The sequence below is a fragment of the Coregonus clupeaformis genome, chromosome 26, assembly GCF_020615455.1.
Source record: "Coregonus clupeaformis isolate EN_2021a chromosome 26, ASM2061545v1, whole genome shotgun sequence".
Lineage (NCBI taxonomy): Eukaryota > Metazoa > Chordata > Actinopteri > Salmoniformes > Salmonidae > Coregonus > Coregonus clupeaformis.
The window spans coordinates 30,697,030-30,841,208 of NC_059217.1; the positions used below are offsets into that span (position 1 = coordinate 30,697,030).

Consider the following 144,179-nt stretch of genomic DNA (forward strand, 5'->3'; position numbering starts at 1 on the left):
ATGGATTCTTCTTCAGTATTCTGGATTGGAAATCTCAGTGAAGATTTTTTGAAGCAGGCTAAGATATGGGAGAAATTCATTGTGGCATATATGCCAGATGCGAGGCTTCCGGAATGTCAATTTCATTGTATGCTCAAGTATTTCAAGAATGCTGCCCAATCGAACTCAGAGGAATGGTTGAGTCATCAACCAAAGAAAGTTCAACTCAGCTCATGTTGCATAATTTTAGGACCACAAGGAGCAGCTATGAAGATAAACACAGACGATTATCTGGATAAAGAATTTGAGATTGAGATGAGTGTGCCACATGTGACCTTGTTGGTTTCTGAAGGCTATGAGCAGAAGCATATAGGAGAAATGATGACAGAAGCAGAGAAAGCTGTTTTTGTACCGATGAAAGAGAATTTGGCGATTTGGAGGAGTGAAGATCAGCGATTTCTCAAAATCATGATTTCGGCTCAAGGACAAGGAGAGCCACAAGCTGTATGGATGACACATTAATCTATTTGCAGTGCGAAGATGGATTCAAACCCTATGAAAGAGGAGATGTTGCAACAAGTTCAGGAATGTTTGTGGTCTCAACACAGTACCGATATTGGACTTGTGAAATCAGCCCAACCGGTGAAAGTTGAACTTCAACCAGGAGCCAGACCTCCTTGGAAGAATCAGTATCCATTGAAAGATGAAGCAATCCAAGGGATCGAACCACAAATTGAAGGACTTTCGAAAGCAGGTGTTTTGAGGACAACAAAAAATCCTCAGAGTAACACACCTTTGTTGCCTGTGAAAAAACCAGATGAAACTTATCGTGTGGTTCATGATTTGAGAGCGGTGAATGAGGTAGTGACTGACTTTCCAGCAGAAGTGCCAGACCCGCATACCTTGTTAGCCCAAATTCCTCCTGATGCGACACATTTTACGGTGTTAGACTTATGTGGTGCATTTTTTAGTGTTCCACTTAGTGTAGAAAGTCAGGGTTTATTTGGGTTCACATATAAGGGACAGTTCTATGAGTACAGTCGTTTGCTACAGGGGTACAGGCATAGCCCCCACATTTTCAATAAAGTACTGAAGGATGATTTGGTAGGGATAGATCAGATATTGCAAAGCACTGTCATTCAGTACGTAGATGATATAATTATCTGCTCACTGAAATAGAGACTCAATTAAATTGCTACAGGTATTGGCAGAAAAGGGGCATAAGGTTTCACAGAAAAAGTTGCAATATTGCCAGGAGAAGGTTGTTTATTTGGGTCAGAAAATAACGCATGGACACAGAAGCATTTCGGACAGTCAATTGGAAGCTATTCGTAAGGCTCCGAAGCCTAGAACTGTCAGAGAGATGATGACATTTCTTGGTATTGCTGGTTATTCTTCAGCTTGGGTTGAGAGCTATACTAGTTTGACGGGACCTTTGAGAGCTATGGTTAAGGATACTGGAAATGGTCAACTCCATAGCAATCTTTCCTGGACACAGGAAGGCCATGTGGCATTTGAAACGATCAAACAGAGGTTGCAGGAGGCACCTGCACTCACACGACCAGACTACTCTAATAATTTTTTGCTATATGTGTCTACTTCTACTGGAGGTAAATATGCATGTGCAGTTCTTTGTCAGCCGACAGGCACAGGGACGAATCCTCAGCCTATTTCCTACTACTCTACTGCCTATTCAGAAGTAGAACTAGGGCTACCACTGTGCTACAGAGCAATGGTGGGAGTATATTCAATGTATGACAAAGCATCATCTGTTACGATGGGTTACCCAGTAACAATTCTTACCCATCATAGTCTCAGAAATCTTCTGAACTATGGGAAATATACATTGACTATGCCTAGGCTCAGTGACTATCATAGGCTCTTAGAGCAGGAAGATGTCACCCTAGTGAGGTGTGATACGGTGAATCCAGCCGAGAATTTGCCAACTTCAGAGGATGGTGAGCCACATGATTGTGTCCAAGAAGCAGAGAAATACTCGAGGCTTAGATCAGATTTGCAAGCCTTTCCATTACGTGAGGCAGACCTGGAGTATTGGACTGATGAGTCTTGTTATTGTGTGGGAGAGAAATTGTGTGCTGGCTATGCAGTAGTTAAAGCCCAAGGAACTGGATTTGTTGTTGAAAAGGCTGAAGTAATACCACAGCCTGCGTCTGCACAACTTGCTGAACTTGTGGGGCTAACAGAAGCATGTTTGTTAGCAGAAGGAAAGCGAGTGACGATATACACTGATTCAGCATATGCACATAGTGTATGTCATTTGTTTGGAGCAGTGTGGAAAGGTTGAGGGTTTAAGAAAATGGATGGTTCTCCGATAAAACATCATGCGCAAATAATGAAACTGTTGCATGCTATGATGAAGCCTAAAGAGATAGCGATAGCTAAGTGTGCAGCTCATAAAACAGATTTGTCAAAAGTCACACAAGGGAACAAAGCTGCTGATGAAGCTGCAAAAGCCATCACAGGAGTGGACAAATTGGGAAAAGTTTTTCTGGTCACTCATGGAGTGGACTTGGAAGACAAAATTACGCTTAAGGTTTTGATGCAGGAAGCTGCTTCTGCGATCGACAAACAGTTATGGCTAGACCGAGGTGCCGTCAAAGATGCTACTGGTCTTTGGAGAAACCATGAGGGGTTGATAGTAGCGCCTCTAGACCTATTAGGTCTGATGATTCAGGAAGCACATGGGTTAGCTCATGTTGCAAGGGGGGAGGTTAGGAGAAAGATCACCAAGGGCAACTCTGTTACAGGAGAAGCTGGTGATTCGGTTAGACAAAGTAGCCCCAGACCAGTTGGGAGAAAAGTCAGACCAAAACGTTACGAAAACTAGGGTTAAAGTAACTCTAGGAAAGTCAGCTCAGCTTCCATGCCAGTGCACGAGAGAGGACAGTGGTGAAGGGAAATTTAGAGTTCAGTGGGAAGATAGCTATGGCAGGAGTTTAGATCTGTTAGGAGCAGTTGCATTGAGAAAGTATGCGTTGCTGAATGATAAGAGAAGACTGAAGATTGAGGGTGATTGTAGTCTCTATGTGTACAATTCCCAGCAGGAGGATCAAGGTGATTATACATGTATTTTTTATAATCCACAGTTTGAAAGTGAGGGATTAGAGTCGGGACTGAGAGTTAATGTAGTGACACTAGTGGTGATAGTTGGAAATACAAGTAAAGAGCTCCAAGCTGTAGGGAAAATAGATGAATCAACAACAATGACATCAACACTTCAGCCTAATACAACAACAGTGAGAAGCAATTCAACTCTTTCAACATTGACAGTTATTAAAGCTATACATGTATCACATTTGATTACAATGGCGCCTCAGAAAATCGCTCCAACACCAATTTTAGAAGAAAAGACTGTCATTAGGGTTAGGACGGGTGGTAGAGCTCATCTTCCTTGTAGATTTGAGAGACAGAGTGGGGGTGGTGACATTCCTCCCACGTGGAGAGATAATTATGGAGAAGAAGTGTTGTTATCAGGAACAGAAGTAGAAGCTGTGCCATCTAGTCAAAGGAGGTATATTTTGTACAACGATATGAAGTGGAAGAGGGTTATGAGTGATTGCTCACTTATTTTGCGTAATGTTACATGGGAAGATCAGGGAGAATATACGTGTACTTATTTAGAGCCAGCATTCAAATTTGTTCTGGTTAAGAATGATTGGTTAGAAGGCTATGTAACTCCTAAGGTGACGCTTATGATGGAAGATTTAAAGTCTGTTGAAGTTTCCACAGTCACCAAAGAAGTGCAGGAGCAGTATATTACAGTAGCCACTCCAACAGTAAATAATACACAGAGGACATCTGTCACTTTGCCACTGGAAATAATTAAGAGTGTTAATACATCAACTAAAGCCACTATTTTAACAGTAACTTTGAAAGAGATGAATGTTACGACGGCGATAACTAATTTCGGAAATGTGACACAGACACCAACAACAACTTTTCTGAAACTAAAGGATGTAGTAAATGTGACTCAGAAGTCTATGATACAGATGGAGAGTGCTGTAAATGGTAGTAAGGATAGTGTTGAAATAGGAGAGCAGATGGTAGCAGAGAATGATGTAGATTCATCTGAAATAGTGCAGAATACTATCCCGGAGGTACAGGATGAGTTCTTTAATTTTGATGGAAGACCAGAAGATATATCTGATCAATACCGCTCGTTAGGGAAGAGAGAAACTAAATGGAAGGCATATGGATTTGATTCTTCTGTTTTGCAAATTAAAGATGGATGGGCAGGTAGGAATCTATGTGTCACGCGTGCTGTAGGTGGGTGTAGTGGTGGAATCAAACGCAGGACACCGAAGTATAGTCCAACAGACTTTAGTAACTCTCCAACAAGGAAATTACGAGAACACTTGCCCGTAGGCGAAATAACGCACGAAGGCGCACAAAACAAATGCGCACTACACAGGTGCGTAAACACTCCACGCAGTGGAGGGAAGCTCAACCGAGCGAAATAGCGAACATCAGCCCTACACACGACAGACAAAAAACAATAACACACAACACCTGACAAACACAACGAGAACTAAATAGGACACTAATGACACTAAATGAAAACAGGTGTGACAACAATCAGACAAAAGCAAACGAACATGAAACATACAACGGTGGCAGCTAGTATTCCGGAGACAACGAACGCCGAAGCCTGCCCGAACAAGGGAGAGAGGCAGCCTCGGCCGAAACCGTGACAGTACCCCCCCCTTGACGCGCGGCTCCAGACGTGCGCCGACTCCAGCCTCGGGGACGACCCGGAGGACGCGGAGCAGGGTGCGTCGGGTGCCCACGATGGAATTCCGTCAGGAGAGACGGGTCCAAAATGTCTCTCCTCGGCACCCAGCACCGCTCCTCCGGACCGTACCCCTCCCACTCCACTAGATACTGGAGACCCCCATCCGACGTCTCGAATCCAAGATGGACCTCACGGAGTACGCCGGTGCCCCCTCGATGTCCAATGGGGGCGGAGGAGTCTCCCTGATCTCACTTTCTTGGAGTGGGCCAGCTACCACCGGCCTGAGAAGGGACACATGGAACGAGGGGTTAATACTTTTATATTCAACAGGTAGCTGTAATTTATAACACACCTCGTTCAACCTTCCCAGGACTTTAAATGGCCCTACAAACCGCCGACCCAGTTTCCGACAGGGCAGGCGGAGGGGCAGGTTCCTGGTAGAGAGCCAGACTCGATCACCAGGTGCGTACACCGGTCCCTCACTGCGGTGGAGATCGGCGCTCGCCTTATGACGTCGGAGGGCCCGCTGCAGGTGGACGTGTGCAGCGTTCCATGTCTCCTCCGAGCGCCTCGCCCACTCATCCACCGCAGGAGCCTCGATCTGGCTCTGCTGCCAGGGTGCCAGAACCGGCTGGTAACCTAACACACATTGGAAAGGGGTTAGGTTAGTGGAGGAATGGCGTAGGGAATTCTGGGCCATTTCGGCCCAGGGAACGTACCTTGCCCACTCCTCCGGCCGGTCCTGGCAGTATGTTCTAAGAAACCTGCCCACATCCTGGTTTACACGTTCCACCTGCCCATTACTCTCCGGGTGGTAACCCGAGGTGAGGCTCACCGAGACCCCCAACCGCTCCATAAAGGCCCTCCAGACTCTGGAGGTAAATTGGGGACCTCGATCAGACACAATATCCTCGGGTACCCGTAGTGCCGGAACACATGGGTGAATAGGGCTTCGGCAGTTTGCAGGGCGGTAGGAAGGCCCGGCATGGGGAGCAAACGACAGGCCTTAGAAAACCGGTCCACAACGACCAGTATAGTGGTATTCCCCTGTGAAGGAGGAAGGTCAGTAAGGAAATCCACCGAGAGGTGGGACCATGGTCGTTGTGGCACGGGCAGGGGTAGTAACTTACCCCTAGGCAGATGTCTAGGCGCCTTACACTGGGCGCACACCGAGCAGGAGGAAACATAAACCCTCACATCCCTTGCCAACGTGGGCCACCAGTACTTGGCACTAAGACAGTGCACTGTCCGGCCGATACCCGGATGTCCAGAGGAGGGTGACGTGTGAGCCCAATAGATCAATCGATCCCGAACCTCGAGCGGAACGTACTTCCGACCCTCCGGGCACTGTGGTGGACTAGGGTCGGTGCGTAACGCCCGCTCGAGCTCAGCATCGACCTCCCACACTACCGGTGCCACCAGACACGACTCCGGCAGTATGGGAGTGGGCTCCACGGACCTCTCCTCCGTGTCATACCGCCGAGACAGCGCATCTGCCTTACCGTTCTGGGACCCAGGGATGTACGTGATCTTAAAGAAAAACGGTGTCAAAAACATATTCCATCTAGCCTGCCGAGGGTTTAGCCTCCTCGCTGCCCGGATGTACTCCAGGTTACGGTGGTCCGTCAAAATGAGGAAAGGGTGTTGAGCCCCCTCAAGCCAGTGCCTCCACACCTTTAGGGCCTGTACCACGGCTAACAGCTCCCTGTCCCCTACGTCATAGTTTCGCTCCGCCGGACTGAGCTTCTTGGAATAAAAAGCACAGGGGCGGAGTTTAGGTGGCGTGCCTGATCTTTGTGAAAGCACGGCTCCTATACCGGCCTCAGACGCGTCCACCTCTACCTGAAATGGTAAAGAGGGATCCGGATGCGCCAGCACTGGAGCCGAGGTAAACAGGTCCTTCAGCCTCCCAAATGCCCTGTCCGCCTCGGCAGACCACTGCAGACGCACCGGGCCCCCCTTCAAGAGAGACGTGATGGGAGCTGCCACCTGTCCAAAACCCCGGATAAACCTCCGGTAGTAATTCGCAAACCCCAAAAACTGCTGCACCTCCTTCACAGTGGTTGGTGTTTGCCAATTACGCACGACCCGGTCTACCTCCATCTTCACCCCTGACGCAGACAACTGATACCCCAAAAAGGAGACAGACTCCTGGAAAAACAGACACTTCTCTGCCTTAACATACAGGTCGTGCTCCACCAGCCTCCGCAACACTCTGCGCACCAGGGCCACATGCTCGACACGGGTAGGCGAGTACACGAGAATGTCATCTATGTACACCACGACCCCCTGCCCCTGCATGTCCCTGAAGATCTCATCCACGAATGATTGGAAAACTGACGGAGCGTTCATCAACCCGTATGGCATGACAAGATACTCGTAATGGCCCGAGGTGGTACTAAAGGCAGTCTTCCATTCATCGCCCTCCCTGATGCGCACCAAGTTGTACGCGCTCCTGAGATCTAATTTAGTGAAGAAACGCGCCCCATGCAACGACTCAGTCATGGTCGCAATCAGCGGGAGCGGATAACTGTACTTCACCGTGATCTGATTGAGACCACGGTAATCGATGCATGGGCGCAAACCACCATCCTTCTTCTTCACAAAAAAGAAACTCGAGGATGCAGGGGAAGTGGAAGGCCGTATGTATCCTTGTCTCAGAGATTCGTCTATGTAAGTCTCCATAGCTTTCTTTTCCTCCTGAGACAGAGGATACACATGGCTCCGTGGGAGCGCAGCTCCTGCCTGGAGGTCTATCGCACAATCTCCCTGCCTATGGGGCGGCAACTGCGTTGCCCTCGACTTACTAAACGCAATAGCCAAATCCCCATACTCAGGGGGAACGTGCAATGCGGGCACCTGGTTTGGACTCTCCACCGAGGTAGCCCCTACGGAAACGCCTAAACATCTACCCACACACTGGGCAGACCACTCCATCAGAGCCCTCTCCTGCCACGAAATAGATGGGTTATGGGTACTCAACCAGGGCATGCCCAGCACCACCGGATACGCAGGAGAGTCAATCAGAAATAGCTGAATCATCTCCTGATGACCCCCCTGCGCACACATCCTAAGTGGCGCAGTGACCTCCCTGATCAAGCCCGCACCCAACGGACGGCTATCTAGGGCATGAACGGGGAAAGGGACATCAACAGGAAGAAAGGGAATCCCTAAAGCTAAACAAAATTTCTTATCAATAAAATTCCCAGCCGCGCCTGAATCTACCAGCGCCTTATGCTGGGAATGAGGTGCTACCTGTGGAAAACTCACAGGCAAACAGAAATGTGCAATAGAGAGCTCTGGGTGAGTGGGGCGCCTACTCACCTGGAAGGAATCCCCAGTGCGGGACCTGTCGTCCTCTCCCCTAGGAGGCCATCCCCAGCACCTAGCCGCGGTGTGTCCTCCCCGACCACAGTTGGTGCAGGGGATGGACCCCCTAGTAAGCCCGACCCCTCCTCTCTCTAGCGCCCAGCACCCCCGAGCTCCATGGGACACGGCTCGGAGGCGCTGGAGGGTGAAATGGACGGACCCCCTCGGAACGTCCGCGGGTAGCTAGTAGGTTATCCAGCCTGATGGACATGTCGACCAACTGGTCGAACGAGAGGCTGGTGTCCCTACAAGCCAGCTCCCGACGGACGTCCTCTCGTAGACTACACCTGTAGTGATCGACGAGAGCCCGATCATTCCACCCTGCATCTGCCGCTAGAGTACGGAATTCGAGGGCGAACTCTTGCGCACTCCTCCTCCCCTGCCGGAGGAAGACCAGACGCTCCCCGCCGCTTTCCCCTCCGGGGGGATGGTCAAACACCGCCCTGAAGCGGCGGGAGAACTCGTCGTGCGTGATGGTGTCCGCGTCGATCCTCCTCCACTCCGCGTTGGCCCATTCCAATGCCTTCCCGGAAAGGCAGGAGATCAGGGCGGACACGCTCTCATGTCCCGAGGGCGCCAGGTGCACGGTGGCCAGGTACAGCTCCACCTGGAGAAGGAATCCCTGACACCCGGCCGCGGTTCCATCGTAGGACCTCGGGAGCGAGAGTTGGACTCCTCGGGGTTCCGGTGCTGGAATGGGCGGACTGGCCGATGGTGCTGGCAGGGAGGGTGGCGGTGGAGGCGTTCCCCAGCCTCGAATGGTGGTGATCACCTCCTGCAGTGCGGTCCCCATCTGCAGGATCTGGTCCCGTTGTTCCCGAACCTGGTCCTCCAGCGTCGTCTGGGCTGCTGCGGCTCCTGCTGATTCAATTTTAAGGTGTGTTATTCTGTCACGCGTGCTGTAGGTGGGTGTAGTGGTGGAATCAAACGCAGGACACCGAAGTATAGTCCAACAGACTTTAGTAACTCTCCAACAAGGAAATTACGAGAACACTTGCCCGTAGGCGAAATAACGCACGAAGGCGCACAAAACAAATGCGCACTACACAGGTGCGTAAACACTCCACGCAGTGGAGGGAAGCTCAACCGAGCGAAATAGCGAACATCAGCCCTACACACGACAGACAAAAAACAATAACACACAACACCTGACAAACACAACGAGAACTAAATAGGACACTAATGACACTAAATGAAAACAGGTGTGACAACAATCAGACAAAAGCAAACGAACATGAAACATACAACGGTGGCAGCTAGTATTCCGGAGACAACGAACGCCGAAGCCTGCCCGAACAAGGGAGAGAGGCAGCCTCGGCCGAAACCGTGACACTATGGTTCCGGCAGTTAACTCATTCTGTAAGATCAGTGAGGAATCTTGAGGGTCCATGTCTGTTGAGAATTCCAGCACCAGGCACATGGGGTTCAATCTTAGAGTCGGTGGCTCAACCTCTATCAACTGCGTGTCAATCTTATGCTTTATCATGACTGTTGTATCAGCAACATTCATTAACAGATATAATGATGTCGTTGTCGAAGCATTTGTTTAGGCCTAGGTTTAATTGTTCTTGGTTAAATGAATTACCCTATGTGAATTTGTTAGATCGGAAGGAAAATCAGTTAACAGCGATTCCTGAAGCATTGGAGGTGAAACCCGTGAGGGCTAAAAGCTGTTTTTGTTCAAATAAAACATATGATGGACCGGGTATGTTTATGGGAATATCAGATTGTGATGATTATATGATGACTTTGGGTAAGCATGAACATAAGGTTAGTGATGAGAAATATAAAGTAACTTTTTATGTTCCATTTAGTAAGAAGAGCTGGACTTTGATGGTGAAAGATCAGCTTTTGCCTGGCAATGTGACTATTGGGAATTTTCGAGATTTTTGGTGGGTTTGTGGTGATAAAGCCTATATATTCTTACCCTATGGATGGACAGGATGTTGTTACATGTCGACGTTGAAGCTTCCATATGAGGTTTATACCATTCAAAAGGGGGAGGCACCGGACACTGATAAATCTGATTCTAGGTCTGGAAATAGGGTGAAAAGGGAAATGGCGCAATTTCATAGTCTGGAATCCTACCATTGGAGGATAAGTCTAGGAGAGAAGTGGGGACTTGGACTTTTTCCATGGTATGGTGTAACATTTTTGGCAGATCACATTGATAATATTACCTATACTTTGCAGGGTTTTGCAAATTAAACGATACTAGGGTTTAACCTTCTGTCAAATAATCAAAGAAGTCACAGACTGACGCTGTTAAAACATGACATGGCTCTTGACTATATTTTAGCCAAACAAGGTGGCTTATGTTTGGCTATGAACTTGAGGGGGGATGATTGTTATACTTTGATCCCCGATAGTCCCGATAATATCACTAGTGTTATAGATGCATTGAAGAATATAAGGGATGCGTTTGGTCGATCTGAAAGAGCTGGATGGTCAGCGAAGGCTTGGTTGCAAGATCAGTTAGAACCAGTGGGAGCAGTGATAGTTCAGATTTTAGTAGCAGCTTATGTAGCGCTGTGTGTGATGTTTTGCTTTTGTACTTTGTTATTGACTTTTGCGAAGGCTATGATATTGAGATGGGTTGGAGTTGTGATGCCTGGAGACAACACTCAGATGCCGTTGTTAACTGTTACTGATCTAGATGGAGATAAACAAGTGGGACTGGATGGAGTATTGATGGATAGATATCCATTTTGAATATCCGATCATTTTTCACGTCTTTACATATTATTGTGATATTTAGTATTTTCTTATGAATCAAAAGGGGGAAATGGAATGTGATTCATTTTATGTATCATTTTATATATCATTTTTATATTATTGTTGATATTGATGTTTTAATTTGCATGTGTTGTTTTGAAAAAGATACTGGTTGGTGTTTTATTTTCTTCCAGAAGCATATGGGGGAATGTGTAGAGGGGATTCAAATACTCAAACATGGACAATATGAATGGACTGGAGGAAGTGGAACAAGGAAGGTGTGGAAATGTTAAGATTCCATCATCGACGTTGCATTAAAAGTCGACACTGCTGAGGAAATGCAGTGTAGTGGACTACACTCCAGTGTCTGCAATGATATATAGACATATTTGTATGTGTAATACATAATTTGTGTCATATTCTTTCTGTATTAATTTTTGAAGAATTATGTTTTCTGTTGTTGGGTACATGTGGGGACCTCAGATGTTTTTGTTTTTTTCATGGATGCTTAGGGATATTGGGTCTAGGCAGGGACAGAGAGAATCCACAGGAGGGTCCGATGGGTCGACCAGCCTGAATGTGGACAAGTTTGATTGTACTTTGTTTTCTGAGGCTTTCATGTGTATTCAATTGCATCATAGTTTAAAATGCATTGATTAAGATTTATAAATTGATCTGGAGTACTTAGGTGGTCGTCTAGGGCAGAGGGGCCGTGAGAGAATTTTACTGTCTTGATTGATTGATGGATATTTGGAAAGAAAGCTGCCAGACAGGTCTTTCGCTCTTACACTCCATAGCGATTTGTTTACACTTCATAAAAATGTGTTCACACTACATACATTTTATTTTATTGTTAAAGTTACACAAGATTTGTCATAATCCTATTCTTTTTGTTTTTGAGACTTAATTAGTCTCGAAGGGGGGAAATATGTAGCATCTAAACAGTTTATGATTTTGCTGACGTTTGCAAGTGGTGTGTTAGAGGAATTTGGCTCTGCTTGCGGAAACATCTGGAAAACATTACTATAGGGGACCCCTAAGACAGAGGAGATTCGGATGTTTAAAGGCCAGGGATTGGTCTATAAAAAACCACCCATATTATGTTACATATTATAAATACCATGGTTGGAACAAAGGACGGAGAGAATAACATATTTTTGGATTGGGTCAGTTGTTCTCCAGATGTCTGCAGGAGTCTGTAAATTGATACTGTAATCTTTGATGTAATAAACCATTATTATCAAGGACAGTGTCAGCGGATTTCTTGTCATCACAGCATATCAGCATCGTTGTCTCGACACCACAATAATAATTGTAATTATTTTGCACTATAGCCTATTTATTGCCTTACCTCCATAACTTGCTACACTTGCACACACTGTATATATATTTTCTGTTGTATTTTTGACTTTATGTTTTGTTTTACCCCATATGTAACTCTGTGTTGTTGTTTTTATCGTACTGCTTTGCTTTATCTTGGCCAGGTCGCAGTTGTAAATGAGAACTTGTTCTCAACTGGCTTACCTGGTTAAATAAAGGTAAAAAAATAAAAAATAAAATAAAAGTCACAAAACTGACCAAGTTCTACCTGACAAACTGTGACAAACACGGGCTCTACAAAGCCAAAGAGGTAGATACACCTTATCTGTGTGTGTGTGTGTGCACTTGGCGTTGGTGCCCAATTCATGACTCCTGTCAGTGTGAAATAATATCACCTGGTTGTGTGTGTGTGTGCAGCCAAGATTGTGCCAACTACAGCTCCAGAAAGATTAATGTGTATTCAGGCAGAGATTTGTACAGCACTGTTTAAACCTTTGAGCACATTCAGCTACAGTGGGGAAAAAAGTATTTAGTCAGCCACCAATTGTGCAAGTTCTCCCACTTAAAAAGATGAGAGAGGCCTGTAATTTTCATCATAGGTACACGTCAACTATGACAGATAAATTGAGAAAGAAAAATCCAGAAAATCACATTGTAGGTTTTTTTATGAATTTATTTGCAAATTATGGTGGAAAATAAGTATTTGGTCACCTACAAACAAGCAAGATTTCTGGCTCTCACAGACCTGTAACTTCTTCTTTAAGAGGCTCCTCTGTCCTCCACTCGTTACCTGTAATAATGGCACCTGTTTGAACTTGTTATCAGTATAAAAGACACCTGTCCACAACCTCAAACAGTCACACTCCAAACTCCACTATGGCCAAGACCAAAGAGCTGTCAAAGGACACCAGAAACAAAATTGTAGACCTGCACCAGGCTGGGAAGACTGAATCTGCAATAGGTAAGCAGCTTGGTTTGAAGAAATCAACTGTGGGAGCAATTATTAGGAAATGGAAGACATACAAGACCACTGATAATCTCCCTCGATCTGGGGCTCCACGCAAGATCTCACCCCGTGGGGTCAAAATGATCACAAGAACGGTGAGCAAAAATCCCAGAACCACACGGGGGGACCAAGTGAATGACCTGCAGAGAGCTGGGACCAAAGTAACAAAGCCTACCATCAGTAACACACTACGCCGCCAGGGACTCAAATCCTGCAGTGCCAAACGTGTCCCCCTGCTTAAGCCAGTACATGTCCAGGCCCGTCTGAAGTTTGCTAGAGTGCATTTGAATGATCCAGAAGAGGATTGGGAGAATGTCATATGGTCAGATGAAACCAAAATATAACTTTTTGGTAAAAACTCAACTCGTCGTGTTTGGAGGACAAAGAATACTGAGTTGCATCCAAAGAACACCATACCTACTGTGAAGCATGGGGGTGGAAACATCATGCTTTGGGGCTGTTTTTCTGCAAAGGGACCAGGACGACTGATCCGTGTAAAGGAAAGAATGAATGGGGCCATGTATCGTGAGATTTTGAGTGAAAACCTCCTTCCATCAGCAAGGGCATTGAAGAAGAAACGTGGCTGGGTCTTTCAGCATGACAATGATCCCAAACACACTGCCCGGGCAACGAAGGAGTGGCTTCGTAAGAAGCATTTCAAGGTCCTGGAGTGGCCTAGCCAGTCTCCAGATCTCAACCCCATAGACAATCTTTGGAGGGAGTTGAAAGTCCGTGTTGCCCAGCGACAGCCCCAAAACATCACTGCTCTAGAGGAGATCTGCATGGAGGAATGGGCCAAAATACCAGCAACAGTGTGTGAAAACCTTGTGAAGACTTACAGAAAACGTTTGACCTGTGTCATTGCCAACAAAGGGTATATAACAAAGTATTGAGAAACTTTTGTTATTGACCAAATACTTATTTTCCACCATAATTTGCAAATATATTCATTAAAAATCCTACAATGTTATTTTCTTGATTTCTTTTCTCATTTTGTCTGTCATAGTTGACGTGTACCTATGATGAAAATTACAGGCCTCTCTCATCTTTTTAAGCGGGAGAACTTGCACAATTGGTGGCTGACTAAATACTTTTTTCCCCCACTGTATATTCGCTTTGATGTTATCGCCTTGGTGCGGCGTGCCTCTCCTTGTTTGCTCCTGTACATTCGTGTCTTGGAGTTGGTGTGTGTTTGCCTCATAGGTTGCGGCTGCACACAGATCAGGGTCATAGCATATCTGAACAGGTGGTTAGGTGGAGGTGTGTTAAGGTGTATAAAAAAGACCCAGGGATTCTAAACTCTTTTTCTCTCTCTCTTTTTCTCTCTCTCTCTCTCTCTCTCTCTCTCTCTCTCTCTCTCTCTCTCTCTCTCTCTCTCTCTCTCTCTCTCTCTCTCTCTCTCTCTCTCTCTCTCTCTCTCTCTCTCTCTCTCTCTCTCTCTCCAGTGTGAGTCGTCTCTTGATGGACAGAGAGGCAGGTGTTGGTGTGTGTCCTCCTGGAATGGAAAGAAGATTCTGGGAACCACTGATCTGTCTGGAGATGCAGAGTGTTCTTAAGAGATCAACCACTGATGCAGAACACACACACACACAGTAAAGCACTGATTTTCTTTTGATACCTGTTATTTATTAATTGTAGATGGTGGTGTTTGATATTCAGGTACACACTATCACTGTGGGACTGACATCCCCTGACCCTCAACCCCTGACCCCGTCCCTCCCCACCAAAGAGAAAATCTATTTTTCTGAAAATGAGATTTTGATGTTTTCATTCATTTTCTTTAACTCTACAGCCTTATTTACTTCACATTATGTATGTATTCACTTGTACATTTTGTTTTTTATATTTATATCATTTAGCCTTATTTTCGTTATTATTATTATTATTATTATTATTATTATCATTATTATTATTTGTGCGTTATTATCAGTGTATAAAGTGTATATATGTATCGACGTCCTGAGTTACTCCATATTGCCGAGTTGATCTTGCTCTGGGCCCAGTTTTCCAAAAGCATCTTAAGGCTAAGTTAATCATTAGAACCTTCCTAGGAGCATCGTTAAATCTCCGAGCTGTTTCCCAAAACCATCATTACTTTAGTTGCACTTGAAAACTTTTTTTCACTTCATACACAGAAGATCACTGCTAAACATAGAATCAAGATCTTTATCGGTCTCTCTGTGACCGCCGATAACTTCACAACGAAGTTGACTACAAATAAAATGTTGCCAATGTCTTTGCAATTGTTACAAACAAGCAAAGGATTAAAATATCCTTCAAATGAAAACAGAGATTACTCCATTAAAAGAGAAATAGCCTAGCTACAGTATATGCTACATAGGCCTATATTTAAATGATTTTTAAAACAATTTCATGTTCATTCTATTGAGTTTTGCTTTGTTATTTGGCTACTGTCTGTACATTTTGCCTCAATATATTTCATGATGTGTAGCCTAACATGTGTGCAATGATATGCCAAATCTTGACTTAGTGCATTATTATAGGGTAAAAATTAGAATAAGCCGCCTCAATATTTGCAGCCATAGGTGATAATATCTTTCTAGGAGCTGATCCGTCGTCAGTATTGTGGAATAATTATAATTACCTCGGCCGTTGCAGGAGAGATGCATCGTTAAAACACTCATAAGCCTAAGTTCCATCGCTATCGGAAAACTGGTCCCAGGTCTTCATGAGTTGGTCTGGTGGTTTACTTTTTAAACGAACCAAACAAGAACAAAAGCACTGTATGACCCATATTTATTTTTGAAGGATTTCTAAATGTTATGTGACTTTAAATTGTTTTTCATGGTCACTGTCATGGTTTTGTTTCATACATGATGACATTCGGCTACATCAGTGAATGCAGAAAACGACTAATTTGGACATTCTTACCTTTTAAGAAACTCAATATACCATGGTCCTGTGGGGTTAGCAGAATTGCATGATGGGTAATGCTCCTGCATTGTCCGTTGTTCTGACGGGTATCTACCTTGATCTACCTCCTATGTTTGTTTGTCTCTTTACTGACTGGCATTACTGTTCTTTATATAACATTAACACATTATGACCACAAAGAGCAAAGCCTCTGCTGAGTCCGCAACAACCGGATGTTCCAGATTTCAGGTGAAATGGAAAGAGAGCCTGTGACCGACTTCCGCTTTTGGACGTTAACAAGACAACATTCCCTTTTAACTCCTCCACATTTACTGTATTGGTTAAATAGTGCAGAGGAAAACAGTTTATTTTTCTTCTCGTCAAGACCAGTATATATACATAGGGGATCTAGTTTCAGACGTTTCTTTTGCGCCTGCTATGTTATGTTACGATGTGTGTGACTGTGTGGTCATATGGTGAATACCATAGGATTATGTGCATAAACAGCCATAGCATGAAGCTACAAACTTCAGCTGCATCTGAAATGGCACTCTATTCCCTATATAGTGCACTACCTTTAACCAGAGCCCTATGAGGGTTAGGGTGCCATTTCAGACACAACTATTATCTGTAACAAAGAGAAATGTGTTGCTTTCTTCTATATATTGTGAAACTCCAACCAGCCAACCCACCCACCCATGTAGACACACATACACCTTGCACAAACTTAACGTTGTTCTGTCTTGTTCCTCAGTGCTACAGAAGCCTGAGGCTCTAGGTTGTGTGTCTACAGAGTGTTGTATATGTGCCCTCTCTCTCTCGGGGAGGGGGAGCAGAACAGGGACAGAAGCCCTGTTTATACCTGCCGTTAACATGCGTCCTTCTTCCTGATTTTGTCCTGATCTTGACCTGATCTTGTCTGTTTCGAATTATAAGATCTGATCACAATCAGATCACAATGCGCCTTTTAATCATCTACACACAAAAATGAGGACACAATCAGAATGTGGACAAGATCCAGACAAAGGCTGCATGCTAGAACCAGGTATAAATAGGGCTAGAGAGAGCCATAGCTCAGCCCTGCCCGTCCTCCCTCTCTCTCTGCCTTTTGACCCGCTCTCTGTTTGTCTTGGTTGGATGCAGGTATTTCCCTCAACGTCCCCAACATGCCCACTGCCAGCCTGCCTGGCACCACCACTTTTATTTTAGTTTTTTTACAAATTGACCTGTCGCTTTATCTATCATCTTTGCCACATTCCAGGGCTGAAGGAGAGAGAGAGAAAAAAAGAGAGTATTGGTTGAATAGTGCAGAGGAGAACCTCCCCCGACAGTTTATTTTTCTTCTCGTCAAGACCAGTATGTATACATAGGGCATCTAGTTTCAGGCGTTTCTTTTGCGCCTGCTACGTTATGTTACGATGTGTGTGACTGTGGTCATATGGTGAATGCCATAGGATTATGTGCATAAACAGCCATAGCATGAAGCCCACCCATGTAGACACACATACACCTTGCACAAACTTCATGTTGTTCTATCTTGTTCTTCAGTGCTACAGAATGCCTGAAGCTCTAGGTTGTGTGTCTACAGGGTGCTGTATATGTGCTCTCTCTCTCTCTCTCTCTCTCTCTCTCTCTCTCTCTCAAAAATGAGGACACAATCAGAATGTGGACAAGATCCAGACAAAGGCTGCATGCTAGAACCAGGTTTAAATAGGGCTAGAGAGAGCCATAGCTCAGCCCTGCCCGTCCTCCCTCTCTCTCTCCACTCTCTCTGCCTTTTGACCCGCTCTCTGTTTGTCTTGGTTGGATGCAGGTATTTCCCTCAACGTCCCCAACATGCCCACTGCCAGCCTGCCTGGCACCACCACTTTTATTTTAGTTTTTTTACAAATTGACCTGTCACTTTAGCTATCACCTTTGCCACATTCCAGGGCTGAAGGAGAGCGAGAGAGAAAAAGAGAGAGCGAGAGAGAGAGAAAGTGAGTGCGAGGGAAGAGCGGACCGGCAGGACTGAGCCATGGCTCTCTCTGTGACTGTGACTGTGAGAGAGAGAGAGAGAGAGAGAGAGAGAGAGAGAGAGAGAGAGAGAGAGAGAGAGAGAGAGAGAGAGAGAGAGAGAGAGAGAGAGAGAGAGAGAGAGAGAGAGAGAGAGAGAGAGAGAGAGAGAGAGATTTGTGATGAGAACAACATAACCTCTGAACCTTTTCATCAACTATCAAAATAAATTCCTCTGGTCGTCTTTTTGGTTGCCAACTGTCTCCCCATCTGCTGGAACATTTGATGTAAACAGTTTATTGAATGTAGGCCTACTTACTATAACACTGAGTTAAGACAGTATTGAGTACTGAATGTACTACTCAGCTCTCTGAGGTAACAGCCTGACTCGTAAAAACGCCCTCAAGCCGTTCAACAGTAAATACAAATTGTGTTTATTTTTTATTTTAAAAATACATTCAATAGAAATAATATTTGAACAAAATAATTTTCCTTTCTCAAAGGAAAGAATAGCTGTGTGATTTTCTAGTTTAGTAACATGAAAAGCATTAATTATTTAAAGAATCAAAACTCTTCAAATGATAAAACTTGAATTTAAAAAAGTACAATTACCCGTGAACAACAGAGCGGTTCTTACGTGACCAGCAGAAAAGTGACATAACATTACAAAGACAGAGGTGACCATAGATTTGCACATTGGTCCAAGACTGAGACAGAATGGCATGGTGTGCACGTTGGTGTGCACGTTGGTGTGCAGGTTGGTGTGCAGGTTGGTGTGCAGGTTGGTGTGCAGGTTGGTGTGCAGGTTGGTGTGCACGTTGGTGTGCAGGTTGGTGTGCACGTTGGTGTGCACGTTGGTGTGCACGTTGGTGTGCACGTTGGTGTGCACGTTGGTGTGCACGTTGGTGTGCACGTTGGTGTGCACGTTGGTGTGCACGGAGAGAAATAGTTGAGTTGTGACCGACTGATTGACAGAGAGTTCCACTGGATGACATACCCATAGGATTACACAACAGGACAGGGTTTAGCTTCATTGTCAATTCAGGAAGTCAGTTGAAATTAACATTTTCCTCATTATGAATTTCAGAATACTGTATTGAGTGCATTGAAACAAAAATGACCCCAACTCTGTTATACACCTATTAGACAGACCAGTGACCTGAGTGCCTGAGTGACTGACTGACTGATAGTTACCGTGGGCAAAAGACCCGGAGATGTATGGAGTTTACAAAATAATGTTACTGCTGAGAAACAGAAGAAAGAGTGTTAATTAAAATATAAAAATTCATTAGTGATTATATTCCCCAAAATACACTGAATCAACTTCCACTTTGTTATAGGGGAGAATGGGATAAGTTGAGCCATTTTTTACATTCAGCATCACTCCGTCAAGGGAAATATATAGTATTATTTCTAATATTTCAGGATGTTGTGTATCCCTGGAAATAATCAGAATTCATGTAAACATTACAGTTTTGAAAACATAGCTTGTCCAAAATAAGTGGTCTTTGGCACAACTTACCCCGGGTATGGGGTAAATTGAGCCGCAGGACAGGGTAAGTTAAGCCACCTACAAATGTATGTACTGTATTAAATATTACCACTACCTTTTTAAAACCTTGTCTATCTTTATTTCCCAAAAACAATTCAACACAATCACAATCGCTTTTTGGCCATTGGCTCAACTTACCCCAAGTGAAACATTTTGAATATATTAGCCCACACAGCTACAATGATGCACTTTCATGCTAGGTTTAGGACCTCATATTGAAACTTATAGAGACCCCAAATTATGTATAGAACAATCTTAAAAGCATGTACTTTGGTTTAGATACAAGCATCATGAAATGTTTAGCACTATAAATTCATTTGACTTGGTGAAAATTTGTTTTTTGGACCAAACTTGCTCATCACTTTTTCCATGTGGTTTCTTCCTTCACAGACTCAATGAAATGATGACCTCTTCCTAAATATTTTTTCAAATGATCTATTTTGTGTATATGTTTTCCTAGAAACAAGGGTGGCTCAACATACCCCTTTGGCTAAACTTACCCGACTCTCCCCTACAATCGGTGAGTCACTGAATCCTTTATAAGAGAAAAAAACGTAGTTTGGATCAGCTTATAATTATTTCTTAGATAAATAAGTTATTTATTTATTTTATTTTATATACAGTACATATGTCTATTGAGACACATAGCTTCCAGGAAAAAAATTATAATAGTTACAAAGACGCACAAATAACAGGGAAGGGGGCAGGGCAATAGCTTAACCATACTTTTATGCACATCCCCGTAAATCAAGTGTTCAAATAGAATGGGATATAGCACCAGTTGGTTGGTTGGTTTTAAGTTTTTTTATTTTATTAAGTGAGTTTGCAGCTGATTCAGTGCTACCAAGCTACTGGGCTAGCATTTCTCCACTGTTAAAGTCTGCATCTGAAATATCATCCAAATATGGTGCCATTTCGGACACAGAATATGTGAGAGTGTCATACAGGAAGCAGGAAGCACCTCTAGGAGGACTACGCCCCTTCCCTCAGACCCCCTGTCTGAATGCATATTTTGTGCTGTGTCCACCTTGTGGAGTTGTGTTGGCATGAGATCATACAAGCATCTCCAAGAAAAATATCAACAAAAAGGAAACACACTTTGCATTAAATGTAAATTCTGAGGAGTGGCGTTTGTTTACTAGGCTGAGTAAGTTCACTGTCTGAAGTCCTGGTGTAGCATATATTTTGTTGTTGTTGTTGATTGTTGTTGTTGTTGTTTTGTTCTACAGTGCAATAAACCTTGTCAAATGTTGCCACTATGGAAAAGGTACAGTATGATTGCTATGCTATGGGCGGCAGATAGCCTAGCGGTTAGAGCTTTGTGCCAGTCCGAAAGGTTGGTGGTTTGAATCCCCAAGCTGACAAGGTAAAAAATCTGTTGATGTAAACAAGGCACTTAACCCTAATTGCTCCAGGGTTGCCATTGATAATGGAAGACCCTGGCTGTGACCTCACTCTCCGAGGGTGTCTCAGGTGGAGTAGGGATATGCAGAAAACCCAATTCACATGTGTATAATACACACTTGTTCATTAAACAGGACAAATATAAGCACCCACCTAATTATTTATAATTGGTCCAAATTGTCTTTAACTGCAAGGAGTGATATGGGGGAGTTGGTTGGATGCAGCTAAAGTGCTTTAAGTGCTTGGGCTTGAAGAATGGGGACCTACTGAAGAGAGAGCAATCCGGTCTCACCCAGCATGCCCAGTCTAAAGGACCCTTCACCAGACCATACTCATGCATGGTGGTAACACTGTGAGCACCTGTGAGGACTGCAGAAGGCTAAGGAAGGACTATGGGAAAGGGAGGGATAGGGGTTAGGGATGGGGGGAGAGAGGGCGGAGAGGGTGAGGGGGGCTGTGTGGGGTTTTAAGGCACCGTCATTGGGTACTGTCTCCATTCGTTCCACCCTAAACCTGTAAATGTGACGCAGCACATCGGGTGGGACAAGCTGGTTGCTTTGGAGACAGTGGGGAAGGCCAGTGGTGTCCAACATGGCAGGAAAGAGATCAGAGGCCAGCCTACCCATAAGCCTTCACTTCATAATGATGGACCCTGAGAAAGAGGAGGAGTCTCTGCATGACAGGATGGAAGGAGGCTGGATTTGTGTTTGGGTATTCTAACACCTCTAAACTGATCTTAGTGAAAGACAGCATTTACACACGCATACAAACACACATACACACATTGAGTTGGGTTACAGTCACTCACACTTTAAATCCAGTGGAAAATTCCCTCCTTCGTCTCTCTCTAAAAGAATAGTGCAGATGATTAGTTTCTCTCTCTCTGTTGTTTTCATTCGAGGGGCAGAGTTTCCCCTAGCACATGGACAGAAGGCTTGGCCTATAGGCTGTGCTCCCCCAGTCTTCTCCTGCCCTCCCCCCTCCGTCCCCCTCCCTTCCCTACCCAGCAGTCATATGACCTGAGGTCAACGGTCCGGCGCTCTTTCGATTGTGCTTTGTGAAGGGCAGGAGTAAAAAAAGTATCTCCTATTCCTCTCTCCTCCTTCCTTCATTCCTTCTCTAAATCCATCCTCTCTCCAGGTTGTTGCACTGGGATTCTCCTCTCTCCTTTCCATCGTAGCCGGGGAGAGGCTGACCATACTTATCTACACACCAGCAGTAACCTCGCTTCCTCCCTTTGGATGGACGGCACTGCAGAGAGAGAGACATAAAGAGAGAGGGGGAAAGATAGAGAAACATAGCGAGAGAGAGAGAGAGAGAGAGAGAGAGAGAGAGAGAGAGAGAGAGAGAGAGAGAGAGAGAGAGAGAGAGAGAGAGAGAGAGAGAGAGAGAGAGAGAGAGAGAGAGAGAGAGAGAGAGAGAGAGGAGAAAGAGAAAGAGAAAGAGAAAGAGAAAGAAAGAGAAAGAAAGAAAGAAAGAAAGAAAGAGATACATTTAATTAAATATAACAACCAATGACGAAACTAGGAAGGGAGTTTTTTCTGCCAGACGTATGCAGCCTTCAGCAAACTGTATCTCATAGGCAGGTAACACCAGTATGTGAAGGACTAACACACTAACACCATTCAACTAGTTCTGGACACAGCCTAGAAACACTCTGAGAGGGAGAGAGAGCGAGAGAGAGAGAGCGAGAGAGAGAGAGAGCGAGAGAGAGAGAGAGAGAGAGAGAGAGAGAGAGAGAGAGAGAGAGAGAGAGAGAGAGAGAGAGAGAGACACAGTCATGCAGACGAACAGCTCCTGACTTATAACTTTCTGGTTGTTAAGAGTGAGATTAACAAAATAAAATTAGCAAAAAATATATAGGTAATCAAACTGTACAAATGAAGAGCAACACAGGAGGAAAAGCTCGACAGAGTGTGTTAAAAGACCAATCTTTATCGTGCTAGCCGCACTGGACAGAGGACCACCCAGAGACCCCACAGTTGATGGTCTCATATATGGCCTTGTAGGCCTCCCTGCGCTTTGGAGACACTGAAAACCAGTTATAAGTCTCTTGTACCAAGTACTCCACACTACGGGGGATGGTGGCACACACAGCGAATAAGAACCAGATCTTTGAGGCCATACTCCTCCTTCAGCACTTTATGGACCCCATTGTTAATCCCCATTATAACAGAGGCATTGTCAGTCCCTATCCCCAGGAGTTTCTCTTTTTTAAGACAACACTTCTCGAGGAAAGCCACAACAGCACAGGCTATAGATTTGGCATCTCCTCCCTCCAACTCAACAAGCGCCAGAAATGTTGATACAATTGTCTGCTTGGTGTCACTAAAGTACCTTATCACAACCCCTAGGTACTTAGAAACACTTACATCCGTGGACTCATCGAGGAGGAGGCTGAAACGCTGGTCACCCACATCTGCGACCAACTTTTTCAGAAAGTATGGTGCTAGAATAATTTCTGTGCACTTTGTCCTGTGCATTTCGAAGTGGGTAGCAGCAGTGGAGTCTGAGAAAGCAGCTCTACATGCTTCTCCAATGTGATCACATGCCAGCATGGAACAGTGTTCAGCGATAGCTAATGCCATGGTGGCCTCAGCCTTTTTTGCAGAGTAAATATTTTAAACCATAAATGGCAGCTTGTTTTGGGTGGAAATGTTATAAGGCTTTGCCTTTTGAGTATGTTTTTGAGTTGTCATGTGTTTTTTTACATCACTAAGTTTGGCGTAGAAATCTGCCTTACAATACAGGCAGTATGCCCATGTATCATCTCCAATAAACAGTTTCAACCAGCCTTTGAATTCAGGGTTTGATTCCCACTCATTTCTGTATTTTTGAGTGTACAGTTTAGACTGAGACATGATGAGCTAGCCAGCTAGTGTTTAGCTTATGTCACAGAGCGGCACACACACAGTGGACGAGGTGAGTAAGTGACTGAGGCTGTGTGAGTCAAATGCAGTGATTTATTTTTGTGCAGTGATTTATTTTAGACAAAGACCATTTTACATTTACATCCCACCCTGAATGTAAGCCAGGGCGAGATCAGCCAGCGGCGGCTTCCCGCATACGCAATTCATTTGCAGTCTGGACGCCGAGGGGTGAACATCTCCTGCTCTGACTGCAGCTGGGAGGGACTGCTGCGCGAGGACTAGGCCGCCTGTGAGTGCTTTGGGACGGGGGTGGGGCCCACGGCAGCACCCGCTGCTTGTTGAGAAGAGTAAGAACAGTACGTGCTTTCACGTCAGAGTCTCCAAATGTCTCCAATAACACCAGAAAAAGTTGCTAGATTTGTCGTTAGTCGATTTTTAAAAAATGTGTCGCTAGAGGGGTCTGAATACTCGCTAAATATAGCGACAAAGTCGCTAAGATGGCAACACTGGCTCCAACTGTTTACTGGTGGTAACCATAGCAACATGGCCACTGAGGCAGCGCTAGCAGCGCCAGCAGCAGCAGAGACTGAGAGACTTTCCAGCAGAAATCAAATCAGAGAAGGGAAGAATCAATTTTAAACAGAATTCTGAGGGAGAACCCGGAAACGTTGTTTGCCGACTGCTCACACAACAGGACTGTTACATACCTGTTATTTTACACAGACCACACTACCGGGCGGCAGGTAGCTTAGTGGTTAAGAGCGTTGTGCCAGTAACCGAAAGGTCGCTGGTTCTAATCCCTGAGCTGACTATGTGAAAAATCTGTCGATGTGCCCTTGAGCAAGGCACTTAACCCTAATTGCTCCTGTAAGTCGCTCTGGATAAGAGAGTCTGCTAAATGACTAAAATGTAAATGTACTGCCTGGCATACAGCTGTAACCAGGCATTTCAGCTATACGACAAAGAAAAGCATCTGCAAGGGAAGGCAAATCAATTTTTGAGGACAGCGAAAAGGACCAGGAAAACAGCTTTCTGACGGTAAACATGTACCAGAATGGCACTGTCATGGTCCAGGGCAGTGAGGCTACACTCAGCTCTTTTGTGCAGGACTTCCCCACCCTAAGGAAGATAGCAGAAACCAAAAAGGACAAGGACAACACCCCGACCTCTCCCCTCACCTCAGGCACTCCAACAGCAGGAGCCCAGGCCCAGACCCACACAACAGGTCTGTTCACAGAGCTTCTACAGGACCAGATCAACCAGTGCAGGACCCAGCTGAAGAACTCTGTCCAGGAGATGAGAGAGAGCCTTACTACACCGCTTGAGGAGGTAAAGGCCACCATGAGGAGAGAGCTAGTGCAGGGAAAGGAGGAGATGGCAAAGGAGTTGTCTGTCATCAAGAGTGTGCTGCAGCATAGAGAACAGACTGTAGAGACCCCTAGAGAGAAGCTGCAGCCCCTCACCACCCCTAACACCCCCACTGACCCACCCTCACCCACAACCCCCCACATACCGACCACCCTTTACCCTGTCTGCCCCCCCAACACACTCCCACACACCCCTCCTTGTACACCACCCAACAATCACCCCAGAGCATCTGCATGACCACTCCCACCTGAGGAAGCAGACAGTAGGGATGTTTGCCAAGTCTCTAAAAGACGTGGCACTTGGTAGACAAACACACAATGCCGCACTGGAAAGAGGACCACCCAGAGACCCCTACCAGACCACCGCACCACCAAGTAGCCCCAGGCCCCCTCAACGCCCCACCAGACACAGTGCACCCCACAGGCCCCACCCACCACCAGAGCATCACCAATTCCATCGGCTTAGCCAGACTGGACCGGGCCCAGCCTACTACCCCGCACCAGACCACCACCTCTACCAGACCAGAGAGGAAGCCCCCCGGCCCAGACTTGGCCCCACTCCACTCCACAGGGCCCAACAGCAGGACTAGTGCAGCTACGCGGAGGTCCTCAGAGGACAGGAGAACCCTGTAGGATTGAGTGAGATTAAACAGCTCCTCCAATACATCTGCACCAAACTGCACTAAATGCGCACACACGCACACACACACACACACACACACACACACACACACACACACACACACACACACACCCATTGTACTAAAAAAGTTTACTTGTTCAATGAATAGGAATATACTGTATATATATACAGTGGGGGAAAAAGTATTTAGTCAGCCACCAATTGTGCAAGTTCTCCCACTTAAAAAGATGAGAGAGGCCTGTAATTTTCATCATAGGTACACGTCAACTATGACAGACAAATTGAGATTTTTTTCTCCAGAAAATCACATTGTAGGATTTATAATGAATTTATTAGCAAATTATGGTGGAAAATAAGTATTTGGTCACCTACAAACAAGCAAGATTTCTGGCTCTCACAGACCTGTAACTTCTTCTTTAAGAGGCTCCTCTGTCCTCCACTCGTTACCTGTATTAATGGCACCTGTTTGAACTTGTTATCAGTGTAAAAGACACCTGTCCACAACCTCAAACAGTCACACTCCAAACTCCACTATGGCCAAGACCAAAGAGCTGTCAAAGGACACCAGAAACAAAATTGTAGACCTACACCAGGCTGGGAAGACTGAATCTGCAATAGGTAAGCAGCTTGGTTTGAAGAAATCAACTGTGGGAGCAATTATTAGGAAATGGAAGACATACAAGACCACTGATAATCTCCCTCGATCTGGGGCTCCACGCAGATCTTACCCCGTGGGGTCAAAATGATCACAAGAACGGTGAGCAAAAATCCCAGAACCACACGGGGGGGACCTAGTGAATGACCTGCAGAGAGCTGGGACCAAAGTAACAAAGCCTACCATCAGTAACACACTACGCCGCCACGGACTCAAATCCTGCAGTGCCAGACGTGTCCCCCTGCTTAAGCCAGTACATGTCCAGGCCCGTCTGAAGTTTGCTAGAGTGCATTTGGATGATCCAGAAGAGGATTGGGAGAATGTCATATGGTCAGATGAAACCAAAATATAACTTTTTGGTAAAAACTCAACTCGTCGTGTTTGGAGGACAAAGAATGCTGAGTTGCATCCAAAGAACACCATTTTTTTTCTCATTTTGTCTGTCATAGTTGACGTGTACCTATGATGAAAATTACAGGCCTCTCTCATCTTTTTAAGTGGGAGAACATGCACAATTGGTGGCTGACTAAATACTTTTTTCCCCCACTGTGTATATATATATATATATATAACAGAACAAATGTTTGCTGTTATCCTGTTTATCTCACTCTTAACAACTTAGTAGTTAGTAGTTACTGTATTTTTGACTGTGCTGTTCTTTTAGAAGTTGAATGGATTAGAAAAAGCTATAAAGGACAATCAAAATCCATTGGACTCCCCAATTACTGACCAGTGCTCTATAAGAAACTTCAGGCCCTCAAATTAAAAAAAGCATGCGGACCTGATGGCATCCTAAATGAGATGCTAATATTCACTAGTGCAAAATGTCAATTGGCTATATTAAAACTGTTTAATTTGATCCTGAGTGTAGGTTATTTCCATGACATCTGGAATCAAGGACTCATAACCCCAATCTTTAAGAACAGAGACAAATTTCACCCTAACAATTACAGAGGCATTTGTGTGAACAGTAACCTGGGGAAGGTTTTCTGTAGTATTATAAATGTAAGAGTTATAAACTTCCTTAATAAGCACAACGTCTTGACTAAAAGACTAATTGGATTTATACCAAAACATCGCACGACCGGTCATATTTACACCCTACACACCCTGATAGATATACATGTCCACCAAAATAATACCAAAATGTATGCTTGCTTTATCGACTTCCAAAAAGCATTTGATTCTATTTGGCATACAGGACTGTTCTACAAAGTTATTGAAAGTGGTGCAGGGGGTAAAACATGACATAATTAAATCAATTTATACTGGCAAAATTGGCAAGAAAATAACATAATTCTTTAACCAGGGGCGAGGCCTTCGCCAGGGTTGCAATCTGAGCCCTGCACTCTTCAATATTTACATCAACGAATTGGCCACTATTCTAGAAAAATCCCCAGCCCCTGGTGTTAGTCTCCACAATTCAGAGGTTAAATGCCTGCTCTTCGCAGATGACCTATGCCTGCTGTCACACACAGCACATGGCCTACAGCAGAGCCTGGACCTGCTAGAGCAGTACTGCCAGACCTGGGCCCTGGCAGTAAACCCCAAAAAGACTAAAATAATGATTTTCCAGAGAAGATCCAGATCTCAGGGAATTATACCAAAGTTCTCAATTGGTACAAAATAAATAGAGTACTGCAAAACACACTACAATTACTTAGGTTTAGAAATAAGCTCAACTGGACACCTTAATGATGCAGTGAATGAACTGAGAGAGAAAACACGCAGGGCATTCTACGCCATTAAAAAAACAAATTCAAATTGAAATACCTTTTAAAATGTGGCTAAAACTAACTGAATGTGTTTTTTGAACCATTTGAACTTTATGGCAGTGAAGTCCACTTGCAAAACAAGATTTCACCAAATGGGACAAACACCCCATTGAAACCCTGCATGCAGAGTTCTGTAAGATTTTCCTACATGTCCAGAGGAAAACTACAAACAATGCATGCAGGGCAGAATTAGGTCAATATCCACTAATAATAAAAACTCAAAAGAGAGCAATTCAGTTTTGGAAACATCTAAAATACAGTGACCCCCTCGCATATCATTACCAAGCCCTGCAATGCCAAGAGCTGAGCAAAGAAAATAGTCCCCTCATCCAGCTGGTCCTGGGGCTGAGTTCACAGACCTATTCTACTAACAAACTGAAGTCTCAGGACCAGAACATCCAATCAATCAGAATAAACCAAATTACAACACAGTCAAAACAAAACTACATTGCTTATTGGGAAACACAAGCACAAAGTAAAATGCAGTGCTATCTGGCCCTAAATCGACAGTACACCGTGGCTAACTATTTGACCATGGTTACTGATCAAAACCTTAGACAAACCTTGACAAAGAACAGGCTCAGTGAGCACAGCCTTGCCATTGAGAAGGGTAGACACAGGAAAACCTGGCTCCCTGTAGAGGAAAGGCTGTGCAACCGCTGCACCACAGCAGAAACTGAGACAGAGCTGCATTTCCTGACAAAATGTCAAAAATATAAAACAATTATTTATTTTATTTATTTCACCTTTATTTAACCAGGTAAACCAGTTGAGAACAAGTTCTCATTTACAACTGCGACCTGGCCAAGATAAAGCAAAGCAGTGCGATAAAAACAACAACACAGAGTTACATATGGGGTAAAACAAAACAAAGTCAAAAATACAACAGAAATACATATATATATATACAGTGTGTGCAAATGTAGCAAGTTATGGAGGTAAGGCAATAAATAGGCTATAGTGCAAAATAATTACAATTAGTATTAACACTGGAATGATAGATGTGCAAGAGATGATGTGCAAATAGAGATACTGGGGTACAAATGAGCAAAATAAATAACAATATAGGGATGAGGTAGTTGGCGGGCTAATTTCAGATGGGCTGTGTACAGGTGCAGTGATCGGTAAGGTGCTCTGACAACTGATGCTTAAAGTTAGTGAGGGAGATAAGTGTCTCCAGCTTCAGAGATTTTTGCAATTTGTTCCAGTCATTGGCAGCAGAGAACTGGAAGGAATTGCGGCCAAAGGAGGTGTTGGCTTTGGGGATGACCAGTGAGATATACCTGCTGGAGCGCAGACTAAGGGTGGGTGTTGCTATGGTGACCAATGAGCTAAGATAAGGCGGGGATTTGCCTAGCAGTGATTTATAGATGGCCTGGAGCCAGTGGGTTTGGCGACGAATATGTAGTGAGGACCAGCCAACAAGAGCGTACAGGTCACAGTGGTGGGTATTATATGGGGCTTTGGAGACAAAACGGATGGCACTGTGATAGACTACATCCAATTTGCTGAGTAGAGTGTTGGAGGCTATTTTGTAAATGACATCGCCGAAGTCAATGATCGGTAGGATAGTCAGTTTTACGAGGGCATGTTTGGCAGCATGAGTGAAGGAGGCTTTGTTGCGAAATAGGAAACCGATTCTAGATTTAACTTTGGATTGGAGATTCTTAATATGAGTCTGGAAGGAGAGTTTACAGTCTAACCAGACACCTAGATATTTGTAGTTGTCCACATACTCTAGGTCAGACCCGTCGAGAGTAGTGATTCTAGTCGGGTGGGCGGGTGCAAGCAGCGTTCGGTTGAAGAGCATGCATTTAGTTTTACTAGTGTTTAAGAGCAGTTGGAGGCTACTGAAGGAGTGTTGTATGGCATTGAAGCTCGTTTGGAGGTTTGTTAACACAGTGTCCAATGAAGGGCCAGATGTATACAAAATGGTGTCGTCTGCGTAGAGGTGGATCTGAGAGTCACCAGCAGCAAGAGCGACGTCAATTGATATACACAGAGAAAAGAGTCAGCCCAAGAATTGAACCCTGTGGCACCCCCATAGAGACTGCCATAGGTCCAGACAACAGGCCCTCTGATTTGACACATTGAACTCTATCTGAGAAGTAGTTGGTGAACCAGGCGAGGCAGTCATTTGAGAAACCAAGGCTATTTAGTCTGCCAATAAGAATGCGGTGGTTGACAGAGTCGAAAGCCTTGGCCAGGACAATGAAAACGGCTGCACAGTACTGTCTATTATCGATCGCGGTTATAATATCGTTTAGGACCTTGAGCGTGGCTGAAGTGCACCCATGACCAGCTCGGAAACCGGATTGCATAGCGGAGAAGGTACGGTGGGATTCGAAATGGTCGGTGATCTGTTTGTTGACTTGGCTTTCAAAAACTTTTGAAAGGCAGGGCAGGATGGATATGGGTCTGTAACAGTTTGGATCTAGAGTGTCACCCCCTTTGAAGAGGGGGATGACCGCGGCAGCTTTCCAATCTCTGGGGATCTCAGACGTTACGAAAGAGAGGTTGAACAGGCTAGTAATAGGGGTTGCGACAATTTCGGCGGCTAGTTTTAGAAAGAAAGGGTCCAGATTGTCTAGCCCAGATGATTTGTAGGGGTCCAGATTTTGCAGCTCTTTCAGAACATCAGCTGTCTGGATTTGTGTGAAGGAGAAGCGGGGCAGGGCATGGGCAAGTTGCAGCGGAGGGTGCAGAGCTGGTGGCCGGGGTAGTGGTAGCCAGGTGGAAAGCATGGCCAGCCGTAGCAAAATGCTTGTTGAAATTCTCGATTATTGTAGATTTATCGGTGGTGATAGTGTTTCCTAGCCTCAGTGCAGTGGGCAGCTGGGAGGAAGTGCTCTTATTTTCCATGGACTTTACAGTGTCCCAAAACTTTTTGGAGTTAGTGCTACAGGATGCACATTTCTGTTTGAAAAAAGTTAGCCTTTGCTTTCCTAACTGCTTGTGTATATTGGTTCCTAACTTCCCTGAAAAGTTGCATATCGCGGGGGCTATTTGATGCTAATGCAGTACGCCACAGGATGTTTTTGTGCTGGTCAAGGGCAGTCAAGTCTGAGGAGAACCAGGGGCTATATCTGTTCTTAGTTCTGTATTTTTTGAATGGGGCATGTTTACTTAAGATTGAGAGGAAATTACTTTTAAAGAACAACCAGGCATCCTCTACTGACGGAATGAGATCTATATCCATCCAGGATACCTGGGCCAGGTCAATTAGGAAGGCCTGCTCGCTGAAGTGTTTTTGGGAGCGTTTGACAGTGATGAGGGGTGGTCGTTTGACCGCGGACCCGTTACGGACGCAGGCAATAAGGCAGTGATCGCTGAGATCCTGGTTGAAGACAGCGGAGGTGTATTTAGAGGGTAAGTTAGTCAGGATGATATCTATGAGGGTACCCATGTTTACGGATTTAGGGTTGTACCTGGTAGGTTCGTTGATAATTTGTGTGAGATTGAGGGCATCTAGTTTAGATTGTAGGATGGCCGGGGTGTTAAGCATATCCCAATTTAGGTCACCAAGCAGTACGAACTCTGAGGATAGATGGGGGCAATCAATTCACATATGGTGTCCAGGGCACAGCTGGGGGCTGAGGGGGTCTGTAGCAAGCGGCAACAGTGAGAGATTTATTTCTGGAAAGGTGGATTTTTAGAAGTAGAAGCTCAAACTGTTTGGGCACAGACCTGGATAGTATGATAGAGCTCTGCAGGCTATCTCTACAGTAGATTGCAACTCCACCCCCTTTGGCAGTTCTATCTAGACGGAAAATGTTATAGTTGGGGATGGAAATTTCAGAATTTTTGGTGGCCTTCCTAAGCCAGGATTCAGACACTGCTAGAACATCAGGGTTGGCGGAGTGTGCTAACGCAGTGAATAACTCAAACTTAGGAAGGAGGCTTCTGATATTTACGTGCAGAAAACCAAGACTTTTACGGTTACAGAAGTCAACAAATGATAGCTCCTGGGGAGTAGGAGTGATACTGGGGGCTGCAGGGCCTGGGTTAGCCTCTACATCACCAGAGGAACAGAGGAGGACTAGAATAAGGATACGACTAAAGGCTTTAAGAACTGGTCTTCTAGTGCGTTGGGTACATAGAATAAAGGGGGCAGTTCTCCGGGCGTTGTAGAAAAGATTTAGGGCATTATGTACAGAAAAGGATATGGAAGGATATGAGTACAGTTCAGGTAACCCTAAGCGTTGGGTAACAATGAAAGAGATAGCGTCACTGGAGGCACCAATTGAGCCGGTCTCGGCGTGTATGGGGGGTGGAACAAAGGAACTATTTGAGGCAGTTTGAGAGGGACTAGGGGTTCTACAGTGAAATTGTATAATAAGAACTAACCCAACCAGCAATAGGCAAGGCATAATTGACATGGGAGAGAGGCATAAAGCAGTCACAGGTGTTATTAGAGAGAGCTAAGACAACAACTGGAAATAGCGATAACGTTTGGGCTAAGGCTAAACAGAATAAACAGGACAGGGTACCGTGTAAAGGAACAGTCCAGCAGGCATCAGCTGTGCAGCTGAGTGATCATAAGGTCCAGTGAACAGCAATATGTGAGTCCGAGAGCAGTTCAAATTGGTGCTTCAGCACAGCTAGCAGGGAGCACAGTTGTAGTTTGCGTGTGCTAGCGGGCCGGGGCTGGCAGATGGATCTTCGTGGTCGTCGCAACGGGAAGCCTGTTGAAACCACATCAGACTATTTCGTCGGCAAACCAGTCGTGTTGGATCGGGCGGGGCTCAGTGTCAACACTAGGAGGTCCCGTCCGGTTGACAGAGAGGTAGATAGCCGGGAGATGGGCCTGAGGCTAGCTCAAGGCTAACTGGTGCTTGCTATAGGGCAATGGTAATCAGCCAACAACAGGTTGCAGCTAGCTAGCTGGTTGCGATGATCCGGCGCTAGGGTCCAGTGATTCCGGCAGAAAGTCCAATAAGCTCTGGGTCGATAGCACGCTGGGTCGATAGCACGCTGTGCAGACTGGCCGACGAATTGTCTAGGCTAGAGCTAGAGCTGGCTGGTGGATAGTGTAGGCCACGGACAGTGGTGAAGACGCTAACGGTGACTAATAGCAAGTAGCCATTCAGTTGCAGCTACACTAGTTTCAGCTTACGGTTCTTGATGAAAGTTATAAAGAAATAATAGAATCCTTTCCACGTTGGGTGAGGCGGGTTGCAGGAAAGTATATTTAGTTAAAGAATGAAAAATAAAAATTGAGAAATATATACAAAATAGACAAAAAAAACAAGAAACGGGATATTTACACAAGGACAATGAATAAAAGCGACCACACTGCTACGCCATCTTGGAGGGTGTCATTTTGAAACCGATTTTCAAGGTTTCAAAGACCTCTCTGATGAGAATAAGCTACCCGTCCTGTTGGGGGAGGACGCAGAGAGCTGTGCGTTGGCAGCACACTACATTGCTGCCTGCCATAAGTTGAGGGACAGTGTCTGACAGACCAACCAACCTGCACATGTCCTCTATATTGTTATTGTTCAATGGTTATTTTGACCCTTGGTTATTGTTGTTACTGTTGTCCCGTTGACAACATTGATTATTATTATTTTAATTATGTTAATAGTGTAAATATCCAAAGTAAGCTTTGGCAATATGTACATTGTTACGTCATGCCAATAAAGCAAATTGAATTGAATTGAGAGAGAGCGAGAGAGAGAGGGGGGGGGGGGGCTTTTAGAGAGAGGGGGAGACCGGCAGACAGGGTAGAGGGAAGAAAGTCACAGGGGATAGGGTAGAGAGGGATGGAGTAGAGGGGGTGAGGACACAGAGGGGGTGAGGAAAGAGAGAGTAAGAGGACAGAGTGGGGTAAGAGGACAGAGACTTGTAAATGCACCACACAACCAATAAACAAAACATACTGACATGGTTTGCGTTTTCAACACCACAATAAATAGACTATCAATTTCGACAAACAGAAAACCCATTCCTCCCTACCTTGTAGGCTTACCCAGTATCGAAGGCTTGGCTTGACAATCTCTTAATGTCATTAACTTTTTGGTGTTTTGTAAAAGATGTCTCTTTCCATTCATCAAATTGCCTCTGCATAGTTTGGATGTATTTATTTATTTGTCAGTTTAAAAAAAAATACATACACTACATGCACAGGAGGTTAGTGGCACCTTAATTGGGGAGAATGGGCTCCTGGTAATGACCGGAGTGGAATCAGTGGAATGGTATCAAATACATCAAACACATGGTTTCCAGGTGTTTGATGCCATTCCTTTGCTCCGATCCTGCCATTATTATGAGCCGTTCGCCCCTCAGCAGCCTCCACTGACTAAATGACCAAAAGTATGTGAACACCTGCTCGTCGAACATCTCATTCCAAAATCATGGTCATTAATATGGAGTTGGTCCCCCCTTTGCCGCTATAACAGCCTCCACTCTTCTGGGAAGGCTTTCCACTAGATGTTGGAACATTGCTGCGGGGACTTGCTTCCATTCAACCACAAGACCATTATTGGAGGTTGGGCACTGATGTTGGGGGATTAGGCCTGGCTCGCAGTCGGCGTCCAATTCATCCGAAAGGTGTTCGATGGGGTTGAGGTCAGGGCTCTGTGCAGGCCAGTCAAGTTCTTCCACACCGATCTCGACAAAACATTTCCGTATCGACCTCGACCTTGTGCATGGAGGCATTGTCATGCTGAAACAGGAAAGGGCCTTCCCCAAGCTGTTTCCACAAAGTTGGAAGCATAGAATCATCTAGAATGTAATTGTATGCTGTAGAGTTAAGATTTCCCTTCACTGGAACTAAGGGGCCTAGCCCGAACCATGAAAAACAGCCCCAGACCATTATTCCTCCTCCACCAAACTTTACAGTTGGCACTATGCATTGGGGCAGGTAGCGTTCACCTGGCATCCGCCAAACACAGATTCGTCCATCGGACTCCCATATGGTGAAGCGTGATTCATAATTCCAGAGAACGTGTTTCCACTGCTCCAGAGTTCAATGGCGGCGAACTTTACACCACTCCAGCCGATAATTGGCATTGCGCATGGTGATCTTAGGCTTGTGTGCGGCTGCTTGGCCATGGAAACCCATTTCATGAAGCTCCCGACGAACCGTTCTTGTGCTGATGTTGCTTCCAGAGGCAGTTTGGGACTCTGTAGTGAGTGTTGCAACCGATGACAGATAATTTTTACGCGCTTCAGCACTCGGCGGTCCTGTTCTATGAGCTGTGTGTGTGTCCTATTGCTCCACTCCTTCCTTCCCCTGTTGGCTGACCTCAATTTACCTCTCTCCTCTCCACCTACCCTTATTTATTTTTATATTCTCTCTCTCTCTCTCTCTCTCTCTCTCTCTCTCTCTCTCTCTCTCTCTCTCTCTCTCTCTCTCTCTCTCTCTCTCTCTCTCTCTCTCTCTCTCTCTCTCTCTCTCTCTCTCTCTCTCTCTCTCTCTCTCTCTCTCTCTCTCTCTCTCTCTCTCTCTCTCTCTCTCTCTCTCTCTCTCTCTCTCTCTCTACTTGGATGTTAGTCAAAATCGTGTGCAAGTCATGCTTCAGCAGAACTCAAACATCACGTTCACGGACAAGAATGTGTGCATGTACGTGCGTGTGTCTCTATTTCTCTCTGAAAGGATCTGTGTATCAGGCTTGCGGGGTGCTACAGTAAGGGCTCTATTCAATCTGTACAGCTGAAGAGTTGCAGATTCTGCGATAAAAATTTAAAAGTAATTTCCGATTGAGCCGACATATGCAGCGAGGAGAGGAGAAGGCGTGAGCGAGTGAGAGTGAAGTAGTGTGAAGGTAAACATGGAGTTGCTATAATATTTGCCAAGGCCAGTTGGAGGGCCGTGGGGAAACGAGCACTGCTATTCTGGGCTGCTGGCACACGCTCAAAATCATCTGGAGCTGACCCTTCACACAAACACAAACACACACACACACACACACACACACAGGTATGTAGCTAGCCAGCCAGACAGCCAGCTAACCAGTCATCCAGCCAGTCAGCCAGCCAACCACAAGCCAGTCAGTCAGCTGCCAGCCAGCGATCCACCCACCCACCATCCATTCGTCCAGCCATCCAGACAGCAATCCAGCCAGTCAGCCAGTCAGCCAGTCAGTCAGTCAGTCAGTCAGCCACCAGCCAGCCAGCTGAGCACTAGGATCAACGACTGCTATATGGAGAGGAAACCTAATTAAAATACCTCCACCAACTACAGGACTCTGTCTGCATCTGAAATGGCAGCTTATTCCCTATATAGTACAGTACTTTAGACCAACGCACTATAAAGGGAATAGGGTAACCCCATTCTTACAGTACTGTCACCTCGGCCCACAGAATGTCCTTCCTTCCCATCCCTCCTTTTCCTCTTTTTCTCCTTCCCTTCTTCCCTCCCGTGCTCCTCTCCTCTCCTCTCCTCTGGGGCATGTTCTATTTCTTCTGTGACCAGCGGACGAGACAGGGGAAGCGAGCTTAACATTGTGTTCCTGAGAGATGGTTAATGATGATGGAGTCCTGGGAACGTGTGTGTGTGTGCGTGTGCATGCTTGTGTGTGTGTGTAGGTGTGTGTACGTGTGTGTGTTTGGTCAAAAGTTTTGAGAATTACACAAATATTAATTTTCACAAAGTCTGCTGCCTCAGTTTTTATGATGGCAATTTGCATATTCTCCAGAATGTTATGAAGAGTGATCAAATTAGTTTAATCCCCCAAAAACATTTCCACTGCATTTCAGCCCTGCCACAAAAGGAACAGCTGACATCATGTTAGTGTTTCTCTCGTTAACACAGGTGAGAGTGTTGACGAGGACAAGGCTGGAGATCACTCTGTCATGCTGATTAAGTTAGAATAACAGACTGGAAGCTTTAAAAGGAGGGTGGTGCTTGAAATCATTGTTCTTCCTCTGTTAACCATGGTTACCGGCAAGGAAACACGTGCCGTCATCATTGCTTTGCACAAAAAGTGCTTCACAGGCAAGGATATTGCTGCTAGTAAGATTGCACCTAAATCAACCATTTATCGGATCACTCCATGACCTTAATGTGCTTCTTCTTGAGCCACTCCTTTGTTGCCTTGGCCGTGTGTTTTGGATCATTGTCATGATGGAATACCCATCCACTACCCATTTTCAATGCCCTGGCTGAGGGAAGGAGGTTCTCACCCAAGATTTGACGGTACATGGCCCCGTCCATCGTCCCTTTGATGCGGTGAAGTTGTCCTGTCCCATTAGCAGAAAAACATCCCCAAAGCATAATGTTTCCACCTCCATGTTTGAAGGTGGGGATGGTGTTCTTGGGGTCATAGGCAGCACTCCTCCTCCTCCAAACACGGCGAGTTGAGTTGATGCCAAAAAACTCCATTTTGGTCTCATCTGACCACAACACTTTAACCCAGTTCTCCTCTGAATCATTCAGATGTTCATTGGCAAACTTCAGACGGGCATGTATATGTGCTTTCTTGAGCAGGGGGACCTTGCGGGCGCTGCAGGATTTCAGTCCTTCACGGTGTAGTGTGTTACCAATTGTTTTCTTGGTGACTATGGTCCCAGCTGCCTTGAGATCATTTACAAGATCCTCCTGTGTAGTTCTGGGCTGGTTCCTCACCGTTCTCATGATCATTGCAACTCCACGAGGTGAGATCTTGCATGGAGCCCCAGGCAGAGGGAGATTGACAGGTCTTTTGGTTTTTTCCATTTGCGAATAATCGCACCAACTGTTGTCACCTTCTCACCAAGCTGCTTGGCGATGGTCTTGTAGCCCATTCTAGCCTTGTGTAGGTCTACAATCTTGTTTCTGACATCCTTGGAGAGCTCTTTGGTCTTGGCCACAGTGGAGAGTTTGGAATCTGATTGATTGATTGCTTCTGTGGACAGGTGTCTTTTATACAGGTAACAAACTGAGATTAGGAGCACTCCCTTTAAGAGTGTGCTCCTAATCTCAGCTCGTTACCTGTATAAAAGACACCTGGGAGCCAGAAATCTTTCTGATTGAGAGGGGGTCAAATACTTATTTCCCATTTTTGACATGCATTTTTCTGGATTTCTTTGTTGTTATTCTGTCTCTCACTGTTAAAATAAACCTACCATTAAAATTATAGACTGATCATTTCTTTGTCAGTGGGCAAACGTACAAAATCAGCAGGGGATCAAATACTTTTTTCCCTCACTGTAACTAAGTGGCTCGGGAACAAAACATCGACATTTTGGGTCCATGGCCAGGAAACTCCCCAGACCTTAATCCCATTGAGAATTTGTGGTTAATCCTCAAGAGGCGGGTGGACAAACAAAAACCCACAAATTCTGACAAACTCCAAGCATTGGTTATGCAAGAATGGGCTGCCATCAGTCAGGATGTGGCTCAGAAGTTAATTGACAGCATGCCAGGGCAGATTGCAGAGGTCTTGAAAAAGAAGGGTCAACACTGCAAATATTGACTCTTTGCATGAACTTAATGTAATTGTCAATAAAAGCCTTTGACACTTGTAATTGCTTGTAATTATACTTCAGTATACCATAGTAACATCTGACAAAAATATCTAAAAACACTGAAGCAGCAAACTTTGTGAAGACCAATACTTGTGTCATTCTCCAAACTTTTGACCACGACTGTATGTGTAGGGGGAAGAGTGTGTCCCCCTCCCCAAAAAATACTATAGTATACTATGATATAAATACTATAGTATTCACTGTAGAGTTTTTGTGGACTTTACTGTCTAGTCTGCAAAAATACTACAGTGAATACTGTAGTATTTACTGTAGTATACTTCAGTATACTGTATTATACTTTGGCATTTACAGTTAGCTATAGTATAAATACTGTAGTAAAAGAAAACTGTAGTATATACTATAGTAATTAATATAGTGTTTTGGTGGATTGTAGTATGCTGTAGTATTTACCATAGTGTTTTTATTTTATTATTATTTAGTATAAATACTAAAAGAGGAAATGTTCCATAACGTGTAGGTAGGTAGGTAGGTCGAACAGATAGTAAAAGCGCTTCTGCTCTTCTCTATAACCTGTAGGGAACACAATATATGTTGTATACTTGGCATGTAGGTTTCTTACTTATGGGTGGCACAAATTGCAATATGGGGAGGGGGAATGGGCAGGGTACATTCAAATAAGATACTGTAGTATTTACTATAGTAAAAAAATGTGTAGTGTTTTTGCGGACTGTAGCGTTTTTGCTGATATTACTGTTGTATTTACTGCAGTGTTTTTTGTGTGGATAATACTGTAGTATTTACTATAGTATTTTACAGTACTAAAACATTCTATAGCAAGTACTAAACATGATTGAGGGATAATACAGTGTGTAGTATAGTATTCTACAGTATACTACAGTTTACTATAGAATTCTATGGTAAGTACTGTAGTATTCGTTCATGTGGGTCAGTAGGTGGGAGAGAGAGAGAAGGAGAGAGAGAGAGAGTAAGCGAGTGAGCACGTGTGCATTCCCCAGTTACTTGGCTACCTGTGAGTTTCCGTTCAGTCTCTGTTTCATCTGTGAACTATTAGTAGTGTCATCTCCACTAGCTAGCATGTAGTCTTTCTCTCTCTCTTTCTTTACATCCTCTGTCTAAACCTCCCAAGCACGGACTGATCCCAAATGGCACCCTATTCCCTATAAAGTGAACTCATTTTGACCAGGGTCGATAGGGATCTGATCAAAATAGTGTACTATATAGGGAACATGTTGCCATTTGGGACGAACACACTATATAAAACAGACTGAGGGAAGAGGAGGAACTTTAACAATGAAAATACCAAAAAAGGCATCACTTTATTTTCACTATTTATTCTCTAGCCTTGGGGAAGAGATGCTGGCACGTTTCGGCTCTTCAGCCTAAAGACTAAATGCATTTATTGGCACTGTCTGTGAAAGAGCCTGCCTGTCTCCCTCCTTTCCCCATCTTGAGTCTGACCCTGAGTCCTAGATCCTAACCCATACACCCTAAACCCTAGCCCCCCTAGAATGGCGCCGGAGAAGATGGCTGCCGTTTTACAGCCCTCTAAACAATTGTACTATTATGTGTGTTTTTCCGCGTTATTTGTAATTTATTTTGTACATAATGTTTCTGCCATCGTCTCTTATAACCAAAAAGAGCTTCTGGATATCAGGACAGCGATTACTCACCTCGTATTGGACGAATACTTTTTCTTCAACGAGGCGGCCGCGAAGGATATCCTACAGACATCCGACAAGGCCCAAATTCCCGTCATTCGCATGAGGAAGAGACAGAGATATCGTGGACGTAGGTCGGGGTGCCTTGTAAGGATCCGACGGCGAGCGAGTAAACTGCCGCTCCCATCAATCTTCAATCATTGGAAAATAAATTGGATGACCTAAGATTACGGTTATCCTACCAACGGGACATTAAAAACTGCAATATCTTATGTTTCACCGAGTCGTGGCTGAACGACGACATGGATAACATACAGCTAGAGGGCTATACGCTACATCGGCAGGATAGAACGGCAGGTAAGACAAGGGGTGGTGGTCTGTGTATATTTGTAAACAACAGCTGGTGCACAAAATCAAATACTAAGGAAGTCTCGAGGTTTTGCTCGCCTGAGATAGAGTATCTTATGATAAGCTGTAGACCACACTATTTACCAAGAGAGTTTTCATCTATATTTTTCATAGCTGTCTATTTACCACCACAAACCAATGCTGGCATTAAGATTGCACTGAATGAGCTGTAAAAGGCCGTAAGTCAACAGGAAAACGCTCATCAAGAGGCAGCGCTCCTAGTGGCCGGGGACTTTAATGCAGGAAAGCTTAAATCCGTTTTACCTCATTTCTACCAGCATGTGCAACCAGAGGAAAAAAAACTCTAGACCACCTTTACTCCACACACAGAGACGCATACAAAGCTCTCCCTCACCCTCCATTTGGCAAATCTGACCATAACTCTATCCTCCTGATTCCTGCTTATCAGCAAAAACTAAAGCAGGAAGCACCAGTGACTCGGTTAATAAAAAAGTGGTCAGATGACGCAGATGCTAAGCTACAGGACTGTTTTGCTAGCACAGCCTGGAACATGTTCCGGGATTCTTCAGATAGCATTGAGGAGTACACCACATCAGTCACTGGCTTCATCAATAAGTGCATCGATGATGTCATCCCCACAGTGACCGTACGTACATACCCCAACCAGAAGCCATGGATTACAGGAAACATCCGCACTGAGCTAAAGGGTAGAGCTGCCGCTTTCAAGGAGTGGGACTCTAACCCGGACGCTTATAAAAAATCCCGCTATGCCCTCCGACGAACCATCAAACAGGCAAAGAGTCAATACAGGACTAAGATTGAATCGTACTACACCGGCTCTGACGCTCGTCGGATGTGGCAGGGCTTGAAAACTATTACAGACTACAAAGGGAAGCACAGACGCGAGCTTCCCAGTGACACAAGCCTACCAGACGAGCAAAACCACTTCTATGCTCGCTTCGAGGCAAGCAACACTGAAGCATGTATGAGAGCACCAGCTGTTCCGGATGACTATGTGATCACGCTCTCCGTAGCCGATGTGAGTAAGACTTTTAAGCAGGTCAACATTCACAAGGCCGCAGGGCCAGACGGATTACCAGGACGTGTACTCCGAGCATGTGCTGACCAACTGGCAAGTGTCTTCACTGACATTTTCAACATGTCCCTGACTGAGTCTGTAATACCAACATGTATCAAGCAAACCACCATAGTCCCCGTGCCCAAGGACACTAAGATAACCTGCCTAAATGACTACCGACCCGTAGCACTGACGTCTGTAGCCATGAAGTGCTTTGAAAGGCTGGTCATGGCTCACATCAACACCATTATCCCAGAAACCCTAGACCCACTCCAATTTGCATACCGCCCCAACAGATCCACAGATGACGCAATCTCTACTGCACTCCACACTGCCCTGTCCCACCTGGACAAGAGGAACACCTACGTGAGAATGCTATTCATTGACTACAGCTCAGCATTCAACACCATAGTGCCCACAAAGCTCATCACTAAGCTAAGGATCCTGGGACTAAACACCTCCCTCTGCAACTGGATCCTGGACTTCCTGACGGGCCGCCCCCAGGTGGTGAGGGTAGGTAACAACACATCTGCCACACTGATCCTCAACACGGGGGCCCCTCAGGGGTGCGTGCTCAGTCCCCTCCTGTACTCCCTGTTCACCCATGACTGCATGGCCAGGCACGACTCCAACACCATCATTAAGTTTGCCGACGACACAACAGTGGTAGGCCTGATCACCGACAACGATGAGACAGCCTATAGGGAGGAGGTCAGAGACCTGGCCGTGTGGTGCTAGGATAACAACCTCTCCCTCAACGTGACCAAGACAAAGGAGATGATTGTGGACTACAGGAAAAAAAAGAGGACTGAGAACGCCCCTGTAGTGGAACAGGTTGAGAGCTTCAAGTTCCTTGGTGTCTACATCACCAACGAACTATCATGGTCCAAACACACCAAGACAGTCGTGAAGAGGGCACGACAAAGCCTATTCCCCCTCAGGACACTGAAAAGATTCGGCATGGGTCCTCAGATCCTCAAAAAATTCTACAGCTGCACCATCGAGAGCATCCTGACTAGTTGCATCACCGCCTGGTATGGCAACTGCTTGGCCTCCGACCGCAAGGCACTACAGAGGGTAGTGCGTATGGCCCAGTACATCACTGGGGCCAAGCTTCCTGCCATCCAGGACCTCTATACCAGGCGGTGTCAGAGGAAGGCCCTCAAAATTGTCAAAGACTCCAGCCACACTAGTCATAGACTGCTCTCTCTGCTACCGCACGGCAAGTGGTACCGGAGTGCCAAGTCTAGGTCCAAAAGACTTCTCAACAGCTTCTACCCCCAAGCCATAAGACTCCTGAACAGCTAATCATGGCTACCCGGACTATTTGCACTGCCCCCCCACCCCATCTTTTTACCCTGCTGCTACTCTGTTAATTATTTATGCATAGTCACTTTAGCTCTACCCACATGTACATATTACTTAAACTACCTCAACTAGCCGGTGCCCCCGCACATTGACTCTGCACCGGTACCCCCCTGTATATACAGTGTGGAGAACAAGTATTTGATACACTGCTGATTTTGCAGGTTTTCCTACTTACAAAGCATGTAGAGGTCTGTAATTTTTATCATAGGTACACTTCAACTGTGAGAGACGAAATCTAAAACAAAAATCCAGAAAATCACATTGTATGATTTTTAAGTAATTAATTTGCATTTTATTGCATGACATAAGTATTTGATCACCTACCAACCAGTAAGAATTCTGGCTCTCACAGACCTGTTAGTTTTTCTTTAAGAAGCCCTCCTGTTCTCCACTCATTACCTGTATTAACTGCACCTGTTTGAACTCGTTACCTGTATAAAAGACACCTGTCCACACACTCAATCAAACAGACTCCAACCTCTCCACAATGGCCAAGACCAGAGCGCTGTGTAAGGACATCAGGGATAAAATTGTAGACCTGCTCAAGGCTGGGATGGGCTACAGGACAATAGGCAAGCAGCCTGGTGAGAAGGCAACAACTGTTGGCGCAATTATTAGAAAATGGAAGAAGTTCAAGATGACGGTCAATCACCCTCAGTCTGGGGCTCCATGCAAGATCTCACCTCGTGGGGCATCAATGATCATGAGGAAGGTGAGGGATCAGCCCAGAACTACACGGCAGGACCTGGTCAATGACCTGAAGAGAGCTGGGACCACAGTCTCAAAGAAAACCATTAGTAACACACTACGCCGTCATGGATTAAAATCCTGCAGCGCACGCAAGGTCCCCCTGCTCAAGCCAAAGCATGTCCAGGCCCGTCTGAAGTTTGCCAATGACCACCTGGATGATCCAGAGGAGGAATGGGAGAAGGTCATGTAGTCTGATGAGACATAAATAGAGCTTTTTGGTCTAAACTCCACTCGCCGTGTTTGGAGGAAGAAGAAGGATGAGTACAACCCCAAGAACACCATCCCAACCGTGAAGCATGGAGGTGGAAACATCATTCTTTGGGGATGCTTTTCTGCAAAGGGGACAGGACGACTGCACCGTATTGAGGGGAGGATGGAAGGGGCCATGTATCGCGAGATCTTGGCCAACAACCTCCTTCCCTCAGTAAGAGCATTGAAGATGGGTCGTGGCTGGGTCTTCCAGCATGACAACGACCCGAAACACACAGCCAGGGCAACTAAGGAGTGGCTCCGTAAGAAGCATCTCAAGGTCCTGGAGTGGCCTAGCCAGTCTCCAGACCTGAACCCAATAGAACATCTTTGGATGGAGCTGAAAGTCCGTATTGCCCAGCGACAGCCCCGAAACCTGAAGGATCTGGAGAAGGTCTGTATGGAGGAGTGGGCCAAAATCCCTTCTGCAGTGTGTGCAAACCTGGTCAAGACCTACAGGAAACGTATGATCTCTGTAATTGCAAACAAAGGTTTCTGTACCAAATATTAAGTTCTGCTTTTCTGATGTATCAAATACTTATGTCATGCAATAAAATGCAAATTAATTACTTAAAAATCATACAATGTGATTTTCTAGATTTTTGTTTTAGATTTCGTCTCTCACAGTTGAAGTGTACCTATGATAAAAATTACAGACCTCTACATGCTTTGTAAGTAGGAAAACCTGCAAAATCGGCAGTGTATCAAATTCTTGTTCTCCCCACTGTATAGCCTCCCTACTGTTATTTTATTTTACTTCTGCTCTTTTTTTCTCAACACTTTTTTGTTGTTGTTTTATTTTACTTTTTTATTAAAAATAAATGCACTGTTGGTTAAGGGCTGTAAGTAAGCATTTCACTGTAATGTCTGCACCTGTTGTATTCGGCGCATGTGGCCAATCAAATTTGATTTGATTTGATTTGATTTAAATCCTAGCGGTGTCCACATGGCCGATGCTAACAGAGCACGCTTCATCCACAACACACATTCATAATGCTGCATTTATAGGTGTGTGTGTGTGTGTGTGTGTGCATGCGTGTGTGCGTGCTCATAATGCTACCTTTATGGGTGTGTGAGTGTGTTGCATGAGTATATAAGTGTGTGCACTTATAATGCCAGTTTTTATGGCTAATTGCAGTGCCGCCGAGCGTCACAGACATTAAAAAGAGCCTGGCTGACCACAGGGTAAACACAGGCTTGTAAAATTTGTGTGTGTATGTATGAGTGGGTGTATGTACATATGCATATGTGCATAGGGGGTGTGTGTATGTATTTGTGTATGTGTGTGTAAGGGGGGGGGGGAGAAAGAGAGAGAGAGGGTGTATCTATGTAGTAAAACGCGATGTGTGTGTGTGTCATGTGTAAATGTGCTTTAGTGTGTGTGTGTGCGCGCGTCAACTTGCATGCACGTGTGTGTGTGTGTGTGTGTGTGTGTGTGTGTGTGTGTGTGTGTGTGTGTGTGTGTGTGTGTGTGTGTGTGTGTGTGTGTGTGTGGGAGAGTAACTCCCTGGCCCGCACATGGCTGCAGGATATTGCTTTTCTAAATAAAGCTGAGCTAATGAGAGCCTCAGTGCAGCCACTCTGAAATGAGCACAGAGCACAGGCCTACGTTCACAACTACAAGGACTCACTTGCCACAACCAAATCTGCCTATTTCTCCAACATCATAAGGAATGAACAAGGAAACCCAAGAGTGCTCTTCTCAACCATCAGCAAACTTCTCTGCCTATTGAACAACCCCTCTCTCACAAACACCACCGACCTCTGTGACAGTTTTCTGGCCTCCTTTCAAAGCAAAGTGGAGGCTATCTACCAACACCTGCAACAGTCTCACCCTTCATCTGCTCCCCCCACCAGCACTACCTGACTCACCGCCTGTGAACATACTTAATGCCTTCTCCCTTGTCAATGAAACCACCATTACTAAACTATTTTCTAAATCCAAAACCACAACCTGCTCCCTTGGCCCCATGCCCTCTGCCTTAGTTAAGGCATGCCGTCCTGTTCTCTGCCACCTGATGGTCAAGATTGTAAATGCATCCCTCACATCTGGCATTGTTCCTACTCTGAAAACAGCGGCTATAACACCCATTCTGAAAAAACTGGGCCTGGACCCTGAGATCTTCACCAGCTACCGGCATATCTCAAACCTCCCCTTCCTCGCCAAAGTGCTTGAGCGAGTGGTAGCATCACAAATCCAAAAACACATGGCCTCATAAACTTTTTTAACCCCTCTAGTCGGGCTTTCAGACTATGCATAGCACTGAAACTGCCTTGGTAAAGGTCGTGAACGACCTCCTCTATGCTGCTGATGCTAGGAACATCTCCATCCTCATCCTCCTGGATCTGACTGCAACATTTGACACCGTCATCAGATTTTAACTGACCGCATGGAGATGCTTCTTGGAGTTTCTGGATCACCCCTTGCCTGGTTCCACTCCTATCTATCTGATATACATAAGTTTGTCTCCCTTGGCAACTGCAAGTCTGCCCCAGGTGTCACACACGGCTCAGTGTTAGGTCCATTACTGTTTAGTATTTACATGCTACCCCTTGGTCAGAGCCTCCGTCAATTTGGACTAAAATTTCACTGTTATGCAGATGACACATAAATCTAGATCCACACAAAACCCAACTCCACTCTGCCATCCCCCTCTGTTGTTGACTGCCTCTGTGAAGTGAAAACTTGGATGAGCAATAACTTTTTAAAACTAAACGACGAGAAAACAGAGATCATACTCACGAGCCTCAACTCCCTCATCAAGACACTGGGTCAACTCAACATAACAATCGATGGCTGCACCATCCACTCCAACTCTGCAGTCAGGAACCTTGGTGTTACATTTGACCCCACTCTGTCATTTGAATCCCACATCCAGAACATCACCAAGTCAGCTTTCTTCCAACTCAAAAACATCTCACAACTCAGACCCTCTCTCACTGACCCCACTGCTGAAACACTCATTTACACCTTTGTTTTATCACGCCTGGACTACTGCAATGCCATTCTCTACGGACTCCCCGGAAAAACACTGGACAGACTTCAACATATTCCAAATTCAGCTGCACAAACCAGACCTTGGAACCACATCACCCCCACCCGCATCAAACTCCACTGGCTCCCAGTTCAATACAGGATAATCTTCTAATTGCTCATGCTCACCTACAAAGCACTCAATGGACTGGTGCCCACATACCTTACTGACCTCCTGCACCCCTACACTCCCACCTGTTCACTGAGCTCCTCTGACACTGGCCCCTTCACCATTCCTCGCACCAGGCTCCGCTCCATGGGAGACCGGGCTTTTAGAAGTGCAGCTCCCCAACTCTGGAACTCAATGCCTCTCCATGTTAGAACCTCACAATCCATACACAAGTTCACACTAAAGACACACCTCTTCACACAGGCTTACCCAGATTCTTTGTTGTCTTAGATTTTATCCTCTGTCTAGTTCACTTCCTTGGTTAGTTTGTCATCATGTTTAGTCATCTCCATCGTTAACCTGTCCTTATGTTTAGTGTACTTTTGTATACTTACTTATTTTAATGTGGGATTGTATTGCTTTTAATCCTGCTGATTTTCTTCTGTATGTCAAGTGACTTTGGGTGTCATGAAAAGTGCTTAAATAAAATGTATTCTTATTATTACAATTAACACAGAGAGAGAGAGAGAGAGAGAGAGAGAGAGAGAGAGAGAGAGAGAGAGAGAGAGAGAGAGAGAGAGAGAGAGAGAGAGAGAGAGAGAGATAAAAATAAATAAGGGTAGGTGGAGAGGAGAGAGGTAAATTGAGGTCAGCCAACAGGGGAAGGAAGGAGTGGAGCAATAGGACACACACACAGCTCATAGAACAGGACCGCCGAGTGCTGAAGCGCGTAAAAATTATCTGTCATCGGTTGCAACACTCACTACAGAGTCCCAAACTGCCTCTGGTTGCAACATCAGCACAAGAACGGTTCGTCGGGAGCTTCATGAAATGGGTTTCCATGGCCGAGCAGCCTCACACAAGCCTAAGATCACCATGCGCAATGCCAATTATCGACTGGAGTGGTGTAAAGCTCAGCCATTGCACTCTGGCAAGAGAGAGTGAGAGTGAGAGTGAATGGATATCGACAGATTGTAAAATATGCGAGAGAAATAGGAAACGATTTAGTTTGACTGCATATCCATAACACATTTATTAAACGTCTGTAAGCATTTCACGAACGTGTTATAACAGATCCTGACTGCATTATTAAAGGTTAATGAAATATATCCATTGCATATCTATAGCAGATTCATGTCATGCTATACAAGTGCTCATATTTAGGTATCTTAATAGATGCATCATTACAATGACAGTGTAGTGTCATCATTATTACTGTTCTCAAAAGTGTGCTTTTGCCATACCAGTGTTAGTGAATATGGCAAAAGGCCAAACCACGTTTTGAAAATTATGCTGATATATAGCATAGTAGCCCCATTTCCCCCATCGCCCGAAATAGGCCTGTGACTTACCTTCTTCTTCTCACTGAGGTCAATGGTGCATGAAGATCTCCACAGGGTTGAATCCTCAGGGTAAATTTTACCTATCAAATCGTGTAGTTGAGGGTCATATCCTAACTCTTTAGGAATTCATTAACAGCCCTCCTCCACATAACAATGACAGGTAAATTGGTGATACTGGTCTATAACGCACACATGAAGGGTCTATGTATGAATTATATGCAGTCAAAGTCAAGTCTAATCTATTTTCCCATTCATAAAGCATTTATAGCTAAGCACTTTATGTTAATTAACTGTGCAGTTTGCCATCTGATCTACAGTGCATTGTATTTACATTGGCACGTTAGAAACCTTTTAAAACACAACAAATTAACAGACAGAGACCAGTTGCTTTCATTTTGACTGCAGAGAAGAGGTGAGCGGTCAGTGTGACATCGCTTCTGGGTGACAGCTAAGTGTTCTTCTGGCTTCTTATTAGCTATTTTTGTTATTTTAAATGTGCAAACGTACAATGTCAGTCATTAAATAATGATCAAAAAGGTTAACTAAATGTTTAATTAGTTTTTGATGATTTTTCTTGACGTTAGAGGTCACCAGGAACTGACATTTCACAGACCTCTCACCTCGCATATTGTCTTCCAGTGTAGCCAAAATGTAAAGGTCCATGCTATCCGGGATCCTTGGGACGTCCCTACAACATTTCATTCTGAAAAGTATACTGAACAAAAATATAAACGCAACATGTAACGTGTTGGTCTGATGTTTCATGAGCTGAAATAAAAGATCAGAGAAGTTTTCTATACACACAAAAAGCTTATTTCTCTCAAATTTTGTGCACAAATTTGTTTACATCCCTGTTAATGAGCATTTCTCCTTTGCCAAGATAATCCATCCACCTGACAGGTGTGGCATATCAAGATGCTTATTCAACAGCATGATCATTATGCAGGTGCACAATAAAAGGCCACTCTAAAATGTGCAGTTTTACCATACAACACAATGCCACAGATGTCTCAAGTTTTGAGGGAGTGTGCAATTGGTATGCTGACTGCAGGAATGTCCACCACAGCAGTTGCCAGCGAATGTAATGTTTATTTCACTACCATAAACTGCCTCTAACATTGTTTTAGAGAATTTGGCAGTATGTCCAACCGGCCTCACAACCGCAGACTACTTATAACCACGACAGCCCAGGACCTCCTCATCCGGCTTCTTCCCCTGCGGGATCGTCTGAGACCAGCCACCCGGACAGCTGGCACTAAGACCGCCCTCAACGAGCTGTATAAGGCCATAAGCAAACAAGAAAAGGCTGGGGACTTTAATGCAGGAAAGCTTAAACCCGTTTTACCTAATTTCTACCAGCATGTGCAACCAGAGGAAAATAAATTCTAGACCACCTTTATTCCACACACAGAGACGCATACAAAGCTCTCCCTCGCCCTCCATTTGACAAATCAGACCATAATTCTATCCTCCTGATTCCTGCTTACAAGCAAAAACTAAAGCAGGAAGTACCCGTGACTCACTCAATACGGAAGTGGTCAGATGATGCAGATGCTAAGCTACAGGACTGTTTTGCTAGCACACCTCTGGAATATGTTCCGGGATTCATCAAACGGCATTGAGGAGTATACCACATCAGTCACCGGCTTCATCAATAAGTGCATTGATGACGTCGTCCCCACAGTGACCGTACATACATACCCCAACCAGAAGCCATGGATTACAGGCAACATCTGTACTGAGCTAAAGGGTAGAGCTTCCACTTTCAAGGAGTGGGACTTTAACTCGGACACTTATAATAAATCCTGCTATGCCCTCCGACGAACCATCAAACAGGCAAAGTGTCAATACAGGACTAAAATGGAATCCAACTACACTGGCTCTGATGCTCGTCAGATGTGGCAGGGCTCGCAAACTATTAATGTTCCACAAAGGGAAGCCCAGCCGCAAGCTGCCCAGTGACACAAGCCTACCAGATGAGCTAAATGACTTATATGTGCGCTTCGAGGCAAACAACACTGAAGCATGCATGAGAGCACCAGCTGTTCCGGACTCTGTTATCACGCTTTAGAAAGGTCAACATTCACAAGGCCGCAGGGCCAGACGGTTTACCAGGACGTGTACTCAGAGCATGCGCTGACCAACTGGCAAGTGTCCTCACTGACATTTTCAATCTGTCCCTGACCGAGTCTGTAATACCTACATGTTTCAAGCAGACCACCATAGTCCCTGTGCCCAAGAACACCAAGGTAACCTGCCAAAATGACTACTGAACCGTAGCACTCACATGTGCAGCCATGAAGTGTTTGGAAAGGCTGATCATTGCTCACATCAACACCATCATCCCAGAAACCCTAGACCCACTCCAATTTCCATACCTCCCCAAAAGATCCACAGATGATGATGATCTCTATTGCAGTCCACACTGCCCTTTCACACCTGGACAAAAGTAACACTTATGTGAAAATGCTGTTCATTGACAACAGTCAAGCATTCAACACCATAGTGCCCTCAAAGTACATCACTAAGCTAAGGACCCTGGAACTAAACACCACTCTCTGCAACTGAATCCTGGAATTCCTGACAAGCCACCCCCAGGTGGTAAGGGTAGGCAACAACAAATCTGCCACACTGTTCCTCAACACGGGGGCCCCTCAGGGGTGCGTGCTTAGTCCCCTCCTGTACTCCCTGTTCACCCATGACTGCGTGGCCAAGCACGACCATCATTAAGTTTGCCAATGACACAACGGTGGTAGGCCTGATCACCGACAATAAAAAGACAGCCTATAGGGAGGAGATCAGAGACCTGGCAGTGTAGTGTCATGACAACAACCTCTCCCTCAACGTGATCAAGACAAAGGAGATGATCATGGACTATAGGAAAAGGAGGGCCGAACACCCCGCCATTCTCATCGACAGGGCTGTAGTGGAGCAGGCCGATAGCTTCAAGTTTCTTGGTGTCCACAACAGCAACAAACTATCATGGTCCAAACACACCAAGACAGTCGTGAAGAGGGCACGACAACGCCTATTCCCTGAAAATATTTGGCATGGGTCCTCAGATCCTCAAAAGGTTCTACAGCTGCACAATCGAGAGCATCCTGACTGGTTGCATCACCGCCTAGTATGGCAACTGCTCGGCATTAGACCACAAGGTGCTACAGATGGTAGTGCGTACAGCCCAGTACATCACCGAGGCCAGGCTTCATGCCATCCAGGACCTCTATACCAGGCAGTGTCAGAGGAAGGCCCTAAAAATTGCGAAAGACTCCAGCCACACTAGTCATAGACTGTTCTCTCTGCTACCGCACAGCAAGCGGTACCAGAGCGCCAAGTCTAGGTCCAAAAGCCTCCTAATCAGCTTCTACCCCCAAGCCATAAGACTGCTGAACAGCTAATCAAATGGCTACCAGGACTATTTGCATTGACCCCACCTTTTTTTACGCTGCTGCTACTCGCTGTTTATTATCTATGCATAGTCACTTTACCCCTACCTGCATGTACATATTACCTGAATTACCTCGACTAACCTGTACCGCAGCACATTGACTTGGTACCGGTACCCCCTGTATATAGTTGAAGTCGGAAGTTTACATACACTTAGGTTGGAGTCATTAAAACTAGTTTTTCAACCACTCCACAAATTTCTTGTTAACAAACTATAGTTTTGGCAAGTCGGTTAGGACATCTACAAGTAATTTTTCCAACAATTGTTTACAGACAGATTATTTCACTTATAATTCACTGTATCACAATTCCAGTGGGTCAGAAGTTTACATACACTAAGTTGACTGTGCCTTTAAACAGCTTGGAAAATTCCATAAAATAATGTCATGGCTTTAGAAGCTTCTGTTAGGCCAATTGACATCATTTGAGTCAATTGGAAGTGTACCTGTGGATGTATTTCAAGGCCTACCTTCAAACTCAGTGCCTCTTTGCTTGACATCATGGGAAAATCTAAAGAAATCAGCCAAGACCTCAGAAAAAAATTGCAGACCTCCTCAAGTCTGGTTCATCCTTGGGAGCAATTTCCAAACACCTGAAGGTACCACCTTCATCTGTACAGACAATAGTACGCAAGTATAAACACCATGGGACCACGCAGCTGTCATACCGCTCAGGAAGGAGACGCGTTCTGTCTCCTAGAGATGAACGTACTTTAGTGCGAAAAGTGCAAATCAATCCCAGAACAACAGCAAAGGACCTTGTGAAGATGCTGGAGGAAACGGGAATAAAATTATCTATATCCATAGTAAAACGAGTCCTATATCGACATAACCTGAAAGGCCGCTCAGCAAGGAAGAAGCCACTGCTCCAAAACCGCCATTGTGCTTTGCTGCAGGAGGGACTGGTGCACTTCACAAAATAGATGGCATCATGAGGAATGAAAATTATGTGGATATACTGAAGCAACATCTCAAGACATCAGTCAGGAAGTTAAAGCTTGGTCGCAAATGGGTCTTCCAAATGGACAATGACCCCAAGCATACTAACAAAGTTGTGGCAAAATGGCTTAAGGACAACAAAGTCAAGGTATTGGAGTGGCCATCACAAAGCCCTGACCTCAACCCTATAGAAAATTTGTGGCAGAACTGAAAAAGCGTGTGCGAGCAAGGAGGCCTACAAACCTGACTCAGTTACACCAGCTCTGTCAGGCGGAATGGGCCAAAATTCACCCAAGTTATTGTGGGAAGCTTGTGGAAGGCTACCTGAAACGTTTGACCCAAGTTAAACAATTTAAAGGCAATGCTACCGAATACTAATTGAGTGTATGTAAACTTCTGACCCACTGGGAATGTGATGAAAGTAATAAAAGCTGAAATAAATCATTCTCTCTACTATTATTCTGACATTTCACATTCTTAAAATAAAGTGGTGATCCTAGCTGACCTAAGACAGGGAATTTTTACTAGGATTAAATTTCAGGAATTATTATGATAAGCTTAGTTTAAATGTATTTGGCTAAGGTGTATGTAAACTTCCGACTTCAACTGTATATAGACTCATTATTATTATTTTATTGTGATACTGTTTTATATATTTTTTTGCTTTAGTTTATTTAGTAAATATTTTCTTAATGACAAATAACATTTGACTTGATTTTGAAACTGTGGCTTGCACAATCGAAGAATTTCTGCACAAACTGTCAGAAACTGTCTCAGGGAAGCTCATCTGCGTGCTTGTTATCCTCACCAGGGTCTTAACCTGACTGCAGTCTGGTGTCGTAACAGACTTCAGAAGGAGCAGATGACCACTGGCACGCTGGAGGAGTGTACTCTTCAAGGATGAATCTCAGTTTCAACTGTACCGGGCAGACAGTGTGGCGTCATGTGGGCGAGCGGTTTGCTGATGTCAAAGTTGTGAACAGAGTGCCCCATGGTGGCAGTGGGATTATGGTATGGGCAGGCATAAACTACGGACAGCGAGCAGAATTGCATTTGATCTTTTTGAATGCACAGAGATACCGTGACGAGATCCTGAGGCCCATTCATCCGTTGCCGTCATATCATGTTTTAGCATGATAATGCACAGCCCCATGCCACAAGGATCTGTAAACAATTCCTGGAAGCTGAAAATGTCCCAGTTCTTCCACGGCCTGCATACTCACCAGACATGTCCCCCATTGAGCATGTTTGGGATACTCTGGATCGACGTGTACGACAGCGTGTTCCAGTTCCCGCCAATATCCAGCAACTTCGCACAGCCATTGAAGAGCAGTGGGACAACATCCCACAGGCCACAATCAACAGCCTGATTAACTCTATGCGAAGGAGATGTGTCGCGCTGCATGAGGCAAATGGTGGTCACACCAGATAATGACTGGTTTTCTGATCCACGCCCCTACCTTTTTTAAAAAGGTATCTGTGACCAAAGATGCATATCTGTATTCCCAGTCATGTGAAATCCATAGATTAGGGCCTAATTAATTTAAATTGATTACCTTATATGAACTCTAACCGTAAAATAGAGTTCAGGCTGAGTGGGTGGGGAGTTTATATTCATGAGCCCGACTTGACTGACAGGTCTTTGTAACGCCTACATCAAGCAACTTGGATTCAGAGAGCAGTGTTGCAGTAAATTCATCTCAACCAAATTTTCTGAAACACAAAGCAACTCAAAAAACATCAAAATTGCTTCAATTAGAGGTATTTTATTTAATATATATACATCTACCATTTGGCATGTATTTTGTGATGCGGTTCACAGCAGCACTGACGGATGTGTTGAGTTGACAACTGCATTGGAGTTTTGAACAACCCTTCACCCCCTTTTGTTCCATGCTGGCTGAAGCCCTAGCTAGCCAGTAACTAGCTAACACCAGACACAGATGAAAGGGGAAACATATAAGTATCTTTGCCATAGATTAATCGGGTAAACTTTTAATTATATTTGCTGACACCCTACAGCCAAATTGTCACCAGTAGAGTGGCTATCTCGCTATATAAACCATGCCCCTCTGCAAACACGCCTTCTCCGATGTTGCTTACAAGGCAGTACTTATTTAAATTAGGTAAGAGTATCATGTTGAATATCATGAATATCATGTTACTATTGGTGTATTAAATGAGAGTTAAGGCGATGTCAACTTTAATAATGAATCCAAGTGTTTGACATGGGGGAGGGGACCAGTAACTTTATGATCTAACTTCATCAATGTAGTAGCAAGTCGTTTTCATACTTTGGTCATCATACTCTGATCTCATTTCCTTCAAACATTAACCAATTTAATGTAAAACATGTTTTTTTTTACTGTTCATGACCTTTAAGCTAAGGTTAGGTTTAGAAATAACAACATAATGTTGCTGTCTCTTCACTTCTCCTGTTGATAAAAGACCTGCCCATTAACTACATTTAGTTGTTATGACACTACTACTTGGTACAGCATTCTCACTAAAAGGTGCAACAAATATAGCCACTCACACGGCACGCCTCAAAATATGTTAATGACCCAGCGATTCTTTCCCCTCCCACAAAATGTTTCCACAATGCACAATAAACTACAGAAAGCTGCAATAAATAAACAGCAAAACAGTACTTTATTGTTAAATTGTATTGTAATAAAAGTAGCTAACTGTGAAAGTTTTGCTGTAAATTTATAGCAATTTGTTACAGTGTAGCTTTACCACCCTGTGTTAGTATGTTTTACTTACTTAAATAGTTATTGTTACGTGTCTGAAATGGGGAATTGAATTTGAATGCTTTTAATATGAATCTTTGTTAAATCTATATAAGAAAAGTCAAACTGAAAAATGGAAATAGTAGGATTCTTCAGCGATGTCCTCAGCAATTGTTTTCTGTGCTAGGCTACATCTGGAAAATCGATTTCCTTTAACATTCTGTGTTGTGTCCGTATTGTTTTTGATAAGCGAGGCATGTTTATAAATGCTTTATAAATGCTTTTTGAATGCTTTATAAATGCTTTATAAATGCTTTATGAATGCTTTATGAATGCTTTATGAATGGGAAAATGGAAATGACAGTACATTGACTACATATAATTCATATATAGACCTTTAATGTTGGCGTTATAGCTAGATCAGAGTGGCAAACTGCACGACGTCCTTAGCTATAAATGCTTCATTAATGGGAAAATAGATTTAACTTTACTTTGACTTCATATAATTCATAAATAGACCCTTCATGTGTGCGTTATAGACCAGTATAACCAACTTAATTCTGATGTGGAGGGCTCTGAGTGAGTTACGAAAGAGTTATGACTCTTATCTACACGATTTGATCCGTAACATTTACCCTGAAGATTCAACCCTGTGGGGATCCCCATTGACCTCAGTGAGAAGAAAAAGTTAAATCACGGGCCTACACTGGCCGGTGGGGGAAATGGGGGTAGTACAGGTTACATATCAGCATCATTTTCTAAACGTGGTTTGGCAGAACCACACTAACACTGGTATGGCAGAAGCACATTTTTTTTTAGAAAAGCCATAATGACGACACTAAGATGTAATTGTAATGATGCATCTATTAAGATAGCTAAACATGAGCTCTTGCTTGAATGCACTATAGATATGCTATAGATATATTTCATTAAACTTTAATAATGTGGTTAGGAATTGTTATAACACATTCATGAAATGCTTATAGATGTGTAATGAATGCGTTATGGATATGTAGTCAAATTAAATCACCACCAAGAAATATAAAGGAGGGATTGGAGGACAAGGGTATGCTGCAGGCAATCAAACGGAGAGGAAAAGAGATCGCGAGAAAGAGGGGTTATCACAGGCCAAACTGGCTAAAAATGTATTCCCTGCCTTCCCCTCAGAGAACCGGAGGGTGAGAGAGAAACAGGGGGAGAGATAGGAAAAGAGGGAGAGAGAGAAATGGAGGGAGAGAGAAACGGAGGAAGAAACGGAGGGAGAGGCAGGTTGAAAAAATAGCTGTCTCTGTCCCTGAGGGGTAGTCAGTCATTATAAAGTAATTGTGGCCAGTGACAGAGTATGCTCCCAAAATGCATTCTGTGTCATGCTCAATGAGTCAGCCCTTACAGTCTGCACTGTAAGACGTTGCTGTAATTTCAACTGTAAAGCACTGTAGAATACACAGAAAAATACCATAAATGTGTGTTACAGCACACTGTAAGACTTTTCTGTAATTTCAACAGTAAAAAAAATGCTATACTGCACAGTAAAATACCTTATAAACATTTAATAAAGTTGTATTATTATTAAATGTGCTTTACAGAATTAATGATGGTCCCGTGTAGCTCAGTTGGTAGAGCATGGCGCTTGCAACGCCAGGGTTGTGGGTTCGTTTCCCACGGGGGGCCACTATGAAAATGTATGCACTCACTAACTGTAAGTCGCTCTGGATAAGAGCGTCTGCTAAATTACTAAAATGTAAAATGTAGTTGTGGGAAAATATTGTGGGTAGGGAAAGAGTCTCTGGCTCATTAACATATCTTGAGGCGTGCCTTGTAAGTGGCTATATTTGTCACACCCGTGAGTAAGAATACTGTACCCTAATAGAATACAGTAATATACTGTATTTTAAGAATTCTAAGAACTTGGTCCTCAAAATCTGCAGTAATTTACTGTCCAATTACTGCCAGTGAATTAATCTAATTCATAATACAGTTCCAAACTGCATTTTTTTGGAGCACCGAAATCTTTTCAACTCTAGCAGGTGCATGGTATTGTTGTTTCTGGAGAAAGTGAATCCATGCCTTTTGGCTGATCCGTTTGTGGTATCAGGCTGGGTAAAGAAGGAGTTGGGTTCTGTCAATTTGGTCAAAGTATCCAGAGGTGGACTTGTGTTGTATGAATTTAATTGATATGTGGTAGTGGTTCCCTAACAATTAAAGGGGACAGATCAGAGTGGCAGCAAATATCAAACCTTTAATGGTTGAGTGGCTGTTTTACAGTGTGGGTAATATGTCACTAGGTAATTACAGTACTATGCTGTAATTGTAATTGGTACTGGTAAATTATATTACAGTAAACATGTTGGTAATGTAAAATGGATTACAGTAGCTGTACTGTAAAATAAATGACAGTAACTTACTGGGTAGAGGTGATTGGATAGACGGGAGAGGAGTGGAAAAGAAGAAAGGGAGGCATAGAGAGAGAGGGAAAGGACTGGTAGAGAGAGAGAGAGAGAGAGAGAGAGAGAGAGAGAGAGAGAGAGAGAGAGAGAGAGAGAGAGAGAGAGAGAGAGAGAGAGAGAGAGAGAGAGAGAGAGAGAGAGAGAGAGAGAGAGAGAGAGAATAGAGAGAGAGAGAGAGAGAGATAGAGAGAGAGAGAAAGATTGGAGGGGTGAGTCATTGAAGGGACAGGGCTATTCATGCTTGCTCTTCGACATTGAACCAATGCAGCTAAATTTAGACTTCACTGTAGCCTTTACAGGTATGGCTACCCTAGCTTAAGCTTTGTCACACGCACACACAAACACACGCTAGTGAGGCACAGGTTGACTCATAACCCGCAGTCCCCGAGGTTATATCCGCTGGTGGATGGGTTTAGCGTAATTAAACATTGTGTGGAAGAAGGGTAGGTGGGTAGTGGGCGGGTTGAATAAAAAGAAAACAATACATTTAAAAAATCCATAAATGTAAACTATATGACCAAAGGTATGTGGATACCTGCTCGTCGAACATCTCATTCCAAAATCATGGGCATTAATATGGAGTTGGTCCCCCCTTTGCTGCTATAACTAGATCCACTAGATGTTGGAACATTGCTGCGAGGACTTGCTTCCATTCAGCCAGTCGGCATTCCAATTCATCCCAAAGGTGATCGATGGGGTTGAGGTCAGGGCTCTGTGCAGGCTAGTCAAGTTCTTCCACACCGACCTCGACAAACTATTTCTGTATGGACCTCACACTGTGCATGGGGGCATTGTCATGCTGAAACAGGAAAGGGCCTTACCCTTACTGTTGCCACAAAGTTGGAAGCACAGAATCATCTAGAATGTCATTGTATGCTGTAGCGTTAAGATTTCCCTTCAAAAATAGCCCCAAACCATTATTCTTCCCCCACCAAACTTTACAGTTGGCACTATGCATTGGGGCAGGTAGCGTTCTCCTGGCATCCGGCAAACCCAGATTAGTCCGTCAGACTGCCAGATGGTGAAGCGTTATTCATCACTCCAGAGAACGCGTTTACACTGCTCCAGAGTCTGATGGCGGCGAGCTTTACACCACTCCAGACAATCCTGGTCATTGTGCATGGTGATCTTAGGCTTGTGTGCGGTTGCTCCGCCATAGAAACCCATTTCATGAAGCTCCCGACTAACAGTTATTGTGCTGACGTTGCTTCCAGAGGCAGTTTGGAACTCGGTAGTGAGAGTTGCAACCAAGTACAGATGATTTTTACACACTACGCGCTTCAGCACTCGGCGTTCCCGTTCTGTGAGCTTGGTGTTGTCACGACTTCCGCCGAGGCTGCCCCCCCTCCTGGTTCGGGCAGGCTTCGGCGTTCGTCGTCACTGGAGTACTAGCTACTTCCGATCCCATTCTCATCACTCCACTTGTCATATCTTGTCAATCACACACACCTGGTGCTCATTCCCCTAATTAGTATGTGTATAAGTGTTCCCTCTGTTCCCCTTGTCTTTCTGAGTGATTGTTTTGTTGTGAGAGCATGTAGCTCGGTTGACTTACAGTTCACTGTGTATTTGCCAAGGTGGATGTTTTCCCTTGTACAGTTTCGTTTGACGCTTGGGGCGTTTGATTTATGGAAACGGATTAAACTCTGGACTTCGGTATTTTACCTCCTGCGCCTGACTCCTTCTTTCACACCTCGTCACAGAATCACTCACCTAATCTGATATGGAGTCAGCAGGAGAAGTCCGCATGCCTGGAGTTGTGGCAAGGGTCCAGGAGCATTCCTCGATGTTGGCCAGCTTGGGGGAAGCGATGGATCGGCTTCTACAGGTGGTTGAACGCCTGGAGAGGAGAGGATCCGATCTTTCGTGACCAGCTGGTCAACCGGATCCAGCCACCTACACCCCAGCCCCTGGAGGGATCCAGATATCCCGGCCACCGGCATTTGACGGGACTGCAGCGCGATGTAAGGGATTCCTTCTCCAACTGGAGTTGTATTTCTCCAGCATCAGACCGGAGCCCCGGGGCGGGAGAAGATATCCGTCCTCGTTTCCTGCCTTTGTGGGAGAGCCCTGGAGTGGGCCAATGCGGTATGGAACAAGGGAGGTACCACATTGGAGAACTACGGGGAGTTTTCCGGCTGGACTACGGGGAGCCATCCGGCTGGACAATCTGCTGTCCTCCTCATCGGGAGGGGGATTGTGCGATAAACCTTCGGGTAGACGCTGTACCTCCCAGGAGTCATGTGTATCCCCTGTCGCAGACTGAAATGGAGGCTATGGAAATATACATCACTGAGTCCCTGCGCCAGGGGTATATACACGTCCCTCCACTTCACCTGCCTCCTCGAGTTTCTTCTTTGTGAAGAAGAAAGATGGCGGTTTACGCCCGTGCATTGATTATCGACCAATGAATAATGTGACGGTACGATTTAGTTATCCTCTTCCCCTCATTCCTTCAGTGATTGAGTCAATGCATGGGGCCTGTTTTTTCACCAAATTAGACCTCAGGAGTGCCTACAACCTGGTGCATATTCAGGAAGGGGATGAGTGGAAAACAGCATTCAGCACAACCTCGGGGCATTATGAATACCTGGTGATGCCCTACGGTTTGATGAATGTTCCATCCGTTTTCCAGTCCTTTGTGAACGAGGTGTTTCGGGACATGCTTGGTCGTGGTGTGGTGGTCTTTCATCGATGACATCCTGGTCTATTCCGCTATGCGCGCCGAGCATGTGTCCCTGGTTCGCAAAGTACTGGTCCGATTGCTGGAAAATGATATTTATGCCATGGTAGAGAAGTGTGAGTTTTTCCAGCAGTCAATCTCCTTCCTCAGATATCGCTTTACCACCACAGGTGTGGAGATGGAGGGAGACCGCATTGCAGCCGTGCGTAATTGGCCGACTCCAACCACGGTAAAGGAGGTGCAGCACTTCCTTGGCTTTGCCAACTACTATCAAAGGTTTATTCTGGGTTTTGGCAAGGTCGCAGCTCTCATTACCTCCTTGTTGAAGGGTGGGCCGTCCCAGCTCCGCTGGTCTGCTGAGGCTGATTTGGCATTGAGTAGATTGCGGGGTCTGTTCACCTCAGCCCCGGTACTGGCTCATCCCGATCCATCACTACTGTTCGTAGTGGAGGTGGATGCGTCCGAGGTAGGGATAGGAGCGGTCTTATCCCAACGCTCGGGCATGCCACCCAAGCTCTGCCCCTGTGCCTTCTTTTCTAAGAAGCTCAGCTCGGCGGAGCAGAACTACGGCGTTGGTGATCGGGAGCTGTTGGCTGTTGTCCGAGCTTTGACGGTGTGGAGACACTGGCGACATCGCACTGTCTCGGCTGTATGACACAGAGGATAGGCCCAGAGACAACACCCCCATACTCCCGGCCTCATGCATTGTGGCGCCAGTAGTATGGGCGATGGACGCAGATATAGCGCAGGCATTACGCACAGATCCATCTCCACCGCAGTGTCCAACTGGGCTGCAGTACGTGCCTGCGCTTATCCGGGCACACACGTCACCCTCCTCTGGTCATCCAGGTATCGGTCGTACAATGCGCTGCCTGACCGAGAAGTACTGGTGGCCTACCTTGGCTAAGAACGTGAGGGTGTATGTTTCCTCATGCTCAGTGTGCGCCCAGAGTAAGGCACCTAGGCACCTCCCAGCGGGTAAGCTACAATCTTTACCAGTTCTACAACAACCATGGTCTCACCTGAGTATTGATTTTCTCACTGATCTTCCCCCCTCCCAAGGTAACACCACGATCCTGGTCGTTGTGGACCGCTTTTCAAAGTCCTGCCGCCTCCTTCCTCTGCCCGGTCTCCCCACGACCCTACAAACTGCGGAGGCTCTGTTTACTCACGTCTTCCGGCACTACGGGGTACCAGAGGATATAGTGTCCGACCAAGGTCCCCAGTTCACATCTAGAGTCTGGAAGGCGTTCATGGAACATCTGGGGGTCTCGGTCAGCCTGACCTCTGGTATTCACCCGAGAGCAATGGGCAGGTGGAAAGGGTGAATCAAGATGTGGGTAGGTTCCTTCCGGACCTACTGTCAGGACCGGCCGGGGGAGTGGTCGGTGTTCCATGCCATGAGCAGAATATGCTCAGAACTCTCTCCGCCACTCCTCCACTAACCTAACACCCTTCCAATGTGTTTTGGGGTATCAACTGCTCCTGGCACCGTGGCACCAGAGCCAGACCGCGGCTCCCGCGGTGGATGACTGGTTTCGGCGTGCGGAGGAGACTTGGGACGCTGCCCACGTTCGCCTCCAGTGCACCGTGCGTTGTCAGAAGGCCAACGCTGACCGCCACCGGAGTTTTGTTGTGAGAGCATGTAGCTCGGTTGAGCTACATTTCACTGTGTATTTGCCAAGGTGGATGTTTTCCCTTGTACATTTTCGTTTGACACTTGGGGCATTTGATTTATGCAAATGATTAAACTCTGGACTTCGGTATTTTACCTCCTGCAACCTGACTCCTTCTTTCACACCTCGTCACAGGTGTGGCCTCTTAAAGAAGAAGTTACAGGTCTGTGAGAGCCAGAAATCTTGCTTGTTTGTAGGTGACCAAATACTTATTTTCCACCATAATTTGCAAATAAATTCATAAAAAATCCTACAATGTGATTATCTGGATTTTTTTTTCTCATTTTGTCTGTCATAGTTGACGTGTACCTATGATGAAAATTACAGGCCTCTCTCATCTTTTTAAGTGGGAGAACTTGCACAATTGGTGGCTGACTAAATACTTTTTTCCCCACTGTATGACAAACTGACTTGTTGGAAAGGTGGCATCCTATGACGGTGCCATGTTGAAAGTCGCTGAGCTCTTCAGTAAGGCCATTCTACTGCCATTGTTTGTCTATGGAGATTGCATGGCGGTGTGCTCGATTTTATACATCTATGACTAGGGAAAAGGAGTGGAAAAATATGATTTCTTTCTTTCAGCATCTTGAAAGAATGTGAACGCTCAGTTAGATACCGTCTGAAGAGGTGCTATCTTTATCAGCATCATAAAAGCTGATAGTATTTAAACCACATAAAATATGTATCCAAGCCAAACTGATGTCATTTTGAAATGTTGCAGAGAAAATCATTCACTTTTTTTTTTGTTATTGCATTTTCTCCCTGGTCCTAAACATCTGCTCCGCGAAAGAAGTTGACAGAGAAACTTTACCGATGTCAACTAGATTGAAGCATTCATTCTATCAATCTATAACATTATTCTGTTGAGCAAGGGTTTATTTAGTCTTCTAGGGCAACATAATGACAGAAGGGAAACTACATGTATCTAATTATAGACAAGTTGACTAACAAATAGCCTACCAAAATGTCGGAAATTATAAGCAGAAACTAAATTAGGCAAAATAAATCCTGCACCCCCTGTCAAAAAATTGTTCCGCTGTCTTTGACTGTAGCCTACAGCGCATTTTCTATATTAGCGGGTTAGGGTCGGGTGCGGGCCTCAGATTTTCACTTTATCACATATAGTCACATGGTTGCAGATGGGTTATTAGCAATTGTGGTCGGGTGCTGGTAAACAAACAGCTGACCCTCACACCGCTAATACACGCACGCACGCACACACACACACACACACACACACACACACACACACACACACACACACACACACACACACACACACACACACACACACACACACACAGACTTCCATGACTCTGCTCCCTCCCTCCTTCCTTCTTTCCATTCCTCCATTCCTCTCTTCCCCCTCTTTCTAAACCCTCCCTCCCTCCTTTCTCCTTCTCTCAGTATTGTCACTCTAGTCTAGACGGTTCAAACGGTCTCCTCATCACTGTGTTTTCCGGTCATAAATCTCTGGAACACACCATGACCACACATTCCCCTCGATGGGTATACCACAACACCCCTGCCTGCTCGCCCGTGCCTCTAGCACAACCCTTACTCCCCTGCCCCCTACTCCACTGCGCCCCTCTATCTCTCCACACTGAGGGGGGCAGGAGCTGGAGCATGACTTAACATTTACAGGTTTATATAAACTCCCACCCAGTCATCTGAGGGACACATGTTTCTAAGAGAACATCTTAGTAGGACAAAGGTTAACAGACAGAGAGACCAGGCCATAGTAGCTACAGAGAGACCATGAGAGACAGAGAGAGACCAGGCCACATAGTACTCGTAGCACCTATGCCTAAAAATAGATGTGTGTTGAACTGAGAAAGTAAAGTATGAGCACATGTGCGAGTTGTGATTTATAGCAAAAACAATTGCTGCCGTGGCTATTTTCAAAGTATTTCTGCCATTTTGTTTCATAGCTGGTAGCTAATCACATAAAGAAGTACAAATCCAATATAGCTATCCCACCCCAAGCAGCAACAGTGCCTGGGGGGCTTTGCACACTGTGACTGAAGTGCTGAAAGATTCATTTTTAGAAGCAGCGCACAGGCATAGAAGTTGGTCAAATTTACCCGAAAGTCTACTAAAGAGTGACTTTGTCCTCTTGACTATTTACATTGTTTTGTTAACACGCTACGTTGTTTTTCAATGTTAGTTTGAGCTTGATCAACTGCTAGCGAAGAGAGACATTGGAGAATCTCATCTCTCACAGTCAGTAGTGATGTGCAGTTCGCCGAACGATTTGTTCTTTTTAATGACTATTTGTATTGACTCGAGAGTCATGATTCGTTTTTCTGAGTGACTCGTATGTTTTAGTTGTTCGTTTGACCTGCTGGCCGTAATGAGTCCTACAGCAGGACTGATACACGCTCCTCCGGCTCAGCAGCTCCAGAGATGTGCTCTGACCAACAACTGTCTGTCATAAATGCATGCAGGAAATTAAGTCACGCTGCAGGCAGCATAGAGAATAAAAATCAGTTTAGAACTGATCATTGATAACATGGTTCAAGAATCAATGCAATTAATGTATTATTGAATATTATGATGGACACAGCTTTGTATAACCAAATGTGGCCTATATTGTTTAAAACACACTTTTACAAGTCTCAGTCACAAAAGACAGCACAAATAAGCCCCCTATGGTGAACAACATGTCAATGAAAGGCTTGTAGAATCATGACTCTTTCGAGTTTTCAGTTCATCGTTCGCTGATAGGGGGTCCTACATGCTCTGGGCATTACTGGCTCAAATGAACAAAATGAGTCTAAAGATTTGTTCTTTTGACTGAACGAGTCAAAAAGATCAGAGTCAGTAAAAAGAACCAAACTTTCCATCACTAACAGACAGATATGCGAGTCCCATCGTTACAACGGTAACGGCCCGCCCATTAAAGGGGCAGCTAAACATTTTTGTCTCACCTAAGTGACTCAAATGTTTAGTATATTGAGCATGGAACACTTTATTCATCAACTTTTAGTAATTTCTTATCATAAAAAACACTCTTCCTCAAAATACTTTCATTGTGCTCCTAAATTTCTTTGTGTGCTCCTTACTTTTTCAATTTAGGAACACGTGCTCCTTGTAAAATAAAATCAGCATAGAGCCCTGACTAGTAGGTTACTGCCATAGTAGCTACAGCCCCAATCTAACCACACTCTCTCCAACCAAACCAGACTGATACTGAGCATCGAATTCAATTCACATATCCAACTGTTATACATGTCACTGCGTATACAGTATGTGTGTGTGTGTGAGTGTGTGTGTTTGTGTATGCCCCTGTACATGTATATATGTGCGTGCGCATGTGCGTGTGGTGGGTTCCAATGGTCTCTGAGTCACGGTGGTGTTAATGGGGGGTTATAATATGACTCATTCCATTTCTCGGAATCGTCAGAGACCATTTCTTAGACCTTCCGTCCCTGGGAAGTGGGATGATAGGGGTATTTACTGGGTTGGATTGATGTATGTGTGTGTGTGTGTGTACCACCCCCCTCCCTCCGTCCAGTAGGCTGTTGCATCATATCCTCTCCGTATGGATAATATGTATTGTCATAAAATGTAATGTATTTACAATTGTTTTTAAGCATATTGTATGCCCAACACAGACCCAGCATTCTGCAAATATTGGATATATTTTCTACACCCTCTATTCTTTGTCGGTGTCTAGACCATGGGTGGCCAACGTCTGTCCCTCCGCAGACATTAAGAACAACACCAGTGGTAGTTTCTGTGTGTTCTCTGGTGAGACCTACCCATCTTCACCCTCACCAAAACACTAGCTCTCTCTCCTCTCCACCAGATTCATGCCAGCCGCACTCCTCCTCCACCACATCTTGTGTCACACACAGGCTCAGACCACGCTCACATTCTCTATCGCTCTCTCTCAAACACACACTCACTTAAAGGGACATTTCAAAAATGTTCTACCTAATATTCGTAATCTCCAGCACCACCCCAACATCAACATACTGTATGTGAGAAATTCTTTCTATGTGTTGTAGTAAGAAATATAGAGGAAGATAAGTGTTCCCAATTACATCATCAACCAATTAGTAGACAATTAGTAGGCAATAAATAGGCAACGCCTACTCATAATTGGTTAAAATCACGATGCATACTGATGTTGTCATTGGAAACACATCTTCCTCTATCTTTTTTACTACAAAACATAGAATAGCGGCATTTTCACATATATTGATGTTGGGGTGGTGCTGGAGATGATGAATATGAAGATGACATTTTTTGAAAATGTTCTTTAACAAACCCATTTGCGGTTCCTACACTTCACAAAATGCTGGGTTGTTTGGTTGACCCCCCAACTGCTGGATTGCAGGTGTTGGGTCATTAGTTGGATTGTTTTCTTTAAAAACGTTTGGGTTATTGGTGCTGGGTTATTGAGATATGATCCAGTGGGTCAGATCAAAAGACTGGAGGCGTAGTTTAGTTGGGACATGGCTTTCAGATAGTTCTTTTTAGCCACCCATGAGCGTTAATGTAATTCCTGTTAATCTGTTCTGTTGTATAGTCATCACATGTTAAGATCAAACATTTAAGACCCAGCTGCTTGGGCAACCCAGCATAGGAGTAAAAAACAACAACAACAACAACAACTGATTAACCCATTATTAGGTAATCCCAAATTGTTGGGTTATTAACACAACCCAACTGGCTGGGTCAAAAATAACCCAGCGTGTGTTCTGTCCAATATTTACTCAAGTTGTTTTTAACCCAGAATTGGTTAGAGTGTAGTGAGTCAGCAGAGTGCAGTTGTCGCTGTAATACCTTGTTATTATTTATGTTGATAATGTTATTGATGTTTCTGTTATGGTAACCTCAAAGAATGCCGTGGGGGGCCTGGGCGAGGTTTCTTTCAGAAGCCTGTTTAGTGAGTGAGTGGTGAGTGAGTGAGTGGTGAGTGAGTGAGTGTGTGTGTGTGTGTGTATGTGTGTGTGTGTGTACAATACCCTTAAGCAGAGTGAGACTCACCTGTTTTTTCTTGTAGAAGCCTTTTTTGTCGCAGTTGGGGATGCGGAAGCCTCTGGGGTTGAGCACATTGGAGATTTTAAGACTGTTCAGAATGCTCTCCATCTCTCGCCTGCATGGTCCCTGCATACATAGCACACAACACCTCAATAGAACTGTACTAACACCATACTAACACAGTACTAACACGGCACATAACACCTCTATAAAACTGTACTAACATTGTACTAACACAGTACTAACACTGTAGTAACACAGTACAACATGAGTGTGTCAGTAAACAGGTGAGGGGAGGGGGTGGGTCTGTGTGTGTCAGTAAACAGGTGAGGGGAGGGGGTGGGTCTGTGTGTGTCAGTAAACAGGTGAGGGGAGGGGGTGGGTCTGTGTGTGTCAGTAAACAGGTGAGGGGAGGGGGTGGGTCTGTGTGTGTCAGTAAAAAGGTGAGGGGAGGGGGGTGGGTCTGTGTGTGTCAGTAAACAGGTGAGGGGAGGGGGTGGGTCTGTGTGTGTGTGTCAGTAAAAAGGTGAGGGGAGGGGGTGGGTCTGTGTGTGTCAGTAAACAGGTGAGGGGGGGGGTGGGTCTGTGTGTGTGTGTCAGTAAAAGGTGAGGGGAGGGGGTGGGTCTGTGTGTGTCAGTAAACAGGTGAGGGGAGGGGGTGGGTCTGTGTGTGTCAGTAAACAGGTGAGGGGAGGGGGTGGGTCTGTGTGTGTCAGTAAACAGGTGAGGGGAGGGGGGGGGTCTGTGTGTGTCAGTAAACAGGTGAGGGAGGGGGTGGGTCTGTGTGTGTCAGTAAACAGGTGAGGGGAGGGGGTGGGTCTGTGTGTGTGTGTCAGTAAAAAGGTGAGGGGGAGGGGTGGGTCTGTGTGTGTCAGTAAACAGGTGAGGGGAGGGGGTGGGTCTGTGTGTGTCAGTAAACAGGTGAGGGGAGGGGGTGGGTCTGTGTGTGTCAGTAAACAGGTGGGTCTCTGTATGTGTGGGGAAGGTCATTTGTACAGTATGTGAGAGATAGGGGTGGTAGGTATTAGTTAAGTGTCTATATCCATGGCGCTAGACAGAGTCATTACTTACATACTCGGTCTCCCTCTTGTCCTCCAGGGAGAAGCTGGGCATGTTGGTTTTGACTCCCCCAGATACTGACTCCACCTTGTAGCTCTGGCTCTTCTTATTCTGCTCCTTCTGGATCACATCCAGCTTGGTGTGCAGCGGCGGTTTGGCCTCTATCGGCCCTCGGTGTCCGCCGCCTCTGCCTTCCACAACAACCACACCCGCCGCCATGGTCGTCATCATGGTGACGTTGGCACGCCACTCTTCCCCCACCCCCACCTGCTCCCTGCCAGCGTTATCTGTCAAAACAACAGGAAATTATGTCATGGTTTAGAGAAGTCCAAAAAGCTTGAGGGTGAATGTGTGTTTTTAGATTGTAATAGAGTATGGTCTGTGTATTGGTAAGGAGACGGAACACGTGGGCCTCCCGAGTCGTGCAGGGGTCTAAGGCACTGCATCGCAGTGCTTGAAGCGTCACTACAGACCCGGTTCGAGCCCAGGCTGTGTCACAACCGTCCGTGACCGGGAGTCCCATAGGGCGGCGCACAATTGGCCCAGTGTCGTCCGGTTTAGGGGAGGGTTTGGCCAGGGGGCTTTACTTGGCTCATTGTGCTCTAGTGACTCCTTGTGGCGGGCCGGGCACCTGCAGGCTGACTTCGGTTGAGCGGTGTTTCTTCTGACACATTGGTGCAGCTGGCTTCCGAGTTAAGCGAGCAGGTGTTAAGTAGCGCGGTTTGGCGGGTCATTTTTCGGAGGACGCATGACTCGACCTTCGCCTCTCCCGAGCCTTTTGGGGAGTTGCAGCGATCAGACAAGATCGCAATTGGATATCACGAAATTGGGGAGAAAAAGGAGGTAATAAAAAATAACATTTAAAAAAGGAGACGGAACACCATTATATTAGCTCGAGGAAAATCTTTGCTGAGATTATGGTGCTTTCGGATGCTATCTGAGTTTTCACATACACATCTACAAACATCTACAGAGCAGAGCAGGCTCACAGCCAGAGAGAGAGAGAGAGAGAGATGCAGAATTCTGCAAAAAAAATCCTCTGTGCACAATGTAAAACACCAAATAATGCATGCAGAGCAGAATTAGGCCGATACCCGCCAATTATCAAAATCCAGAAAAGTGCCGTTAAATTCTACAACCACCTAAAAGGAAGCTATTCCCAAACCTTCCATAACAAAGCCATCACCTACAGAGAGATGAACCTGGAGAAGAGTCCCCTAAGCAAGCTGGTCCTGGGGCTCTGTTCACAAACACAAACAGACCCCACAGAGCCCCAGGACAGCAACACAATTAGACCCAACCAAATCATGAGAATAAAACATTATAATTACTTGACACATTGGAAAGAATTAACAAAAAAACAGAGCAAACTAGAATGCTATGTGGCCCTAAACAGAGAATACACAGTGGCAGAATACCTGACCATTGTGACTGACCCAAACTTAAGGAAAGCTTTGACTATGTACAGACTCAGTGAGCATAGCCTTGCTATTGAGAAAGGCCACCGTAGGCAGACCTGGCTCTCAAGAGAAGACAGGCTATGTGCACACTGCCCACAAAATGAGGTGGAAACTGAGCTGCACTTCCTAACCTCCTGCCAAATGTATGACCATATTAGAGACACATATTTCCCTCAGATTACACAGATCCACAAAGAGTTTGAAAACAAACTCAATTTTGATAAACTCCCATATCTATTGGGTGAAATACCACAATGTGCCATCACAGCAGCAATATTTGTGACCTGTTGCCACAAGAAATGGGCAACCAGTGAAGAACAAACACCATTGTAAATACAACCCATATTTATTTAGATTTATTTTCCCTTTTGTACTTTAACTATTTGCACATAATATGATATTTGAAATGTCTTTATTATTTTGGAACTTTTGTGAGAGTAATGTTAACTGTTACTTTTTATTGTTTATTTCACTTTTGTTTATTATCTATTACACTTGCTTTGGCAATGTTAACATATGTTTCCCAGGCCAATAAAGCCCTTAAATTGAATTGAATTGAATTGAGAGAGAGAGAGCGACGGAAAAAGAAAGTGAGAGCGAGAGAGTTAAGGAGAGAGAAAGAGGTAGAGAAACATCAGGGGGCAGAGAGAGTAGAGAGAGAGAGAGAGAGAGAGAGAGAGAGAGAGAGAGAGCGAGAGAGAGAGAGAGAGTGAGAGAGAGAGAGAGAGAGAGAGAGAGAGCGAGAGAGAGAGAGAGAGAGAGAGAGAGAGAGGAACTCAGCCGCTCGCTCCTGATATTTATAGACCACATCTCTGGCAAAGATTCCTGACAAATCGTTAAAGACAGAGCAGAGGAGAGCCCAGACCACCTGACCGGGCCAGAAGGGGAGAGAGGAGGGGGGGAGAGGAGGAGAGGGGTTTAAACACCGGTCCCTAATTATAGGAAAGGGACGAACTATCCACCACATGACCATGGTCAGCCATCAACCACAGGACGGCACAGTCACTGGACCCCACTACTCAACCGGAGACCAGGGGCCTCATTTATAACCGTTGAGTAAATTTCACACTACATTTCTGTGTTCGCCATTTCTGAGTCTGCGTACGTACAAAAATATTGAGATTTATAAACTTGGATCACACCATACATTCACATGTTTCCAGTTATAAATCAGACCTGTCGTAAAACTGTGCACGTGTGAACCAGCATTAAAACTCTGGAAAGCGCCCTCCATTCACCTTTTATGGTGACAATAATGCCCTTTATTTGCTGTATATGGCTAATTTGGAACTATTGGCATTAGGCCACGGCATGCAAAAGACTAATTGTTGTTCAACATTTAGTTTATCAAGAGATTATTGGGTTTCTATGTCCTGCCTTGGTATAGGCTCTGAGATTAAATAGGCAATGATGTCACGCTCCTATCGCAGAGCAATACTGTAGCCTACCCATACTGTCAAATATTTTACATAATATTTTACATATTATTTTAGAATTTTTTTCTCGTTAGGGGGTATTTTACTGTCTCTATTTTACTGTCTTAATGTTTGAATCTTTAGCAGTAATTGATGCTGTATCTGGAAAAGGACTGTCAGTTTCTGAAAGAGAAAAAAATGGTAAATGGTTGTGGACCTGTCAGCAGAACATTTTAATTCAACAATATTTTGCATCGACTTTTCCCCCAACCTAAATACGATGGACTGTCCACGAATTCTGAAACATTGTATAGGGCAGGATACATTTTTTATTTATTACAGTTCTTACAGTGCATTTCATATGCCTACTTCAATGTACACGTTGTCAACTGTTCAGCTGTTCGACTGTATAACGGTGTTTCAAACCGCGCTGCCTATGATATGGCAAAACTTGAAATACATATAGCCTATCCATTTACTAGGCTACTAGGTCCAATTAAATGAGAGATGCGCATGGTAATTTGTTGTATGGACCCTTCGGGAATTTATTCTGCAATGGTTATGAAAATAAAATAAATAGGGAAAAGATTCCTATGTCTAATTACTTTAGATTAAACAAATAAAACGTATAGATTTTCCCCATTTGCACAAAAAACGTAGGCCTACTTGCCAGCTTGCAGTACAATATTTCAACCACTAGCAGATGCGCGTACGCATGGTCTAAAGTTTGCGGGGAGGTGAGTGCATTCTCACGTCAAGTATTGTTTTAAATAAATGCCTACTTTTGCATGACAACTGGCGCACGCACATTTTGGGGTATATTTTGTACGTACTCACAGTTTATAAATGAGGCCCCAGGACCTGGAGACACATACTGTATACACTCACGCACGCACACACACACACACACAAACTCTCCCTCTGCACATCTAGTCTAGAGCCCCTTGCCCGTGCAGTAAGTAACACAACAGAAACTAAGCACGTGAAAAATAAAGAATTGGCCAAATAATATATTTCCATACAAATGTATGTATTACAAATACATTTACAAACGTATGTCATGCATTAAAATATATTTTAAAATGCATAAAAAAATACATTTTATACATTCCCAATTACACTTTTGAGCAGAGCCCTATTGGCCTGTTTGCTAGGCTGGACAGTATGGGTGCGTCCCAAATAGCACCCTATTATCTATATAGTGCACTACTTTTGACCAGGGCCCATAGGGCATAGGGTGCCATTAGCACACAGGCCCTGTGCGGATAACCATCTGATGGCACACAGGGAAATAATGACAACGTTCGATCTGAACCTGGGATTCAAGGTCAACTCTGAAGCCAGCAGTGGGCTGAACACATTCAACTGGTCTTGGCAAATATACACACACACACACACATACCCATGCGCACAAGCACACACAAGCACATACGCAGGGTTGGGGAGTAACTGATTACATGTTATCTGATAGTGATACCACCAAAGATTTAACTGTAATCTGTTACATTACCAGCAAAGGTAACACTTTACAATAAGATTCCATTTGTAACAGGTTTCCAAAGGGTTTGTAATTACTTTATTAATGGTTATTTAAGCATTTATAAATGCATTATAAACCATTGATAAATGGGTTATAAAACATTTGTAAAAATAGTGTGATAGCCAGTCAGTGCTTGCCAAATAGTGCGCCACTATTTACCTCCAGCTATTAACCATTTATAAATGCACCTACAAATGTGTTTAATATTGAACCCTTATGTATCATCATGCAACCTTATTTTCAAAGCTTGCACAGTTAAACAATAATTATTTTCTCACTTTTGGGTGTGACGCATTGTTGCTCTGTCCCAGGAACAGAAATGGTTGGTTTTCAGACCAATGGTCAACTCCCATGATGTGTCTTGCCCCACATTTTAAACCCTGATGATGCATTGGTACACTTATTTATTCCAGGAATGAAGGCTTCATCTCAAGATCTCAAGCCATATTATTGGGGTGGTACACTGGTTTCTGAGAAATTCCCCTGACTTTGTGAGATCTGCCCATCTGTGAAACGCGCTTGAAATAATGACGACCTGGAATGTGCCCAGAATGTGTTGACACTGACATCATGTGACAGCGCCTAGTGAAGAATCCTGATGGACGTGGCTATGAGAAGTGTGCAAATGCCAGGCAGAAGAGATTACGCGAAATAAACGTTGTTCACAATATAGAAATGTTGACAATTTGTTTCACTTTTGAATATAGAACTTTTGCCAGATGATTTAGCACTCTGCTCAGCTAGCTGTCATCAAGGCAAGGGGTGGCTACTTTGAAGAATCTCAAATATAACATATATTTTGATTTGTTTAACACTTTTTTGGATACTACATGATTCCATATGTGTTATTTCATAGTTCTGATGTCTTCACTATTATTCTACAATGTAGAAAATAGTAAAAATAAAGAAAAACCCTGGAATGAGTAGGTGTGTCCAAACTTTTGACTGGTACTGTATATACTGACCCTTTATGGTCCCGCTTTAAATGACGTGCACTTTATAAAGCCTTGATAAAGCCTTTATAAACACCACACAAATAGGTTATTAACGTTCTGCTAATTTATGAAGGTTCTCTCATGATCCACAGGTTACTGTAGGGTGTGAGAGGTATTTAAATGGTTTGATGGAACTGCAAAGCTTCCATTTGTGTGTGTGTGTCAGAGCCACAATGATTTTGAGTAGTCCAACCTGAGACTACAACATTAGGTATTCCTCTTCTGTTCCAATGCTGGAGACCAGGGCTTGATTACTACCTGTTCCAGTGGTGCCAACATTTTGTGGCTGATCTTTCAGCGGGGGAACGGATGAACGTGTCAAAGACTGGGCCCAGCACTGCGTGGTATGGCTGGTTCCATTGTTGTGTGGGTGTTTGTGTACTGAGGAACATGTACCTTGGTTCCAGAAGAAAGCCACTTTCAATTTACTTACGTTGGTGGCTTTCATTTACATTTTAGTCATTTAGCAGACGCTCTTATCCAGAGCGACTTACAGGAGCAATTAGGGTTAAGTGCCTTGCTCAAGGGCACATCGACAGATTTTTCACCTAGTCGGCTCGGGGATTAGAACCAGCAACCTTTCGGTTACTGGCACAACGCTCTTAACCACTAAGCTACCTGCCGCCCCATCAAGGTAAGTGTTTCTTGGTGTAGTGTCATCCCCAGGCTATTGCACACACAGCCCATATAAGCCTGGGATATCAACCATTCAAAATTGCCATTAGTGGGAGTGACCATAAAATTCTATGTGAATGAGCTTACTGAGTAAAGTGTTTGCCATCAGGCCATGTCCTTTGCTAGCAAAAACGTCCCCGCTGGTCATCACTAGTTAAGACAGCCACAAAGTCATAATTATGGCTAAACCCTGGCCATTTCCACAATTTCTCTTCTTAAAATCTGACTTTAAACCTAACCATAACTTATGAAGGCCAAGATTGATGCATTGGTCCACCAGACCTTCCGCACATTTTGGCGGAAGTGTCTGGGAACAAGATCAGGTGTAATGCGAATAACATGACTTCACTTTAGAGCGTGTTCCATCCTTCAGCACAACCTGTCACCCTTTATAAAGCACGTTTATATCATATTCAACATAGTGGGTTATGTCAAATTTGACATTGGTGATTATGTCACACAGTTATGCCACATTTATGAACCCTTTATAAAGCATGACATATGGTTATAGATGCTTTGTAACACATGTATGTAGTGCTTAGGAAGGCATTATGAAGACTTTATGAAGCCTTTATAAGCTGAACGTCATTTAAAGCGGGACCACTTACTTTTTAAAACTGTAATATGATAATAATGATCAATACTTTGTATTTGTGTACCTTTTTTCTAAATGTTTGGGTAATCAGGTTATTTTCAGGAGGCATGTCCTATTGGAGCTGTGGCTTTCAGATTATTATTTTTGGCCACCTGTGAGAGTAAATGTCATTTCTGTTTCATCATATTTCGTTTTTAGACTGCAAATTTAACTTTTCCTTTAATAGTTTTGCATGTTACACATTCTAGTATAAAATGTATAACATTATTAGTTAAAGATGCACTATGCAGAAAGCGCTCCGCCATTTCCTGGTTGCTAAAATTCTAATAGTTCGCCTAATTTCAGTTTGTGAGACAAAACAAGTAAGTATAAGTGTAGACAATCATTTTACCATCTAAACCGCTATGAAATATATTTGCTATAAATATTGTATTTTCAGCTGTTTGAAGCTGGTGTACAAAACCGAAAGTAAAAATCGCAAAAACTAAACTTCAAAACAAGAAGCATAGAAATAGTGCTTAGACTTGTTTTCAATGAGAATGACATATCTATAACTCATATTTCTATGTGATTTGTTTTTGGGTCGGCCCAAAAGTTACATATTGCAGCTTTCAATATTATAACAGGTGGTCTTCTGTTGTGGGTCATAGCTCAATAACCCAGCATCAATAACCCAACAACCCAGCTGAGTGACCCAACTGGCTGGGTCAAAATAACCCAATGTGTGTTCTGTCCAATATTTACCCAAATTGGGTTGTTTTTAACCCAGCACTTTTTAGAGTGTACAGATACTTATGAAAAACTTGATGATTACTTCATGGATACATTTTACATTCAGAAAGGATGTTTGGGGAAAAATACATGGACACCTTTCTGTTTTTCAATGACATTCAATTCAGCATTGAAAAAAGGCACACGTTTAAATTTGTTCCACCTGAGCGAGTCTGACCACTATGACACACCAAATGCGTTTGATAGATCCTTTTTGTCTTCTTCTAATGCCTCTTAAGGGGAAAGTAATCTAAAAGTAACTGAATGTAATCAAATTACATTACTTAGTTTGGGTAATCTAAAAGTTACGTTACTGATTACAATTTTGGACAGGTAACACTCACTCTAAATAATGCTGGGTTGTTTGGAAACTAGGTCCTGGGGGCCCACCTGGGTGCACATTTTTGTTTTTGCCCTAGCACTACACAGATTATTTTAATAATCAAAGCTTGATGATGAGTTGGTTATAAGAAATCAGCAGTGTAGTGCTAGGGCAAAAACCAAAACGTGCAGCCAGGGTGGGGGGCCCCAGGACCATGTTTGGGAGTCATTGGTCACTTAGGCTGCGTTCACACAGGCAGCCCAATATTGATATTTTTTCCCACTAATTGGTCTTTTGACCAATCACATCAGATCTTTTCACATCAGATCTTTTTCAGAGCTGATCTGATTAGTCAAATGACCAATTAATGAACAAAAATATCAGAATAGGGCTGCCTTTGTAAACGCAGTGTTTGTTGGGTTGTTATCATTAAAAAGAGCAGGGTTGGGTTGTTGATGCTGGGTTACTGAGATATGACCCAGCGGTTAAGGGCCTCATTTCCCAGAGCCTTTATAGCTTTAACATCATCGTTAGAACATTCTTATGATGTATCTTTAGTAGCTGAGGTGTTTCACAGAGCAGTGCTTTTTTGCCTTTCCGCATCACTTTATTAATAATGATTAATAATAATTGATTACATTTCTATAGCGCTTTTCATAGAACCTCAGAGCGTTTTAAGAGCAAAAAACAAACAAGCAATATATCTTGACAGGTCAACCAGTAGAGGTCAAGTCTTTGACTGCGGCATACTCCGGAGATGGAGAGGGTCAAGGTCATGGCTTGAGCAAAGGGAGCTAGACAGAGGATGGTAGATGATGGTGATGAAGTGAGAATGCTGTACCCCCACAGAATACAGTAATGTACAGGTGTTTTTGGGCATTCTACAAACCTTGTCCTGAGAATCTACAGTAACTTACTGGCCAATTGCTGCCAGTAATTTACTGTAATTCCGAATACAGTATCATACTGTGTTTTTAAAGCACTAACAACTTTTTGAACACTACACTTTAAAATAAAATCCTGTTGTTTTTACAGTAACTTACTGGCAGCCTGTAAGTTACTATAAAAAAGGAACAGTATGTTACCGTACTGTATTTTACAGTATCTAATGCTGGTACTGTAATTGATTTATACAGTGGGGAAAAAAAGTCTTTAGTCAGCCACCAATTGTGCAAGTTCTCCCACTTAAAAAGATGAGAGAGGCCTGTAATTTTCATCATAGGTACACGTCAACTATGACAGACAAAATGAGAAAAAATTTCCAGAAAATCACATTGTAGGATTTTTTATGAATTTATTTGCAAATTATGGTGGAAAATAAGTATTTGGTCACCTACAAACAAGCAAGATTTCTGGCTCTCACAGACCTGTAACTTCTTCTTTAAGAGGCTCCTCTGTCCTCCACTCGTTACCTGTATTAATGGCACCTGTTTGAACTTGTTATCAGTATAAAATACACCTGTCCACAACCTCAAACAGTCACACTCCAAACTCCACTATGGCCAAGACCAAAGAGCTGTCAAAGGACACCAGAAACAAAATTGTAGACCTGCACCAGGCTGGGAAGACTGAATCTGCAATAGGTAAGCAGCTTGGTTTGAAGAAATCAACTGTGGGAGCAATTATTAGGAAATGGAACACATACAAGACCACTGATAATCTCCCTCGATCTGGGGCTCCACGCAAGATCAAGATGATCACAAGAACGGTGAGCAAAAATCCCAGAACCGCACGGGGGGACCTAGTGAATGACCTGCAGAGAGCTGGGACCAAAGTAACAAAGCCTACCATCAGTAACACACTACGCCGCCAGGGACTCAAATCCTGCAGTGCCAGACGTGTCCCCCTGCTTAAGCCAGTACATGTCCAGGCCCGTCTGAAGTTTGCTAGAGTGCATTTGGATGATCCAGAAGAGGATTGGGAGAATGTCATATGGTCAGATGAAACCAAAATAGAACTTTTTGGTAAAAACTCAACTCGTCATGTTTGGATGACAAAGAATGCTGAGTTGCATCCAAAGAACACCATACCTACTGTGAAGCATGGGGGTGGAAACATCATGCTTTGGGGCTGTTTTTCTGCAAAGGGACCAGGACGACTGATCCGTGTAAAGGAAAGAATGAATGGGGCCATGTATCATGAGATTTTGAGTGAAAACCTCCTTCCATCAGCAAGGCCATTGAAGATGAAACGTGGCTGGGTCTTTCAGCATGACAATGATCCCAAACACACCACCCGGGCAACGAAGGAGTGGCTTCATAAGAAGCATTTCAAGGTCCTGGAGTGGCCTAGCCAGTCTCCAGATCTCAACCCCATAGAAAATCTTTGGAGGGAGTTGAAAGTCCGTGTTGCCCAGCGACAGCCCCAAAACATCACTGCTCTAGAGGAGATCTGCATGGAGGAATGGGCCAAAATACCAGCAACAGTGTGTGAAAACCTTGTGAAGACTTACAGAAAACGTTTGACCTGTGTCATTGCCAACAAAGGGTATATAACAAAGTATTGAGAAACTTTTGTTATTGACCAAATACTTATCTTCCACCATAATTAGCAAATAAATTCATTAAAATTCCTACAATGTGATTTTCTGGAGAAAAAAAAAATCATTTTGTCTGTCATAGTTGACGTGTACCTATGATGAAAATTACAGGCCTCTCTCATCTTTTTAAGTGGGAGAACTTGCACAATTGGTGGCTGACTAAATACTTTTTTTCCCCACTGTAGTGCCAATAATGCTACTGTAGTCGTTTTACAGTAACATGCTCTTACTGTAAAGCCTTATTTGCATATTTCCCAGAGTGCCTTGCCTTTCAAATGAATTGTAGAGTTACCACGCATGACTGTATTTGTTAGTGACAGGGACATGGTTGTTGCATTCATTCATGTTCAGTCCCGTGGCCTTCACAAGTGAGATCCTAAGCAAATATGTTATCATTCAAATACAATTATTTACCACAGTATGTATTTCATTAGGCCTTTATTTGGAGAGATGTACTCTTATACAGTGGCCTGAAACTCATGGTTTACAGGCCACATCAGGCCTGCAAGTAGGGTAGCAAGATTCCAGTAAATCACCCAAAATACCCTGTAGGAATCTTCCAACCAGGATTTCTGGAAAATCTGAGGATTTTGGGGGAAGGTACCAGAATTTGTAACATTATGCAAGTAACATTATGCTGGTTTGCAAAGTGATGTGTTATTCCTATTAGAATAGTACCAGAGTTATGATATCCAACAGTAGGAATATTCAACTGTAACCTGCATTCAGAATGACTCCCAGGGTTAGGAACATTGGTCTGTATTTATCAAGCTTCTCAGAGTAGGATTGCTTATCTAGGATCAGTTTGGCCTTTTAGATAACAATGAATCCAATTCGTATCCTAGATCAGCCCACCTACTCTGAAACCCTTCAACAATATGGGCCATTGTGAGGTGACTACCTAAGCCATTTAAAACTGGAACAACCATTTCAGTAACAGATGCATCAATACTAGCTAACTGATTAGATTAGTTTAGAACCATGTAGTATAGGATTAATCACTCAATTAATGTACATGCAACAACATAATTTTACCATTGTTTTACAGTAACTTACTGCCATTAAATTACCATAAACAAAACAGTTCTTCTTCTTTAGGATTTGGTTGGCAGATCACATCCAACTTTTAGGTGCATACACCGCCACCTACTGTACTGGTGTGTAAGGCCATTCACGGCTTGCCTGGATTAAATTCTTGATATGGTAATACAAATTGGAAAAAAGGAAAACTGCTCTGCCACCCAATTACCCCATTCCACTATTTAACCCTATCTAGTCCTACTCCAGACCAGCCGTCTGAGAGGATAGAACACTACCACTCAACACCCTCTGCAACTGTTCTGCAGTAAATCCTCTCAATCCCAAATACTTCTCTGCCGCAGCCACCACAACTTCTATTTTCTGTGACATTTCTGCAGTACAATTGACAAGCATGGCTTAGAATGCTAAAAAGCCCACCTTACTGAAGCACATATTCTTCCCATCACTCTCTCTTGGAATCCGCTGAGTATCCCTCACCCTGTACCCATATTCCTCTACCACTCTCTTCTCTGCTACGGCATATGACACTTTCTGTACTACCCTAACCCTGGCAACCTCAACCTGCCTTTCTCTCATTGGACGCTTCCAACCTCCAACCCCATGGGCACCCCCACAGCTAACACAACTTTCTCCACCGATACTACACATTCCTTTGTCTCATGCCCTCCTGCACACTTCTCACATCTAGGAATCTCCCTCCTACACACTGCTGCAACATGCCAATAAGCTTGACACCTAAAACACTGTAGTATTTTAGAAACAAAATCTCTCACAGGATAACTTACACTTCCTGACTTTACCTTATCGGGCAAAGACTCTACATCAAAACACAGGACAGACAACGTCTTCTCCGTTTCCCCACGCTCTCCACCGGATCTGCGTCACACCAAACGGTGGTCATCAAAGACATCGGGAATCTTCCATTTCAACTGATCCTCAACACCTAATTCCACCCCAGTTATCACTCCTTTCAACGGCGGCCTGCTCCGGAGAGCAAAGCAAGTCACATTTCTTGTCCCTAATCACATGATCTGGAGCGCCCGCGCCCTCTGGACTGAAGAAGCACAATAAATCATCACTAATCCACTCCGAGTTACTCTCACCAACTCAACAGTCCCCAACCTCTTCTCCACCCAACCTGACACCACATATGGATCAGCCAAAATGAACATCTCATTCCAAAATCATGGGCATTAATATCGCTATAATGGCCTCCACTCTTCTGGGAAGGCTTTCCACTAGATGTTGGGACTTGCTTCCATTCAGCCACAAGAGCATTAGTGAGGTTGGGCACTGATGTTGGGTGATTAGGCCTGGCTCGCAGTCTGCGTTCCAATTCATCCCAAAGGTGTTCGATGGGGTTGAAGTCAGGGCTCTGTGCAGGCCAGTCAAGTTCTTCCACACCGATCGACACACCATTTCTGTATGAAGCGTCCAGTGAGGGCTCTGGAAGTGTGGTGCCAGGAAAATAAACTCTCACTCAACATTAACAAAACAAAGGAGATGATCGTGGACTTCAGGAAACAGCAGAGGGTGCACCCCCCTATCCTCATTGACGGGACCGCAGTGGAGAAGGTGGAAAGCTTCAAGTTCCTTGGCGTACACATCACTGACAAACTGAAATGGTCCACCCACGCAGACAGTGTGATAATAATAATATTTTTCTAAAACCTTTTCTCTCTTGCTTCAGAGGATGAGCTTTGATTTTGTTGCCGTGTGCTTTTTGTATTGCATTCTACTTTGAATATTTACAAATAGAGTAAGTGAACTTCTACTGTGTTTTACGTAGCATAATTTACGGTAATGTCCAAAATACATCCAATAATTCCCAGCCTTTTCCCACAATGCAATTTACGGTAATCTACTGATATTCAGTTTATTCCTGTTGAATAAACAGTCATTCTACCCACACACTCACACTGACACCCCAACACACACACTGCTGCTACTGTCTATTATCTATCCTGTTGCCTAGTCACTTTACCCTTACCTATATGTACAGCACAAAGCTACCTCAAATACCTCATACCCCTGCACATCGACTCGGTACTGGTACTCCCTGTATACTGTAATTTCATGTTATTTTCTACTCCCTATATATGCCATGTTATTTTTACTTGTTATTTTTATTCGTTATTCACTGTATTTATTTCTTCTGTCACTGTTTCTATAAAAAAAAAAAAAAGTATCTTATCTTTAACTATGCATTGTTGGAAATGGACCCGTATGTAAGCATTTCACCTGTTGTCTACGAAGCATGTGACAAATCAAATTTGATTTGATTTGATTAGCAATTGCTGAATCATTTTTCAATACAATTTAACAATAAAGTACTGTATTGCTGTTTTGCTGTATATTTAATGCAGCATACTGTAAATTATGGTGCATTGTGGAGAAATATTGTGGGAGGGGAAGAATCAAAGGTTCATGAACATATTTTAAGGCATGCCTTGTGAGAGTCCTGTAACAATGTAAGTGATATGGTAGTAGTTCCCTAAAAATGTAATGTATACAGGGAACAGTTCAGAGGGGCGGGTCTTAAACCATTAATGGTTGAATATTTAACCTTGTCCATTTGATCTGTTTTGCCCTGTAATCACAGCTATTTTGGAAGCCTTTGTTTAGGCCTCTAGAAGTGCAAGTTGTAGACAAATGCCTAGCAGCCAAGCTGTTCGCTCCAATCCCTTTTAATTACAATAAAATACTGTCAAAGTAACTTTCTTACAGTTTATTAGTCACTTTTACAGTATTGTACTGTTTAATTGCTTTGACATTATAGTAATTTACAGGAAGCTAGCATCAAGTTTGTGAATATCTCAGTAATGTATTAGCAATATCCAAAGTTAGTCAGAGATCTAACATAAGATATCTAGTTGTAACTGCAATTCTTCTTCTTCAAATTTGAATTGGCGTTTCGCAACCAACTGAAAGGTGCATATACTACCACCTACTGTATTGGAGTGTGAGGCCGTTCACAGCTTCCCTACTCATCTATTTCACTTATCTAGCCCTGTGTTTCTGCCTACTGTTCTGGAGTGTGAATTCATGACACTTTGTGACACAAAAAGGAAGGGCAAAGGACAGAAAAAATTTAATAAAAATTGCCCTACCAACTAACCCTACACCCATTAAAACCTCACCACTATTCCACTACTTGGCCCTATCTGATCCTACACCAGGCCAGCAGACTGGGAGGACAGTCAGTGTCAGTAGGTGCTGTAGGTGGGTGTGGTGCTGGAATCAGGCGCAGGACGCAGAAAATAAGTCCAAAAGACTTTAGTGAAGGCATAAACAAATCCACGAGCCAAAAGCCCGGAGGCGAGAAAATCCGCACGCAGGCGTAAACAAAAGGGCGCACTAAACATGTGCGATCAATCCCCTCCTAAACAGAGGAGGAAAGCTATACAGAGCAAACGGTATACTATAGAGCACAAACACGACAGTGAAACAATCACACACAACACCTGACAAACACAACGAGAATTTATAGGACACTAATGACGCTAAACGACAACAGGTGTACATAATCCAGACAAGACCAAACGAACATAGAAACATACAACGGTGGCAGCTAGTATTCCGGAGACGACGAACGCCGAAGCCTGCCCGAGCAAGGAAGAGAGGCAGCCTCGGCCGAAACCGTGACAGTACCCCCCCCTTGACGCGCGGCTCCAGACGTGCGCCGACTCCGGCCTCGGGGACGACCAGGAGGACACGGAGCAGGGCGCGTCGGGTGACTACGATGGAATTCTGTCAGGAGAGACGGGTCCAAAATGTCTCTCCTCGGCACCCAGCACCGTTCCTCCGGGCCGTACCCCTCCCACTCCACCAGATATTGGAGACCCCCCATCCGACGTCTCGAATCCAAGATGGACCGCACGGAGTACGCCGGTGCCCCCTCGATGTCCAATGGGGGCGGAGGAGTCTCCTTGATCTCATTTTCCTGGAGTGGGCCAGCTACCACCGGCCTGAGAAGAGACACATGGAACGAGGGGTTAATACTTTTATACTCAACAGGTAGTTGTAATCTGTAACACACCTCGTTCAATCTTCTCAGGACTTTAAACGGCCCCACAAACCGCCGACCCAGTTTCCGACAGGGCAGGTGGAGGGGCAGGTTTCTGGTAGAGAGCCAGACTCGATCACCAGGTGCGTACACCGGTCCCTCACTGCGGTGGAGATCGGCGCTCGCCTTTTGACGACGGAGGGCCCGCTGCAGGTGGACGTGTGCAGCGTTCCACGTCTCCTCTGAGCGCCGCACCCACTCATCCACCGCAGGAGCCTCGATCTGGCTCTGCTGCCAAGGTGCCAGAACCGGCTGGTAACCTAACACACATTGGAAAGGGGTTAGGTTAGTGGAGGAATGGCGTAGGGGAATTCTGGGCCATTTCTGCCCAGGGAACGTACCGTGCCCACTCCTCCGGCCGGTCCTGGCAGTATGATCTAAGAAACCTACCCACATCCTGGTTCACACGTTCCACCTTCCCATTACTCTCCGGATGGTAACCCGAGGTGAGGCTCACCGAGACCCCCAACCGCTCCATAAAGGCTCTCCAGACTCTGGAGGTGAATTGGGGACCTCGATCAGACACAATATCCTCGGGTACCCGTGAGTGCCGGAAAACATGGGTGAATAGCGCTTCGGCGGTCTGTAGGGCAGTAGGAAGGCCCGGCATAGGGAGCAAATGACAGGCCTTAGAGAACCGGTCCACAACGACCAGTATAGTAGTATTCCCCTGTGAGGGAGGAAGGTCAGTGATGAAGTCCACCGAGAGGTGAGACCATGGTCGTTGTGGAACGGGCAGGGGTAGTAACTTACCCCTAGGCAGATGTCTAGGCGCCTTACACTGGGCGCACACCGAGCAGGAGGAGACATAAACCCTCACATCCCTCGCCAACGTGGGCCACCAGTACTTAGCACTAAGGCAGTGCACTGTCCGGCCTATACCAGGATGTCCAGAGGAGGGTGACGTGTAAGCCCAATAGATCAATCGATCCCGAACCTCGAGCGGAACGTACTTCCGACCCTCCGGGCATTGAGGTGGACTAGGGTCGGTGCGCAACGCCCGCTCGAGCTCAGCATCGACCTCCCACACTACCGGTGCCACCAGACAAGACTCCGGCAGTATGGGAGTGGGCTCCACGGACCTCTCCTCCGTGTCATACTGCCGAGACAGTGCGTCTGCCTTACCGTTCTGTGACCCAGGGATGTATGTGATCTTGAATACGAACCGGGTCAAAAACATATTCCACCGCGCCTGGCGAGGGTTCAGTCTCCTAGCTGCCCGGATATGCTCCAGGTTACGGTGGTCCGTCAAAATGAGGAAAGGGTGTTGAGCCCCCTCAAGCCAGTGCCTCCACACCTTTAGGGCCTGTACCACGGCTAACAGCTCCCTGTCCCCTACGTCATAATTTCGCTCCGCCGGACTGAGCTTCTTGGAATAAAAGGCACAGGGGCGGAGTTTAGGTGGCGTGCCGGACCGTTATGCGAAGCACGGCTCCTATACCGGCCTCTGACGCGTCCACCTCTACCTGAAATGGTAAAGAGGGATCCGGATGCGCCAGCACCGGAGCCGAGGTAAACAGGTCCTTCAGCCTCCCAAACGCCCTGTCCGCCTCGGCTGACCACTGCAAATGCCCCGGACCCCCCTTCAAAAGAGACGTTATGGGAGCTGCCACCTGTCCAAAATCCCGGATAAACCTCCTGTAGTAATTCGCGAACCCCAAAAACTGCTGCACCTCCTTCACAGTGGTTGGCGTTTGCCAATTATGCACGGCTGACACCCGGTCTACCTCCATCTTCACCCCTGACGCAGACAACTGATAACCCAAAAAGGAGACCGACTCCTGGAAAAACAGGCACTTCTCTGCCTTGACATACAGGTCGTGCTCCAACAGCCTCCGCAACACTCGGCGCACCAGAGCCACATGCTCGACTCGGGTGGACGAGTACACGAGAATGTCATCTATGTACACGACCACCCCCTGCCCCTGCATGTCCCTGAATATCTCATCCACGAATGATTGGAAAACTGAAGGAGCGTTCATCAACCCGTATGGCATGACAAGATACTCGTAATGGCCCGAGGTGGTACTAAAGGCTGTCTTCCATTCATCGCCCTCCCTAATGCGCACCAAGTTGTACGCGCTCCTGAGATCTAATTTAGTGAAGAAACGCGCCCCGCAATGACTCCGTCATGGTCGCAATCAGCGGAAGTGGATAACTGTACTTCACCGTGATCTGATTGAGACCACGGTAATCAATGCACGGGCGTAACCCTCCATCCTTCTTCTTCACAAAAAAGAAACTCGAGGACGCAGGGGAAGTGGATGGCCGTATGTATCCTTGTCTCAGAGATTCATCTATGTAAGTCTCCATAGCTCTCTTCTCCTCCTGAGACAGAGGATACACATGGCTCCGTGGGAGCGCAGCTCCTGCCTGGAGGTCTATCGCACAATCTCCCTGCCTATGGGGAGGCAACTGCGTCGCCCTCGACTTACTGAACACAATAGCCAAATCCCCATACTCAGGGGGAACGTGCAATGCGGGCACCTGGTTTGGACTCTCCACCGAGGTAGCCCCTACGGAAACGCCTAAACATCGACCCACACACTGGGCAGACCACTCCATCAGAGCCCTCTCCTGCCACGAAATAGACGGGTTATGGATACTCAACCAGGGCATGCCCAGCACCACCGGATACGCAGGCGAGTCGATCAGACATACAGTGGGGAAAAAAAGTATTTAGTCAGCCACCAATTGTGCAAGTTCTCCCACTTAAAAAGATGAGAGAGGCCTGTCATTTTCATCATAGGTACACGTCAACTATGACAGACAAATTGAGAAAAAAAAATCCAGAAAATCACATTGTAGGATTTTTAATGAATTTATTTGCAAATTATGGTGGAAAATAAGTATTTGGTCACCTACAAACAAGCAAGATTTCTGGCTCTCACAGACCTGTAACTTCTTATTTAAGAGGCTCCTCTGTCCTCCACTCATTACCTGTATTAATGGCACCTGTTTGAACTTGTTATCAGTATAAAAGACACCTGTCCACAACCTCAAACAGTCACACTCCAAACTCCACTATGGCCAAGACCAAAGAGCTGTCAAAGGACACCAGAAACAAAATTGTAGACCTGCACCAGGCTGGGAAGACTGAATCTGCAATAGGTAAGCAGCTTGGTTTGAAGAAATCAACTGTGAGAGCAATTATTAGGAAATGGAAGACAAACAAGACCACTGATAACCTCCCTCGATCTGGGGCTCCACGCAAGATCTCACCCCGTGGGGTCAAGATGATCACAAGAACGGTGAGCAAAAATCCCAGAACCACACAGGGGGACCTAGTGAATGACCTGCAGAGAGCTGGGACCAAAGTAACAAAGCCTACCATCAGTAACACACTACGCCACCAGGGACTCAAATCCTGCAGTGCCAGATGTGTCCCCCTGCTTAAGCCAGTACATGTCCAGGCCCATCTGAAGTTTGCTAGATTGCATTTGGATGATCCAGAAGAGGATTGGGAGAATGTCATATGGTCAGATGAAACCAAAATAGAACTTTTTGGTAAAAACTCAACTCGTCGTGTTTGGAGGACAAAGAATGCTGAGTTGCATCCAAAGAACACCATACCTACTGTGAAGCATGGGGGTGGAAACATCATGCTTTGGGGCTGTTTTTCTGCAAAGGGACCAGGACGACTGATCAGTGTAAAGGAAAGAATGAATGGGGCCATGTATCGTGAGATTTTGAGTGAAAACCTCCTTCCATCAGCAAGGGCATTGAAGATGAAACGTGGCTGGGTCTTTCAGCATGACAATGATCCCAAACACACCGCCCGGGCAACGAAGGAGTGGCTTCGTAAGAAGCATTTCAAGGTCCTGGAGTGGCCTAGCCAGTCTCCAGATCTCAACCCCATAGAAAATCTTTGGAGGGAGTTGAAAGTCCGTGTTGCCCAGCGACATCCCCAAAACATCACTGCTCTAGAGGAGATCTGCATGGAGGAATGGGCCAAAATACCAGCAACAGTGTGTGAAAACCTTGTGAAGACTTACAGAAATCGTTTGACCTGTGTCATTGCCAACAAAGGGTATATAACAAAGTATTGAGAAACTTTTGTTATTGACCAATTACTTATTTTCCACCATAATTTGCAAATAAATTCATTAAAAATCCTACAATGTGATTTTCTGTATTTTTTTTTCTCATTTTGTCTGTCATAGTTGACGTGTACCTATGATGAAAATTACAGGCCTCTCTCATCTTTTTAAGTGGGATAACTTGCACAATTGGTGACTGACTAAATACTTTTTTTCCCCACTGTAGCTGGATCATCTCCTGATGACCCCCCTGCGCACACATCCTAAGTGGCGCCGTGACCTCCCTGATCAAGCCCGATCCCAACGGACGGCTATCTAGGGCATGAACGGGGAATGGGACGTCAACAGGAAGAAGGGGAATCCCTAAATCTAAACAAAATTTCCTATCAATAAAATTCCCAGCCGCGCCTGAATCTACCAGCGCCTTATGCTGGGAATGAGGTGCTACCTGTGGAAAACGCACAGGTATACAGAAGTGCGCAACAGAGAGCTCTGGGTGAGTGGGGCGCCTACTCACCTGGAAGGACTCCCCAGTGCGGGGCCTGTCGTCTTCTCCCCTAGGAGGCCATCCCCAGCACCTAGCCGCGGTGTGTCCTCCACGGCCACAGTTGGTGCAGGAGATGGGCCCCCTCGTACTCCGACCCCTCCTCTCTCTAGCGCCAGCGCCCCCAAGCTCCATAGGGCTCGGCTCGGAGGCGCTGGAGGGTGAAATGGACGGACCCCCCTCGGGACGTCCGCGGGTAGCCAGCAGGGTGTCCAGCCTGATGGACATGTCGACTAACTGGTCGAAAGAGAGACTGGTGTCCCGACAGGCCAGCTCCCGACGGACGTCCTCACGTAGACTACAGCGGTAGTGATCGATGAGGGCCCGCTCATTCCACCCTGCATCCGCCGCTAGAGTACGGAATTCTAACGCGAACTCCTGGGCACTCCTCCTCCCCTGCCGGAGGCAGAACAGACGCTCCCCTGCCGCTTTCCCCTCCGGTGGATGGTCAAACACCGCCCTGAAGCGGCGGGAGAACTCAGCGTATGTGATGGTGGTAGCGTCTATCCTCCTCCACTCGGCGTTGGCCCATTCCAACGCCTTGCCGGAAAGGCAGGAGATGAGGGCGGACACGCTCTCGTGTCCCGAGGGCGCCGGGTGCACGGTGGCCAGGTATAGCTCCACCTGGAGAAGGAAGCCCTGACACCCGGCAGCGGTCCCATCGTAGGCCCTCGGGAGCGAGAGTCGAATTCCCCTGGGTTCCGGAGCGGGAATGGGCTGACTGGCTGATGGTGATGGCAGGGAAGGTGGAGTTGGGGGTGTCCCTCGGGTCTCCCAGCGCTGAAGTGTGTTAATAACATCCTGCAGGGCGGTCCCGATCCGCAGGATCTGGTCATTCTGCTCCCGGACCCGATCCTCCAACGTCTCCTGTGCTGCTGCGGCTCCTGCTGATTCCATTCGGAAGGTGTGTGATTCTGTCAGTAGGTGCTGTAGGTGGGTGTGGTGCTGGAATCCGGCGCAGGACGCAGAAAATAAGTCCAAAAGACTTTAGTGAAGGCACAAACAAATCCACGAGCCAAAAGCCTGGAGGCGAGAAAATCCGCACGCAGGCGTAAACAAAAGGGCGCACTAAACATGTGCGATCAATCCCCTCCTAAACAGAGGAGGAAAGCTATACAGAGCAAACGGTATACTGTAGAGCACAAACACGACAGTGAAACAATCACACACAACACCTGACAAACACAACGAGAACTTATAGGACACTAATGACGCTAAACGACAACAGGTGTACATAATCCAGACAAGACCAAACGAACATAGAAACATACAACGGTGGCAGCTAGTATTCCGGAGACGACGAACGCCGAAGCAAGGAAGAGAGGCAGCCTCGGCCGAAACCGTGACAGTCAGTGCTATACGGGATCATGAATTCACACTCCCTACCCTAAACCCTACCCTTACCCCAACCATAACACTTACTTAACTGTAACCATTTTAAATGTCAACTTCAATGGGGTAGGAACATCCAAAGGATACTGGATAGCACAGACCCTAGGAGGATGATAATTTCAATTATTTTGAAGACCAGTGTATCCTTAACTACAACAACATTTTCAATAACGGTATGTTATATGTCACTGGGTAATTACAGTGAATATGCTGTAATTGTAATTGGTACTGTAAGTTAGATTACAGCAACTGACTTGGTACTGTAAATTAGATAACAGTAAACATTTTGGTACAGTAAAATGGATTACAGTAACTGCACTGTAATTTGCTGCAAGTCATTTACTGTAACATTTTCAGGAAATGTTTTACAGTGTACAAATACAAAGTTTCAAAAGTATTTGCTATTTTTATCTACAAGTGAAAGATACAATTTAAACCGAATGACTGCATTAAATATATTCTCCGGTACTTTTCTATACTTTTTAGCCAGTAGTTCTGAAAGTAGCACCCACGAGCCAAAAGTGGTCCCTGAAAATTGTGTACCACATCATAAATGTTCAGATATGTGCATCACGTCATTGCTTTCTCTCTCACACTCTGTGTGTGCGTCTTGCTAGCTGTAACTCAAATGGCAAGGGGCTGAAGCTCATTGGCTGAAACTCTTATTGCTAGGTTACTCGCCCACGTGGGTATAAATGTCGGCAAAATGGCACGCACAGCTTCCAGAAACAGGGGCTTTCAAACTAGTGATTTTGTGACTAATTGAGGTAAGACAGTAATTCTGCTCATGTGCATATATATTTAATCCAAATCTGTCTGTTTAAGCTAGATATATGTTTTTTTCCATGGGCTGCATCTCAATCCACCACATTGGCTGATATCGGCCTTTCGCAACTGCGGTGTTTGTCAGACTACGAGGCATCCCGAAAATCATTATTCTCACGAAAACGTCTATAGCATCCATGTGGTTTGGCCTCCAAACTATTATGACCCATTTATGGAACACGTTCTTGTCAGTGATTTTGCTCTATGACCCCGACAAGCGTCTGAAGTCGGTACCACTGATCTGCCAACTTCTGTCTGTAGCGTCCAAACAGTTTGAGCTACACATATGACCCCTCTATGGAAAGACTATAGAGCAGGGGTATTAAACTCTTACCCTATGAGGTCCGGTGCCTGCTGGTTTTGTTCTACCTGATAATTAATTGCACCCACCTAGTGTCCCAGATCTAAATCAGTCCCTGATTAAAAGGGGAACACTGAACATACGCAGTGGAACTGGCTTTGAGGCCCAGACTGACATATTTGTAGCTTTAATGAGACGTACGCAACTGTATGAGTTCCTTATGAGCCTATGCAAATCCCAAAGTTGGGATGTTACCACATTACTACAATATGTAAATAGTAATGTTATCAATATTATATTAAAACAAGTAATGTGCAAACCTATTTAATCCACATTTATATTTGAATTGTACTAACTTAAAATGATGAACAAGAATTACATTTGCTCTCACGGGTGGCGAAAAGGAACTATCTGAAAGCCACACCCGTAATAAGCCACACCTCCTGAATATAACCTTTGTATTGCGTTAAAAAAGACCCAGCTGTTGGGTCAACCCAGCATGAAAGTGAATATAACCCAATTGATGGTTAAATTACAACATGTTGGGTTATTCACCCAACCCAACTATCTTGGTCAAAATAACCCAGCGTGTGTTCTGTCCAATATTTACCCAGTGCTGGGTTACCAAATAACCCAAAAGTGTAGTAACTGTAACGGATTACATTTTCAAATTAACTTACACAACCCTGCACATACGTACACACACATACGCACCTACACTAACAAACAAACAACCACACACAGTCACACACACAACCACACCAACACGTTGTAAGGATTAAGTAGAACCAGATTTTGTGTTGCAGAGCCGTGAACAGGGAGGGGCGGGTGGCACCCCACCCCTCCCTGACAACCTGATCAATTAGTAACCATGGTAACCAGGCAGCACACACTACCACATAGGTCAAATTGTTTCCCAGGTCAATGTAACTGTAAATAACGTCATGGCGACAACATAAACATCAATGTCATAATTGGAGTAAACAAGAACACCACAATAATATCAAAAACAACATGTCCGCAGAATAGATATAGATGCTCAGTCCTTCCCCTTCACCCAGAAACCAGACAAATCGCTTCGACTAACTCCTAAAAAAACTGAAAAAAGTGGAAAGGATCCAAGGGGAGAGCCCAGTCTATTTGTATTTCTGAAGAACATCAATATTTATATGCAATGTAAACCTCTACCACAATTTTTTTCTGATAAACATCTTACGCAATTTGTTTTTCGAATGGCAGTGGGGTAAACAGCTTCGACTTTGGCGAGCGAGCGAGCGAGCGAGCGAGCGAGCGAGCGAGAGAGAGAGAGAGAGAGAAGGGATTGTTGTAATCTGTGTCCCAAATGACACTACTGTATTGCAGTTATGTGTGCTCTGGTCAAAGTAGTGCACTATATAGGGAATAGGGTGCCATTTGGGATGCAGATATACAGTATAGGCGTATACCTCTATTCAACAGGCAATTAATCTATATTGTCTGTCAGCAAACACACCTGAACCCCTCAGAGGAAGATATCACAATCATGGCTGCCTTTACATGATCATTTTGTCTTTAGAAAGAATCTATCACCTTCACATACAGTAACACATAATGGCTGCGTTCAGACAGGCAGCCCAATTCTGATCTTGTTCCCACTTATTGGTCTTTTGACCAATGACATCAGATCTTTTCACATCAGATCTTTTTCAGAGCTGATCTAATTGGTCAAAAGACCTATTAGTGACAAAAAAGATCAAAATTGGGCTGCCTGTCTAAATGCAGCCAATGCGTCCCAAATGGTATCCTATTACCTGTATAGTGTACTACTTATGACCAGAGTAATGCACTATAAATGGAATAAGGTGTCATTTGGGACACATTTCCAGTCACACCGTAACACTTTACCCATCTCAACCATGATAAACACAGAGCACAACAGGGAGATAGAGATAGGTACGGTGGCATAGAGGCTGTTCTAGGGCCTGTTTGGGCCGTAATTGCTATGGTCATGGACAATCGGCTATAGCTAGCAGTCAACACTGGACAGACAAACCCACTGTCTCCCTGCTCTGTGTTTGTTACATAATGACTAATGTTATGACTAATGTGTGTCCCAAATGACACCCTATTCCCTACATGGTGCAGTACCTTTGACCAAGGTGCACTGTATAGGGAATAGGGTGCTATTTGGGATGCATCCTAAGAAGAGAAAAGTGATGAAAGGAAAAATAAGAAACTAAAATGACAAGTGAAGTGGATTATGAGGAAGTAAGTAGCAGAGCAGAGTAAAGCAGGTTGGCAGGGCAGACTTCTGTTTCAAAGTGACAGGCCTGTCTAACAATAGCCTTTGTGTGTGACAATGTGACAGTGAACTGCTTCAGCACACACCGTCGTGGCCAGGACAAATTACTAGGAGGAGAAAACACACACCAACGCCTGTTGGGCAGAGGGAAACTGTGCTTTCCCCTCTTTTCCTCATGATCATGCAAGGTGGAGAAAGTATGGGTTCACATGGATGTGATGTGTGTGCCAAGTCTATATTAGTATGTGTGTGTGTGTGTCAGCTACTATAAGGCCCCTAAGCCTTCTGCATGGTTCCTGCAGTCGGGTTTATTTCCACTCCAGTCTAGTTCTCACACAGCACACAGTTCCCACCCGCCCTGGTTCCCACCGCCTTGTTCTGCTGCTAATAACTGCGCGCACCCGTCGTCCCTCCCTGGTTCCCACCACATCATTAAGAAGAACTCTAAGGCTTCATGCCACAATGACTACCGCCCTGTAGCACTCACATCTGTGAAGAGCTTTGAAAGGCTGGTTATGGCACACACCACCTCCATCATCCCATACACCCTAGACCAGGGGTCTCCAACCTTTTCTAACATGAGAGCTACTTTTATAAAATGAAAAGTCACGAGCTACTCATTTTTTTCTAGCTATCGAATAGGCACATTCTTCTCTTCTCCTTTCAGCTGCAACTCTTCCCCAGGTCCTTAGTGTACAAGAGAATGTAGTGCAATGTTTTCTGTCAATATACCTGGTAAAAGAATGGTTAATAAAAACTCTAAGGGGGCCTTATAAAATCAGATTTTTCCCCCCCAGATTACGTTTTATATTTGCCCAAATTATGTATTTAGATTTATTTGGTTTTTCACTCTGAAAATTACAATTGTTCATAGAGAAACAACGATGTCAATGCCAATTTTGCAGTTAACATTTAATTGAGAAGGTTTTGGGGAATGTATTTTTGTCAACCCACAAGATGGTTATCACATCAACTGCTAGTGATGGGAATTCCGAGTCTTTTCTGTGAGCTGGCTCTTCGTTCAGTAATGCTTAGAAATTGAACTAAAACCATGTAAAAAAGTATTAATCTCTCATTTAGAGCCTAAAACGTTGCCTACAATTATCTCAGATCGTGAAATGTGAGTTCAAATACATTTTAACCTAACCAAATTATTAGATGACCTGCAAAAAAAAAAGACAAAATGTAATGCACTAAAAAACATTGTGTGGACCAGAATGAGGCTCTCTCCTCAATATATTGTTCCAGCACCTAGGAATTTCCATCTTCAGAGATAACTTATATGCAGATAATCGATGTCTGGAGCTCAAAAAGCAATAGTAATAGTATACAAATCAGGGAGCCAAATTAAAAGCTCTTTCACATATGGGATTCGGTTCCTGACGTTCACCAAAAGAGCTGTTCAAAAAGAGCTGTTCGTTCACAAAAGACCCATCACTACTGGCTACACACAAAGTGATAGACAAACGCCCACACCACACAGACAGAAAGGGACAATGTTGCTGGAATTTAATTGGCAGATCCTGTGTTAGGTTTGGCTTTTTAAGCCAATAGTGGCTAACCAGGGGGGATAATGTCAATGTTGAGTTGGTTAGATATAGTAGCTGGGAGCTTGCGTTGTCTGATACTTGTGAGATTTGTTTATGACAGTTGTGGTGGAACACGTGGAAATTGCATGTAGGCCTACTTTCAGAATTGTTTGGCGAGCTACTCATAGGTGGTCTGCGACCTACTGGTAACTCGCAATCGACCTGTTGGAGACCCCTACCCTACACCACACCCACTCCAATTTGCATACCGCCCAAACAGATCCGTAGATGATGCAATCTCAACACTGCCCTCACTCACCTAGATAAAAGTGGTGAGGGTAGGAAACATCACCTCTGCCACGCTGACCCTCAACACGGGGACCCCACAGGGGTGTGTGCTAAGTTCCCTCCCTGTTCACCCACGACTTCAAGTTTTCTGACGACACAACGGTGGCAGGCCTGATCACCGGTGACGATGAGACAGCCTACAGGGAGGATGTCAGTGATCTGGCAGTGTGGTGCCGGGACAACAATATCTCCCTCAACGTCAGTAAGACCAAGAAGCGGATCGTGGACTCGGATCGTGGGGGGGGTGAGGTGAGCATGCCTCCATCCACATCGATGGGGCTGCATTGGAACGGGGTGAGAGCTTAAAGTTCCTCGATGTCCAAATAACTAAGGACTTAAAATGGTCCACACACATGCGCACAGTCATGAAGAAGGCGCGACAGCGCCGCTTCCTCCTCAGGAGGTTGAAAAGGTTTGGCATAGGCTCTCAAATCCTCAAAAAGCATATTGACTGGCTGCATCACTGCTTGGTATGGCAACAGCACCGCACTCGAACACATGGCGCTACAGATGGTGGTGCGGACAGCCCATTACATCACTGGGGACGAGCTCCCTCTATATCAGGCGGCGTGAAAGGAAGACCCGGAAAATCGTTAAAGACTCCAGCCAAGCCACAGACTTTTCTCTCTGTTCCCGCACGGCAAGCGGTACCGGTGATCAAGTCTGACACCAACACTCTCCTAAACAGCTTCTATCCCCAAGCCATAAGACTGCTAAATAGCTAACAAAATGGCTGCATGGACTACCTGAGTTTACACACTCATATACAATCATCATATACACTGCTGCTACTCTGTTTATTATATATCCTGATGCATAGTCACCTTACCCCTATATATACACACATCTACCTCTATCGCACCAGTATCCCTGCACATTGTAAATATGTTATTGAAACTGACCCCGTATATAGCTAACTTACTTTGTGTTGTTCTTATTTTCTGTTTTTATTTATCTTGTGTTTTTGTTCTACCTTATGTTATTTTTAGTACTATGTTGATATTGATTACTGCATTCTTGGGTTAGAGCTTGCAAGAAAGGCATTTCACTGTACTTGTGCACGTGACATTCAGACTTGAAACTTGTGGCGCTGCTAATAACCGTGCGCAGACAGTGGGAGTTGTGCACTTCACCAAATACCTTCTCTTCTTCCCCACTCTCCCTTCCCAGCAAGTTCTGGCTCAAAACAGGAAGAGGTCACCTCTCAAACCACAGGTATTTGCATGCTGAATCTCCCGATTTCAAAGCTGCGAGATTGGGAATGGAGAGAAAGGACACAAGACGTCATTCAAAAAACGCTAATCTTTGCTCATCTGCATCAGCTAAATATGCATATATTTAGCTGATGCAGATGAGCAAAGGCATTCACTAACGACTGGGTTGGGGCAGCCAGATTGTGTGTGTGTGTGTGTGTGTGTGTGTGTGCAGAGCGCAAAGATAGCACACAGTGTATGGCATTGAGAGTCAGTCTGTCATCAAGAACAACTACATTGTGTCTGACATATGATGGCGCACGCCTTAGAGAGCCGAGTGGCCAAATGGAGGGAATGTCACGGGCTAATATACACTGTAAAATAAATCCTGTAATGGTCATGGTAAATGACTGTATAATCAACAGTAATGTACTGTGTGAACTGAATATAGTAGACTACCGTAAATTGCATAGCATTGTGGGAATTAAATAAACGGCTGGAAAATGTACAGTGCCTTCTGAAAGTTCAGACCCCTTGACTTTTTCCACATTTTGTTACGTTACAGCCTTATTCTAAAAAAAATATATATTTTTTTATAATCCTAAGCAATCTACACGCAATACCCCATACTGACAAAGTGAAAACAGTTTTTTTGAAATTTTAGCAAATATATTACAAATTAAAAATAGAAATAACACATTTGCATAAGTATTCCGACCCTTTGCTATGAGACTTGAAATTGAGCTCAGGTGCATCCTGTTTCCATTGATCATCCTTGAGATGTTTCTACAACTTGATTGGAGTCCACCTGTGGTAAATTCAATTGATTGGACATGATTTGGAAAGGCACACACCTGTCTATACAAGGTCCCACAGTTGAAAGTGCATGTCAGAGCAAAAACCAAGCCATGAGGTCGAAGGAATTGTCTGTAGAGCGCCGAGACAGGATTGTGTCGAGGCACAGATCTGGGGAAGGGTACCAAAAATGACTGTAGCATTGAAGGTCCCCAAGAACACAGCGGCCTCCATCATTCTTAAATGGAAGAAGTTTGGAACCACCAAGACTCTTCCTTAGAGCTGGCCGCCCGGCCGAACTGAGCAATCGGGGAGAAGGGCCTTGGTCAGAGAGGTTACCAAGAACCCGATGGTCACTCTGACAGAGCTCTAGAGTTCCTCTGTGGAGATGGGAGAAACTTCCAGAAGGACAACCATCTCTGCAGCACTCCACCAATCAGGCCTTTATGGTAGAGTGGCCAGAAAAAAGCCACTCCTCAGTAGAAGGCACATGACAGCCCGCTTGGAGTTTGCCAGAAGGCACCTAAAGGACTCTCTCTTAGGCCTGAATGCCAAGCGTCACGTCTGGTGGAAACCTGGCACCATCCCTACGGTGAAGCATGATGGTGGCAGCATCATGCTGTGGAGATATCTTTCAGCGGCAGGGACTGGGAGACTAGTCAGGATCGAGGGAAAGATGAACAGAGGAAAGTACAGAGAGATCCTTGATGAAAACCTGCTCCAGAGCGCTCAGGGCCTCAGACTGGGGCAACGGTTCACCTTCCAACAGGACAATGACCCTAACTATACCGCCAAGGCAACGCAGGAGTGGCTTCAGGGCAAGTCTCTGAATGTCCTTGAGTGGCCCAGCCAGAGACCGGACTTGAACCCGATCAAACATCTCTGGAGAGACCTGAAAATAGTTCCCCATCTAACCTGACAGAGCTTGAGAGGATCTGCAGAGAAGAATGGGAGAAACTCCCCAAATACAGGTGTGCCAAGCTTGTAGCGTCATACCTAAGACGACTCAATGCTGTAATCGCTGCATAAGGTGCTTTAACAAAGTATTGAGTAAAGGGTCTGAATACTTATGTTAATGTGATTTTTCCGGTTTATATTTGTAATAATTTCGCTAAAATTTCTAAAAACGTATTTTTGTTTTGTCAGTATGGGGTATTGTGTGTAGATTGATAAGGGGAAAAAACAATTTAATCAATTTTAGAATAAGGCTATAAAGTAATGAAGTGTGGAAAAAGTCAAGGGGTCTGAATACTTTCCAAAGGCACTGTATTTTGGACATTATCATAGAAAATGCTATGTAAGTAAAACACAGTAGCAGTTCACTTATTGTATTTATTTGTGAATAGACAAAATAGACTGCAACACTAAAAGCACACAGGAAACAAAATCAAAGCTCATCACCTGAAGCATTTATGATAAATGTAATATTTTAGTCTTAGTTAACTGCTACCTGTTTTGTTATTTTATATTTATTGCTTTGTTTGTGGCCGTGCTGTTTTATATTTAAAAAATAATATACAATTAGAAAGGCACATCATACAAATAAATGATTTTCCACTGTTAAAAGTAAACCAAGCACACACAAAATAGGAGCTACACGTAAAACGCAGGCCCCTTGTGGAAATTAGGCGATTTGCAACATCACTTACAGTACCAGCTTCTACCCCCAAGCCAGACTCCTGAAAATTTACATTTTAGTCATTTAGCAGACGCTCTTATCCAGAGCGACTTCAAGTTAGTGAGTGCATACATTTTTCATACTGGGAATCGAACCCACAACCCTGGCGTTGCAAGTGCCATGCTCTACCAACTGAGCTACAGGAGGCTACACAGACAATTTGCATTCTTAACTAATCCAATTAGTTAGTTAGTAATTATGCACCCGTTACTGAAATGGGTGTTCCAGTTGAAATGGCTGAGGTAGTCACCTCACAATGTTCCTAACCCTGAGTCATTCTGAATGCAGGTTGCGGGTGACTATGTTCCAACTGTTGGCTATTCTAACTCTGGCAGTAGTCCTATAGATATTACTAGTAATGGGGAAACTAAGGTTCCTGAAGCGTTGAGGTTTTAGAGCCAATTGTGTTGAAAAAAGGTTCATTACTCGAGGCTTAGATCAACACAGTGTACACTAGCGGCACCTGCTGGTCAAAAGAAAATAGAGCAGCCAAATTATTATAGATGACCCCCCACATCCCATAGCATGTGCACAGCGTAGCCTTTTTGACTTCTACCAAACCAATCAGGTGGTTTTTCGACAAAACGAAGCTTCGGATGTCATTGATCACATGCTTCTGATAAAGTGATACATGCTTCGAAGTACACTGCTTAGCGATTTCGACACATGCCTCGGAGCTCCGGTATCAAAAGTAACATCACCAGTACCAACCAAGGTTTTCCTGGTCTCAGCCACAACACCAGCAGTAACCCTGGACACAGCACCGACAAACCACAACTGCCACCTCCATCCAGCAACTGCCAGCCCCCGCCACGTCCCCACCCCTAACAAAAAGACACATATACATCTATTAACCAATCTTCTCCACTAGTTTCATTTTTTTATTGATTGCATTAGTTCTTTGTCTTAGTTTTTAAAATTGAATAACCATTTGACATAGTCGGCTCGGGGATTAGAACCAGCGACCTTTCGGTTACTGGCACAACGCTCTTAACCACTAAGCTACCTGCCGCCCATATTGATGTATTGAATGATGAGAATATCCTTTTAAACTGATTGAACATTTTTAAACTGTAATGAATTTTGGAAAAAACTAATAAAATTACCTTTATTAATGGATGAATATTAAGCCATGTCCCTTTGATCTGCTTTGTCATTTTGGAAGACTTTGTTTAAGCTTCTAGAAGTGCAAGTGATATAAAACACAAAATATTCATAAATATGCTGTAATACAGTGCTTTCGGAAAGTATTCAGACAGCATTATGTTTTGCAATTTTTTTTGCTAATTTATTAAAAACTAAAAACTTAAATATCACATTTACATAAGTATTCATGCCCTTTACTCAGTACTTTTGTTGAAGCACCTTTGGCAGCAATTACAGCATCGAGTATTCTTGGGTATGACGCTACAAGCTTGGCACACCTGTATTTGGGGAGTTTCTCTGAAGATCCTCTCAAGCTCTGTCAGGTTGGATGGGGAGTGTTGCTGCACAGCTATTTTCAGGTTTCTCCAGAGATGTTAGATTGTGTTCAAGTCCGGGCTCTGGCTGGGCCACTCAAGGACATTCAGAGACTTGTCCCGAAGCCAGTCCTGCATTGTCTTGGCTGTGTGCTTAGGGTCGTTGTCTGTTGGAAGGTGAACCTTCGCCCCAATCTGAGGTCCTGAGCACTCTGGAGCAGGTTTTCATTAAGGATCTCTCTGTACTTTGCTCCGTTCATCTTTCCCTCGATCCTGACTAGTCTCCCAGTCCCTGCCGCTGAAAAACATCCCCACAGCATGATGCTGCCACCACCATGCTTCACCGTAGGGATGGTGCCAGGTTTCCTCCAGACGTGACACTTGGCATTCAGGCCAAAGAGTTCAATATTGGTTTTATCAGACTATAGAATCTTGTTTCTCATGGTCTGAGAGTCTTTAGGTGACTTTGGCATTTCAAAAGAATGTCCAATCAATTGAATTTACCACAGGTGGACTCCAATCAAGTTTTAGTAACAGCTCAAGGATGATCAATGGAAACAGGATGCACCGGAGCTCAATTTCAAGTCTCATTTAGCATTTACATTTACGTCATTTAGCAGACGCTCTTATCCAGAGCGACTTACAAATTGGTGCATTCACCTTATAGCCAGTGGGATAACCACTTTACAATATGTTTTTTTTTGGGGGGGGTAAGGGGGGGTAGAAGGATTACTTTATCCTATCCCAGGTATTCCTTAAAGAGGTGGGGTTTCAAGTGTCTCCGGAAGGTGGTGAGTGACTCCGCCGTCCTGGCGTCGTGAGGGAGCTTGTTCCACCATTGGGGTGCCAGAGCAGCGAACAGTTTTGACTGGGCTGAGCAGGAACTGTGCTTCCGCAGAGGTAGGGGAGCCAGCAGGCCAGAGGTGGATAAACAAAATTCCCTCGTTTGGGTGTAGGGACTGATCAGAGCCTGAAGGTACGGAGGTGCCGTTCCCCTCACAGCTCCGTAGGCAAGCACCATGGTCTTGTAGCAGATGCGAGCTTCAACTGGAAGCCAGTGGAGTGTACGGAGGAGCGGGGTGACGTGAGAGAACTTGGGAAGGTTAAACACCAGACGGGCTGCGGCATTCTGGATGAGTTGTAGGGGTTTAATGGCACAGGCAGGGACCCCAGCCAACAGCGAGTTGCAGTAATCCAGATGGGAGATGACAAGTGCCTGGATTAGGACCTGTGCCACTTCCTGTGTAAGGCAGGGTCGTACTCTCCAAATGTTGTAGAGCATGAACCTACAGGATCGGGTCACCGCCTTGATGTTAGCGGAGAACGACAGGGTGTTGTCCAGGGTCTTAGCAAAGGGTCTTAATACTTATGTAAAAAAGGTACTTCTGTTTTTTATATTTAATACATTTGCTAACATTTCTAAAAACCTGTTTTCGCTTTGTCATTATTGGGTATTGTGTGTAGATTGCTGAGGATTCGTATTTATTTAGTCATTTTTAGAATAAGGCTGTAAGGTAACAAAATGTGGAAAAAGTCAAGGGATCAGAATATACAGTGAGGGAAAAAAGTATTTGATCCCCTGCTGATTTTGTACGTTTTACCACTGACAAAAAAATTATCAGTCTATAATTTTAATGGTAGGTTTATTTGAACAGTGAGAGACAGAATAACAAAAAAAAATCCAGAAAAACGCATGTCAAAAATGTTATAAATTGATTTGCATTTTAATGAGGAAAATAAGTATTTGACCCCTCTGTAAAACATGACTTAATACTTGGTGGCAAAACCCTTGTTGCAATCACAGAGGTCAGACGTTTCTTGTAGTTGGCCACCAGGTTTGCACACATCTCAGGAGGGATTTTGTCCCACTACTCTTTGCAGATCTTCTCCAAGTCATTAAGGTTTTGAGGCTGACGTTTGGCAACTCGAACCTTCAGCACCCTCCACAGATGTTCTATAGGATTAAGGTCTGGAGACTGGCTAGGCCACTCCAGGACCTAAATGTGCTTCTTCTTGAGCCACTCCTTTGTTGCTTTGGCCATGTTTTTAGGGTCATTGTCATGCTGGAATACTCATCCACGACCCATTTTCAATGCCCTGGCTGAGCGAAGGACGTTCTCACCCAAGATTTGACGGTACATGGCCCTGTGCATCGTCCCTTTGATGCTGTGAAGTTGTCCTGTCCCCTTAGCAGAAAAACACCCCCAAAGCATAATGTTTTTACCTCCATGTTTGATGGTGGGGATGGTGTTCTTAGGGTCATAGGCAGCATTCCTCCTCCTCCAAACACGGCGAGTTGAGTTGATGCCAAAGAGCTCGATTTTGGTCTCATCTGACCACAACACTTTCACTCAGTTCTCCTCTGAATCATTCAGATGTTTATTGGCAAACTTCAGACGGGCCTGTATATGTGCTTTCTTGAGCAGGGGGACCTTGCGGGCGCTGCAGGATTTCAGTCCTTCACGGCGTAGTGTGTTACCAATTGTTTTCTTGGTGACTATGGTCCCAGCTGCCTTGAGATGATTGACAAGATCCTACCGTGTAGTTCTGGGCTTATTCCTCACCGTTCTCATGATCATTGCAACTCCCCGAGGTGAGATCTTGCATGGAGCCCCAGGCCGAGGGAGATTGACAGTTATTTTGTGTTTCTTCCATTTGCGAATAATTGCACCAACTGTTGTCACCTTCTCACCAAGCTGCTTGGCGATGGTCTTGTAGCCTATTCCAGCCTTGTGTAGGTCTACAATCTTGTCCCTGACATCCTTGGAGAGCTCTTTGGTCTTGGCCATGGTAGAGAGTTTGGAATCTGATTGATTGATTGCTTCTGTGGACAGGTGTCTTTTATACAGGTAACAAGCTGAGATTATGAGCACTCCCTTTAAGAGTGTGCTCCTAATCTCAGCTCGTTACCTGTATAAAAGACACCTGGGAGCCAGAAATCTTTCTGATTGAGAAGGGGTCAAATACTTATTTCCCTCATTAAAATGCAAATCAATTTATAACATTTTTGACATGCGTTTTTCTGGATTTTTTTGTTGTTATTCTGTCTCTCACTGTTCAAATAAACCTACCATTAAAATTATAGACTGATCATTTCTTTGTCAGTGGGCAAACGTACAAAATCAGCAGGGGATCAAATACTTTTTTCCCCTCACTGTACAAATACCTAGCAGCCAACCTGCTTGCACTAATCCCATCTAATTGGACTAATATACTGTAACATACCAACATGATGACAGCAGCATTTACTTTCTCACAAAACAGTAGGTGAACTTTACAGTCTTCTACTGTCATTGCACTACATATTCCAGTAATTTAGAGGAAGATGGTGGCAAGTTAGTGTGAACATTATAGCAACTTACTTCACACTAGCTAGAGATGTGCAAAAATACATCCAAATCATATTGTGGTACAAATGTATAATATTATGAAGACCAACTTATGTTTAACTACAACAACATTCCCAGTAACGGTTACAGCTACTACTTGCTATGACTGTGATACCTGTTTTTTTATCAACCTTAGCTGAATGCACTGACTAAGTCGGTCTGGACAAGAGCATCTGCTAAATGATCAAAATATCAAATGTCAAATGAACACTTGCAAAGCACATTGCTGGGTATTATTCTAATGAGCTCCGCCCTCAAACTGTTTGTATTTTGATCAAATTTGGCCATGTTTGGGGGCATAGTGCTTTACATTTTTTAATTTACATTTTGATCATCTAGTAAACGCTCCAATCATGAGCGACTTACAGTTGGTGTATTAAACTAAGGTAAACAATAATATACCACAGTCATAGCAAGTAAAAAGATGATGTTAACATTACCGAGAATGTTGTAGTTAAGCACCCTACCTGCAAGTCTAGAGTGAGTATTCAAAATATTAAGAACACCTTCATATTGAGTGAATGGAACCATGCGTTGCTGTTGCAACAGTCACCCGACCCTGAGAGGGAGGCGTAGGCCTACTGCCAAGCACTCACGGAAAGCAGGCCACAAGGCAGTTAATCTGCTGAGTGGTTAGATACTACCGATTGCCACGAATTAATAGACTATGTAATTTAAGAACTGCGCGAATGTTGATAAAAAGAAGTGCCCTGTTAAACGCACCAACACCAAACTGCAGGCTACAGTCCTACAGTAAGGGTTATCTAACAGAAACACACCAACCCAGGCAGCCAGCCCAGTCCCTTCACAGAAAGAGTGACACTTACAATCGTGAGGCGCTTACCTTGTTTCTGCGTGGGGAGCAGAATGGTGTGGAGTTTTTTGGACGCGGCACTGGAGCACGCTCCCCGTCCCTCTAGCAGGGCTTGCAGTGGTCGGGTCTCCCCAGGTTGGTGCTGACAAGTCAGCCCGGAGCCACAGCGCCCGGTGTACACTCCACACGCCTGACCCACGGCAAGGGCGCACGTCAGACAGCACCCACAGCCAGGCTCCCGCACGCTCTCGGCGCAGTCTTTTGCCAGAGGCGTGCACTGCATGAGAGCCCCGGTGTCACACGGCTCGCATCGGACCACCGGCCCCACGGTCTCCGCGATCCGGGTGAATGCAGCGAGCACGGCAGTGAGACAAAGCAAGCATAGACCGTGCATTCTGCCGACAAGCTGGTCACAAAGGCACAGTATGCTAGTTGTCAAGTAGGCTTAGGGGATTTATCCGTGTCAAAGCGAGCCGGATAGCCTTCTCCATCTATTTTCTTTTACGCGAACTTGTTGTTTTATACAGGCTGAAAAAAGAGCCAACAAGTCACACCCTCTGTATGAATAATGCAAACAAAGTGCCCGGATCCCGAGGTACCGCGGACATCGACGAAACAGGCTCGAGAATGTCAATAATAACGGTTTAGAACCTATTCACAGGTGGATTATTCGATTAATTGACCGTATTTATTGTCTAACTATCACTTTGTACACTCTTAGATTTTTGATTTTTTTAACACATCCGTGTCTAGTTATGGACCACACATGTTGTGTTACTTTTAACACAATCACTATGGTTGGCACAACATGGTTGTATAAATGTTTCAACACATTGTGTAAATTCCTGCAATTAATGTGTTAAAAGATGAAAACCATACAGCACACCCTAAATGTGTTAGATTATTGACCAATCACATTGCGGATCAGATGTCATAATGCATCTAAAATGTTTAAGACTGATGGTGATACACATAAGCCTGATATTTTCTATTATTTTCATTGATTAAAGCAGGTTTGGAGAGGTATGCCTATACACTGTAAAACCATTAAACATGTGACACTTTATAACCTAAATGTCAGTGTTTAAAACTTAAAAACATTAGGCATTTAGATTTGCCAATAAGTATTGTCATCCTAAACACAGGCGTTTAGAATGCAAGATTAAACATGATAGTCAGCTTTTTCCGGTCAGTTTCCTACCAGGAGAACACCTATAAGTGTTCCGATTTTTTTTTTTTTAACACTAGTGTTTATTTACACATTGTCCTGTTTAGAGTGCATTTAGTCATTAGAAATGTATGTGACTTTCCATGCCTTTTATTCAGATCAGTGTTAGCAATATATGTCACCTTACCTACATTTTAGTACAAGTGAAAAGGACATTTGATTCAATAAATATTTTCAATCATGGTGTTGTTACTTGACTGTGTGGAGTTAATTTCCGTTATCTTTATCAGAGTGAAAAAGATGGGAAGGCGCACCATTATATTTCCCAGCATGCTTTTTTGCAGGTAGATTTTTAGAATAGTTTGATTTAATATCTATGTTTCCTCATGCACATTGATTGATTAATTGATTTTATACCAAGATAAATAACTTACATTTTTCTAAACTAATCCAATCCGTAAGGGGTTGGATTTATTACACCCATTACTGATACGGTTGTTCCAGTTTACATGGTACAGGTAGTCTCATGAAATATAAATATTGAACATTAATTAAGATTTCACCATCAAATTGACTGATGAGTGACAAAAATATCATCAAAATGTTTTGGGGGGTACAGAAATGCTCAGATTTGGAGTGGAATAACTTTCTCTTGACCAAATACCTGGAAGTTTGCGAAGACAGGTTGAGCAGTCTTGCTATGTTAACGGTTTTCCTGCAAATTGGGCTACTTTGAAAATTATGTCGCGGGTGAAAATGTATTGGTTGCGGGTTTTTGGGCAATTTTTAAATTGCACAGCGGCTGCCAAGGAATTTATCTTAAATATATATAATTTCACTGTGACCTGCTCCTCCTGACTGTCAGGCAGTGAGACAGGCTGTTGCTGAGTGAATAGTGCGGAGGGCCGGATTGGTGTGTGTGTGTGTGTATGTGTGTGTGTGTGTGTGTGTGTGTGTGTGTGTGTGTGTGTGTGTGTTGAGAGAGCACTACAGTTATTGGCTGAGTCAGAGAGCGAGAGGAGAGAGAATAGCACGCTCGCACGTTGTGACAACTTTTTACCAGTTTTAGGTAGGCTATTTAGATTGTCATTAAGGAGACACATATTTCCAAACCTTTTTCCATAAAACATATTAATACTCTAGAACTGATGCACATCAATAAATAATGGAGACAAAGCACGGGAAAACGACTTTGGGCGCACTAGAGCGCATTACATAAATCCGCTTGGGGATGGTTTAAACTGCATTCTAATATTGACTGCTTAAAGAAAACAGTATCAAGCGAAGTGCTTTATGCATGCTCAGTTCTTGGGTCTCGGGGCTGCCGGAGTGGACATTTGAAATGGAAGTTATGGAACTCCCTCGCGTGGTTCTTTTTAATGAGGAAAAGTCCTCAGTGAAACAGACGTTAGGCTAAATGTGGAGAATTATACATTTGCCTCTGTTGGCCATCAAGTAGCCTATTAATGTAAATGCCATTGTAGGCTACCATTTCATACAGTAAATATGTTGAAATTACGATATCACTGGAGTCATTACAAATCAATTTGTGCCACTTGTGTAGCCTACCTGGAGCTGGCAAACCAATTGAATAAATAGCCTATAACTTCAGTTTATTGTTGTTGTAGCCTTGTGTTATTATGAACGCATTAGATTGACGGTAACAGTTTGTTGACAAGCATATTCAGTTAATATACATATTATTCATATTTAATTCAGTGATTGAAATTATGACCCCATCCTCAGTAGCCTATTCCAGCAGGCTATTGGGGAAACAAGCACTTCTTATTGCGAAATGGCCTCACTATTCATGTTGAATAAATTAGTCTGTTAATTTGAACTAAGCAAGCTGCTAAATCGTTCAGTTTACAACTTGTCTACATCCTGTCTAGGCTACTGTAGACTATCTGAAATTAGATGTAGGCCCATCATTGACTATACGCTTCCTGCCTTTATCCAAGCAAACTATGGCAACATTTTATTAGAATCATAAACCCATATTTCAGTCTGCAGCCTATGCCTATTGAAATGACAAGTCAATCTCGCAAATGGGTTATTTATAACGGTTTGCAGTCTTAACATCTGGCACATAACAGCACAATTGCCAGAAAATCGCCTTTATGTTCATCCAAGTGTTTCTTTCTCAGAGATTTTGAGATCCTCTGTCTAACTTTCATCACTCAAACTCCCCAGTCGAATTTATCTATAGTTATGCACATGCTGAAAGAGGATTTGTTTACAATTATAAACCTGGTTCGAGCCCTGAATGATGATTGGCTGAAAGCTGTGGTATATCAGACCATGTACCACGGGTATGACAAAACATAACTTTTTACTGTTCTAATTACGTTGGTACCCGGTTTATAATAGCAGTAAGGCAGCCCGGGGGTTTGTGGTATATGGCCAATATACCATGGCTAACGGCAGTATCCAGGCACTCTGCATTAGGTCGTACATAACCTATTAAAGATCGGATCCTTTTTTTCAATATTTCGCCTAAAATGACATACCCAAATCTAACTAACTGTAGCTCAGGACCTGAAGCAAGGATATGCATATTCTTGATACCATTTGAAAGGAAACACTTTGAAGTTTGTGGAAATGTGAAATTAATGTAGGAGAATATAACACATTATATCTGGTAAAAGATAATACAAACAAAAAAACATTTTATTTGTTTGTATTTTTTTTAATTGTCTTTGAAATGCAAGAGAAAGGCCACAATATAATATTGCAGTTTAGGCGCAATTTAGATTTTGGCCACTAGATGGAAGCAGTGTGTGTGCAAAGTTACAGATTGATCCAGTGAAGCATTGCAATACTGGACTATTTTGTATCAAGTCTGCCCAAATGTGCCCAATTGGTCAATTGATACATTTTCAAGTGCATAACTATAGAGAACATACAAAAATGATATGGTAATACAAAATGTAAGTTTACACACTCCCAGGAATGTCATAGATGATGGATCATTAGCTTATACACTAACTTTCACACATCTAGATAGCCGGGTGGGGTGGGTATGGAGCCAGAGACAGCAGGGGTTCAAACTGTAGGACCCAGTTCCTACATTTGAATATAAACATTGATTTTATCAAACAAAACTATGCTACATTTTATCTCTGGGACCCTCAGGATGACAAATCAGAGAAAGACTTCTGAACGTAAGTACATTATTTACCTTCAGAGGTGAATGTATCAAACCAGTTGCCGTGATACGTTTTTTGGTGTTGTGCACTCTCCTCAAACAATAGCATGGTATTTTTTCACTGTAATAGCTACTGTAAATTGGACAGTGCAGTTAGATGAACAAGAACTTAAGCTTTCTGCTCATTTAAGACATGTCTATGTCCTGGAAAGTTTCCTGTTACTTACAATAGTCATGCTAATCACATTAGCGCACATTAGCTCAACCGTCCCGTATATGGGACACCGATCTCGTAGAGGATAAGAACAGCCCTTAGCCGTGGTATATTGGCCATATACCATACTCCCTTGTGCCTTATTGCTTAATCATAGCAGTCAAGTGAGTTTAAATCGACATCTGTTGATGGAAAATGATCTGGCGAGTTTAATAAGGTCAAATCATATTTTCTCGTCACATATTCAAATTCCTTTATTACGTCATGTCATAGCTTGCAATAATTATTATTTTGAGGAAACCCGAATTTTGCTTCTAAAGTTGTTACCAGTTACTATGATATTTCTTCCTAATTGCCTCGATAACGTTATGGAAAATGTTTTTTTTGTATACAGTGTATTCAGGCCCTGTATAGCTTAGTTGGTAGAGCATGGCGCTTGCAATGCCAGGGTTGTGAGTTCGATTCCCACGGGGGGCAAGTATGAAAAACAAAACAAACAAAAAAAACATGTATGCACTCACTAACTGTAAGTCACTCTAGCTAAGAGCGTCTGCTAAATGACTAAAATGTAAATGTATTCAGAATGTATACAGACCTCTTGACTTTTCCCAAATTTTTCCCTCATGAATCTACACACAATACCCCATAATGACAAAGTGAAAACAAGTTTTTAGGAATTTTTGCATAGTCATTAAAAATAAAAAACAGAAATAATATATTTACATAAGTATTCAGACCCTTTTCTATGAGACTCGAAATTGAGCTCAGGTGCATCCTGTTTCCATTGATCATCCTTGAGATGTTCTACAACTTGATTGGAGTCCACCTGTGGTAAATTCAATTGATTGGACATTATTTGGAAAGGCACACACCTGTCCACAGAAGGTCCCACAGTTGACTGTGCATGTCAGAGCAAAAACCAAACCATGAGGTTGAAGGAATTGTCTGTAGAGCTCCGAGAGAGGATTGTGTCGAGGCACAGACCTGGGGAAGGCTACCAAAAAATAACCTCCCTGACCAAGAACCCGATGGTCACTCTGACAGAGCTCCAGAGTTCCTCTGTGGAGATGGGAGAAACTTCCAGAAGGACAACCATCTCTGCAGCACTCCACCAATCAGGCCTTTATGGTAGAGTGGCCAGACGGAAGCCACTCCTCAGTAAAAGGCGCATGACAGCACGCTTGGAGTTTGCCAGAAGGCACCTAAAGGACTCTCTCTTAGGCCTGAATGCCAAGCGTCACGTCTAGTGGAAACCTGGCACCATCCCTACGGTGAAGCATGGTGGTGGCAACATCATGCTGTGGCGATATCTTTCAGCGGCAGGGACTGGGAGACTAGTCAGGAACGAGGGAAAGATGAACAGAGGAAAGTATAGAGAGATCCTTGATGAAAACCTGCTCCAGAGCGCTCAGGGCCTCAGACTGGGGCAAAGGTTCACCTTCCAACAGGACAACGATCCTATGCACACAGCCAAGACAACGCAGCAGTGGCTTCGGGACAAGTCTCTGAATGTCCTTGAGTGGCCCAGCCAGAGCCCGGACTTGAACCCGGTCGAACATCTCTGGAGAGACCTGAAAATAGCTGTGCAGCGACACTCCCCATCCAACCTGACAGAGCTTGAGAGGATCTGCAGAGAATGGGAGAAACTCCCCAAATACAGGTGTGCCAAGCTTGTAGCATCATATCCAAGAAGACTTCTAAAAAACAGTTTTTGTTTCGTCATTATGGGGTATTGTTTTAATTTAATCAATTTTAGAATAAGGCTGTAATGTACAAAATGAGTAAAAAGTCAAGGTATCTGAATACTTTTCGAATGCACTATACGTCGCCACTTTAAGCCTCTCCCCCTGGGCCCCTGGTATCTGGTAGCCAGGGATTCCTGCGGTTGACCTAATTTTCTGGAGGAAAGGCTCTAGGTAGATGACATACAGCAGAGGGACTAAGACGCCGGATCTGATGGGGAATGAGTCTGTGAGGGTGTTGTTAACCAGAACTCTGTTTGTGATGTTCTGGTAGCATAGTTCTGTCCACTCGATGAGGTGTTGGGCAAAGTTCATCTTGGTTAGAAACCTCTGCAGGAAGCTATGGCTAACCCGGTCAAAAGCTTTCTCCTGGTCTAGGTTGAGGAGGCCTGCAGGGGACCTCTTCTCCTGTGAGTGCAGGAAGAATTATCTCTTCAGGAGCAGGTTGACATTGATGGACCTACCGGGGATGCTGCAGGTCTGGTCTGGGGCTATTACTGAGGGGAGATTTGTCTGGAACTGTTTGGTGAGGGCCTTGGTCATGATTTTGTAGTCGACGGAGAGGAAGTTAATGGGGCACCAGTTCCGGAGATCCTTGAGATCCCCTTTTTTGGGGAAAAGCGAGACCGTACTCTGTCACATGGACCCACGCAGCCTCTTTTCCCTGTATACTGCTCTGAAGCCCTCCACCACGTTGTCATTGAGGAGGTCCCAGAAGGTATGATAGAACTCTGCTGGGATCCCGTCCAGTCCTGGTGCTTTGTATTTGTTCAGGGAGCGCACGGCCGGGGTGAGCTCCTCTGCGCTTAGGTCAGGGTTCTCGCTCTCACCACCCTCAGTGACTGTCTAGCCCATCTAGGAAGGTGGCCATGAGAGCTTTGTCGGCAAGCTTGATGTCATACAGCCTACCGTAGAACTCATTGGTCACCCCCAGGATGTCCTCACTGTTGGTCACAGAGTCCCCTTGGTTGTTGTATAGGGACAGGATGGTTTTTTGCTTTGACCATCCCTGCGAAAGAAGAAGTGTGTGCATTTCTCCTCCAGACCCTGGAGTTTTGACTTGTGCTCGATTTTCTTCTGTTCTTCCCGATGAGGGTGGAAAGGTGTTCTTTGGTTTCAGCCAGCTCTCTGGCCATCTCCCACCCTTTAGCTGGGAGGAGGCTAAGACGTTGAAGAGCCTTGTTGTGGTGTTCAAAACTGGCCCTCTTTTCCCTAGATTTCCTCCGCCCTATTCCCCCAAAATAGCCCTTGGTCCTTGCTTTGACCATTTCCCACCACTCTATTGGGGAGTCACATAGCTCTTTCAAAGTTCTATACTCCAGATAGCATGCGGAGAAGGAGAGCTTGACTGCTGGGTCCTGAAGGATTGATGTATTCATCCGCCAAGACCCCCTACCTACTCTCACTAGGCCTTCCCAATCTACTCTGAGAAATGCACTGCCTGGCTTTTCAGGGAGCACATTTTCAGACCTTGGGAGAGCAAATACATGTCAATTCTGGAGTAGGATGCACCGGAGGAACTCACCCAAGTTGGTGTTGGAGGGGAGGTGCCAACAACGTCTGTTAGGAAGAAGTCAATGATTGATTGTAGTTCCTGTGTGCTACGGACTCTCCTGGGCCTGCTGCGGTCTTCGTCTCGGAGAGCACAGTTGAAATCTGGTGTGGGGGTGAGCATGAGTAACCGAAGCTGTTTGAAGACGGATGTTCTCTCAGACACGTTAGTGGGGCCATACACATTGATGACCCTCAGGAGCGAACCCTGAATCTCGAGGTCTAAGACCAGGATTCGCCCACTCTCGACCACCCTGCTGGACTTCAGTTGGAGGTAGGGGTTGGTCACCAATATGACGACCCCATCTGCTCTGGCGGTGTTGGAGCCTGACCAGAGAGAACCCCCCCAGGGTCCACTCCTCCTCTTAGAGAGTGTCCATCTCCTTATATGGGATGCTGCACTCCTGGAGGAGGTAGACGTCTGCCGGGTTATTAGAGAGGTGTCCCAGGATGGTCTGTCTGTCTGAGAACTGGATGCTTCTGGTGTTGAGGGTGAATATTTTCATGGGCATAATGTGTTATGAAGATGGTTCGGATCTGGTGTTGGCCATGTCATTGCAGATTGCAGGATGAAGGCTTTTAGCGGATCGGTGGTGCTGGATGGTAGCCCCTCCCCATGGCTGTTCATGGGTCTTGACTTGCCTCCCCTCTGACTGCCCAGTGGCCCCCTAACCTGTCCGGATGGAGGGATGTAGGGTGATAGGACTGGAGAAACTGTCTCAGAGGGTCCAGGGTGTCTGGACTGAGGCTTGCGTGCTGCTGTGTGGGATCAGGGGCAGGGAGGGCTAAGGGGTGTGGATCTGGGTCGCTAAGGGGAAGGGGGGGAGGAGTCGGGGGAAGTAGGAGGTATGGTAGGAGGGTCAGGGGCAGTTGGTGGTGGGAGTGGGCAATCAGGGACAGTAAGGGGCAGGGAGGAGCGATCCGAGGGAGTAATGGACATGGGGGATGGGGTGATGGTATGGTGAGGGTCTGGGAGAGGGAGATGGTTTCTCTGAAGGGATAGGTATTTTGGCGGGTCATGTTTCCAAAAATCAAATACAATTTTATTTGTCACCTGCGCCGAGTACAACAGCTGTAGACCTTACCGTGAAATGCTTACTTAACCAACAATGCAGTTAAGACATAAGAGTTAAGAAAATATTCATGAAATAAATTAAAGTAGAAAAAAGTAACACAATAAAATAACAATAACGAGGCTATTTATTCAGGGGGTACCGGTACCGAGTGAATGTGCGGGGGTACAGGTTAGTCGAGGTAATTGAGTTAATATGTACAGTTGAAGTCGGAAGTTTACATACACTTAGGTGGGAGTCATTAAAACTTGTTTTTCAACCACTCGACAAATTTCCTGTTAACATACTATAGTTTGTGCATGACACAAGTAATTTTTCCAACAATTGTTTACAGACAGATTATTTCACTGTATCACAATTCCAGTGGGTCAGAAGTTTACATACACTAAGTTGACTGTGCCTTTAAACAGCTTGGAAAATTCCAGAAAATTATATCATGGCTTTAGAAACTTCTGATAGGTCAATTGACATCATTTGAGTCAATTGGAGGTGTATATGTGGATGTATTTCAAGGCCTACCTTCAAACTCAGTGCCTCTTTGCTTGACATCATGCTAAAATCAAAATAAATCAGCCAAGGCCTCAGAAAAAAATTGTAGACCTCCACAAGTCTGGTTCATCCTTGGGAGCAATTTCCAAATGCCTGAAGGTACCACGTTCATCTGTACAAACAATAGTACCCAAGTATAAACACCATGGGACCACGCAGCTGTCATACCGCTCAGGAAGGAGACACGTTCTGTCTCCTAGAGATGAACGTACTTTGGTGAGAAAAGTGCAAATCAATTCCAGAACAACAGCAAAGGACCTTGTGAATATGCTGGAGAAATCAGGTACAAAAGTATCTATATCCACAGTAAAACGAGTCCTATATCGACATAACCTGAAAGGCCGCTCAGCAAGGAAGAAGCCACTGCTCCAAAACCGCCAAAAAAAGCCAGACTATGGTTTGCAACTGCACATGGGGACAAAGATCATACTTTTTGGTGAAATGTCCTCTGGTCTGATTAAACAAAAATAGAACTGTTTGGCCATAATGACCATCGTTATGATTGGAGGAAAAAGGGGTGCTTGCAAGCCGAAGAACACCATCCCAACCGTGAAGCACGGGGGTGGCAGCATCATGCTGTGGGGGTGCTTTGCTGCAGGAGGGACTGGTGCACTTCACAATATAGATGGCATCATGAGGAAGGAAAAGTATGTGGATATATTGAAGCAACATCTCAAGACATCAGTCAGGAAGTTAAAGCTTGGTCGCAAATGGGTCTTCCAAATGGACAATGACCCCAAGCATACTTCCAAAGTTGTGGCAAAATGGACAACAAAGTCAAGGTATTGGAGTGGCCATCACAAAGCCCTGACCTCAATCCTATAGAAAATGTGTGGGCAGAACTGAAAAAGCATGTGCGAGCAAGGAGGCCTACAAACCTGATTCAGTTACACCAGCTGTTGTCAGCAGGAATGGGCCAAAATTCACCCAACTTATTGTGGGAAGCTTGTGGAAGGCTACCCAAAATGTTTGACCCAAGTTCAACAATTTAAAGGCAATGCTACCAAATACTAATTGAGTGTATGTAAACTTCTGACCCACTGGGAATGTGATAAAAGAAATAAAAGCTGAAATAAATCATTCTCTCTACTATTATTCTGACATTTCACATTCTTAAAAAAAAGTGATGATCCTAACTGACCTAAGACAGGGAATTTTTACTAGGATTTAATGTCAGGAATTGTGAAAAACTGTGTTGAAATGTATTTGGCTAAGGTGTATGTAAACTTCCGACTTCAACTGTACATGTAGGTAGAGGTAAAGTGACCATGCGTAGATAACAGCGAGGCGGGGGGGGGGGGGGGTGCAATGCAAATAGTCTGGGTAGCCATTTGATTAGCTGTTCAACAGTCTTATGGCTTGGGCGTAGAAGCTGTTAAGGAGGCTTTTGGACCTAGACTTGGCGCTCCGGTACCGCTTGCAGTGCGGTGCCAGCGAGAACAGTCTATGACCAGGGTGGCTGGAGTCTGGCAATTTTTAGGGCCTTCCTCTGACACTGCCTGGTAGAGAGGTCCTGGATGGCAGGAAGCTTGGCCACAGTGATGTACTGGGCCATACCTACTACCCTCTGTAGCGCCTTGCGGTCGGATGCCAAGAAGTTGCCATACCAGGTGGTGATGTAACCAGTCAGGATGCTCTTGATGGTGCAGCTGTAGAACTTTGAGGATCTGAGGACCCGTGCCACATTTATTCAGTCTCCTGAGGGCGAATAGGCGTTGTCGTGCCCTCATTACGACTGTCTTGGTGTGTTTGTACCATGATAGTTTGTTGGTGATGTGGACACCAAGGAACTTGAAGTGCTCGACCTGCTCCACTACAGACCCTCTTTTTCCTGTAGCCCACGATCATCTCCTTTGTCTCAATCATGTTGAGGGAGAGGTTGTTGTCCTGGGACTCTGACCTCCTCATTATAGGCTGTCTCATCGTTGTCGGTGATCAGGTGTACCACCATTGTGTAGTCAGCAAACTTAATGGTGTTGGAGTCGTGCTTATCCACGCAGTTATGGGTGAACAGGAAGTACAGGAGGGGACTAAGCAATCTTGAAGATTAGCGTGGCTGATGTTTTGTTGCCTACCCTTAGCACCTGGGGGCAGCCCGTCAGGAAGTCCAGGATCCGGTTGCAGAGTGAGGTGTTTAGTCCCAGGGTCCTTAGCTTAGTGATGAGCTTATAGAGCACTATGGTGTTGAACGCTTAGCTGTAGTCAATGAATAGCATTCTCCCTTAGGTGTTCCTTTTGTACAGGTGGGAAAGGGCAATGTGGAGTGCAATAGAGATTGCGTCATCTGTGGATCTGTTGGAGCGGTATGCGAATTGGAGTGGGTCTAGGGTTTCTGGGATGATGGTGTTGATGTGAGCCATGACCAGCCGTTCAAAGCACTTCATGGGTACAGACGTGAGTGCTACAGGTCGGTAGTCATTTAGGCAGGTTACCTTGGTGTTATTGGGCACAGAAACTATGGTGGTCTGCTTGAAACATGTAGGTATTACAATCTCGGGCAGGGACAGGTTGAAAATGTCAGTGAAGACACTTGCCAGTTGGTCAGCGGCTGCTCTGAGAACACATCCTGGTAATCCGTCTGGCCCTGCGGCCATGTGAAGGTTGACCTGTTTAAAGGTCTTACTCACATCGGCTACGGCGAGCGTGATCACACAGTTGTCCGGAACAGCTGGTGCTCTCATGCATGCTTCAGTGTTGCTTTACTCGAAGCGCGCATAGAAGTAATTTAGCTCGTCTGGTAGGCTCGTGTCACTGGGTAGCTCGCGGATGGGCTTCCCTTTGTAGTCCGTAATAGTTTGCAAGCCCTGCCACATCCGACGTGAATCTGAGCCGGTGTAGCAGGATTTAATCTTAGTCCTGTATTGACGCTTTGCCTGTTTGATGGTTCTTCGGAGGGCATAGCGGGATTTCTTATAAGCGTCCGGGTTAGAGTCCCTCTCCTTGAAAGCGGCAGCTCTACCCTTTAGCTCAGTGTGGATGTTGCCTGTAATCCATGGCTTCTGGTTGGGGTATGTATGTACGGTCACTGTGAGGACGACGTTGTCGGTGCACTTATTGATGAAGCCGGTGACTGATGTGGTACACTCTTAAATGCCATCGGATGAATCCCGGAACATATTCCAGTCTGTGCTAGCAAAACATTTACATTACATTTACGGCATCTTATCCAGAGCGACTTACAAATAGGTGCATTCACCTTATAGCCAGTGGGATAACCACTTTACAATGTTTTTACAAAACAGTCCTGTAACTTAGCATCTGCGTCATCTGAGCACTTCCGTATTGATCGAGTCACTGGTACTTCCTGCTTTAGTTTTTGCTCATAAGCAGGAATCAGGAGGATAGAATTATGGTCAGATTTGCCAAATGGAGGGTGAGAGAGAGCTTTGTACGAGTCTCTGTGTGTGGAGTAAAGGTGGTCTAGAGTTTTTTTTCTCCTCTGGTTCCACGTGATGTGCTGGTAAAAAGTAGTTAAAACAGATTTAAGTTTTCCTGCATTAAAGTCCCCAGACACAAGGAGCACCGCCTCTGGATGAGCATTTTCTTGTTTGCTTATGGCCTTATACAGCTCGTTGAGTGCAGTCTTAGTGCCAGCATCGGTTTGTGGTGGTAAACAGACAGCTACGAAAAATATAGATTAAAACTCTCTTGGTAAATATTGTGGTCTACAGCTTATCATGAGATACTCTACCTCAGGTGAGCAAAACCACGTGACTTCTTTAATATTAGATTTCACGCACTGTAATATCTTATGCTCCACCGAGTCGTGGCTGAACAATGACATGGATAATATATAGTTGGCTGGGTTTTTGACAAATAGACACTGACCACCACCCCTTGTCTTACCGGAGGTAGCTGTTCTGGCTTGCCAATGCGCGGAAAACCCAGCCAACTTTATATTATCCATGTCGTCGTTCAGCCACGACTCGGTGGAACATAAGATATTACAGTTAATGTCCCATTGGTAGGATAGTCTCGAACGGAGCTCACCCAGTTTATTCTCCAATGATTGCACGTTGGCCAATAGGTCGGATGGTAGAGGCGGGTTACCCACTCGCTGAGGCACCCGAATCTGCGTCCCCTGTATCGGCGTCTCTTCTTCATGCGAATGACAGGGATTTGGGCCTGGTCTGGTATCAGCAGTAAATCCTTTGCGTCCGACTCATTAAAAGAAAGGAATCTTCGTCCAGTTCGAGGTGAGAAATCACTGTTCTGATATCCAGAAGCTCTTTTCGGTCATAAGAGACGGAGGCAGAAACATTATGTATAAAATAAGTTGCAAACAACGCAAAAAAACCCCACAAAATAGCACAATTGGTGGGGAGCCCGTAAAACGGCAGCCATCCCCTCCGATGCCATTCCGCCGCCATTATTGCGTCAGGGTTTGGGTTATGGGGTGGTCTTCTGGTCTGGTCTCGTTGGTCTGTTGTTTGTCTGGTCTTTTCCGTTTGGTAATTTCTGTCCAGTTTGGGTCGTCATCTAAGAACTGGAGTTGTGTGGTGTGGGGGTCTTCCGGTTCTATGACCTCTCTCAACAAAACCGGCTCCCATTCGACCAGGGGTTTGTACAGTCGTGGTCAAAAGTTTTGAGAATGACACAAATATTGGTCTTCACAAAGTTCGCTGCTTCAGTGTTATGAGATATTTTTGTCAGATGTTACTATGGTATACTGAAGTATAATTACAAGCATTCCATAAGTGTCAAAGCCTTTCATTGACAATGACATTAAGTTTATGCAAAGACCTCTGCAATCCGCTCTGGCATGCTGTCAATTAACTTCTGGCCCACATCCTGACTGATGGCAGCCCATTCTTGCATAATCAATGCTTGGAGTTTGTCAGAATTTGTGGGTTTTTGTTTGTCCACCCGCCTCTTGAGGATCGACCACAAGTTCTCAATGGAATTAGGGTCTGGGGAGTTTCCTGGCCATGGACCCAAAACTTCTGTGTTTTTGTTCCCGAGCCACTTAGTTATCACTTTTGCCTTATGACAAGGTGCTCTATCATGCTGGAAAAGGCATTGGTTGTCACCAAACTGTTCTTGGATGGTTGGGAGAAGTTGCTCTCAGAGGATGTGTTGGTACCATTCTTTATTCATGGCTGTGTTCTTAGGCAAAAATGTGAGTGAGCCCACTCCCTTGGCTGAGAAGCAACCCCACACATGAATGGTCTCAGGATGCTTTACTGTTGGCATGACACAGGACTGATGGTAGCGCTCACCTTGTCTTCTCCATACAAGGTGTTTTCCGGATGCCCCAAACAATCGGAAAGGGGATTCATCAGAGAAAATGACTTTACCCCAGTCCTCAGCAGTCCAATCCCTGTACCTTTTGCAGAATATCAGTCTGTCCCTGATGGTTTTTCCTGGAGAGAAGTGGCTTCTTTGCTGCCCTTCTTGACACCAGGCCATCCTCCTAAAGCCTTCGCCTCACCTGCCTGCTGCCATTCCTGAGCAAGCTCTGTACTGGTGGTGCCCTGATCCCGCAGCTGAATCAACTTTAGTAGACGGTCCTGGCGCTTGCTGGACTTTCTTGGGTGCCCTGACGCCTTCTTCACAACAATTGAACCTCTCTCCTTGATGTTCTTGATGATCCGATAAATGGTTGATTTAGGTGCAATCTTACTAGTAGCAATATCCTTGCCTGTGAAGCCCTTTTTGTGCAAAGAAATGATGACGGCGCGTGTTTCCTTGCAGGTAACCATGGTTAACAGAGGAAGAACAATGATTTCAAGCACCACCCTCCTTTTAAAGCTTCCAGTCTGTTATTCTAACTCAATCAGCATGACAGAGTGATCTCCCGCCTTGTCCTCGTCAACACTCTCACCTGTGTTAACGAGAGAATCACTGACATGATGGCAGCTGGTCCTTTTGTGGCAGGGCTGAAATGCAAATTGCCATCATCAAAACGGAGGCAGCAGACTTTGTGAAAATTAGTATATGTGTCATTCTCAAAACTTTTGACCACGACTGTAGGGGGTGGAGGTGGCAAGGAAGGGATTGGTTGGGGGTGCAAAGGTGGAGGGACCGGCAGGGGTAGGGGCTGTTTTTATGTTGGGGATTAGTGTCAGCCTCACCGCGTTTTAGCGGTGCATCACTCCTGGGTTCATCCCAGTAATCTTGTTCCAGTAGGTGGTGGTGGTTTTTGGGTCTGCTCCGGTCCTGCAAAGGAAGGAATGGGGTGTCTTTAGTATTTCCTCCGCGCCTCTGGTGGTACTGCTTTCTGGTCTGCTCCGGGTGGTTGGTGGTTTCCTGGTCCTGGTCTGGTCGGTAGTGGCCTGAGGAGGGCAGCTGGGGAAAAAAAGAAAAGCAGGGGAGGAGGGTTGCAGGCCATGGGGTAGAGGGAGTAAGGCTCACCTCGGCAGCACTCTTCTCGCCTCAAGGCCTGTGGTCCGTCATCTCCTCCTCAGGCAGCTGGTCTGTTGCTGGTTCTGGATACTGGGGGGTTCCAGGTGGTCCGTGGACAGCCGTGGTCAAGCCACTGTTGCTGTCACTGCCTCCTGGTCGGTCCAAAGAAAAGGTATAGAAGAGAGAGTAGAGAAAGGGACACAACCCCAGAAAATCTTTCTGGTAATGGTGTTGAAGGCTGAGCTGTAGTCATTGAACAGTTCAGATACACATTCACACAAGTGAATTTGTCCAAATACTTTCGGTCCCCTAAAATAGGGGGACTATGTACAACAAGTGCTGTCATTTCTAAACGGTTCACCCGATATGGATGAAAATACCCTCAAATTAAAGCCGACAGTCTACACTTTAACCTGATAGTCGTTGTATAATTTCAAATCCAAAGTGCTGGAGTACAGAGCCAAAACAACAAAATCGTCACTGTCCCAATACTTTTGGAGCTCACTGTACATGTAAACAGGGCTGAAAAGTGACTGGTAGCGGAAATATATAAATACTTATGGTAATACACTAATGGTAATATATCCATGTAAACTGGAGTAATGGTGACCAATAGCAGGATAAATCGATATATACTAATGGTAATAGCAATCAATAAATAAATGGACAGCAGCATAATGGAAAAATAAATCTAATCAGTAATCATTTTAGCAGCAGCGTAGGTTGTGTCTGAGTGGGTAGAGACCTGTGGATGTGCATAGAGTCAGTGTGGAAAGGGGATAGAAGCTGTTTAGAAATATCTCACTTTATTTGTAATGGCAAACCAGTTAAAGTTAAATGAGCATATTTATATAACAAACATGTGTTGAGGTTTAAACAATTAAATATAAAGACATTAAACGGCTCATTTAAAGCCTCCATTGTATCTAAATCCAAACTGTTTTCCTAACAAGCTACTAAGAGAGGCCCATCCTATGTTTAAGAGTGGGCTCTTTGCCTTTTTTCAGATTAAACCCTCACATTTGTTTTTGGTAGATTGACAATGGATCCCTGTTTAAAGTATCCTCTGTTATACAGAGTTGGCTACAATTTCAATTTCATCCCCCAGAAAAGGCAGATCTAATATTATAGCAAATAATATGGCTAAACTCCAATATACTGATAGAGAAAAAAAACTATACTATTTTTGAAGGACATTGTAAAGAACAGTAAAATGTCACAAGCAATTAACATTGTATGGAGGTGTATGCTCAATACAAAATTAAATTATAACTCGTCGCAGCTCTGCCACAAAATTGGAAAAGACAATTACTTAAACAATTAATCTGTCTACCACCCATAAAAAAATCAGAAATGGCTTAAAATGCTTAATATAAAATCAGAAAATGTGTCAGTTTCACTTAAAGTTAAAAAGGTTTGACAGCAAAACCGTATGAACCTTTTGAACACTGGTGGGTGGGTGATATTGTTGTTTTACACTCATTAACATTGAGCCGTCTTGTAAGAGGCTACTTTTGTTGCACCTGTTAGTGAGAGTGCTGTACCAATTTAAGTGATATATGGAGAAAGACTGGCAGAAAGCTTCAAACCTTTTATGAAAAATCCTTGTTAAGAACTGTTTGCATTGTCATTGGCTTTTGACATTTCAGTCCTTCCCTTTCCCCACAGTGGACACTACCCTGAATATGCTCTCCTCTAGTGGATACATGTTGTATTGTCTTTGCCTTTTAATTTCTTCAGCCCCTTCCCTTCCCACAACAGACTATTGCCTGACCATTGCCTCTGCCATTTGGCCTACTGACCTAATGCAATCAATTTTCTAAGCCCCAGTTAAAATAGTATATGTAGTGTTCTATTATGTGTTACTGTGTTGTCTTAGTTTTTTATTTTTCACCCCGTAAGTACAAAAGCCCTTTCCTTAGAACCTGCCACCCCCCCTCAGAAACTCATTCCTTCCCTGCCTATTGTATCTAATCCCCGAACACTGAATAATCCCATGTATGTCTACATCTGAATGATAGAATAACTGCCCCCACCTTAATGAGTGTTAGTTAATGTACCCACTGCCTTGATGTATGACCGCCTGTATGTATGTTTGTAAAAAAAATGCTGCTTTGAAAAGTACAATTATATCATATACATTATGAAAAACCAAAGAAAATGGTAGTGGCTAGCCATGTCCTTTTGATCTGTTCTGCACTGTAGTTACCTAGGTGTTATTTTAGATTCTGAACTCACACATTAGGAATGTGACCAAAATAGCTTTTTAACCACCTGAGGAACATTGCCAAGGTGCGGCCGTTTCTATCTCAGGCTGATACAGAGACACATTGATGCTTTTATTACAAGCAGGCTTGACTACGGTAATGCTCTCTTTTCTAGTCTACCCAAGAAGCCATTGATCAACTGCAAAACATACAGCATGCTGCAGCACGGGTACTGACCAAGACCAGACGGAGATCACAAATTAAACCAGTTTTAAGGTCTCTGCACTAGTTGCCTGTGAGTTTTAGAATTAATTTGAACATTCTTCTATTGGTTTTTAAATCAATCCACAATTGTGCACCCCAATACATGTCAGACATGCTTTTAAGTTATGTACCCAGTAGGTCCCTCAGGTTCTCTGGCACTATCCCGAAACCTAGGACCAAGAGGCAGGGAGAGGCAGCCTTTAGTTAGTATGCCCCTAGCCTCTGGAATAGCCCACCAGAGAACCTGAGGGAGGCTGAAACTGAACATATTTAAAATATCTTAAAACACACCTTTAAGCTTTGATTTTCCTCAGGGTGCTTTTTAGTCTTTCAGTTTTTATTGTTCTTCGTTTTGTATCCTCTTACGTTTGTTGTGTAGTAAATATAACCTGTTTTTTTTTATTGTTTCCCCCCCCCCTTTTTCTGTGAAGCACATTGTGTTGCATTCCATGTCTGAAATGTGCTGTATAAATATAGCTTAACTTGATACTAGTGATGGGGAAACTAACCTCCCTGAAACATTGAGCATTTCCAGCCATTTGTGTGGAAAATAGGTTAATTACTCAAGGCTTTGATCAGCACGTTGTACACTAGTGGCACCTACTGGTCAGAATAATTTAAAAAACAGCCAAATTGTTATAGATTACAACCACAGTGTAGTGGTTACGTTTGATTTTTTAAACATTTGAGTCATTTAGCAGACGCGCTAATCCAAATCAAATTACAGTTGCATTCATCATAAAATAACTAAGTGGGACAACCACATACTGTATTACAGGCTTAGAAAGTACATTTTTCCTCAATAAAGTAGCTATCAGTAGAGTCAGGTGAGAGAGGGAGGAAAGAGAAAATCTCCATTTAGGCGAAATGAGTAGACCTGTGCCACCACCGTGACGACCAGATGCTCTCAGACTATGAGAGAAAATGTAGTCAGATGAAGAAAGAGCAGCATTGTTCTCTGGGGTGATCCATGTCTACATCAGCGCCAAAAAGTAAAGGGACTGAAGGGCTAAGATGAACTCTGTGTTTTTGACCGCAGATTGACAGTTCCAAATGCTGCTAGAGACCCGGAATTCCACATGGTTGGTGCGCGCAGGGTACACTAAATTAGAAGGGATGCAGCCAAGGGGTGGGGAGCGTCTGTAAAGTCTACAGGGAGAGGTGCGAACAGGTATAGAAAACACACACATAGTTGCCAAAGCTACACAAAGAGCAAAAAATGAGATTGTCTGAAAATAACTAGGTAAAATACTCAAATGAGAGAGAGGTGTTGAGCCTTCCTCTCTTTCCTTCCTCGAACAACTCAGCAGAACTGTTTTTGTTTTGGCAACGATCTTAGTCTTGCAACAAACCCACCACTGACACAACCATCACCTGCTGCTGAGAAACCAGGGGAGACTGAAATACTAACCCTAATTGCTGATTGCCTAGGAGAGGTGAAACCACTCCCCCTCCAATACAGCCACTGATCACCAAAACAAGTCACAAATTGCCCTGCCCGTTGATGCTGCTCAATGTGTCAACAACTATCTGCAGATTATGAGCAGTCAGCAGTTCACACACCAAGTAGGCCATTGGGAAGACAGGCAGCACTTAAAGTAGATGGCCCTAGCTAGCAAAAAGACAGTACTAGACCACAACAGAAAAAGACAAACAATTATATGTATCACTCCTGGAGATTCAGGAAGCTTTGTTTACATCGAAAAAATAAGAGCTGAGGACATGCTCCACTAGACCACAGGTGCCTAACTCCTAAAAAGCGTGATGGGTTAAACATAGGCACTGTGACAGTAAATTATGTCTTGTTCTATTATGTGCATTGTGGAGAAATATTGTGGGAGGAGAACGAATCTCTGGCTCATTAACATATTTTAAGGCGTGCCTTGTGAGTGGCTATATTTGTGACCTACCGTCTCTTTTCAGTCTTATGTTCTAAAATTTATTTTTTATTTTATTTTTTTACATTGGCTAAAAATACAGACTCAGAGCTTTAAAATGGCATATCATACATTCTAGTTGGAGGAAACATGGGGAAGTAATGCTGCTTTAAAGGTTGATAAACGTGTAATCCCATTTAGGAGAAAAAGGCATTCAAACATTTTGCTGTGATTTTCACACCTGCTCTACATTAATCCTTGGGAAACATATATTTAGAAAAGGAATACTTTCACCAAATTGCTAAAATGGATTCGATGAACATTACCTCACCAAGTTAACCCATTAGGCAAACCATTTACGACATTAACCTTCTCACATCTGAGTTCCAAGTATCTCTAACGAGTGAGTTTTTTTTATGCGTGTGATGTCAGAATGCACGCACTCACTGTTCCAAAATGTGATTGTTATGCAACAGGACAGTTAACCCGTGCTGCCCTCAAACCAAGACACGCTGCCTGCTAATTATCTATAGGCTATGTTTCAACTTGTCAATTTCTAATTATTTTCTAACAAGTTTTATTGTCTAACAACAGTTTGAATTGAGGTGTGTTCCGCCTCCTCATTAATTCACATAGAAGTAGTCAATTTCACTGTGGTGGACAATTTATGTTTGAGGCTTTACTGAGCCGAGAGCCCAAACACTTTCCCAGTGTTTCCCCAGATCAAGTATGCAGACATTTGCGCAGTCTAGCACAAAGTTTTTCCCCCTGGCACATTTTCTGGCTGGCACTCGCATTGCCTTCATTGTTGTTTTCCTTACAAATAATAACTTTGGACATGTGTGCGTTCCTATCAAAGTAAGTGCCTTATTTTCTGTATATCGTGTTGTTGTTTCTACTGTAGCATAATGCATTTACAGTTTTATTCAAATTTTCCAGTACTGGTGACAAATCATGCATTCTGATTCTTGCATAGATTTTAATGGACACATACAGTTGAAGCCAGAAGTTTACATACACTTATGTTGGAGTCATTAAAACTTGTTTTTCAACTTTCTTGTTAACAAACTATAGTTTTGGCAAGTCGGTTAGGACATCTACTTTGTGCATTGCACAAGTCATTTTTCCAACAATTGTTTACAGACAGATTATTCCACTTATAATTCACTGTATCACAATTCCAGTGGGTCAGAAGTTTACATACACTAAGTTGACTGTGCCTTTAAACAGCTTGGAAAATTCCAGAAAATGATGTCATGGCTTTAGAAGCTTCTGATAGGCTAATTGACATCATTTGAGTCAATTGGAGGTGTACCTGTGGATGTATTTCAAGGCCTACCTTCAAAGTCAGTGCCTCTTTGCTCGACATCATGGGAAAATCAAAAGAAATCAGCCAAGACCTCAGAAAATAAATTATAGACCTCCACAAGTCTGGTTCATTCTTGGGAGCAATTTCCAAACGCCTGAAGGTACCACATTCATCTGTACAAACAATAGTACGCAAGTATAAACACCATGGGACCACGCAGCCGTCATACCGCTCAGGAAGGAGACGCGTTCTGTCTCCTAGAGATGAATATACTTTGGTGCGATAAGGGCAAATCAATCCCAGAACAACAGCAAAGGACCTTGTGAAGATACTGGAGGAAACAGGTACAAAAGTATCTATATCCACAGTAAAACGAGTCCAATATCGACATAACCTGAAAGGCCGCTCAGCAAGGAAGAAGCCACTGCTCCAAAACCACCATAAAAAGCCAGACTACGGTTTGCAACTGCACATTGGGACAAAGATCATACTTTTTGGTGAAATGTCCTCTGGTCTGATTAAACAAAAATATAACTGTTTGGCCATAATGACCATCGTTATGTTTGGAGGAAAAAGGGGGTCGCTTGCAAGCCGAAGAACACCATCCCAACCGTGAAGCACGGGGGTGGCAGCATCATGCTGTGGGGATGCTTTGCTGCAGGAGGGACTGGTGCACTTCACAAAATAGATGGCATCATGAGGAAGGAAGATTATGTGGATATATTGAAGCAACATCTCAAGACATCTGTCAGGAAGTTAAAGCTTGGTCGCAAATGGGTCTTCCAAATGGACAATGACCCCAAGCATACTTCCAAAGTTGTGGCAAAATGGCTTGAGTACAACAAAGTCAAGGTATTGGAGTGGCCATCACAAAGCCCTGACCTCAATCCTATAGAAAATGTTTGGGCAGAACTGAAAAAGCGTGTGCGAGCAAGGAGGCCTACAAACCTGACTCATTTACACCAGCTCTGTCAGGAGGAATGGGCCAAAATTCACCCAGCTTATTGTGGGAAGCTTGTGGAAGGCTACCCGAAACGTTTGACCCAAGTTAAACAATTTAAAGGCAATGATAGCAAATACTAATTGAGTGTGGTCCTCTGTAGCTCAGCTGGTAGAGCACGGCGCTTGTAACGCCAAGGTAGTGGGTTCGATCCCCGGGACCACCCATACACAAAAATGTATGCATGCATGACTGTAAGTCGCTTTGGATAAAAGCATCTGCTAAATGGCATATTATTATTATATCTTAAGATCCTTTGAGTAACTTTGGTTATGATATGAACAAAGGAATCTAGCCAGAGAGCATATTTCTGTCCTGCCCTTTGGAGCAGGACATGTAATGTCCAGTGCCTTTTCATTGCAAAAGTCCTGATCTTCTCAACAATATATGTTTGCCAGTTTGTGTCCAGTCCGGCGGATGCACATCTCATGGAAGGAAGGACGTCAACATTGCACAGCAGCTGAAACCAGGTTCAATCTGAGTGAAAGCTCCTTGGCCACAACAACACCAGGCTCCAGACAATTAAAGCTGTAAAGGAGGAAAGCAGACAAAAATAGACAAGACATTAAAACCTTGCATACCAGCAATAACATTCATCGACACCCAAGTCCAAGCAATAAGCTCAAAGTACAAATACAAAATACCTGAAGAGTTGCTTGTTCACCCTCAACCATCTCCTTGTACTGGTTGCGGAGAGCAGGTTTATGCTGAAAGACAAATTCCAGAAAAATAGGTTAAAACATGAATTAATTCATGTCCTATAGCTTGTTATTGCCTGTTGACTGCTACAGCTATAGTAAAATGACCTGTACACACTTAACCTGCTTCCAGCCCAACAATGGCAAACATTTAGCTTCATAATTACCAGCTGGCTAGACGTGAATGGTATTCATCTAGCTAGCCAGCTAGTTGAACATGCAAGAAATGACCTTGAAATTGTCACGGTTTCGGCCGAGGCTGCTCCTCCTCCTGGTTCGGGCAGGCTTCGGCGTTCGCCGTCCCCGGAGTACTAGCTGCCACCGCTCTATGTTTCTGTGTTTGATTGCTTTTGTCTGTCTGTCACACCTGTGTCTGTTTGGGAGTTGATTACGTGTCTTATAAGTTCCGTGTTGTGTTCTAGGGTATTTGTGTGTTGTTATTCTGTTGCCACCGTGTCTATGATACGTGTTTGTTTTCCGTGTCATTTTTCCATTTTTAGTGTTTTACGCGTGTGCGTAATTTTCCCTCGCCACTTTGTGTTTTCGAGGTCGGGGTTTGTTCTCTTGTTATTGAGACTATTAAAAGTCTTGTTGGACTAAACCTCTGTTTCCTGCGCTTGACTCCTCCACCACATCCACGACGGAATAGTGACAGAACAACACACCATCATGGAGTCAGCAGGAACAGCGGCGGCACCCGAAACCCTGCTGGACCGGATCAACTTCCAGGACGCCATGATCCGGCAACTCGGGACCGCCATGGACGAGGTGTCCAACGCTCTGCGCCGATTGGTGAACTCTGAGGTGGCCAAGGACCCTTACAACATCGCATCACTAACGGCCAGTCCTCCTCTCTCAGTACCGGAACCCAGTGGCATTCGGCTCTCACTCCCGAGGGCATATGACGGTTCTGCAGCCGGGTGTCAGGGATTCCTCCTGCAGGTAGAACTTTACCTTGCCACCATACACCCGGCGCCCTCGGGATACGAGCGTCTCCGCCTCATCTCCTGTCTCTCCGGCAAGGCGTTGGAGTGGGCCAACGCCGAATGGAGGGGAGTAGACGCCGCTACCATCACCTACGCGGAGTTCTCCCGCCGCTTCAGGGCTGTCTTCGATCATCCCCCTGAGGGGAAAGCGGCGGGAGAGCGTCTATTCCACCTCCGACAGGGGAAGAGGAGCGCACAGGAGTTCGCACTGGAGTTCCGGACACTAGCGGCGGATGCGGGGTGGAATGAGAGGGCCCTCATCGACCAGTACCGGTGTAGTCTACGAGAGGACGTTCGTAGGGAGCTGGCCTGCAGGGACACCAACCTGTCGTTTGACCAGTTGGTGGACATTTCCATCCGTCTGGATACCCTGCTGGCTACCCGCGGATGTCCCGAGTGGGGGTCGTCCAGTCCACCCTCCAGCACCCCCGAGCCGATTCCTATGGAGCTAGGGGGTGCTGGTGCTAGAGAGAGGAGGAGAGGAAACCCGAGGGGGGCCATCCCCTGCACCACCTGCGGTCGTGGAGGACACACTGCGGCCAGGTGCTGGGGAGGGTCTCCTGGGAGAGGTGACAACAGGCCACGCACTGGGGAGTCATTTCAGGTGAGTAGGCGCCCCACTCACCCAGAGCTCTCTGTTGGTCACATGAGTATTCCTGTGAGGTTTCCACAGGTGGCACCTCATTCCCAGCATAAGGCGCTAGTAGATTCAGGCGCAGCTGGGAACTTTATTGATCGGGCATTTTGTAGTAGGTTAGGGATTGCCCTTCGGCCGGTAGACGATCCATTTCCTGTCCACGCCTTAGACAGCCGGCCGTTGGGGTCGGGCCTGATCAGGGAGGTCACAGCACCACTGACGATGACGACGCAGGGGGGTCATGAGGAGATCATTCAGTTTTATCTGATTGACTCTCCTGCGTACCCCGTGGTGTTGGGCCTTCCCTGGTTAAGCACCCATGATCCTACCATAGCGTGGCAACAGAGGGCTCTTATGGAGTGGTCTGCTCAGTGTGTAGGGAGATGTCTAGGTGTTTCCGTAGGGGCAACCCTCGGTAGAGAGTCCGAACCAAGTGCCCGCACTGCGCATTCCCCCAGTATGAGGATTTAGCACTTGTGTTTAGCAAATCGAGGGCAACACGGCTACCTCCTCATAGACAGGGGGGACTGTGCGATAAATCTCCAAACAGGAGCGGCTCTTCCACGGAGTCATGTGTATCCCCTGTCTCAAGAGGAGACAGCGGCTATGGAGACATACATAGCCGAGTCCTTGGCACAGGGATACATACGGTCCTCTACTTCCCAGTCTCCTCGAGTTTCTTCTTTGTGAAGAAGAAGGACGGGGATTGCGCCCGTGTATTGATTATCGTAGTCTCAATCAGATCACAGTTAAATACAGCTACCCACTTCCACTGATTGCGATCGATGACGGAGTCATTACGCGGAGAGCGATTCTTCACAAAGTTGGATCTCAGGAGCGCGGTATAATCTGGTGCGCATTAGGGAGGGGGATGAATGGAAGACAGCATTTAGCACCACCTCGGTCATTACGAGTATCTCGTCATGCCATACGGGTTAATGAATGCTCCGTCAGTCTTCCAATCCTTTGTTGACAGATTTTCCGGGACATGCATGGGCAGGGGGTAGTAGTTTACATCGACGACATCCTAGTGTACTCTGCTACTCGAGCCGAGCATGTAGCCCAGGTGCGCCGAGTGTTGAGAAGACTGTTGGAGCATGACTTGTATGTCAAGGCAGAGAAATGCCTGTTCTTCCAGGAGTCCGTCTCCTTTTTGGGTTATCGGTTGTCCGCGTCTGGTGTGGAGATAGAGGTAGACCGGGTATCGGCACGTGCGTAATTGGCAAACTCCAACCACTGTAAAGAGGTGCAGCAGTTCTTGGGTTTTGCTAATTACTACCGGAGGTTTATTCGGGGGTTTTGGACAGGTTGCAGCTCCCATTACGTCCCTGTTAAAGGGGGGTCCGGTTCGTTTGCGGTGGTCGGCTGAGGCGGACAGGGCATTTGTCAAACTTAAGAACCTGTTCACCTCGGCTCCGGTGCTGGCGCATCCGGATCCCTCTTTACCATTCCAGGTTGAGGTAGACGGCGTCCGAGACCGGTATTGGGGCAGTCCTGTCACAACGGTCCGGCGCGCCACCTAAACTCCGCCCCTGTGCTTTCTACTCGAAGAAGCTCAGCTCGGCGGAGCGCAACTATGATGTTGGGGACAGGGAGCTGTTAGCCGTAGTCCAAGCCCTAAAGGTGTGGAGGCATTGGCTTGAGGGGGCTCAACACCCTTTCCTCATTCTGACTGATCACCGTAACCTGGAGTACATCCGGGCAGCTAGGAGATTGAACCCTCGTCAGGCTAGGTGGAATATGTTCCTAACCCGGTTTGTTTTTAAGATCACATACATCCCAGGGTCCCAGAATGGTAAGGCAGACGCCCTGTCCCGGCGGTATGACACGGAGGAGAGGTCCAACGAGCCTACTTCCATATTGCCGGAATCTTGTTTGGTGGCTCCGGTAGTATGGGAGGTCGATCACGGAAATCGAGCGGGCACTGCGTACCGACCCTACTCCCCCCGAGTGTCCTGTGGGGCGGACGTACGTTCCGCTCGAGGTCCGTGATCGTCTTATTTATTGGGCTCATACATCACCCTCCTCTGGACATCCAGGTATTGGCCGGACTGTGCACTGTCTTAGCATGAAATACTGGTGGCCAACGTTAGCTAGGGATGTGAGGGTTTATGTCTCCTCCTGCTCGGTGTGTGCCCAGTGTAAGGCGCCTAGACATTTGCCCAGGGGTAAGCTACATCCCCTGCCCGTTCCCACAACGACCATGGTCCCACCTATCGGTGGATTTCGTAACTGACCTACCCCCTCCCAGGGAATACCACCATATTGGTCGTTGTGGATCGGTTTTCCAAGGCCTGTCGTCTCCTTCCCATGCCGGGTCTCCCTACTGCCCTACAAACCGCTGAGGCCCTCTTTACCCATGTGTTCCGGCACTATGGGGTCCCCGAGGATATTGTGTCTGACCCGAGGTCCCCAGTTCACTTCCAGAGTTTGGGGAGCGTTCATGGAACGGTTGGGGGTCTCGTGTAAGCCTTACCTCGGGGTACCACCCAGAGAGTAATGGGCAGGTGGAACGTGTCAACCAGGATGTGGGTAGGTTTTTGAGGTCCTATTGCCGGGACCGGCCGGAGGAGTGGTCGAGGTTCATCCCCTGGGCAGAGATGGCCCAGAACTCTCTCCGCCACTCCTCCACCAACTTAACACCTTTCCAGTGTGTTTTAGGTTATCAGCCGGTCCTGGCACCGTGGCACGAGAGCCAGATCGAGGCCCCCTGCGGTGGACGAGTGGATTCGGCGCTCGGAAGAGACGTGGGGACGCTGCCCATGTCCATCTGCAGCGTGCCATCCGTCAACAAAAGGCGAGCGCCGATCGCCACCGCAGTGAGGGACCGGTGTACGCACCGGGAGATCGAGTCTGGCTCTCGACTCGAAAACCTGCCCCTCCGCCTGCCCTGCCGGAAGCTGGGTCGGCGGTTTGTAGGGGCCCTTCAAAGTCCTGAGAAGATTGAACGAGGTGTGTTACAGGTTACAACTGCCAATTGAGTATAAAAATATTAACCCCTCGTTCCATGTGTCTCTTCTCAGGCCGGTGGTAGCTGGCCCACTCCAAGAAGATGAGATAGGAGAGACCCCTCCGCCCCCTTTGGACATCGAGGGGTCCCGGCGTACAGGGTCCGGACCATCTTGGACTCGAGGCGCCGGAGGAGTGGTCTCCAGTATCTCGTGGAGTGGGAGGGGTACGGTCCGGAGGAACGGTGCTGGGTGCCCAGGGGGGACATACTCGATCCTTCCCTACTGACTGAGTTTCACCATGGGCATCCCACGCGCCCGGATCCGCGTCCTCCTGGCCGTCCCCGAGGCCGGGGTCGGCGCGCGGCTGGAGCCGTGCGTCAAGGGGGGGGTACTGTCACGGTTTCGGCCGAGGCTGCTCCTCCTCCTGGTTCGGGCAGGCTTCGGCGTTCGCCGTCCCCGGAGTACTAGCTGCCACCGCTCTATGTTTCTGTGTTTGATTGCTTTTGTCTGTCTGTCACACCTGTGTCTGTTTGGGAGTTGATTACGTGTCTTATAAGTTCCGTGTTGTGTTCTAGGGTATTTGTGTGTTGTTATTCTGTTGCCACCGTGTCTATGATACGTGTTTGTTTTCCGTGTCATTTTTCCATGTTTAGTGTTTTACGCGTGTGCGTAATTTTCCCTCGCCACTTCGTGTTTTCGAGGTCGGGGTTTGTTCTCTTGTTATTGAGACTATTAAAAGTCTTGTTGGACTAAACCTCTGTTTCCTGCGCTTGACTCCTCCACCACATCCACGACGGAATAGTGACAGAAATCTATAATCCAATAGCTAGCAAGCTATTTAGCTATAATTTCATCGTGGTTAGCTATCTAACCAACTTAGCATGTGTCCCTATAACGTAACATGGGGTTTGATTAGCTTGCTAAACGATTAGCATTCGCACCACAGGGGCTATTTTCAGTAGCTAGCTAGTTACAGTGAGAGGAAAAAAAGTATTTGATCCCCTGCTGATTTTGTATGTTAAATGATCAGTCTATAATTTTAATGGTAGGTTTATTTGAACAGTGAGAGACAGAATAACAACAAAAAAATCCAGAAAAATGCATGTCAAAAATGTTATAAATTGATTTGCATTTTAATGAGGGAAATAAGTATTTGACCCCTCTGCAAAACATGACTTAGTACTTGGTGGCAAAACCCTTGTTGGCAATCACAGAGGTCAGATGTTTTTTGTAGTTGGCCACCAGGTTTGCACACATCTCAGGAGGGATTTTGTCCCACTCCTCTTTGCAGCTCTTCTCCAAGTCATTAAGGTTTCGATGCTGACATTTGGCAACTCGAACCTTCAGCTCCCTCCACAGATTTTCTATGGGATTAAGGTCTGGAGACTGGCTAGGCCACTCCAGGACCTTAATGTGCTTCTTTTTGAGCCACTCCTTTGTTGCCTTGGCCGTGTGTTTTGGGTCATTGTCATGCTGGAATACCCATCCACGACCCATTTTCAATGCCCTGGCTGAGGGAAGGACGTTCTCACCCAAGATTTGATGGTACATGTCCCCGTCCATTGTCACTTTGATGCGGTGAAGTTGTCCTGTCCCCTTAGCAGAAAAACACCCCCAAAGCATAATGTTTCCACCTCCATGTTTGACGGTGGGGATGGTGTTCTTGGGGTCATAGGCAGCATTTGTCCTCCTCCAAACACGGCGAGTTGAGTTGATGCCAAATAGCTCGATTTTGGTCTCATCTGACCACAACACTTTCACCCAGTTCTCCTCTGAATCATTCAGATGTTCATTGGCAAACTTCAGACGGGCATGTATATGTGCTTTCTTGAGCAGGACCTTGTGGGCGCTGAAGGATTTCAGTCCTTCACGGTGTAGTGTGTTACCAATTGTTTTCTTGGTGACTATGGTCCCAGCTGCCTTGAGATCATTGACAAGATCCTCCCGTGTAGTTCTGGGCTGATTCCTCACCGTTCTCATGATCATTGCAACTCCACAAGGTGAGATATTGCATGGAGCCCCAGACCGAGGGAGATTGACAGTTCTTTTGTGTTTCTTCCATTTGGGAATAATCGCACCAACTGTTGTCACCTTCTCACCAAGCTGCTTGGCAATGGTCTTGTAGCCCATTCCAGCCTTGTGTAGGTCTACAATCTTGTCCCTGACATCCTTGGAGAGCTCTTTGGTCTTGGCCATGGTGGAGAGTTTGGAATCTGATTGATTGATTGCTTCTGTGGACAGGTGTCTTTTATACAGGTAACAAGCTGAGATTAGGAGCACTCCCTTTAAGAGTGTGCTCCTAATCTCAGCTTGTTACCTGTATAAAAGACACCTGGGAGCCAGAAATCTTTCTGATTGAGAGGGGGTCAAATACTTATTTCCCTCATTTAAATGCAAATCAATTTATAACATTTTTGACATGCGTTTTTCTGGATTTGTTTGTTGTTATTCTGTCTCTCACTGTTCAAATAAATCTACCATTAAAATTATAGACTGATCATTTATTCGTCAGTGGGCAAACGTACAAAATCAGTAGGGGATCAAATACTTTTCCCCTCACTTTAACATGACAAACTGGCAATCATAAAAGAGATTATCATCATGTCATGCATGCCTTAGTACATCAGCAATCAACATTAACAGCAGAATGCAACTGGCCAGCTAGCTGTCTTAACGTTGCTTCCCCTGCAACGAGCCAACTGTAAACAATGGGTCATTGCGGGACGAAGCAAGCTACAATGGTATCTGTATGCAACGGTCTAGCAGCGGTCTAAGGCACTGCATCTCAGTGCTTGAGGAGTCACTACAGACCCCCTGGTTCGAGTCCCATAGGACGGCGCACAATTGGCCCAGCGTCGTCCGGGTTTGGCCGATGTAGGCCGTCATTGTAAATAAGAATTTGTTCTTAACTGACTTGCCTAGTTAAATAAAGGTATTTAAAAAAAATCAAAATAAATAAATAAATACACAATATATAAAAAAGTATGTGGACACTCCTTCAAATTAGTGGATTAAGCTATTTCAGCCAAACCCGTTGCTGACAGGTGTATAAAATCGAGCCCACCGCCATGCAATCTCCATAGACAAACATTAGCAGTAGAATGGCCTTAATTAAGAGCTCAGTGACTTTCAACGTGGCACCGTCATAGGATGCCACCTTTCCAACAAGTCAGTTCATCAAATGTCTGCCCTTCTAGAGCTGCCCCGGTCAACTGTAAGTGCTGTGAAGTGGAAACGTCTAGGAGCAACAACGGCTCAGCTGCGAAGTGGTAGGCCACACAAGCTCACAGAACAGGGCCGTCAAGTGCTGAAGCGCGTAGCGCATAAAAATTGTCTGTCCTTGGTTGCAACACTCCCTACCGAGTTCCGTTAGCACAAGAACTGTTCGTCGGGAGCGTCATGAAATGGGTTTCCATGGCCGAGCAGCCGCACACAAGCCTAAGATCACCATGCGCTATGCAAAGCGTCAGCTGGAGTGGTGTAAAGCTCGCCGCCATTGGACTCTGGAGCAGTGGAAATTCGTTCTCTGGAGTGATGAATCACACTTCACCCTGGCAGTCCGATGGACAAATCTAGATTTGGCAGATGTCAGGAGAACGCTACCTGCCCCAATGCATAGTGCCAACTGTAACGTTTGGTGGAGGAGGAATAAAGGTCTGGGGCTGTTTTTCATGGTTGTGGCTAGGCCCCTTAGTCCCAGTGAAGGGGAATCTTAACACTACAGCATACATTCTAGACAATTCTGTGCTTCCAACTTTGGGGCAACAGTTTGTGGAAGGCCCTTTCCTGTTTCAGCATGACATTGCCCCCGTGAACAAAGCGAGGTCCATACAGAAATGATTTGTCTAGATCGGTGTGGAAGAACTTGATATTAATGCCCATGATTTTGGAATGAGATGTTCGACGAGCAGGTGTCCACATACTTTTGGTTATGTAGTGTATCTAACAATAGCTAGCAATGAAAACAACTTTTTGATAGAGTTGAGACAATAACGTATGTACATGTAGCTATCTTGGCATTTTAACTGTATGGATTATCTATCGATTATGTGTATGGATTCTGATGATTCACGGCAGACTGAAACACTTTCAAAATAATCCTTCCCACTCAGCTTCAACCAGTCCAGACTACTTTAGCCACAGAAGGCAGAGCTGTGTCGATACCAGCAGCTGTATTCAGGACAACACTGGTATTGAAAGCTGTAGCTACACTTTGTATGTAGTCCATGATGAAAATATAAGTACTGTAAATCCAATGGATCTTTCAAATATCCGTGGTAGCAGAGAGAACCCTTGAGTGACAGAATGGACAATTTTTCTCATGAATGTCCCAGCCCACTCATTACTCAACCAATTTTGGCTAGGCAAGATTCTGTATTTTCTCCTTGTCTAAAAAGCTTTGTGATTTCACATTTTATTTATATTTACAGATTACATAAAAGTTTGTTATTAGGGCACATGAAAGTTCACATATTTCAAGAAGGCATTTCTGCCCAAAAAATAAATGTTCATGAAAAAACATTTTTTTAACATTCAAACACCTGTGAACCTCCTGTGAAGTAGTGACGTGCGACATACGCCCACCTTTCTGTAACGGGTCACATTTGCTGCACCCATTAGTCCAGTTCCAATTTACAGTGACGTCAGAAAGTATTCAGACCCCTTGACTTTTTCCACATTTTGTTAGGTTACAGCCTTATTCTTAAATTGATTACATCGTTTTTCCCCCTCAACAACCTACACACATACCCCATAATGACAAAGCAAAAACAGGTTTTAGACCAGTCCCTGCTGCTGAAAAACATCCCCACAGCATGATGCTGCCACCACCATGCTTCACCGTAGGGATGGTGCCAGGTTTCCTACAGACGTGACGCTTGGCATTCAGGCCAAAGAGTTCAATCTTGGTTTCATCAGACCAGAGAATCTTGTTTCTCATGGTCTGAGAGTCTTTAGGTGCCTTTTGGCAAACTCCAAGTGGGCTGTCATGTGCCTTATACTGAGGAGTGGCTTCTGTCTGGCCACTCTACCATAAAGGCCTGATTGGTGGAGTGCTGCAGAGATGGTTGTCCTTCTGGAAGGTTCTCCCATCTCCACAGAGGAACTCCAGAGCTCTGTCAGAGTGACCATCACTGTGTTCTTGGGGACCTTCAATGCTGCAGAATGTTTTGGTGCCCTTGCACCTCGACACAATCCTGTCTCAGAGCTCTACGGACAATTCCTTCGACCTCATGGCTTGGTTTTTGCTCTGACATGCACTGTCAACTGTGGGACCTTATATAGACAGGTGTCTTCCTTTCCTAATCATGTCCTCTTCAATTGAATTTACCACAGGTGGACTCCAATCAAGTTGTAGAAAAATCTCAAGGATGATCAATGGAAACAGGATGCACCTGAGCTCAATTTCGAGTCTCATAGCAAAGTTTTTTTTTTTCAGTTTTTTTTTTTTATACATTTGCTAACATTTCTAAAAACCTGTTTTGACTTTGTCATTATGGGGTATTGTGTGTAGATTGCTGAGGATTTTTTATTTATTTAATCCATTTTAGAATAAGGCTGTAACGTAACAAAATGTGGAAAGAGTAAATGGGTCTGAATACTTTCCAAAGGCACTGTAAGGGATGTGAGGTAGTAGTTCTCTAACAATTAAATGTATAAAAGGAACAGATCAGAGTCATAGCGGGTCTTAAACCTTTTAATGGTTGAATATTCCCCATGTCTATTTAATCTGTTTTGCCCTGTAATCATGGCCAGTTTGGAAGCTTTTCTTTTAGGCTTCTAGAAGTGCAAGTGATATAAAACACTTACTATTCATTAAAATATGCTGCAAAATCCAAATGCCAACCTGCTTGCTACAATCCCTTGTAATTACAGTAAAATACTGTAGAAATAATGTTTTTACAGTTTATTCACTTTTACTGTATTTCATTGGTCTGGGATCAAGTTACCGTGAATATCTCATTATTGTATTGGCACTACATTTTACATTTGAGTCATTTAGCAGACACTCTTATCCAGAGTGACTTACAGTTAGTGCATACATTTTCATACTGGCCCCCCTGGCCATCGAACCCACAACCCTGGCGTTGCAAGCGCCATGCTCTACCAACTGAGCTACACTAGCCAGAGATAGTTGGGGATATATACCAGATATCTTGTTGTAATTACAATTATTTTGAATATCAATGTATCCTTAACCACAACAACATTTTCAGTAACGGTTACAGAACCTTTTTACTTGCTATGACTGTGATATGTTTTTTTATCAACCTTGGTTGAATGCACTGACTACGGACAAGAGCGCCCGCTAAATGACCAAAATGTAATTGAAATGTAAAAATGTAAACGTGAAAAGGACACTGGGGAATATGAAGCTGCATTTGTAATTTCAGTAATATACTGTTCATTAGATTACAGTTGGTCAACTTTTACATTAACTGCTACCCCAGTAATCACTCCTTTCAATGACGCCCTTCTCTTGAGCGCAAAAAAGCTAGCAAAAGTATTCACCCTCCTTGGCATTTTTTCAATTTTGTTGACTTACAACCTGGAATTAAAATAGATTTTGGGGGGGATTTGTATCATTTGATTTACACAACATGCCTACCACTTTGAAGATGCAAAATATTTTTTCGTGTGAAACAAACAAGAAATAAGACACAAAAACAGAAAACTTGAGCGTGCATAACTATTCAACTATTTTTTTAAACCTCATCGAAAAAGAAGAAGTAAAATCCCAATTTTCCTGACAGTGCTCATAGACGACGGTCAGAAAAGTGGATCTCGAGTGCTATTTTGCCAGTGTGAGAGAGAGAGAGAGAGAGAGAGAGAGAGACAGCGAGAGAGAGACACAGCGAGAGTGAGAGACACAGCGAGACAGCGCGAGAGAGAGAGAGAGAGAGAGCGAGAGAGCGAGAGAGCAGAGAGAGAGAGAGAGAGAGAGAGAGAGAGAGAGAGAGAGAGAGGATAATTTATGCTGCTGCTTTTTGCTTTTCACAAGAGTGGCCGGTGTAGCTTGTTGTTGGCCAATCATAAGTCATCAAAGAGGCAATAGGCTAGAACTTCTGTGTGGAGAGAGAGAGAGAGAGAGAGTGTGTGTGTGTGTGTGGAATGGGAGGTGTGTAACTGTATCACACAATTTATTATGGAAACCCCTAATTAGGAAGAAAGTATGTGTATGGTTGAGAAAAATAAAGATGAAGGTAGAGAGTGATGGTGTGAGAGGGAGAGAGCGAGATTATGTTCCTGACCACAATTGTATCCTATTTGTTGCTCCTCTCCTCTCCCTCTGTTACTCTGTTCCTCTAGAAAGTGAAGGAAGTGATGTAGAGATTCAAGGCTTAGCAGCAAAAGGCAGGGAGGAAGTGGAGTTAGAGATGATTGGAGGGATAGAGATGAGGAGAGTGGAGGGATAGAGCAAGAGGAGACTGAAGGAGAGGAACATGGAGGGAGAGGAGGAGGAAGAGGAATAGGAAGAGTACGAAGCAGAGGGAGAGTAGGAGGAAGAGGGGAAGAGGGAGAGCACACCTGAGTGTGTCTGCCCCAAGCCCCACCATTCACCCTTGTACCACACAGCCTGGGCCTAAAGTGACAGTGGCAGGGGTTTTGGAGTTGTTTTTAAAATATCTGTTCCAGAGCTTGTAATGGATTACAACATGAAAATGGGCAGGGTTGACCATCTTGACCAATTGAGGAGCTATTACAATGTTGGAGGCACAGGCAGAAAATGGTGGAGGTATGTGTTTTGGGGGATGCTCAACATTTCCATCATAAATGCATACATTGTGTGGGGGACCCTGCAAAGGCCCCTTCCCAGACACCGCAGGCGCTGGTCCCTGAAGGCATTCAAAATGCAGCTTGTGCATTCACTTTGTGATATGGCTACTGTGGCAGGAAGAGGGGAGCCAAGAGTGTGGCACCAGGGCGTGTGGACCGAGTTGTAACTTATTTGAAAGCAGATGAAGTTTGAAGGGGCGCAAGAGAGGGTGTGTGGTGTGCATCCGGAGTGGACGCAGGGCAAAGAGTGGGAGATGTGTAGAAACCTCCTTTGGGTGCTCTACGTGGTCTGTGCCACTTTGCAGGATGGGGCCGTGCTTCCAGAAGTTCCATGACATGTTGTAGGCTAAATGCAAACACTAAAGTGACAGTGTGAAATATGAATTTGTCGTACAAATCTTTGACTGTCTCTGAACAGTTATTGTATTTTGTATCTACTCTCTTTATCTGTCTATCTAATACTTGTTGCATTCACTGAATTGTTGTCAAAGTAGGCCTCTATGTCTACATTTTGTGTCAGGCCTGATCTGTACTAAATCTTATTGAGAAAGGTTACCTACATTTTGATATAGTCCCTGAATGGTATTTTTTTGCATTTTTACATTAGTAAGAATCGTTGTCAATCAAATAGCCTACTTTGTGTGGGTTTTGAAATACTTTCTGAATATTGTCCTCTGGTCACATTGGATAATTGTATTTATTTATATGTAAATAATATTTATAAATATACTTGGTACATTTTGAGTGAGTAATTTAGTCAAATGTACTACAATTTAAACACTCTAGGGTGTGATAGTGAGTGTCTTTACACAATGGAAGACAAAATGAGTGTTATTACTATGAATGTGGTGTCACATTCATTAAAGAAGAGGTTGTGCTCTTTAAAAGTAAGTTAACTTGTAATAGTCATTTGTTCTTTGATTATGAGCTATGTCTGTTTGTTTGAAATGTGTGAGAAAATGAGGTTTATCTTGAAAATTCTCAGTAATCTACGTCAGCATTCTAGAATTCTATTGGGGTCTAAAGGTTTAAATTCAAAGGGCTTTATTGGAATGGGAAACATATGTTTACATTGCCAAAGCAAATTGAATAGGCAATAAACAAAAGGAAAATAAACAAGGGAAATAAACAATCAGTAAACATTACACTCACATTAAAGTGTATATAGACATTTAAAATGTTATATTATTGGCTGTGTACAGTGTTGTAACAATGTGCAAATAGTTGAAGTATGACAGGGAAAATAAATAAACAGATAAATATAGGTTGTATTTACAATGTTGTTTGTGCTCCTCTGGCAACAGGCCAAACATCTTGCTGCTGTGATTGCACATTGCAGTATTTCGCCTAACAGATATGGGAGTTTATCGATGTTTGATTTTTTTTCAAATTCTTTGTGGGTCTGTGTGATCTGTGGGAAATATGTTAGGAAGTGTACCTCAGTTTCCACCTCATTTTGGGGTTTTGCATTGTAAACAAAGTATATTTTTGCTGAATTCTGAATGCAGAGTCTCAATTGGGTGTTTGTCCCATTTTGTGAATTCTTGGTTGGTGAGTGGACCCCAGACCTCACAACCATAGAGGGCAATCAGTTTGTTAACTGATTGAAGTATTTTTAGCCAAATCGAGGTAGGTATAATTATTTGTGTGCTCTAGGGCAACAGTGTCTAGATAGAATTTGTATTTGTTGTCTTGGCTACTGGACCGTTTTTGGAACACCATTATTTTTGTCTCACTGAGATTCACTGCCAGGGCCCAAGTCTGACAGAATCTATGCAGAAGATCTACAGTAGGTGTTGATGTAGGCCCTCCTTGGTTGGGGACAGAAGCACCAGATCATCTGCAAACTGTAGACATTTGACTTCAGAGTCCAGTAGGGTGAGGCCGGGTGCTGCAGACTGTTCTAGTGCCCTCGACAATTAATTGAATATATATATATATATATATATATATATATATATATATATATATATATATATACATACAGTGGGGAGAACAAGTATTTGATACACTGCCGATTTTGCAGGTTTTCCTACTTACAAAGCATGTAGAGGTCTGTCATTTCTATCATAGGTACACTTCAACTGTGAGAAACAGAATCTAAAACAAAATCCAGAAATTCACATTGTATGATTTTTAAGTAATTAATTTGCATTTTATTGCATGACATAAGTATTTGATCACCTACCAACCAGTAAGAATTCCGGCTCTCACATACCTGTTCGTTTTCTTTAAGAAGCCCTCCTGTTCTCCACTCATTACCTGTATTAACTGCACCTGTTTGAACTCGTTACCTGTATAAAAGACACCTGTCCACACACTCAATCAAATAGACTCCAACCTCTCCACAATGGCCAAGACCAGAGAGCTGTGTAAGGACATCAGGGATAAAATTGTAGACCTGCACAAGGCTGGGATGGGCTACAGGACAATAGGCAAGCAGCTTGGTGAGAAGGCAACAACTGTTGGCGCAATTATTAGAAAAAGGAAGAAGTTCAAGATGACGGTCAATCACCCTCGGTCTGGGGCTCCATGCAAGATCTCACCTCGTGGGGCATCAATTATCATGAGGAAGGTGAGGGATCAGCCCAGAACTACACGGCAGGACCTGGTCAATGACCTGAAGAGAGCTGGGACCACAGTCTCAAAGAAAACCATTAGTAACACACTACGCCGTCATGGATTAAAATCCTGCAGCACACGCAAGGTCCCCCTGCTCAAGCCAGCGCATGTCGAGGCCCATCTGAAGTTTGCCAATGACCATCTGGATGATCCAGAGGAGGAATGGGAGAAGGTCATGTGGTCTGATGAGACAAAAATAGAGCTATTTGGTCTAAACTCCACTCGCCGTGTTTGGAGGAAGAAGAAGGATGAGTACAACCCCAAGAACACCATCCCAACCATGAAGCATGGAGGTGGAAACCTCATTCTTTGGGGATGCTTTTCTGCAAAGGGGACAGGACGACTGCACCGTATTGAGGGGAGGATGGATGGGGCCATGTATCGCGAGATCTTGGCCAACAACCTTCTTCCCTCAGTAAGAGCATTGAAGATGGGTCGTGGCTGGGTCTTCCAGCATGACAACGACCCGAAACACACAGCCAGGGCAACTAAGGAGTGGCTCCGTAAGAAGCATCTCAAGGTCCTGGAGTGGCCTAGCCAGTCTCCAGACCTGAACCCAATAGAAAATCTTTGGAGGGAGCTGAAAGTCCGTATTGCCCAGCGACAGCCCCGAAACCTGAAGGATCTGGAGAAGGTCTGTATGGAGGAGTGGGCCAAAATACCTGCTGCAGTGTGTGCAAACCTCATCAAGACCTACAGGAAACATATGATCTCTGTAATTGCAAACAAAGGTTTTTGTACCAAATATTAAGTTCTGCTTTTCTGATGTATCAAATACTTATGTCATGCAATAAAATGCAAATTAATTACTTAAAAATTATACAATGTGATTTTCTGGATTTTTGTTTTAGATTCTGTTTCTCACAGTTGAAGTGTACCTATGATAAAAATTAAAGACCTCTACATGCTTTGTAAGTAGGAAAAGCTGCAAAATCGGCAGTGTATCAAATACTTGTTCTCCCCACTGTATATATATATATATATACAGTGGGGGAAAAAAGTATTTAGTCAGCCAACAATTGTGCAAGTTCTCCCACTTAAAAAGATGAGAGAGGCCTGTAATTTTCATCATAGGTACACGTCAACTATGACAGACAAAATGAGGAAAAATCACATTGTAGGATTTTTTATGAATTTCTTTGCAAATTATGGTGGAAAATAAGTATTTGGTCAATAACAAAAGTTTCTCAATACTTTGTTGTATACCCTTTGTTGGCAATGACACAGGTCAAACGTTTTCTGTAAGTCTTCACAAGGTTTTCACACACTGTTGCTGGTATTTTGGCCCATTCCTCCATGCAGATCTCCTCTAGAGCAGTGATGTTTTGGGGCTGTTGCTGGGCAACACGGACTTTCAACTCCCTCCAAAGATTTTCTATGGGGTTGAGATCTGGAGACTGGCTAGGCCACT

At 44.7% G+C, this 144,179-nt stretch overlaps 1 protein-coding gene across 1 annotated transcript; it reads right to left on the reverse strand.

Moving 5' to 3' along the window:
- Positions 1-21,976: 21,976 nt before the first annotated feature.
- On the reverse strand, positions 21,977-105,122 carry LOC121540035 (insulin-like growth factor-binding protein 3). Its single transcript, XM_041848682.2, has 4 exons — positions 104,682-105,122; positions 68,656-68,930; positions 67,591-67,710; positions 21,977-22,218 (listed from the first exon to the last, which is right to left on the reverse strand). The coding sequence occupies exons 1-4, from the start codon at positions 105,043-105,045 to the stop codon at positions 22,087-22,089; spliced, it is 891 nt and encodes a 296-aa protein (XP_041704616.1). The 5' UTR covers positions 105,046-105,122; the 3' UTR covers positions 21,977-22,086.
- Between the last annotated feature and the right edge of the window lie 39,057 nt (positions 105,123-144,179).

Excerpts from the sequence above, each read along its gene's own strand:
- LOC121540035 (XM_041848682.2), bottom strand. The coding sequence starts at position 105,045 with ATGCACGGTCTATGCTTGCTTTGTCTCACTGCCGTGCTCGCTGCATTC. Across the intron at positions 67,711-68,655 it reads ACAAGAGGGAGACCGAGTAT|GGACCATGCAGGCGAGAGAT; the intron begins GTAAGTAATGAC and ends CTATGTATGCAG. Across the intron at positions 22,219-67,590 it reads GCTTCTACAAGAAAAAACAG|TGCCGTCCATCCAAAGGGAG; the intron begins GTGAGTCTCACT and ends CTCTCTCTGCAG.